Source organism: Glycine soja, chromosome 20 (assembly GCF_004193775.1).
Source record: "Glycine soja cultivar W05 chromosome 20, ASM419377v2, whole genome shotgun sequence".
NCBI classification, from domain to species: Eukaryota; Viridiplantae; Streptophyta; class Magnoliopsida; order Fabales; family Fabaceae; genus Glycine; species Glycine soja.
The window spans coordinates 41,780,075-41,924,253 of record NC_041021.1 but is presented as its reverse complement, the minus strand read 5'-3'; the positions used below and the strand labels follow the sequence as shown (position 1 = coordinate 41,924,253).

The 144,179-nt window shown below is 31.9% G+C and overlaps 8 protein-coding genes, 1 long non-coding RNA gene and 4 pseudogenes across 16 annotated transcripts; 8 read left to right on the top strand and 5 right to left on the bottom strand.

Moving 5' to 3' along the window:
• Positions 1 to 29,316: 29,316 nt before the first annotated feature.
• LOC114403906 lies at positions 29,317 to 30,444 on the bottom strand. The gene is made up of 2 exons (XR_003664705.1): positions 30,130 to 30,444; positions 29,317 to 29,913 (listed from the first exon to the last, which is right to left on the bottom strand). It is a non-coding gene; the product is annotated as an uncharacterized LOC114403906 (long non-coding RNA).
• Positions 30,445 to 33,793: 3,349 nt separating this feature from the next.
• LOC114403903 (RING-H2 finger protein ATL34-like) lies at positions 33,794 to 36,230 on the bottom strand. The gene is made up of 2 exons (XM_028367128.1): positions 35,839 to 36,230; positions 33,794 to 34,345 (listed from the first exon to the last, which is right to left on the bottom strand). The coding sequence occupies exons 1-2, from the start codon at positions 36,057 to 36,059 to the stop codon at positions 34,066 to 34,068; spliced, it is 501 nt and encodes a 166-aa protein (XP_028222929.1). The 5' UTR covers positions 36,060 to 36,230; the 3' UTR covers positions 33,794 to 34,065.
• Positions 36,231 to 46,107: 9,877 nt separating this feature from the next.
• On the top strand, positions 46,108 to 48,691 carry LOC114403897 (annotated as a pseudogene).
• A 6,979-nt stretch (positions 48,692 to 55,670) lies between these two features.
• Positions 55,671 to 57,805, top strand: LOC114403905 (annotated as a pseudogene).
• Positions 57,806 to 64,395: 6,590 nt separating this feature from the next.
• On the top strand, positions 64,396 to 67,241 carry LOC114403894 (protein IQ-DOMAIN 14-like). Of its 2 annotated transcripts, none has more exons than XM_028367119.1 (4): positions 64,396 to 65,430; positions 65,537 to 65,761; positions 65,994 to 66,680; positions 66,879 to 67,139. In XM_028367119.1, exons 1-4 carry the CDS (start codon positions 64,957 to 64,959, stop codon positions 66,897 to 66,899), a joined length of 1,407 nt encoding a protein of 468 aa, XP_028222920.1. In that variant the 5' UTR covers positions 64,396 to 64,956; the 3' UTR covers positions 66,900 to 67,139. The 2 variants fall into 2 exon arrangements, with proteins under 2 accessions (XP_028222920.1, XP_028222919.1); XM_028367118.1 differs by having other exon boundaries at positions 64,413 to 65,430; positions 65,994 to 66,612; positions 66,879 to 67,241.
• Positions 67,242 to 71,950: 4,709 nt separating this feature from the next.
• Positions 71,951 to 73,418, top strand: LOC114403898 (leucine-rich repeat extensin-like protein 6). The gene has a single exon (XM_028367123.1). The coding sequence runs from the start codon at positions 72,021 to 72,023 to the stop codon at positions 73,218 to 73,220; it is 1,200 nt and encodes a 399-aa protein (XP_028222924.1). The 5' UTR covers positions 71,951 to 72,020; the 3' UTR covers positions 73,221 to 73,418.
• Positions 73,419 to 76,947: 3,529 nt separating this feature from the next.
• Positions 76,948 to 79,537, top strand: LOC114403901 (40S ribosomal protein S3a-like). Its single transcript, XM_028367127.1, has 6 exons — positions 76,948 to 77,109; positions 77,213 to 77,318; positions 77,800 to 77,937; positions 78,038 to 78,223; positions 78,477 to 78,677; positions 79,201 to 79,537. Exons 1-6 carry the CDS (start codon positions 77,051 to 77,053, stop codon positions 79,294 to 79,296), a joined length of 786 nt encoding a protein of 261 aa, XP_028222928.1. The 5' UTR covers positions 76,948 to 77,050; the 3' UTR covers positions 79,297 to 79,537.
• A 334-nt stretch (positions 79,538 to 79,871) lies between these two features.
• LOC114403902 lies at positions 79,872 to 80,627 on the bottom strand (annotated as a pseudogene).
• A 2,876-nt stretch (positions 80,628 to 83,503) lies between these two features.
• LOC114403892 (protein NETWORKED 1A-like) lies at positions 83,504 to 91,036 on the bottom strand. 6 transcript variants are annotated; one of them, XM_028367115.1, is made up of 6 exons: positions 90,556 to 91,036; positions 89,935 to 90,018; positions 89,561 to 89,800; positions 85,066 to 89,237; positions 83,725 to 84,931; positions 83,504 to 83,622 (listed from the first exon to the last, which is right to left on the bottom strand). In XM_028367115.1, the coding sequence occupies exons 3-5, from the start codon at positions 89,661 to 89,663 to the stop codon at positions 83,771 to 83,773; spliced, it is 5,436 nt and encodes a 1,811-aa protein (XP_028222916.1). In that variant the 5' UTR covers positions 89,664 to 89,800; positions 89,935 to 90,018; positions 90,556 to 91,036; the 3' UTR covers positions 83,504 to 83,622; positions 83,725 to 83,770. The 6 variants fall into 6 exon arrangements, with proteins under 6 accessions (XP_028222916.1, XP_028222917.1, XP_028222912.1 ...); XM_028367116.1 differs by having other exon boundaries at positions 83,745 to 84,931; XM_028367111.1 differs by having other exon boundaries at positions 83,504 to 84,931.
• A 7,338-nt stretch (positions 91,037 to 98,374) lies between these two features.
• Positions 98,375 to 104,118, bottom strand: LOC114403893 (protein tesmin/TSO1-like CXC 3). The gene is made up of 10 exons (XM_028367117.1): positions 103,903 to 104,118; positions 103,076 to 103,236; positions 102,226 to 102,958; positions 101,348 to 101,826; positions 101,173 to 101,247; positions 99,743 to 99,923; positions 99,563 to 99,658; positions 99,413 to 99,479; positions 99,131 to 99,284; positions 98,375 to 99,051 (listed from the first exon to the last, which is right to left on the bottom strand). The coding sequence occupies exons 1-10, from the start codon at positions 103,951 to 103,953 to the stop codon at positions 98,724 to 98,726; spliced, it is 2,325 nt and encodes a 774-aa protein (XP_028222918.1). The 5' UTR covers positions 103,954 to 104,118; the 3' UTR covers positions 98,375 to 98,723.
• Positions 104,119 to 114,992: 10,874 nt separating this feature from the next.
• Positions 114,993 to 119,995, top strand: LOC114403899 (serine/threonine-protein kinase STY13-like). Of its 2 annotated transcripts, none has more exons than XM_028367124.1 (7): positions 114,993 to 115,141; positions 116,864 to 117,222; positions 117,973 to 118,094; positions 118,261 to 118,460; positions 118,549 to 118,723; positions 118,842 to 118,976; positions 119,586 to 119,995. In XM_028367124.1, exons 2-7 carry the CDS (start codon positions 116,916 to 116,918, stop codon positions 119,790 to 119,792), a joined length of 1,146 nt encoding a protein of 381 aa, XP_028222925.1. In that variant the 5' UTR covers positions 114,993 to 115,141; positions 116,864 to 116,915; the 3' UTR covers positions 119,793 to 119,995. The 2 variants fall into 2 exon arrangements, with proteins under 2 accessions (XP_028222925.1, XP_028222926.1); XM_028367125.1 differs by lacking the exon at positions 114,993 to 115,141 and adding an exon at positions 115,861 to 115,914.
• Positions 119,996 to 125,423: 5,428 nt separating this feature from the next.
• On the top strand, positions 125,424 to 130,267 carry LOC114403900 (homocysteine S-methyltransferase 3-like). Its single transcript, XM_028367126.1, has 7 exons — positions 125,424 to 125,649; positions 128,082 to 128,138; positions 128,219 to 128,445; positions 128,711 to 128,840; positions 129,050 to 129,253; positions 129,509 to 129,580; positions 129,960 to 130,267. The coding sequence occupies exons 1-7, from the start codon at positions 125,473 to 125,475 to the stop codon at positions 130,116 to 130,118; spliced, it is 1,026 nt and encodes a 341-aa protein (XP_028222927.1). The 5' UTR covers positions 125,424 to 125,472; the 3' UTR covers positions 130,119 to 130,267.
• A 2,375-nt stretch (positions 130,268 to 132,642) lies between these two features.
• Positions 132,643 to 137,997, top strand: LOC114403798 (annotated as a pseudogene).
• The last annotated feature ends 6,182 nt before the right edge of the window (positions 137,998 to 144,179 follow it).

Sequence of the window (144,179 nt, the reverse complement as noted above, 5' to 3'; positions counted from 1 at the left end):
CCAACAAATGATTCCATGCATTATCCTCTATACCTACAAATGAAAAAGGAGTATTATAAAATAATTTTCTGTTTGGATCAGTTTGTTTTCTTTTTTTTTTGTTTTTTTCTAGAAAGAAAATAAAAAAGGTTCTCTAAATTCAATCTTAATCAAACATGCATCTTGTGTTCTGGTCTGTATTATGAATAAATTCTTTTTTGGCTCTTCAAAAAAAATCTTAATTAAACATGCGATAGTAATTCGTGTCGTTATCTTTATTACACTAGTTATATTTCATTCATGAGGTTAAATGAAATCCATCTTTGTAATAAATGCTTCTTTGCTCAGGTAGAGTCAACATAAATAGGCTAAGAGATGTAATCAAAAGCAGAACCAACAACATTATGTTATCCCAGATTGTTATTTATGAAATCCCAGAGATGTGATCAAAATAAATGATCTAGTACTGCATTCATTAATTCTTATTTATTGCCTCTGAAAATGGAAATGCAATTGTATTTTTTACTAGTAAACAATGATATAATTTTTTTAGTCGAACAGCGTCAACAATATACTGATTATTTCATTAACCTTTTGAAATTAAGCTCACAGTTGAATCTTAGCCGATTTCCATTTAGATAGCTTTCATAGATTGGTCAATATGTCATAATTGTATTGAGAATATCAAATTTCTTCTTCATTTTAAAGATTTTTTTGGATGGGTTGAGTTTTCAACTTTTCTAATATGAATTATTTGTGGTTTTTTTTTATATTAAAAACAATTATGTTCGAGTTAAATAAAATATCAACGAATTAAAAACAATTATGTTCGAGCTAAACTCAATATTACTAATTATGAAATTATTTTGCATGAGTTTGTTCATGTGCTCGCTAGTTGAGTTTTAAAATAACAACGAGTTAAACGAAAACAATGACATGCTTGTTTTCAATAGTAATACGAGGTGATGAATTGAATCACTATTACTCCACTCATTCCAATTCGTTTTCTGTCCCTCTCTTTAAAATAAACAATTAAAATATATTTGTTTCTTATTATGAAATATATATATATATATATATATATAAACTATTAAAATTCAACAATAAATATATATTCTCTCCTTTTCATTTAAAATCACAATTCCATTGAATAATTTAAATTAAGACTTGTACGTAAGTTTAACCCTTGAGCGTTACATACTAATTAATATCTCCTAGACAATTTGTATTAGTCTTATGTAATATATTCCATGTAGTTAAGTGGTAGTTTGATAAATAAATTAAAAGTATATATATCACTTTATTTGTTTCGTTTTTAGTAATTAATGATGTTTAAAAAAGTCAATCAAGTCAAGTAAATTAAATGGTTTTCTCTTTGTACATTTAATTTATGTATTTTCTTTTATCTTTGATGGTTTTTCTTTGTTGTTAGTATATCCTCAAAAAAGATTCGCAAGAATTTCATAGCTTCATAGTAAAACAGGATTTGAAACAAAAATATTAATACATATATCCCACCTGGTAAGAATAAGAAGTAGGTTGTCATGATACTCAATTAGATAAATACAGACTGATTATCATAATAAAAAAATTGTTTAATGCTGTTGTCATATTTTAACCGCTAATTTTTTTGGTTTAGATGATGTATATCTTTTATTGAAGATAAACATGTTTGAGATAAGTAAAATTACTACGAGTGACCAATTTTAACTGCTAATATGCATGGACAACAACACATTTCAATAAGCATGAGACTATTACTCTACTAGCTGCTTTATATATTGCATTAAATCAGCTTATGACAAAACCAAATCAACAAGTTTAATTTATACGGCATAATATCAAAATTGATGAACAATAATAACAAGGATATGTTACTATCAAGGTTGCTGGAAAGAATGCTATGTGACTGTTTGATATTCATTTCTGCAAGCTCCTTGGGGTTGAGCTCATACGCAGGAGATGGAAACAAGTCATACACCCCGGGGACAGCGTATCTTGGTAGATTCATCAGATTCTTCTCATCGCAACTATTCATTCTTTCTAACTTTATTCTCTTCTCTATATTGTAATTATTTTTTCGAGACGTACTATATGATTCCACCCACTAAAAAAGTGAAAGACATAATTAAGAGGAAGAAAGCGCATGATGAAATGTGTAAGAAAAAGGGAGGGACACAGGAAATGAAATTGGGATAAATTATTCAAGAGACAAAGCTAATCCATAACGAAGATAAAATAAAGTAATTATAGGACCTTTTATTCAAATAATGATACTGTTATTTAGGCCTATTAAAATGAGCTACAAAATCTGTCATCCTTTGGCTACTAGAAATGTAATGTAATCACTACTAAACAAGTAGAAAATGATTATTTAGAATTTAGTTACTATTGTTTAAAGTATGTGAAATTTATTAGGTACGTAGATAGATACGAAAATAATCGAAGATAAATAATGGCGGTGGTAAATAATTTGGACCCCAACGCGTAGCTGAAACAAAAGGGAGGGAGTGATGACTGATGAGTGATCTGTATCCATCTGGAGAATTTAATGAGATGGGGCCTAACGTTTTAGGAAGAAACCTTCGAAAGAGATAAAGCCATGAATTGAAATTGATCAATGATTAGGAGTCACGATCTCCACATATATGGCCATGGAGCATCCGTCCATCAAATTTCTCACACCTTACCAACTTTACTCCAGGATTTTTTTTTCTTTTTTGCCATAAAATTACTTTAAGATAAAAATTCACCCATGATTCTCACACATTGCCATAAATTTTCCCCCCATCAAATTTCTCATTCTCACACATATCATGCTCTAATGATTCTAGTATTTATTTTTTTATTCTTTTCTTAAGATACTTTTTCTACTAAAATTGTATGTGTAATTACTACGTGACACATATTAGGGTCTAGTTTATTGTTGTTTTTCTCTTTCTGATGTGTATAAAAAAAAATCTTAATAAAAAAAGGTACAACTAAATTTCAAACATATTAACGTCACATTCAAATTTTGAAAACTTACACTAGATAGTCTAGATTTACTGAAATGGAAATGCATTGGGAAAATAGTTATACTACATTAGTGTTAATGCAACACAAACACATGTTTCAAAGTTTTTTTTTTTGTGGGCGTGTGTAAAATCTTGAAAACGGGTACTATATTTGTTTGATTGAAAAAGTCGTTTTTTTCTAGAGAGGTTAAAAAATACAATAACACTAATTTTTATTAGTTTAAGGAAATGAAAAAATATATATTATATAAATATTATAATTTACAAAAGAACATGTTACTAAGTGTTTGTTAAAAACATATGAGAAATTAAATTACTAAGAAAATGTGAAATAAAATTTCTTTCAGCAGAAAATATTTGTGGTGTAGAAAAAAATATATACAAACTTCAATCAAATTAAACTATAACGAAATATTTATTATTTAGCATTTTTCTTTTAAATGATTCGAATATCCTTTTGCCTTAAATTGAAGCCAAAAGAATACCTCCATGACCCTAGCTTTTTAAATTTAACTTGTAATTATAAATATGACTCAATGGAATTACATTTTTTAAATGATATTATGTCATATGCTCATATGTTCTACTGCTAAGCACTTAATACCAGAAGTAAAAGATCGTCATCCACACAATACAACTACATATGTATGCTCCAACTTCGTCTAAAACTGAAAAACTGTCAAGCATCCATTATCTAATACATTAAAAACGGAGACAGATGATCTATCCCATTATTGCATAAACACATAAATAGACGATTTAGATAAATTTTCAATTCAATTATAATAATTGAATAAAAAAATTAATTCATTTATAATCTGTTAAAAATATATTAAAAAATTATTCCATTTATAAATAATTTTTCATAGATAAATAAATATTTAAAATATATTAAAAAACTATTGTTTTTAGTGGTCAACAAAAGTTCTCGACCTAAAATTTCTCTCTTTCTGGAAGAAAAACTTGTAATAAATTTTTGTTCATGTGACTACTATTGACCTAATAATCTAATATCACAACTCATTACTTTTAAAAAAATGCAATGACTGAATTATTTGTTATCTAGTCATAATTATTAGTCTAGTTTACCTATCCCGTTAAATTTTATTCTATAGCTAGAAAATTTTGCTAGATTTACACATACATATATATATAGAACAATTATTGAATAAATAGATGAAATTGCTACCCTTAACGAATGAGTTAAAATGCTCATTATAATTAATCAAAGATAATAGTGGTATCTCATTCTACTACTTAATTTAACCTCTTAGCACCCATTATGTTCGAAATGTACTAGAGCTATGAAATTCAAGCTGTTTTAATTTGGCTATAAATCACATGGCTACAGCCTACCAAAAATATAATGGCCTGATCGACCATTCGCACATGCTGCTGCTAGGCTACGTAGAACCAACATGGACGATGACCTTTGAACTACCTCCCTTCTCATCTTGCTCACAAAATTCAACTTTTTAGCCCCGATAAATTAATATTTCTTATTTTAAATAACAAAAGTATGTTGCCACACACAATTGCAATGCATTGCGTGACATTAAGCAATAATAATTTTTTATCTGTAAATGTTGATTACTGTTAGTTAGGAGAATTCAAACTTTATAACCCTTAAGTAATTGTTAATTATAATATGGTAATAAAATAAATGTTTATTAATGTTTGCAAATATAATATTTTATACCCACAATATATAAAAGACAGAAAAAAAAAACTCAGCTTTAATTGTACTTTTAATCACTCAAATATCACGATTGTGCACATTACTTAAGTTTCAATTGTGCTTTTTGAGTCTTGCAGCACATGCATTTAAATTTATTGCAAATTATGCCTATTAATATTGCATGTTACTACTGTATGAGTTTAATGATCATGTCAGTATTAAAAGATTTACATAATCAATTAAATGTAAATCGTATTTGATAAGATTTTTAAAATAATTACTATAAAAAATAACAAACTTACAATACATAAATATGATAATTTATTATTTATTAACAACATAACAAATTTTACATTACTAGCAAAGACAAATCCAGAACTTTATAAAATGGGGTTGTCGGAATTTTAGTTTACATAATTTTTTAAAATATCTAACTTCTAATAAATAATTATTTGATAAATAATAAATTTAACAAAAATATTTATTATTAATTTCATGTGTGAATTTAGAGATATGATCTACTATTATTAGAAAATTAAGCAAATACTAACATAAAAATTTATTCTTCTTATACATTTTCTTATGTTAGTATTTTATTTGTTTTTTATTATTATTTATCATATGTACAAAAAGGGTCTTACGGAGCAGGACAAAACCCCTAATTGTGAATTTTTTACCCATTACTATCTTTTTTCTCTTTTATATCTAGGTGTGTAAGCGGGCACAAGTCATCCGTGAATCCTATCCAAACCAACTCAAATTGTTTAGGTTGGATAATTTTTGTGTTTGAGTTAAATTCGAATAGAACCAATCAAATCCATTGAATTTTGGATTGAATCACGAGTTTTAATATCTAAATTCACTAATTCGTTGACCTATTAATTTATATTAAATTATTAGTATTAATATATGCAATACATAATATATATTTTAAATTTCAAAAAATCAAATACTAATGACTATTTATTATATAGACTTGTCGACTTGAATTGAGTAAGCATCAACTCATTCCTAACCTTCAGGATCAAAGTGACAATGATTTTATTTATAAAAGTCATTTGAGATGGATTTCTAAAAATATTTCGAATCAATTTATAAGGAGTAGGTCTTGTAATATTTTATTGATTTTGGTAGAAAAAATGTTTGAAACTCATCTTCATTATATTTATTGAAACTCTTTATCTCTAATATGGTATGCATAATTTCTCATCTCTCATGGATAGATAGATAAATAAGAGTCAATAGAGTGGAATGAGGTGTGGTAGTATCACAAATTTTTTAATAAAAAATCTAATAAAAACATCTATGTTTGAATTATTTTTTAAAAAAATTAACTTATAAAAAATATTGTGTTTTATAAAAGAACAAATAAAATTAAATATTTTTACTTGTTGACCCAATCCAATCCAAACTATTTATAAATAGCTTGATTTGGGTTGTGTTTTATTTTTTTCTTAAAAAATTAACTCAAACCAACTTGTTCAAATTTAGTTGAATTGAATCATGAGTTTAACAAAAACTAACTCAAAGTGACTCATTTATACCCTTATTTATATCTACTAGACTATCCCCTACCCATGTTATGTACAAATCTATCCCCCATTACTATTGTAGGTGTGAATTTTGGCATGGGGAGCCAAATTCACACCTTGATTTTCAAATTGCTTTTTACAACCCCGTTTGAAAGTCAAGACCTCAAATTCGAATTTTAATACGTTTTTTTTTTCGTTTTTAGATTATTATTTTTGTAAATTTTGTTCAAATTTTTACATTAATACAAATAGGATAATATATAATAGTTAGTAATATATTCAAAATATTATATATAAATAATATAATTAATTATTATAAAATTTAAATATTAACATGTAATATAACTAAATTATATTGATAGTTAATTATAATTACTAATATTTTTAAACAGCGGATTTACAATAATTATGAATGGAAAATCAAGATGAGGAAGAGTTATACATAATTTACTATAAAAAGCCTACGGGTCAGGGAGATAAAAAATAGCGTGTGAGCTACAATTCATTTCTACAACGTGTAGCACATATTCTATTAGTATATGATCAATACCACAGTTCGGGTGCGATAGAGGTATCTGTAAAGTTTCAGAGCAACAAACCCCACATTTGAGACAACTTTGCCTGCACCTCTGCCTCATCGGTGGACACCTCCCCTCGGCCAAAACTTGATAAGATGAAAAGAATAAACTTTTAATCATGTCTATTCATTAAACGTTTCTTCTTTTCATCTTACTGATTATTATTGTCATACGTTAATTTTATATTAAATTTTTCATTGGGACGGATCTAGGAAACTATTAGGGGGTTGGATTTTTTTACTTTATTTATTTAAATATATAACTTATAATAAATAATAATTTTTATAAAGTTATTTATTAAATTTGTACATAAAATTAAAATTTATTTTTATTGCAAATGATACAATAAGATAATACATTTGTTTATAACTTGTATATTTTTTTAAAAATTTTAAAAGATTTTTTGATCTCACAGTGTTAAACATGACTGACAACAATAATCTTACAATAAAAAAAAAACACATAAAATAGAATAATAACTAAAAATCATTGAATTCCATAACATGTATATGTTTATAATTAAATATATAGATAGATAAATAAGACTTATAATAACACGTAAAGCATAATTAGCTTACATAATAACAATTGATAAAGTCATATAAAAATATTATTCTTATTATATTTATTAATTTAATATATATCTTTTTGGGTTAGGTTATAAACTAGCAGCAATATATATTATTAAGAAAAAATCAGTATTAAAAAAACCAGTATATAATTAGTGATAACATATATTAATTATGAGATTTATGTTATCACTTCCGATATATATATATATATATATATATATATATATAAGTTGATTATTATAATAATAATTAAGAATAAATATACTACCTCCTGGAGTATTAATTAATATATTTTATTTTTATTGGGAGTAGTACATATATATTATTTATTGGTATATATTATTATATCCTAACTATTATATTTTTTCTGGAAGTAGTATCTTTATTATTAATAATATGTTGTTTTCAATATATATATATATATATATATATATATATATATATAATTAAAAGAAGTTAGAGAGAGGGGAAACTAAAGCCCCTATATTTGTCTCTGTTTTTGTTGTCATTTATGTTTGTTGTTTTTAATTATTATTTTCTATTTTAGATTATAATTTTAATCAAGGTCTCTAGTACCTACTTAAATTCTGACATGCGTGAATACTTGTTGCGGCAGCACGGGTCTCTAGTACCTACTTAAATTCTGACATGGATGAATACTTGAACAGTAATTAATGTACTTCAAGGACAAGTTATTGTACACGAACAAAATACTGTTGGATTTTGTCAGATTTTTTTCGGTGTAGTCGTGGTAATTAGTTTTAAATTTAAAAATTGCTGAAATGGTGTTTTGGTAAAAAAAAACCTTAATATAGCAATTTGAAAATTTATGAATATAACTGAAGTTAACCTAAATGGAACACGTATGGAACTGTAATGTTTTTAAATGGAGTACTATATGGTAGGGAGAAGTGAGAAGAAAGAAAATATTCAAATTTGAACAATTTTTTTTTCTCTTTCTCTTTCTTCTTTTCTTTTGAATCAAGTAAAAGAAAAAATAACGTTATTTATATTTTATTTCTTTTTAATTTTTTCCTTCATTCAAATATACCATATATGAGTTAATGAATAAAAAAATATACACCATGAATGGATAGTCAGAATTTAAATTTTGTTTAGTATATTGATTAATATTTAATTTATAATCATAGATATATAATACACTGTGTTAATAAGATATATAAAGTTCAGTTCATTACTTTTAATGTTTTGAAGGTGTATCCCACTGGCCTAGAACTCTTAGGAAACTATATAATCAAATAGTAATTAATCACTTGAGCTATGTTGAATTTTTACCAGTGATATCATTATAAACATAATCTTTAGATTAATATAATATTATCAGATAATAAAGAGCATTATCAATAAAGATAAGACCTATGAAAGCTAATGCTCATTAATGTGTGTATAAAGGATGGGACTCTCGAAATAAAACCTAATGCTCATTAAACTTGAAAATTTATAAAATTTTGGGTGCAGAAGTTTATTGTGATGTTTTATAAAATTTTGGTCATTTAGTCCATCAAGCTTGTTGTGATAATTTTGTTACAACTCAATAACCTAATAATTTCACTTTTTGTACCGTTATTTTCACAATTTTACAATTTCCCCCATTTTTCACAAATTTGTCTCTTATTTTTAATATTTTGTGAATCCATATTTTCCTCTAACATAAAAGTCAACATTCAAAGAAAGTAGTGTCAAGTTCGAGAACAATATCAAAATCATGATGTATGAAGACATATAAGATGCATGGTCAATAGAAAACAAATAATTCATGTTTTTTTATAGCACACATTTGTCTCTTATTTTTTATATTTTGTGAATCCATACTTTACTCCAACATGAAAGTCGATCAACATTCGAAGAAAGTAATGTTAAGTTCGAGAACAATATCATGATCATGATGTGTGAAGACATATGAGATGTATGGTCAATAGAAAGCAAAAAATTCATGTTATTCTTTTTTTATAGCACACATTTGTCTCTTATTTTTTATATTTTGTGAATCCATACTTTCCTCCAATATGAAAGTCAATCAACATTCGAAGAAAGTAGTGTTAAGTTCGAGAACAATATCATGATCATGATGTGTGAAGACATATGAGATGTATGGTCAATAGAAAGCAAATAATTCATGTTATTCTTTTTTTATAGCACACATTTGTCTCTTATTTTTTATATTTTGTGAATCCATACTTTCCTCCAACATGAAAGTCAACATTCGAAGAAAGTATTGTCAAATTCGAGAACAATATCATGATCATAATACGTGCATACATATGAGATTCATGGTCAATAGAAAGCAAATAATTCATGTTATTTTTTTTTATTGAAGCGAATAATTCATATTGAAGTATAATTGTTAAAATGTGAACCCAAATAGATAGGAGAATCATGTAAAATTTCTTAAAAAGATCAATAATTTTTGTTCTTAGGACATAACTTTAGCCCAGACATGCGACCAAATTATGAATATGATCCAGCGTCACATATTCTTTGTTGACCCTACTGGTAAAAAAAAATGGCTAAAAGGGAATATTGCACCATTGCACCCCACGTGTGTTACACCATGCACTAATGTTACTCCTATACGCCTTTTATCGTTTAAGACAGAAAATAAATTGAAGAAAATTCTTAAATAAGAATGTATTGTATTATAAAGAAGGAAAAAAAAATCAACTTTGAGAAGGTGATTTTAAACATTTTTTGTCCTTTTGACTTTTTTCTTTTCCTTCTTTTTTTGCTTGGATTCTGCTCCATGATAATCCAGAAACGGTTATATATGGCGAATTCCGGTGAGTGGTGAGTGGCACGTAAGACAAATACGATGGGAGTAGTTGGGGTGCTGAGTCGATGAGGTTCTCTTGCTCATCTCAGAGGAAGACATGCAATTACAACAGTACTGTCATTGACACGACACAAACCTGAATCCCCCCAATCAAATCTTCACCCTCCAGCTTTTGTTTTCTACTGCGTGTCCTTTTCACTTTATTTTAATCAATAAATTTTAAAATTTACACAGCTAGTGAAAATATTATTATAATTTATTCATATTTTGGATGAGTTTATTTAAGCTTTAAAAAATTAACATTAAATTAATTATTTTTTTAAGAATTAAACAAAATCTATCTCTTAAAATAAATAAGAAATTATTTTTTAAAATGAAAATAATTTATATAAATACACTACAAATAAAAAATTATTTATTTTATTAAAATAAATTTAAACAAACTAATAATTTAGAATGTTACCTTAAAATGATGTTACCTTGTTACTAGTACATTTTACAATAATTTTTTAATAATGTTACAACGCTGTGGATCAGTTTAACTTATTTTTAAAATAACTCTTTTCGTAAAAATAATTAACTGATTAATCATTTTATTAGTAGTATAACTATTAGAAGGGATCGATTCATAAAACCATAAAGGGTTGACTTTTTATTTAAATTATTTAAATATTTAACTTCTAACAAATAAATATTTAATAAATAATAAATTTTTAAATTATTTATTATTTTTACGCCTAAAATTTTAAATGTTTTATATTTCAACTAAAGAAGAAAATATATGTGTTTATAATTTTGTATATATTTTTTTTCTTCAAAGTTTCGAAGATATTTGGATCTCGTAAGCACAATAAAAATCAAACAAAAGTCGATAATATTCTCACAATAAAAAAATTCATTAAATATAATAATACCTGAAAATAATCAAAATTTATAACAATTATATATATTATATATAAATATTTTTTAATAATTAATTTTAATAATTAAATATATAAATAGATAAATGAGACATATAATAATACACAAAGTATAGTTAACCTAAATAATAATAATTAATAAAAAGTCATAAAATATAATTATTATCATATGTATTAATATATATATATATATATATATATATATATATATATTGAGTTAGATTATAATCATTGCTAACATATAATTATTAGTTAGTATATATTATTATATATTACTGGAAGTAGTATATTTCTTATTAATTAATATATTATTAATAACATATATTTTCAACAAAAATATAAATGTGAGATAAATCTCACGTCGTATTGAAAGGTTGAATACCATAACATTCATAATGATTTTAGTTTTTTTATATAATTTAAATATCACATTTTAAAAAATATTTAATTTTCACCATTTCATATATATATATATATATATATATTATTTTGATTCAATTGAATCTAAGATATAATATATTTATTTAAACTATCATAAAAATAATTTAATTATTAAAAATATAAAAATAAACACATACAAAATTAATAATGAGACTAAAACTACAAATTTCTTGAAATGTAGTTATTATATTCGTAAAAAAAATATAAGAGAATCAAAGTTATAAATAAAGTATAAAACAAAACTGAAAAATTATAATTTAGCCGAATTAAAATATGACTAAATTAATCCGCATATCTTCATAACTTAAAATTTTTAAATTAAGTTTCTGAATTATTTTATTGGATCCATGAACTATTATTATAATTTTGCTTACTTTACCGACTAACTATTTAAACATTGGCAGTGTCTGTATTTTGTCTCGGGTCTCTTTCGGGATTTTCATTTTATTGACAATCACGTGATTCTTCTTAACCTCAACTCAAGGGATTTCTTCTGATAATTGCGCGTGTTGGCGTGCCTGGCTACGTCATCATCTTCCTCCTTTGATCTCACATTCTCTTTCTCTCTTACACCACCCAAAACCAATACCTTTCTACTGCAGTTAGCTTTTTTCTTTGTCCCTCACTCTCCTTTTTTCGAACTTCCCATCCTACCCTTGTTGCCTTGCTCCATGTCTCTTTACAGTTTTCTCTCTAAATCTAGAATATATTTCTTTTGTCTCTCTTCAGCTAACACTATTAAACAATAGTGTTAATTTTAAGTGAAATGTCAAAAAGCTCTTTCTCACTTCTCACACCCCACTCCTTCCACCACCAAAACTCATCACCCCCACCATTAATCAATCAATGCAACTCATTTTTACAATCTTCAAACTATTTCTTGTTCAAATCCGGATCTTACGATTACCACACAATTTTTTCTTACATTTTAGAATCTCAATTGAAAGTTGAATAATAAACATCCTTTAGCAAAATATTCATATTAAAATAATTGATAGAATATATCATAAGATATTCTATCAATATTGTTAATCTAACGAATCAATTTGTATTTGATGAAATATATTATTAAAATATATGATAAGATATTTTATCGGTATTTTTAGCTTAACTAATTAATTTATATTTGATAAATATATTATCAGAATATAAGATAAGATATTTTATTATTATTTTTAGTTTTTCTTTAAATTTTAATACTTTATATAAACTAATGATGCTTATCAAAGGGGAGAAAAAAATATTTTTTCCCTTATTTTTTGAATTAGCTTTTGAGATTGTGTTAGACCTCTCAAATTAGACACTCTAACAATAACGTCAAAATTTGAAATGGACGCAGCTTCTTCCGCAACCAAAACATTGATAAACACGAGAAGACGTCCCTGATGCCGTTCTTGACAAACATGGGTCTTACTCTTGGCAGAGGCGGCATCAGATTTCACTCCATTGTTTACTTAGTAAAAACCATTCTCCTTGCTCGTAGATTTCGTGATTTGAAGAAGGTGAATGGGGGAGAAAGGGTTTTTAGGAATGAGAGCAAATTCATGGTGGTGGTTCTGTTGTGAGAGTGAGAGTATAGGGGAAGATGATGAGGGCATTTTTGTCCTTGCATGTGATCTATTTCTGTTAACAGAAGCGCCACCATCACGGCGTAGGGGCGGATGCATTGTAACCAAGTTGCAAAAGGTAGGGGAGTTTTGTGTAGGAGGCTGCAAGCCTAATCTTAAACTCAAGGTGTCTAATTTGCTCTTAGTTATGATAAATAAATTTAATCGGTTTCCTTATTTATTATAAAAATAAATTATGAATAATATAATTTTACATATTTTATTTTTTTTAGTTTTTTAACCAATAACAATAATAAGAACACCAGTTATCATTTGTTTACAATAAAATACTGTTTTTTATTTAATAAATAATTAGTTTTTATTTAATAACTGAAAGCAATAATTAAAGACAAAACTTAAGAATAATATTTAAAATAAAACTTCAATTTTAATATAAAATTACATAAAGTATTGTACTTAAATTTGGTATTTTGATGAAAAGACGTTGTATGGTGATTTAAAATTGTTAAAGTTAGTGTAAAAACGAACAAATGGCAAGGAATGTCTTCTATGATCTAGTAGTAGAAGTATGGGGTTGTATACAGCTAGTGTGAATGGTGAAATAACCGGAGAATGTCTGTACTTCATTTCTTTCAATTAATACCAACATTTTTGGGACTTACACCATATAAAAAAAATAACAAGTGGTAGCTTTAATTTGTCCATAGTCAACTATTTCATCGTTAAATGTCGGGAGGATAAGGGAATCCTTTGGTATCCGATTTGATGGAACTTCATTTTGTTTTGCCTTAATGAAAATTCTTATCATATAATTGTAGAGACAGAAAATCAAGCTAAGTAATAAAAAGCATGTGATTGTGATCCCTTTTGACTGTGCACGCGGGCTAGTAGCCCACTAACACATGGTTGGAATTTTTGAACGGAAATCATGCATTTATGTAGTATATGTCTGTTATTGGTTTGTGTCATAATATGTTGTATTGGGTCATGAAATTATGTGGTTCAAAATGAGTGGTAGACCATAATGTTAGGACGCCAAGAGGACGAGTAGGGGGTTGAACATTAGTTTCTATAAATGTCTCTAAATTTGCCCCAAATGTTGTGAAGGGAAGTTAGTAATAAAAAGCTTACGGATTCATAAAGCAAAGTGGCAAAAAGTGTTACACTGATTGAAGTAGGGTGTTTGGTGTGCTATAATTATTTCTCTATGAAATATATGTCTGCAAATTTTACTGGATAAGAATGAAATTTAATAGTTATTTATTTAGTTTTTGTAAATGTTAAGATATTTATTAACAAAAAAATTACTTAAATTTAGAGTGAATTTGTGACTTCTAATTGTGTGTTTGGTTTTGGGTTACCTACCACAGTACCACCGGACTTAGGTCAGGTTTAGAGCTATTCTTATTAGCTTTCATGTTTTTTTTTTTCTTTCCTATTTTGATATGAGAAAGTCTATACATACTTTAACAACGCTGCGCCGAACATGTTGTAAAATTAAGGCCGTTATTATAATGCAATAAATAAAATAAGCCCAAGTAATAAATAAAATAAAATTTAGAACTTTTTATATTTAAACTTGTAATTGAAAATAAGTATTGAGGTATTCTTAATAAATAGATCACTCAAAACCAAAATCTATTGATTCATTTTCACACCTTAGACATAATTTGCAATAAATTTAAATACATAGTTTACCATTGTACCAAAAAAAAAAGATAGCTTTATCATAATAGATTTGAATTTATTTCATACACTTGTCACTGCTCTTTTTTTATAATTTATATGCCTCAGTTTAACGCATTATTTTTGTGTGCATAAATGATAAATCAATTCGCAAAAGACTCTCTACCTACATAATTTTTTTGAAAGATATACTTTGAATTTGATAGATTGAGATATTTTTGGTTCACGTTCAATGCTATACATCATCGAATCTATTCCACTAGTCATCACAATATGAATTCCACGCATCAGCTGAGAAAATAGACGCGCAACAACTGAAAATCAATTCATTTAACCCGTGCAGTGCTAAATATTAATGCCAAATGGACCCATGAAGTTTCTTTCATTTTTCTGTTCATTTTATCTTATCGTACTAAGTATTGATGACTAATCAGATTTTACTATAGTAGAGTATGAGTAAATTCATGGTTAAAGTTATGTTCCGCTTTAGCTTCAATACGGGTATTCTGTATGCATACACTGACTGACACACATGGTACATGACTAGAGTCCCTTTGTTGGTCTTTAAACATGAAAACAAAAGTACCATAATTGAGGCCAGGGCTGGAATAGGAATATTCAATTCAGGCCAACTACAGAAATTTGCAACAAAATGGAGTGCCAGTAAATTATCAACAGCTACTAGAAGCAGAAGCACACAACAGTCACCGAGTCCGAGGTGCTATGTGACAAATATGAGATTAAACTCATTAAATGGTATGTGTATAGGTTGGTCCCACGTGACAAGGACCTACTTTCCTTCCTTAACGCGATGGCTTCTTTGGACTTTGGGTATTTCAAAAGATACAGGAAAAGGAAAAATACACTAGTAACATAAAATAAAGGGATTCTTATTTATTTTCTAGTAACATTTGATTTAACAGGTCAGTGGTCCAAGTACTGATAGACTCTATTCCTCTTAACAAGTGATTATAGGTTCAAATTTTAATTTTTGTGTATAGTGTTAAGGAATTTTCTAGTTCATGTGAATTATATTATAATATTTATATTAGTTATTTATATTTTTTATATGTTTAATATAAGAGATCTAATTTAGTAAGTTTATTAGATTATTAATTAAAAATTGATATGAATTTAATAAGCGAAAATCAATTTGGTCTATAAGGAAATAATAAAACTTTAATAGATTTAAAATTTGAAGCATGATTATGTTCCTCAATACATTAAATTAAGTAATAGTTTCTCCTCTTCCCATTTGAAGAAAAAACAATAGCCTTATAAAAGATAAGGTGTTTGGTTGAGGAAGGTTATTAAACCAATTGTTCTTGACTATTCTCCAGATTTCGGTGCGTTTGTTTGATCAATCATTATGAATTTAGGTATTCATATAACTTTTCTTGATAATCCGATGTAATGTGTTTTAAGAGGTTATTGATATTTTATAAGGATCTCTTAAAATTTAAACGTATAAAAAAAATCTAATTGAGATGGAGCAATACTTCATTAAGTGTCTTTATTGGTACTTCTTGTAATCAATCATGTAAGCTCAAATAAGAGAAAAAAAATAAACATTATTATCGAAGCAAAACTCTCTTTCAATATTTCACACAATTTTTGCAAGACTCAAATTTAAAAATACTAATTAAATTGGAATAATCCTGTTGGTGTTGTTTGGTCTTTTATTTTGTTCATACCTTTCATTCATGAAGGAAAAAAAATTGAGTTTCATCAAAATATTTTATCAATCTCTCATTTATTCTAAATATATAATTGTTTCTCTTTCTATCCTTACTAATATAAAAAAAACTTGGTACCAAGCATATAGTTATGTTATGGACACTACCTGTTTTTTTTGACAATTCCAATTCTCTCAGATACCCAATTCTAATATTATGTGATTTTGAGTCTTGAATTGACCTTGATTTATATATGTTGAATCCAATGAATACCCTTATGCCCGTCCCTACTCATAAGTCAAAAGCCAATCACATAACCTTGAGTTATGCTAATGCATCATATTTTTTATTTTTTCCCCATGAAAATAGGTTGTTTTGGTGAGTCAGTGGTGTAATTAATTTATACATTACAATCGTGTAAAAAATGAAAGACAAGAAAGGATATAATGAGATGGGACAAAAGTGCATCAACCAAACAAGAATTTAGTAGAAAGATTGATAGCCACCCCACAATTATTATGAAGAAAAAGAAAATCAACAATGGAATACTCTTATTCTTCTTTTCACAACCCGCCCCCCGGTGGTACTTAACAATTAATCCCTGCAAGTGTGATTTATGCAGTCAGTTATAGTTTGCAACTAGCAAATTGCTTTGTCCATTAATTCCATAAGGCAATAGTTGTGCCTTAAATAAGTTCAGAGAATTGACCCTTTTCTATATTGTTTCGGGCTAGAATGAAATTTTCACTTTTAATTTGATAGCGCATACCTCTTTTAATTTGTAAATTGGACAAAAGAGGAAAAGGTTTCCAAAATTGTGCTAGCTATATCCACATAGTATTTCCATTTTAGCTTACCCCATTTTTTATGGGTCAAAGCTACAGTTAAGATCATGCACTTGTTATTGCATGCTTTGAAACAGAAATTGAATAGTTAAGCAAAGCAAAGCAAAGGATAGGGTGGATAAGAACAGGAAACTTGTTTCGTGGAGGACATGTAGGCCTACTGTTTAAAGGTGGTGAAACGGCGATACAAGAGATTCGCAATTTGTTATTATTTCAAACAAGATTTTAGTGGAATATTTGATTAAGACCACCAACGCTACACACTGCGGAACTTGAAGATGACACACATCAATCACAGAGTTTTTTACCCTAAGGTGGCCTCCTACTCCGTTTCCAAATTTTGTATCAAACGTGATCCAACTTTTACATAAAATGTGACACAATGCCGACTCTAATGGTGTATTTGACATAGAGAGGATTGAAGAAAATAAAAGTGTGAAGAATGAAAAAAAGATAATAGAGAGTAAAAAGAGTGTAAAATAGATAAAAAAAATTTGAATTAAAATAATTTGATAGACAAAAAAGATAAAAAAAAAATGGATAAAGAAGAATCTACATGTGATATGGTTATTTTTTTTTATCTCCTGTTTCCTTTGTTACTCTTCTCTCTCTTATACACACCAAGTTCAGTCTCTTCTGTTTTTATTTTCATCTCATTTCGCATTATCTTGTATAAAAGTTTTACTTGATAAAATTTATATTTTATTTTTTAAAAATTACAGTTCCAATAAATTTTTAACAAACAACCATCTCACAACATTTATTATTAAAGTAATTCAATTTTGATTATATCTCACATTTATCCATTTAAACCAAACATCCCTTTCAACGGTAATAATGAAGAAAAGTTATAAGAGGAAGTAAGGGAATAGACTGAAAACTTTTTATCCTCATTTTGTTTTGTTTTGGATGTGTGAATATAAATTAAGAAGCACTCTGCAAGTGAAATAAAATAATTATATTTTTTTCATTGCAGTATTTTAATTGATCGTTAAGATTTTTAAATTCTTTCAAAGAAATCTATTGACACTTATAAATGGAATTTGCTTTCAACAATAATTTTTTTTTCATATACACTCCTCTATAATCTTTTATATCATTTTTTTTTATCACATATGAGTTTTCATCCAATTATAATAATTTATTTATGCAGTCAGTTGTTAGTGTAAGTTGCAAATGCCAAAATTAATTCCACCAACCAAATGATTAATATCACCCTAATTACTCTAGGATGCGTTACTGTGCTGTGGATAGATAGTTGATGACACCCTTGCACCCACGAGTGTAAACAAAAGATTCGATATAGGCAATAAAAAGAACTCTTGATGCGAAGTGAGATATAATTATTGTGGTACATTCTAGGGTAACCTAGGATTAGTCTTCCGTCAAATATATACATAATAAATATCACTATTTGATCTATGATGTAGTGGGCCTATACCACCCACAATACATATATTTTCTTTCGGCTTGCTAAACCAAGAAGGCACAATCTTATTACCAGATTAGGTTATCCCATCGGATCTCTAAATAGAAAGCTTCGGAACAGAAATAGGATGTTTTCAGATAAGGAGGCCAATTTTTTTATTAAAAAAATGAAAAAAAGGATCACATATAACTCTAATAAGTAAGTTTCCTATTAGAGCAAGAATATTTATCGTAAAAAACATTGCAAGATTATATTTTAAAAGAAAAAGTAACTTTGGACCGATCCACAAATTCTGTTGATTTAACCAGGCTTGCAAAAATTGCCTTGATTGAATTTCAAATATTTTAAACGGATTTGGAAAGTCTTGAATCAATGAACCAATGTAGTTTTGGGCTTCAATAATTAAACTGAGTTAAATATTTGATAATTTATTTCATTATTAAAAAAATCCAAATAAGCTATTTCATTAAAAAAATAATCCAAATAGGCTATTTCATTTGTTTTTAGAAACTACTCTACAATCACATTAATAATGTGATAATAACATGCATGATGCATATATTATTTAAACAAAATTATAATCCTGCTATCATATTCTAACATTATCACACTCCTACATGAGCATATCATGTATTAATTTTCATAATTTGATAGAGATCATTATTAATATTTTAACTTAAATATAATTATGTTTCTTCTATTTTGTTTGACTAGTAATTTTGGTTTCTTTATTTTTAAATTGAAATATTTGGTCTTTTTATTTTAAAAAATCCACAATTTTCATATTTCCATTTTAAAATAGAAATATTTAGTTGTCTCATTTAAAAAAAATTGTAATTTTAATCAAATTTTCAATTTTATTTATGTTTTATTTTTTTTATTTTAGTGATATTGAAGCTTAAATCTAACATATTCATTTAAGATATTATAAAAATATTATTTACAAAGTAAAAAATGAAAGAAGTAAAACGTAAGTAAAATTAAATATTTAACCAAAATTGTGGATTTTATGAAATACAAAAATTAAAATTATGGATTTTTTAAAATACAAAAACCAAATGTTTGTATTTAGAAATAAAAGGATCAAAATTGTATATTTTAAAAATAGAGAGTTCAAAATTATAAATTGAGTAAAATAAAAGGATAAAAAATTACATTTAACTCTCATATTTGTTATCTTTAAGCCTTGTTTTAATATATGAATGTAACTTAATATAAAGATTTTATGGACTGTGGTTACTTTTTGAATTATAATAAATTATGATTGAATAAAGATTTTCAAATTAGAAATAAAGGTTGGTATTGTAATAAAAATTAAATATATGTATAATAAATTGTGAAATTTATTATAATTTTAAACATTAATTTATAATTAAAAATTATTAGTACATTTTATTTTCTCAAACATACTAATTTAAATTTTATAGTATTTTTTAGTATAAATCATAAATATTTTATGTAAGGGACAACTTGTCAGAGTTTAATAAAATTATTAAGAATAATAAATTCTTCGGAATACTTCATATAATACACCATTGTATATATACTCAGAACTTTTGAAACTACAATTAATTGCAATGAAGTTTATAACTTACAAAATTTAGGGTATACACTTATAGACAGTTATAAATTACAAAATTCTATTGATAATTTTCCTTTTTTTTTTCTTTTTGTCACATTATATCATCATTTAGGCTGTATTTGGTTCAGAAGAGAAAATTGTAGTAGATGGAAATGGAACAAAAAATAATTTGAAAAATGAGAAATAAAATAATATGTTCTATTAATGTTTCATTTTTTTATGATTGTTGGACGTTTTTTGCACATGGGCAGGGGTACCGCTGATACCTCATAGTAATATAGTAATATATCTTTGCTTTAGTTAGACATGACAAACAAATTTGGATTGGCAGGTATCGCTTACTCCCTATCTCAAGTTTGATGGAGAATTCTCGTCTTGATCGAGGGATAGGTATGAGTAGTACCCGATCTTAAAAAATAGTTACATATGTAATAATTAAATTATTTTTATTTTATGTAATATATATTACTCTTTTATTATTGTTTGTTCTTATAAATGAAGCACTTATTAATGTCACTTTGGGATTTTTATTACAATAGTTATATAGGTCATGATTGATTCTTATATTTTTTTTGACAAAACTAGAAGTTTGAAATCGATAGGACATGTCTAGGGTTGGAAATAAGTTAAACTTAATTGAACTTGATTCAGTTCGTTAATATTTTGCTTAGCTCGAAGTTCAACTCAAGTTCAACATAAAAATTTTGTTTTCAACTTAAACTCTATTTGATTTAAGCTCACTAACCCCTTGTTTTAACTTGTTAACTCGAATCATATGAATCAAGAGTGAAATTTTTTAAATCCTAATACATTTTAAATTTTCATTTTATTACTAGATTTTAAATAAAATGATTAATTAAGTTTTTTTAGAAAAACAAAACTAAACTTATTCTATTAGCGTTGTGGAACCATAAGTTTTGACATAAAAAAAATTAATTACAATCAAAGTTTGCTTAAATAAAAATTACCCACCCTCATATATAAAATAATAGTAAACTTAATCAATTATATATATTGAGCCTTTTCAAGAACTAAACAAGTCAAATTATATGCAACTCAAGTTTGACTCATTTATTTAACAATAATTTTTTACTCAAATTTAACTTATTTAGTTCATAAATCAAATTCAACAAGCACATTATTGAATGGAATTTCAAACTATTTTTGAGTTGATTTGATTCAATATGAGTCCTAGATATATATATGGTGGGATGATAAAATCTTTTTTTTCTTGAATATATATGGTGATACTATTTCCTAGAAAATCAAATATTGTTATTTAGTTTTTTCTTCTTCTTAAAATTAATTTTTATGTTTTCAATTTTATTTTTTAAAAATTACAAGATGCGTACCGGTACTAAAATACATGGGGACAGGGAGCCAAAAATCATGCCGATGAGGAATATATGGAGATGAATTTTGGGTGGCAAGGGACTGGATATATTCCTACTCGTTCTGTTGGTATGTGTAATTTTAATTATTCGAAAAAAAATATAATAAAAATAATAATATTAAATTATTTACTTGAGATAAAATAAAAAATTAAATGTTTGGACCCAGGCTAATTACTTATTTTTCTTTTAAAATCATCCACACCAAATCCTAACCCATAAGTTCCGTTTGCAGCTCCTTATTTTTGTTGCCACAGCTGAACATAGCCTCATATCAATTTTCTCTATCTTTTCTGTGCCTGTCTCAAAAGGATATTAACACCCAAGAGATGTAATCGTAATCCTAAAATTTGACACATTCTTCCTCTTAATTCTCATTCCACATACTGGGCACTAATTATTATTGTGATTATTAGGGGAAAACTTGACGCAAACAAAGGGAAGTGTTTAGGGCAGCGAAACCCGATGGTAGACTATAGAGAAAAATCCAGGGATGTGTGGAGAGGAAGAAAAAAAGGCAACAATAATTCAAGCACGAAATTCGAAGATAGTATATGTACTAGTACAGGCGAAGTAAAGAGCAGAAAGTACTCGGCACCACAAATTTATCTTTTGGATTAATTTGGCAAGTGAAATTGACCTGTATTAGGCTCAAGTAGCTACTAGAGGGTCTAATTCATGTTACTTTTTGCCTACAATCTACAATATTATAATGATGATGATTTTAGGACGTATTAGCCGCCGAGAGAGGAAGCGCCGTACATTGGGTAGTGGCGGTGGAGGGTGTTGGCAGTTGCAACTTTTTTTGTTCAGAGAAATTTTAGTTTATTTATGAGATGGAACAGAAATAGCTCTGTTGTTTTAGCTTAGGTTAGCTTTAGTAGATACCTGGTGATGTGGATTGAGGTTTTCTCTCTCTCAGAAAGTTCAGTACCAGCTTGCTGATGGATTTGATTGAAATCAATGTGTTCATGGAAAAGGACTCAAACAAACTCCATTTTCACCTTAGATAGATCTCATTCAAGAGGGCCTTTCCTTGTTTCTTATTGAGTTAATTGCCCATGTAAGACACAAAATTCAAATGTAAGCATGCCTTCCCTTTTTCATTTTAACAGTAGTATGAAAATGATGTTTCTATTACTATGTATGTTTATATGAGTGTAAAGAAAATAAACTAACTTTTATGATTATATTTTTTTACGAGAACAATTTTCTTTGAAGTAAATAAAAGCTATTAAAAATAACAAATATGAATATTATATATATAATTTTTCCATAAATATAAATAATTAAATAATAATAAATAAAAATATTGATAGAGTTGACATAAATGTGTGACTGAGCCCACTGAATACATTTCCTTTTAAGTTCTACCTAGTTCTACTGCTGGATGAGATGGATTAGACCAGGAAATCTACACTATGCACAAATAAAAGTTTATCTTCTAATAATGTTTTTTCAGCCATGCCTTTAAAAGAAAGTTCAATAACATACGAACTAGGAAATATTCAAGATTTTAAGTTAAAATATAATATTAAATTCATTTATATAATTTGTTTGTAATTTATTGGTGTAAAATTTTTAGTATTTAATCCTTCCATTACACAATATCATGACATCTTTTCATGATGACTTTAATTTTCTTAATATGTTTTATATTTTTCTTATTTATAATTTTTTACAAGTTATTAGAATAACTAGAACACTGAACCCGTATAAAGCACCTGTAGTGAGATTTTAATTTTAAAAGTAAACAACGAATGTAAAAGAAAAGAGAGAAAATACAACATAAAAAAATTAGTGTACAATGTTGACACCTGTCTATTACTGGATAGTTTTTATATATCTATGGATTATATTTTCAATTCAGAGTGGAAAAAATGGAATTGAAATAATCTAGATTTGATTGATATGGCTAACTAGAAGAATAACAATATAAAATAAAATGTAGTTATATAGACATGTATTTATCCAAAAACAGAAAAGGAGGAAAAGACTGAAAGAAGATGAAAATGATGGAGTGGTGCTATTACAATTGAAGTTGAAGGGGGGGTGGAGATGGGACAGGGACAGGCAAGATGGGTGTTAGAGCTGAGGATTCTGTGATCTGAATTTCATCATCCAGATAGAAGCCACCAAACACATTAAATAGCTCTAATAATAATTCCAAACCACCAGCCTGTGCCATCACCTATTTGAAGTTGAATTCTGGATGGGACACTTTTTTTTGTTTTTTACTTCTTCCAAGAAAACTATTTCTTCTGGTCTCTATGCCCCAAGATTTTTCTATGGACCCTTTCTCTGTTCTTGTAGCCCGTAGGGCTGCCTCAGTAGGTGTAGCTTCACATCTCAAAAGTAATTACCGTTACTATAGTAGATGATGGGCCTGTGCTACCAGCCATAAAATTTCAAAGTGGTAGCCCATCTTGTTCTATAGAACCAATTTGGTTCTGGCTGTTACTAGTCATGTTTCATTTGCAAGTCTAATTGAAGTTTGGATGAAAAAAAAGTCCGAGGTTTTTAGTAGCTTCCACCTCATCCTGATGAAAAAAAATTTACGGACTAAAATTTTGTTAACTGGGATAATCAAATTTGAAGGTAAAATTGCAAACTCATACTGATTATTTAAAGGTTTTGTACGAGTTCTTAAAATCTAAATAAAAAATAAACAATATGCTAAGTTGAAGCATGAGGATCTTAAATACTCAACTTGTCAAGAAGGAATTCAAACTACTATACTATCTATCAAGAGCTTTGGTAAAAACCACAGCAAATCCATTGTATGTGCAAACATGCATAGGAGCAATAGTACCATATTGTTTTTCATAAAAAAAACAAAGCGACAAATCTATATACTTTGCGCTTTCATAAAACATGGGTTTAACAACAATACGAATTTCAAGTTGACAATCACAAAATAGTCTCATAGGCTGAAGGTGTCACACTTTAACTCACATGTCATGGTATAGCCAAAGATGGATACTTGGCCTCTGCAGACAAATGAGAAGCAATAGACTACTTTTTTTTGTCTTCCAAGATATAGGAGAATCCAATAATACAAAACAGCCTATTAACGAACAATGTGTTAGAGGACAACTTGCTAAATCACAATCACAGTAAATATATATAATCTCATATTACAATCAGACAGAAGAAAGATTCCTTATCATGGATGCCGTTTTAAATACCTATACACTCTCAATGCCACATTCTAGTGCTCTTATCAAGAACAATGCATGAAGTGAGTAAAAACATGCATGAACAAAGTAGCTAAATTCAAGCCAAGAAATGGTCAAATAGATCAATCTTCATATTCGACTCCAATTGCCTAAGCCAATCCGTGATTTTTTGCTCAAGAGCAAACCCTTGCATTGCATGCTTTGCTTCCAACATTTTTTTGTTTTTATGAAATAATATCTAGAGCATGTATACTTTCATTGACATAAAAGTATTCCTTTAAGCCCTCTCGCAATCATAAAAGTATTCCCCCTAATGACCTCTTTATTGTTTCCTGCAGTTATTAGATAATCAGCATACACAACAACGCTCAAAAGTACACCGTTAGTCTGTTATTGTCATAAGTAAACAATGAGTAATGCATCACATATATTATGATAAGCACCCCACACATCACAATGTATCAATCAAAAGGTTCAATAGTTTTATTATGATTGTGATTGGAATTAAAAACATGTTTTGTATGCTTAGCTGTCGAACAGATATCACATGTTTGTTTATGCTTATCATTCTCAACAGTATGAATACCAGGTAGCAGATTGAGTACTTGGTTGCAAGGATACCCCATACATCTGGGCCACAAGGTAAAAGAATCAGTTCCACTTGCTTTGTGTGCCAGCATATAAGTGACTGCGCAAAACTAGCAGACCCCATTCACTTCTCAAGTCTCACCTATACCACTGTCCTCAAAATTCAAACTTGTACCGCACAATATTTAATATAAAATTTGAGTCATGTATTATTCAAGACACATGAATAAGATTGCAAATTAGATTTGGCACACATGATATGTTATTCAAAATTAATCCTTTGACAAAGTTTATTACTCCATGGTTACTAGAGTGATTTCGGCTCTAGAGCCAACCCACTTGGCCCAACATAATGGTCCTATGGGGATTTAACTCCCTTAATGAGTGGTCCACACAACCCCACTTAACATGGGCCGGACTAGTTGATGGGTCATGTTATTTTAAAAAAATGATTTTTTTTTCAATTGTCCCCCCAAAAAATATTTTAAAATTAGTTGGTTATGATTAATTTCAGTCAACCTTGACTAATCTCAATCCAGGCTATTTTTGAACAACCTTGATGGAGATTTTTTTTTCTCTACCTCGGGTAAATTATTTTTGGTTGACATCATCCAAAATATTTTTGACCAACCTTCGTCAAGGTAGTTTTTGCTTGATCTTGTTAGGGTTGTTTAATGTTGACATCGACCAAGGCTATTTTGGGCTAACCCTGGCCATGACTATTATCAGGCTACCTCGATTAGGGTCGTTTTTGATTGACTTCAGCTAGGGTTATGTTCAACCGACAACTGTTAGGGTTACTTTTTTACCAACTTCGACTAGGGTTGCTTTCTGCCAACCTCAGCTAGGATTATTTTCTATCAACCTCAACCAAGTCTATTTTTGGCCAACTTGAGTCAAGGTTGTTTTCAACTGACCTCAACATGGATATTTTTGATTGACCTTGACTATGGTTATTTTCTATCAACCTTAGCTAGGGTTGTTTTTGGCCAATCTCGATGAGACTCTTTTTGGTTGACCAGACTAAGGTTAATTGCAACCAACTTGGACTAAGGTTAATTGCGACCAACCTAGACTAGGGTTATTTTTGGTCAGCCTCAGTCAATGATATTTTTGGCCAACCTCGACTAGGATTAATTTTTACTGATCTAGCTCAAGGCTATTTTTGGCCGACTCCATCTATGGTTAATTTTGGCCTATCTCAGTTAGGGTTGTTTTGGGCTGACCTTGACCGGATTATTTTTTATCAACCTCAACTAAGATTAATTTTGATCGAAGTTATTTTCAGCCAATCTTAATTGGGATTAATTTTGACCAATTTTGGCCAATCTCTTTTATATAAAATAAAGAAGTATTGTATCAAAATAAATATTTAAATTATAAGAATTAAAAAAAAAGTCTAATTTTTATGGCCCGTGGATTGATCCTAACCCACAAGGTTTTGTGGATTTTTTGGCCATGTGGGCAATTTATGTATGTGGCCCATTTGTCCCTATGGGCGATTTTGGTGTTAACCCACATGGACCAAGGTCAAATGGGTTGGGGCTGACCCATTTGACAGGTCTTTCGGTTATTGTGATTGCATTTTTTCCATGGCGCAGGACAAGGTTCAATCTTGTCAACTTCTGTTTTTTTATAAGCACCTCGTCAACTTCTGTTAGTAGGCTCAAATAACGTGTCATGTGATTTGGAGCTACAGATATATTCTGAATATATATATATATATATATATATATATATATATATATTCACATGCTTTAACTATCCCCTTAAACACATTGATGATATTTAAGGTTTCACATCATACAGAACCAAAATACAAAATTGAGGTCATCAAACTCATTGTTAGCTCTTATATTCACACTTGAAAAAGAGTTATCTTCCCCTACCTTGTGCAAGAAATTGCCCAAATAATAACGGCCTTGTACTTGTTACATTTAAAACGCAGCAAACCAATAATCAATATTACGCTGAACAAATAGAAAGGGGTAAAGTTTAAAGTTTTGTTGTAATTGTAATATACACATACGTATGTACATGTGTATCGGTTATACATAAGTAAAGCTTATGATGAACTTATTTAACAAACTACTTAACTGAGCTGTTTTAGGAAATTGGGTCATGTGAGGCACACTGAACAGTTCTACAGTAAGGGTCATGTAGCCATGACAACTGACTTTGTGTATGATGCGATTAGCCAAACTTTTCCTGCGATGCTGCTTTGTTTCTTTTGGCTCTCCACTTGCATATACAGGGAAAAACAATATTTTATCGGACAACTTTATCCAGATAATTCATAATATTTTTACAATTTTTTTCACCCTCATCAATTTCTTTTATTCCGTTTAACGTATCATGAGATTTATTATGAAATAATTATAATATTTTAAAAAATTTAGAAAACCAATCTATAATATTAAATCTATTGTTCAAAGTAAGAATGGAAAAATATAATTACAAGAAAAAATATTTAAAAAAATTATATTAGCCCTATTTTTTTTTATCTAAATTTTATCATTTTTCTTATTTTTTTCATTAACTCTTAGAATTTTAAATGTATTTTTAAAAATTCACAAAATCTTATCAAATCTTATAATTTATAAAGTTCTTTCAAATTTTTTAAATTCTTGGATATAATTTTTTTTGATAAATCATAATATTCATAAGTAATCTTTAAATTTTAAAACACTTTTTTATACTAAAATAATCTTTTAAAATTATAATTTAATCGACCCCCTAACGTAACAATTTCGCTTAAGTTACTTTTAACGAGCCTTGCAATTGCATTGCAGCCATGATATGAGAGGGTTTATGCTTCGTTTCGTAGACATTAATTAATATCATGGAAAAGAATATAATTCTCATAATATATATGAATGTTATTTTACAAAAATAAATTGTAATAATTACACGAAAAAGAGAAGGATTGCAATAAATAATCATTCATTCCAAATCCCAACGAAGAAGTTAGCATTGTGAAAATTAAGTTACCTAATGCCTATACAAGGAGAAGGAAGTAGAAAAAAAAAAAAGAGAAAATCTCATAGCCCACACACTGAGTCTATCCCTATCCCTTATGGGAAACTCTCTCTTTAACCATTCCCTCTCTTCTCTTGTTATTAATCATGTATCACCTTCTTCCATCTACATCAATTCCCTGTAGTATAAAATCTCTCATGACTAAGAGAGGCTAAACCTTTTTGTTGGAAGCTTAATGTTATAATGTAATTCTTTCTTATTATCTATTTAATGCAATCATGTTTCTATTATTTCTCCGTGCTTTCCTGCTATTATGCTTTGATCACCCATATCATGTTTAGAAGGTAATGCATTGAAAAATGGTTATTTTCTAAAGAACTGGAGAAGAGTATCTTAATGAATTCATTGTTAGAAATAAATTGACATTTATTTTGCCCACGAATTGTTGCATCTCTTATCTTAATGCGGTTTGTTATTTGATCTTTGCAAAGAAATTTAGGGGAAAATGATAAATAAATTAGGTCCTTCATGCGGAAAAACAAAGATAAGATAATTCATTAGATGCACGTGAAAATAGGAATTTCATGAAATAGAAAAACTCAATTAATTATATTATAAGTAGTTTTAGCATATTATGCCCCAACATCATTGCATTCTGATTCTATATTTATCTTATCTTTCTTTATCTTTTATCTTTTTTATCTTTATCATCTTTTAATTTAAATATTTTATCTTTTATTTTTCTTTTAAATTTTTATCTTATCTCCTATTTTTTTTTTTAAATTTTTATCTTATCTCCTATTTTTCTTTTAAATTAGGTTTGAATAAATCTAAATAAAGACAAAGACAGTCAGATTTACGAGTACTTTATTACTTGTCCCCAAATACTTTAACATAGCACTCCACTTTACAACTTTGGGATGGAACTACACTGTGTTAGTAACTTCATATTTATTATCTTAATTAAGCAATGCTAGAGTGTCATTCCATGACTTAGTTCTTTGCTTTCATATTACTTTAACATCTTAAATCCAAGGAACAAACTTTGCCAGGATCCATGCGTGCGAAGAAAATCTATACCCTTTGTGTGATTCAGACACTTCCACTTTGTAACGTAGCAAATAATTTCCCCAAATACCAGACTTTTTCAACCACATGCAGCCAAAAAATAGTCACCAAAACAAACATACTACACAACAATTCACGCTTCCTAAAAAATGCAGTTTTAAAATTAAATCAAGCAGAGAACAACTCGTAGGAAAATAACAGCGAATACATAACTTCTATTTTGGTCAAGAGAGAGTTCTTACAATTAGGAACTATGCAAGGAAGAAACTTGAAGCCCTCATCGTGATCAGAAAGAGTTTGCCTCCAACCTGGATCACAATCGCATTCAAACAAGAGTGTGCTATTCTGAGAAGGTTTGCATGTTCCCTATCCACATTCCACTCCTTTGCACACATCGTCTGAACTTAACTCGCCCTGAAAAAAGAACAGGGAATCAAAGGCAAATTGAGAAGTCTAATACAAATCAATTAAAAAAAAAAAGGAACTTGAGAAGCCCCATAAGAAGAAAAGTCATGGAACCTCAAGCCCGTGAATCAAAAGCACAAACACACAATCCCAATAATGAAATCCAATTCAATGAATCCAATAAAAAAAAGTAGCTAAAAGAAAGAGAGTGTCACATGCACAAACCACATAATGGAGCGATCAGGGGACTAAGAGGAAATAGGAAATCACTTGTAGCTGATGAAAGAGTTTGCAGAAGAAGAAAACCAATGGCACTGGTGAAGACCATCTTTAACTCTGAAGATGAGAGAGAGACATAGAGAGCGAGAGAGTGTTAGGATCCAATTATATAAGGCATTAATGCTCTCCAACTACAAATCTACAATAGTTGACTTTTGTAACGTGGTTTGCTCAAGATTCTTTGGTATCAGAACTTTTCACTAAATATCTTATCCGCAAACAAATGACGCGGGTGGTGACACCAACATTAGAGTGTTCCCAGTCAAAGGGTCAGTGCACAGCCACCGCGTAGTCACTGAGACCTGCAGATAGTTATTGTTAGTGCAGTTCTAAAAATTCTTATCAGAGAGAGAGAGGATCAAAATAGCACCAAGATCAGTAAACCGTTTGAACCTACGAATGGTGTCAATAGTCATTGAGGGTATTTTTCGCACCAAATTCACCTTGTTTATGCTTTTTTTTTTTTCTCTAAAAAGAAAGATATTTTATAGTTGAAAGTCATGAAATTAAACTTCTAAGAATAGATACCACTTCCGTTTTGTCTCTTCAAACAATTTTTGTTCCATACACACCATAAGAGAATCGAACCCAGTATGCTTAATCAATTCACTTATCTATCAATTGTGTTGAACTTACTAGTCTATTTTTTATGTTTTGATCCTACTAATTAGGGATTTGGCCGACACTTTTGTTTTTCCTTTTTGAAAATACTATTTTCATGGAGTTGTACAACACAATCCTATTTCATTTTTGTTATTCACGGAGGGAGTGTAAAAAAAAAAAAACAACGGAAATATAATTGGGTTATATAATTGTACAATAGAATAATATTTTCATTATTTTCTGAAGAGGTGAAAACACAATTCTGTTATATAATATACAATGAGGTATTGATTTAGTTGTTTTTTTTTTTTCAATAAAAAATGGAACTATGCTTTTGTTGCTTGTTTCACTCTTCTTCTTCCTTGAGAATAAAGCTGATGATGATGGTGAAAATCTGGGTCAATGGGTCCAAATTGATGCAGATCAGGGATGTTTGATGAGGGTGGTGGTGAGAACGAGCAGTGGCGCAAACGGACGTGCATGGCCAAGGTGTCATGCGGTGTTGATAATAAATGGGGTTGAGACCACAACTCCCTACCAATTATACTACTCCACCTAATGACATGACCAATTTGATTATAGATGCCAGGTATATCGTTGTTTCAGCTTAGAACTAGAATGGACAAAAAACGTTGATTGCGGTCCAATCTAATAAAACAAGTACTCAGTACATCTCCCATTAATATTGATTGGGTTTTAAATTTGTTCCGAGCACATCTTAGATTTGAATTGGATGAATGTTGCGGTCATAATTATATGCATCTAATGATCTGTTAGTGTATATGATTAGATGATGATAACAAAATGCTACTATTACCAAAATTTTCTTTGTTTTTCCAAAAAAATAATTGGAATTTATATTATTGTTTAATTAACGTTATCATATTCATAAAATAATTTAACGATGATAAAAGGTAATGCTAAAAAATAAAAATTTTCAATAATTGAAGAGCGCATTACAAAGTGATTAGTCTTGGTAGTTAAATTAATCAAAATCAAATCATTTTATTGATGTAGAACCGAAGACCTAGAAATAGAATTTTGTGGGGGGGTGCACTGTACTTGTTGTCATGACGTGTTGGTATTTAGAGACCCCTTTGCCGTTGATCAAGAAGTCTACCAACAGAAACACGGCACGATTAACTTTTGTTCAAAACAAATACGAATTTGCAAACTCTTGATACTTTTAAAGATTGACTACTAATTAAAGAACTAACGTATGCATTGTATACCCAATCTTCGGAAGAAAAAAAAATGATTTACGCTGTCTAAGTTTGCTGTGGCTGCACCAAAATGACTTAACCAGACGTTTACGCAAATCATAATAATTAGTGTTTCGATTAGAGCTGCCAAACCATAATTTAAATAAATGGAGGGGAAAACATCTTTTTACTTCAACTTTAAACGATTGTTTGAGAGTCAAAATTGTGTTAAAGAATAGTTTAATTATGACTGAATTACATCTGGGTGTCTACATAAAAATTGTAGATAAATTTTGTCCTTACAATCTAGACACCGTATCAATTGTATGTCAATCTAACTTCTACAGCACAAGATATCCATAAAATATTCCACTATATCAAATCCCCAGTGGGGATAACGTCTTCAACTTCGTGGTTCCTTTTCTCTTTGAATCTATTAGAATTAGCAAAGTCTGCCACCATTTCATATTTATTTTAAAATTTAATTTTTATTTTTCTATAATTTAATTAATGAATTTAGTTCTCTAATTTTTTATAATTTTTTTATTTCAGTTTCCAATTCTGGGATGAGTAGCTGACAGTTAATTGCTTACCTTTAACGTCCAATAAAAATATGACATGTAAAGATCAATGTCCAATAAAAGTGTGATATGTGACGGTCAATGTAAATAATTAATGGTCAACGTCCAATTTTGAAACTGTGACTGAAATAATGGTATTGTAAAAATTGAAGACTAAATTTATGAATTAAATTATAGGAGATCAAATTTATAATTTTGAGACAAATAGGAGAACAAAATTTATAATTTTTCCAACTAATAAAATCTTACTTAAAACTAACACAAATTTTAAGAAAATTAAATAAATGAACTTTATTATTGATTGGAAAAGAGATTATTATATACTAAAATGTTTTTAAAAAAATATTTTTTAATAAATTACTTTTGAATAAGGCCCATTTTAAAATTTGATTTAGGCCTATACACTCATTATAGCTTTTTTTAGGGAATTTATTTTAGCTTTGTATGTGGTGTTATTGGATGATTACTGGGCCTAACATTGACATTCTAGTTGAGTTTTCTGTGCTTGGATTGAGTTGGACTTTAATTATAAAAAAAAATACTAATTTTTAGATTTCTGCTCATTTTGACCTTGCTATCTTCCACGGGGCATATCTAGAGGTACATGAATCGGAGGATCCTTTTCTCCTGGAAGTATACAAGGTCTTCACCGTCATCACCATTATTTTCAACAACTGCCACAATGTATAATGTGTAACTATCGGTCCACCATCCTTTCCACTATAATTGTACCATCATTTATTATCCGAAATAATAATGATTTGGTGATCACAATAAGGGTGGTAATAAGAATGATTATTAACTTTATTTTTGAAAAAAAAAGATATTATAAAAATTGAATTTATCAAATAAATAAGAAAGAAATGAAGGAATCATTAGTAATTAATTGTTTTTAACAAGGCAAAAACATATTTTATTAATAAACGAAACACAAGTACACGATGTACCAGCAGAGTCAAAGAAGAAGTCATTAGTAATTAATGTATTAATTTTTTAAAAAATAAAGAAATAATTATTTGACATTAATTATATATTAATATTAATATTTTTTTATTACATTCTGTAGAAGAAAAAATATTGATAAGGTAAATTTTTGGGAACCTTGGACTCAAAGGAAATGTTTAACTTGCTGTAGGTTAGGTTAGGTTAGGTTTGCCCTTGCCCGATAAGTATATTGCTTGTGAAGAGAAAATAGCTCAAGAAACGTGGTCAAAGTTCACCGCATTGATGAGTTAGAAACATGGTCCTTTTTTTTCATGCAAGCAAGAAGGGATAGTTATTGCCTTCTTGGGGGATAGTGTATAATTTCAATCTTTTGAAGAGCATGGTGTATTACAATAGGGGATATCCACCAATACCTGAGAAGAGCAATCAAATTTCCTAGGCAATCAGTAACAAGAAAAATGTGCGGCAAATTGCAATACTAGATAAAACTTTGATATTTTTGTCCTTTCTACAAGGCACCATATACTGAGTCTTGACCCTTGAATATGAGGTCAGGGCTGAACTGGGGTTCGACAATAAGGGCAATGGGGATGGGCTGCAAGCCAGGGAAGAAGGCATGCTGAATGGTACTTATGGGAGCATGAAAGGTTCATAAGCTGTTGCTCTTGCCCCAAATCTTCTAGGCACACAGCACACACTTTTCTATCTTTCTTAAACTTGTTGCCACGCAACAACCATGAACTCTCTAACAACTTCCGACCTATTCCTCCATCCTTCTTCTCGTAGCTGCTTTGGTTTACTTTTCCTTCTTTTCTTGGATTCTCACTTGACCTGTAATGTATGTATTAAGCAACTGGGATAATCAATTAATTATTCATTAGTGCACACTCAAACAAGCAGAGCAATGACCTTCCCATAAATTTAAACTCGGGACTCCATTACATTCTTAGCTGTAAGGTTCACGGATCCTCTCTCAATAGCCACATAAGATAAATTGTATTTGCATTTAACTCTTCTTGTCATTACGTATAAAAATATTTTTTATTTTATTATATTTATACTTAATGTATTGTACAAGGTCTACAAAATATACATGACACTTTGAAACACGTGTCAATCCTTTCCGTTAGTCCTAAAACATGAGCATGAACACTTGATCCTTAGTAGCCGAACTCCCTAACTGACATATGACCTCTAACATCTTATTATTTGAATATTTTGTTATCTTTTATTTCTTGATAGATATTTAATTATCTACAAAGTCATCAATTATTTATTAGCTTTTATCTCTAAGCTACGTATTATCTTATAAGCCATTAGCTATTATTTATAAGCCACTAATTATTTGTAAAAGTTATAACAACCCTGATGTGAACCCTCATGTCCTCATCAAACCCTCACAAACAAGAACCAGCAGTTCCACTTCACTCTTATAAATATCAGGTTTCATCGATCTCTCAACACATACGGACACACGAGCAAACACACATGTACACTTATTATCTCTCGAACGCTTACTCAAACTTATACTTATGCATATATATATACTTTATCTCCTAACTGATATACTTACTTGAATGTCAAAATTCTTTGTTTTACAGGCTCTCCTCTTATCATCTTAACAAAGATCCCTCTTAAAATGGAGGTACAAAGTCTAGGAATCCCACTTTGGTCACGTACGTGTGTCAATTTCAAATTTTAATAAGTAGACTTAGTTAGAAAGTAAATTTGACTCAACTAATGTAATTTAGTTCACAGCTTGTGGGAAGGGGCTAAATTGGAATTCAATTTTCATATAACACAACCTTAAATTGGGGTAAAAAGTTTTAAATGTAACCCAAAATTAACTTTATGACCAGTATAAAGAATCGAATCTCAAAATATCTTGAAATTCCACATAAAAGTCAAAAGTTATACTAATATAGTAGTTACCAAATATAGATAGTAAAATTGATAAGGTTAAACGTTTTTTACAATTTTGTAAAATTGATCAAATTAACTTCATGTTCATGTATCCAAGATTCTCTCGAGTTTCAAAGGACATCACGTGGGTGTATCTAAACATTAGTACATTATATTTGGATAGTAGTGGATATATCACTTATGAAATATGCCTTTTATGATATTTTATCTATAGACCAGAAGGAATCATTGTATATAGCCAGATAGAGTTTGATTGCCGAGGAACCATGTCGAATCTAACAAATAAAATCATGTGAATCTCCGAATCCGAACACACTTGATTTAATCAGGCATGTGTGTGCGCATAAGTAACTGGTGGAAAACGAAGTGTAGTAGGTAGAAAAGTTAATTAATATATATACCTGTATGAGGAAAAGAAGTGTCCAAGCTTCTTGTGAAGCCTTTGTCTGGCCTTGAGAGCAGTTTCATCTAAGACAGTGAGTGGTATCCATGGTGGTTCCAATGATGATTCTCCAAGGTGATAGGATTGTCGGCATGTGGCATGGTGTTGGTGTTCATATCTATGGTTCTGCTCTGTTCTCTTCCTTGCAAGCAACCCAACACCAGGCAACCTACCAGCCATTAACCCCTTCAACTGCTTATTCTTATCTCAATTTATGGCACCCAAATAATGCATCAGTATCAGATAGATGGATGATGGGTCAGTGGGAGTTTGTTTTGTTACCTCTTCGTAAATATAAAAAGTTAGAGGGCCCATTCAATTCTCATGACTCTAGCCGTTTCTAATGATTTCAATTATGTGCCATACATGTGCATTTTATGACAGCTATGGCTGGCTTTTGAAGAGCATGGAATAGAACTATGAAAGTGTCTTGTGTTGTGGCAATTTGGTAAATACACTGCCGGGGATTTTTACTGGTTTAATCATTGATGCATTGCGGAGGATTTTTAGTGTCCACAAATCAAACACGTAGTTCCCCAAATAGGTCACCTTAAACGGACAAACATTGTTATGGAATCGGAACTTGCATCATAACTTGATTGGGGTTTAGGGAGAATGAGAATCAAACATGTCTTTCTTTTTAGTGTGACCCGTGCCATGTAGGGGACTTTGAAATTAACTTGCAACCAAGAGAAAATAATTGTAGTTTCTTAACTTTTTTTCTATTGCCTGTGCTTCAGACTGTTATTTATATATAATATCTTTTGCCTCTTCAAAATTATATTGCACCAATGAATAGATCATGTACTTTGTACCACCACTAATTAGGCTTATTTAATTTCAAATCTAAACAGTTATATAAAATTTGAAGATTGATTTAAGTTGTGTTGTCCCATTTTTAACCTATAATAATATTTTCACCGTAACCTTCGAATAATTTTGAATTTTCTTTTGACCCATGAAAATTTACAACATTATATATTTCAAATGAAATTGTTTTTATTAAGAAATAATCAAGCAAATTTGAATCACTGCCTAATTAAATTTGAGTTCAGACGAATTAAATAAAGGACCAGCGGTCCCAAGTTAAGAGCCTTTGCTTCTAAATTTTGGGTTTTTGGGTCCGTTGTTCATCTTTGAGTCCAACCTACTAAGTTCCTATTTTAACTTGGAAATAATGTTTTGTTCTAAATAAAACTATTCTTTATGTTTACTATTTCTTTTAACGTAATTACATATCATTTTTTCTTGTATAAACTGTGTACAAAAAAATTATTTTTTCTAAAATCCTCAAATTTCATCGTCTACGTGTAAAATAATAGAAATTGTAAATAGCTTTGTGCCAATTATAAAAAAAAAACTATTCCAAAAAATTATAACATAATAGTAACAGGAGGCCCATCCATGCTGTATTTCCAATTGAGCCCACTTGTCTTTTCTTCTTTTGGAGACCCAGTTTGATTTTTTTTTTTTTTTTATTGTTTCTTTTAGGACTTCTGTTTTATTTTTTTAAGAAAAATAAACTAATGTTTTTGAAGCACTATGGTCTATGAACTATGGTTGATTGTTTATTAAGTTTGTTGACACAAAAAAAAAAACGTGCTCCCAGTTCCCACAGTCCACACTCTCCATACGAATACTATTTTGTTTCCTCTAGCGAAAGAGAGAAACCATGAGAGGTTTTCTTCTTCACTTTAGCTTCTCTTTTGTCTATGGCATCCCACTATTTGTCTATGACATCCCACTATTTGTCTAACGTTCTTCCGTCACATTCATTCTTTCTAACTAAACTTGTTAGAGTCATATTTTACTGCTGAATCCAAGTCATAGAGTCTCTTTTATTACTCAGATCGGTTGCCTTTCCGTGAATCCTTTAACACAACACTATTTAACAGGATTGTTAGGAGAATATGTTTTTTCAATAATAAGAGAAATTAGAATCATTTAACAAATATAGTAATGTAAAATAAGAGGGGGAAAAGAGAAAAGAGAAAATTATAGGGTGTTTGTTGAATTGATTTTTAATAATTCCCTGGTATTTAACGAGTAAATTACTGTGGATAAAATTTCAATTTTAAATGAAGAGAGGTAAGAAAGATACCTAAGGAACAACAATCTTCAAGAATTGGCACTTGGATCTTGTGTTAGTTTGCATTATTTTGATTTCATCCCAAGCACTTCCTATTTTTAAGGTATAGAAAATTTGGGGTATGGATATTTAATTTGGAGATCTTCACAAATTGGATTGGCAAGTGACAGTTAACAACATTAATTTGTTTGGTTTTTAAGTGCAAAATTAAGTTTGAGACAAAAATAATTTTGCCAACAGATTAAGATTTTTTCTTTTGGGTTTATTTTATTTTTATCCATTAGATTTGTATTGAAACACAAGTTAATTGGATCAATATTCTTAACTGCAAACCAAACACTCATTTTCTTAGGCTTAGGAACTAGTAAAATAGATGATATTCCAACACCAAACACGAAGCTTGAACGATGCAATTTATGGTAGAGAAATAGATTGAAATGTTTGTTGACATAATCTTTTATGAGAGTGAGTTGTCTCTAACATAAATTATATAAAAATGACACAACAACCAAACAACACATATAGACCACCAATGTAATTGTGCTACTATATGTATGAGGACGATTAAAAACGGAGTTACTATTGGTTCCATTTTAATGCTTTAACTCCTATTAAGGGTTTGAGAGTTTTTTTAAACACCCTTTCCACGTAATATAATTCTATTGTATAAAACACACAATAAAATTGTAATTTTGTTTCGAAGCTATTTCGTCTCTCTTATACACAACAAAGTCGTGATTTTGTTGTATATGAATACAATGAAATCACAATTTCATTGTATATTTTTTTGTCGCCCCAAACATAACAATAAAATCATGATTTTATTGTTATATTTAGCAACACCCTTGTAACACGATGAAATTGCGATTCTGTTGGGATAAAAAAATATTCACAACAAAATTATGATTCCATTGTGATAGTTTTTTTTAAAAAAAAGAAGAAGAAAAAAAAACATTTGTGTAAAGCTTAAATGTGTTTTCTTTTTATTGAACACTGCAACGTTGCATTTATTGCCTATTAATTCATTGAGACTGTTTTTTTCTAAGACGCATTGATCGAACATGACTTTTTCCAAGACATATTTAATGAACAATCGTTTTTCCTGATACGCATAACAACTGTATCAAATATAGGCACAATTTAAACCACCTATGTTTTTTGGTGTCATCTCAACTGTTGATATGATATGGGTCACGAGAGAACAATAAATCATCTAATATAAATAACAATGGGGGTTTGACGCAACTCAACACCTTTGTTTGATATTCACCATATTGATTAAAACATGAAGAGTGTATTTGCTTTTATGTATTGCGATGGTGACATAATTCCATCATCCGAAGGAATATTGTTCGAATGTCCTAGTGGTCCTCAAGTCATCACAATAAGTGACAACATGTCTCTTGATGCCTTAGGAAAATAGTTATTGACGCCATGAGGAGGTTGTAATTTTACTTGATCTTTTTTGTTGTTAACCAATTTACATAGGTGATGGTTGTGTTGAATACAAGTGTATGAAGCTTAAATGTGACGATGACGTGGGAAACATATTTTTCATATTTCAGAATTTAGTAGCAAATATCTGATTAAGATGAATGCAAATTTTGACTGATCTCCAAATGAAATTCTTGTCCTATTGTGCAAACCAATGAAATCAAGATTTCCTGCTGAGATTATTGCTTTGAAGTGTGTTAAATATCTATAGTCATGTTTTTACCTTATCGAAATCGTACACTGTTTGTTTATTTTATTTTCAAAAAAAATTTGTATTATCGGTGTTTTTTTTAGTTATTGTTTATTCAAATGTTTATTTTATGAATCAATTGAAGAGTTGTTGTTACTATTAGGCGCATGTTATTTAAACAGTCAACGAACACAAAAAATAAGTAAATGAAACACACCAGCAACTAAAAAAATAATGAAAAAACAACAAAAAATTGAACAAATAATAATGATAATAATAATTAAATAATCATCCGCCTTTTCCACCTTTGCCACCATCCTTGGCAGTCCTCTTCCTTTGCCTTTCTAAGCTACACCCAGCTTTGAAGCCCTTCTGCAATAATTGTAGAGCTTTTTGTGTGGTCTGATAATGACTTGTACCCTCTAGCAAAGCTTTAAGGTCCAACAAGGTCTGCTAGCCACGTCAACCTAACCATGGCACCTACGGTGATCGCTGTTATAGCCTTTTCCTCTGAATTAAAGCTAAGGTGAGTCATGAGCAAAATCTTCATGGCTTCTCTATTGAAGGTGGAGCGGGGACATGATTAATGAGTTTGCCTATCACAAGCAAATGTAGAAGACATGACACATCATTGTTAGTTGCTATTCATGAGTTAGTTTGGTATTAAATATTTGCAAGGAAATAGCGTTGTACCTCCAATTTATGGTTCTTTTTATAGGAATAATACATATTTTTCTTTATTGTATGATTTTATAGAGTAAAAACTCCATTTTTGTGACTTAATGTTGAATCAAACTTAGTTTCAGGCCAAAGAAGAGAAGGTTTAAGCAGCTGATGACTCGTTTAGCGAGGTAGATCCGCTCAGCGAGATGCATCCGCTTAGCGAGACATCCAGCTCGCTTAGCGGATGGGAAACCCTAAAAGAGGATAAGTCAGAGATCTGCACGTCCAGTGCACAGCCAGCCCGCTCAACGAGGACATTATCTCTTCTCGCGCTCAGCACGCCCACTCTCGCTAAGCGAAAATTCACTAACTCTCGCTTAGCGAGTCATGCTCGCTTAACGAGCCTTCGAAAGCTGAAGAGTCCAAGAGCCTTTAAAAACATTGAGGTTGGCGGAGTTTCAAAAGGGAGATGAGTTTTTGAGCAACAGGGGAGCTTAGTTCAGGAAAATAGAGAGATTTAGGATTTAGAGGTTGGAGGAGACATCCTCCATCATCTTCTTCCAATTTCTTTCACCAAAAATAGTTTTTTTCTTAGTTTTGAAGCTTTGCTTGTAATGGAAGACGAGGTCTCTTTGTTGGGGAGTTCTACTGAACAATCTTGATGTAATATTCTCACTATCTATTTAATGCTATTTTGCCGTGTTCATTGCTTCTATCTATGCTTATTTTACATGCTTGTGGCTTGATCGCCCATTTGAATGTGTAGTTAGGTTTTTTAGTATTGGAAAATGATTTAAAACCTTAGAACTTGATAGAGCAAATTAGAAATCTGTATGTCTAGGAATGGAGTGCAGTGATCTAGTCCGTTTTATGCTGTAGGCTTAGTGCAACTCTTTTAGAACAAGTTTGTTGAGGGATCAAGGACAATGTCTTAAGAGAGTTAGGCTTATTCATGTGAGGAATCATGGTTTAAGTAGTTTCTCAGCATAAGAACACTAGGATAACGATAAATAGAAAAAAAAACACATTTTATACATCAAGAGAAATTCAGTAGAACACTCCCCAACTCTCTTAACTTATAGTTTTCATCTTTTATAATTTTAGATATTTTGTTTATGTTCAAATAGATTTTCTAGTACAGAACTCAACATTTGCCTTATTTTAATCCGTATAAATGTTTACATACTGAATATACATGGTCTAGGTGAAACAAATTCATTGAGGATACGATACTCGGTCTTACCGTTTGTACTACTTGTGCGAATCGATACACTTGCCGACTTCCGAACAATCATCTAGAGTGATAGTCATCTCTTTGACAGGCAGGTGGAAGGACGAGGTCTCCTGGTGACACCTCTCCATAAGGGCATTCACGAAGCTCTTGTTTGTGGTAGGGTACTACGCTGTAACTAGGGATGATAATCCCGACCACAACATATAAACCCCCACTGTTGGCTCAATGGGAAGTGGTAAAACCTGGCCACCGTGGCTAACCAACTTCATCTCTGGTCGTGACTGTCGGATCCATACATGACCAACATAGTGGTCCTTGTAAGATCGAATCAATGATAAATCAACTGGACCTCCTCCAAAATGGAGGTCTAATGATCTTGTCAGATGGACGTGCCTCTGCCTATGGTTTTGGCTTTGTTGACGGATGTTGTCGACTGTGTGCTGACACAGTTAGCCTTCGATGCCTCTCTCCATCATCATCCCCTTCATGTGAGGGGCTCGGGCCCTCATGAGAGGGATCACACCCATCCACGTATAAAGCATGTTTGGTCCTCACCATCTAAAATTAAAGGGAAAACAATTGAACTGTTGATAAAAAATAACAAAAAATAAAAAAACATTATTTATTAAAATAATAATAAAAATTTAATAATCAAAACAAAATCATTTCTTTTATGGTGTGCAAAAACAAAAAGAAAAGTAACAGAATTACGATTTTGTTGAATACAAAACCCCAAAAAAATACCAGATCTAAGGGGACACGCGGAAAGAGAGAACGGAAGGGTTGAGGAGGAGAAGGAAAATGTTTGTTTGGGTTGGGTTGGGGAGGAGGAAGGAAGAAGGAGAAGGAGAAGGGACACGAGTTTGGGACGAAGATGAAGAAGAAGAAAGGGAAAGAGTTGCTAGGAAGGGGAAGAGAGAGGGGTGGGGAATTTTAAAGTTGGGGGTAGACAGTAATTAGTGTAGGGGCCAATAGTATTTCCCAACTGTTAGATCGTGACAGCTATTGAGGCATGAAGAAAATGAAAGCTGTGGAGTTCTATTTCACTGGCCCATCAAGGTTGCTACAATGTGGTCATAGATTGGTAGGCTTTAAACGAGGCTTATCTTTAGTGCGCTAGTTTTTTTTCTATTCGAACTTTTGTTCGCTTACTAGAAGTGCAGTTTGCTTACTGTGCTCTCAACCCATTGTGAGCACAGTAGAGTATCCTACATATAGCTAATCAAGCAACCTTGACTTCTTATATGCAAGTGTATCATCATAGCATTCACAAACATATGCACAGTAGATTATTACATGATCTGAAACAACGAATTTCCGACTAATTTTTACGTGATATATTATTCACTCTCTGTAAAGATTAGTTAGAACCATGTAGTCTCAAACTAAATAATAATTTCTTGGATAGATGTTGAGATGGAGAATCAAACTTTAGACAATATTATCATATCCAAGTTATGAGAAGTTGCTTGAGTCCTGCCAAATGAATTACAATACGTTTTGGTTGCACATTACAAAGTCCCACACCGGGACTCTAAAATCTATATCCTCCTAATACCAATATTTGTAATATAACTTAAACACCAAAATTTTTACTCCGATAATATTGTCCAAGGTTGCTTGATTATACAATGTCTCAGAGTGCACATAGACCACAAAATGTCTCAGAGGTTTTGAATATAACTAATAACTCCGTAAGAGACCGTATTAGTATTGCTAGAAATGGAACTCCATTTATAGAGGCCAAAGCTAAGGTTTAACATGCCTACTCTAAATTGAAAAACAGTTTCATAAATGGAGTGAATCCAACATAATCTGAGAGCATTGACAACAAAAAAGGAATTCAAGATATTGACATCTCACCATTCTGAAGTACTAATGTTTTCATTTTTGTTTTGCTTAGAGCCAAGAAGACAATCATAGTTTCTTTGGTTATACTTCTCCAATTTTTATCTAAAACTTTGTCACAGTCAAGTTAGGTAGGTGACAGGTCTAAACAACAAACTGTTATTTTCTGTTTTTTATTTCTTCCTGTTCTTTATCCTCCCCCCTTTTGACAAAGTTTATCAATGAAGCACATTACTTGGTAGTTTCTCGTGGGGAAAGAATAACAAAAAGGTGAAGCATGCGCTGGCAGTAGTACAAGAACCATAAATATAAGCCAAAAGTTTAAAGGAATCAAAGGATCTATCTCCAATTAAAGCTCTTTCCCATGCACTGCTATATCCTTTGAAATCCATGTGAACAGCACTAGAACCATTAAGATATTCTCTTCAATGCTTCTACCTCATAATTTTGTACTCTAAGGCTATGCTTGGTTTTCAATTGAGAAAGTAAAATTGAAAAAGCCCTTTGTTTGATTTTCAGTTGGATCCTATTGTAGATTAAGCTTTGCCTTAATTTTGCCTTAAGACTCAGTTTGAAATGGAAGGAAAGAAATTTGCTTTTGCAAATTCAATATACAAAATGAAGTTCATTCGAGCTTAAATTTGCAAATTTTAATCAAAACATGTACTAAACCATGTAAGAAACAAGCTTCTAATTTGTGTTTTCTTCCATTTTGTTATTAATCAAGTATTACGTGATGAATAACAGAATGTCTTTGAAGGGATGTGGACTGTATTCCACATGTGGAGCAATCAAGGTAGAAGAGAACTGAAAACTATAGACACTCCTATAGGCCCCACCTAGAGGATCTCCTGCATCAAAGATCATATTAATTAAATTTTTTTAGATATTGATGTTGTAAACGTGTCTTTACATGTTTTATGTCAACTCCGGAAATTTATATCTTTTCCTTCATTAGATAATGTAAGAACTTTCCAAGAAAATACATCATTGCTGTCCTACGATCAACAGATCAAGTGCATCACTTTATGGTTTTGGGTTGGATTCGTTGAATCATTATCGATTAATATTTTAACCATAAAAGACAACCTTCTTCACTAACTTATCACCAATCAAATTATTGTGCTATGTTTTTGTCTCCTCCTCCTTCTTATAAATTATTAATATGATGTTCGATTAAGTTAAATAACCTAGGACCATAGTTGCTGGAGTTACTGGTATTACTCCGTACTTTTACCTTGTTTCAGTTAGAGTTACTCATATCGTCATTTCCATATTACTCTATTTGAACAATGTACAACTACTAGGGATGGGTTTGGATAGGAAATTCAGTTTTCTGATTTCATCTATATCTTTTGATTGTTTTAAATAAATATCTGCCCTATCAATTGTCCTTCGCAATTTTCAAGGATTAAGGATAGATAAAGTCATAGGTGAATTTATTTGTTCAACTAAACGATGATTAAGGAATCAAGTAGAGAATTATAGAAGGAAATGAGCCAAATCCCAAGGCGGTGTTTCCCCTAACAGAACACCTAGACAAATGGGGAGCATATAAGCATGCCATGTGACTGCCAACTCGTTGTTTGTTTATGAAAAGATGTCATTGAAAACCATGCAAATCACCGGTCTATGATGGGTAAGATGGGGCATAGCCCTATTAATTTCATATTCACGTATTTGTATAAGCATTAAGCAACCACTGGTTACCTTTTGTTGGAATGCATTATTTGCATGAAATTTATCAAACATTAATCATAATTTTATTCATTCATTTACTGCATATATGTCATTAGCCAAGTAAGATGCGGATAATGCCTCATCTCTGTACAACACAACATGGAATTTTCACTTTCTTATATCAATTTCTCAATATGAAAAATCCACCCATTATAAGCTGTAAGGGTATACTTCCTTACTTAACAGAGTTTTGACACATGGATCAAACACATCACTACATTTAGTCACCGCCTAAGCCAACCAATTCAGCTGCTTAATAAACGTTGGTGTCAGTGGCCCACACATAATCTGAAATTGTAAAATAATTTGATTTGACGACTTAAAATCTGTTACAGTGCTTGTTTAAGTTCATTTATGCAATTATCCAAGTTCATTAAACAATCTTGCAGGGAACCATGAACACATTCTGCTCAACATATACCATAAAAGCTCTTGAACCCATGTAGCCTTTGGTTATAGGAAATGTAAAAGGTAGATGACTTCTTGCAAGGGCTTGGTATCAGTACACAAAATTGGGCAGGACCAACCGGGAAAAGAACAAACAAAATAGAATTAAGTAGAAAAAGTGGTTAACAAAAGCAAACACCAGAATATTTATTTCTGTCTTAACTACACGGATAAGATGGGCACGTGCACATCCTCAGAACCCCTACTCAATCATTTATTATTGGATCCTGTAAGGTCTTTTAACTTTCTTTAGTTCATGACCCTCAACTGGACACTCTCCTACCCATATATGAGTATTTTACACGGATGCTACATGTTCTTGATCTATTATCACATGGTTTCTGATCCATCTCGTTCCATATTAACCGACACTGAAATCACCAAAACACCCTTGATAGCCACTGAAGAGGGTTACATACCTATAGGGACAGCATGGGAACTGAAAATTCTTTTCCACTTTAGACTTTGGAGGGTAAGGAATCTTGTTATCTTAATCTGTAACAGTTACTTAGTGCTCCAGACTGTGGCAAGTGGCTTATACGGGGAGCTTCCTCTTTGCTTTATTTCACACAACCAGGTACCAACAAGTTGGTCTAAGTAGTCCTGAATTTGGTCCCCTTAAGCAAAATCTTGGCTTCGAGTGGGACGGAAAAAATGTGGTTGGGAGAGGAGAATTCCAATAAAAGTGACCAGCCAGGTTCCCAACATAGATTAGTCATCCGCAAAATCGGTGGATATTTTGTACCAATAACATGGTTACCAAATAAAAAAAAAAATTTACACTACCAGGCCTTGTTACTACATGGCATAGAGAGAGACCCCCAAAAGTAACATATTCTCAAAGATGGTGGATAATATTTAGTACGGAAAAGATGTGATGAGACAGTGAGTTTAGGCTGTCAAATAGCGTTATCTATTTTTAATAAGGGGGGCCATAGTGTTGAAAGCAACTTAACAAATGTAGACATGAAGAGATCTACATACAAATCATTTTCTGTTACTTTCTTTTAAGTTGTTGCTACTTGCTAGTATCCAATATTAGCTTACTAGGTGGTGTTTGAAAGAGATGGGGAAGACAGGCAAATGGCTTAGAAACTTGTTGACAACAGGTAAGAAAGACAAGGAAAAGGAGAAATCTACAATCAAGCTGAATTCTTCTTCAAATGGAACAGAAAACTCAACCACTCCAACTTCCTCAACCCCAAAGGAGAAAAGAGATGGAGTTTTAGAAGATCATCAGCCTCAGCCACTGCCACTACTGCCACAACCACACCAACAACAACTTCCAAGGAATTGAATTTTGTAGAAACAAATGTGACTGCTTCACAGACAGTGCAAACTGACACTGATATTCAGAATGAGCAGAGGAAGCATGTCATGGCTGTGGCTGCAGCCACTGCAGCAGCAGCTGATGCTGCAGTGGCAGCTGCTCAGGCTGTAGCTGCTGTGATCCGTTTGACTTCTACTTCCAATGCAACATCCAAAAGTATTGAAGAGGCTGCTGCCATTAAAATCCAATCTGCCTTTCGCTCTCACTTGGTATTTCACTTTCTAGGGAATCTGGTTTTGTCTTTCATTCTCAAGGGAATGAATGGTATTGATATTTGAGTATGTCAAATGATATGTGTCAATGTTTCTATGACAGGCAAAAAAAGCATTGTGTGCTCTAAGAGGATTAGTGAAGTTGCAGGCACTAGTAAGGGGTCACTTGGTGAGAAAACAGGCCAAGGCAACACTGAGATGCATGCAGGCTTTGGTGACAGCACAAGCCAGAGCTCGTGCTCAGAGGATCCAAATGGGGTCAGAAGGAAAGGCCAATCAAAAGCACAGAAATGCTGCCGAAGATGATTTGCTCAGGCATATATATAATGTCAGTTTCATAACTGCTATCTTTTTTTATAGTAGCATGATTGTTGAAAATGAAATTTCCAGAATTGATGTGATATACAATATACATGATGATGTGAAATCTTTTGTTTATTTGCAGTATCTTTCAGCATGATAAAGAAATTAATAAATATCATTTTTAGTTATATTTTAAAGCACTCTAGCAAATGTTGTTATGATGTCATTGATATGGAATATGGGTTTTGTGCTTCTAGGAAATGGACAGAGGCTTGGAAGACAACATCAAGATTGTAGAGATGGATGTTTGTGAATCAAAAGTTAACTCCAGAAGCAGCAGTGTGTATCATCATGGACATCAAGAACAATATGACAATAGATTTTCCACACATTATTCAACAAATGGTTCCTACACAAAAGAAGAAAAGTACAAGGTATCACCGGCTCCATCAGCATTGACAGAGTCGAGTCCAAGAGCCTGCAGTGGTCATTTTGATGACTGTTTCAGCACAGCACAAAGCAGCCCTCACCCTCAGTTCTACTCTGCAGTGTCAAGATCAGAAGATTCAAAGCACCCTTTTGCTTTCCATAGGCCAGCTTATGCAGAATCCATGTCCTATGACTACCCTTTGTTTCCAAATTACATGGCTAACACCGAATCATCAAGGGCTAAAGTCAGGTCACACAGTGCACCAAAACAAAGACCGGATTCATTCGAGAGGCAACCAAGCCGGCGAAGAGCTTCAGTTGAGGGAAGAAATGTCCCAAGGCCAATGAGGATGCAGAGATCATCTTCACATGTGGGTGCCACTGTCCATAACTACCATTATCCTTGGTCAATAAAGCTCGATAGATCCGCAGTTTCACTCAAAGATAGTGAGTGTGGCTCTACAAGTACAGTGCTCACTAACACTAATTATTGCAGATCTCTTGTTGCATATGGCGTGAGTACTTACCATCTCTCATGCATAAATTCTTATAAAAAAAATTGAATACTAGAGATGAACAAGAACAATAATTAAGAGTAAACATGTTTATTGTTTAATAGTATATATGTGTGTATAGTCTTCATATCACTTAATTAGTAACATTATTGTTTATTGGATCTGACAATGTTTTTCGTTGATTGCTTTGACTGCAGTCACGTGGAGATGGGTACTGACTACTGAGAGTGCACCTTGTGCTACACCAAATAGTAGCCACTTTGCAAGAACACCAAAATCTAGAGTTGAGAATTTCAGTTTGCTGAGTTTTTCTCCTTTTAGATTTCAAAACAAATAATAACTCTGCTTTTACAATATAGAGTTGTTGCCAGGGATTTATTAAAGTCCAATGATTGTAGAGTTTCTTCTTCTATTCGTTGTCTGCCATGTTTGTGGATTGCTTTGTAATAAAAACACTGTAACGGCTTTTGGTCTGTATAAATTTTACCAAGTGAGATATTACCAATGGGAGTAATGATGCTCGTAATAACAATTCATAAAGGCCGTCGAATGCTAATACATTGGTCTTTAAAACCCAGATAGTTATGTAGTAACTAATTTCCATGTTGATTTACCGCACTAACTTTGGCATATCAATGGCAATGAACCAGATTGTCCTCTATTTTAATTTTCACTCTGCATAGCGGTGGGAAACTCCTAATAAATACACAACAACTTCTCAGCCATTAATTGCATTGATAGTTGATACAAGTGGTACCAAGTTACCAACATGCTTGATGAAGTCATGAAAATTGCTGATTGAGAATCAGAGTCTCTAAGACCACTGATAAAAAATGGATTTTATCTTACATTAGTATAGGTTGTGGCAACAAGCAGCTTTACAGTTGAATCAAATGTAAATGTCTAATTTACATGTACATCACAAGTTCATGGAATAAATTATATGAGCACGTCATCTTCAAGAAATGCATGTAAGAAACTCAGTCAAATCTATTTACACATTAGACAAACGGGAAAATGTAATCAAAATCGAAATACGAGGCAGGTGGTGTAACAAGTGTAAAAGACTCAATAGTCAAAACACTTGCCTAACCTTCCCTTGCTCAAGTCATGTGCTTGGATTCTCAATCTGTTCTAAAACATAAAAAAAAGTCAAAACATTTAGCCACATGTTTAACAAAAAAGCCGCTGACTCGTCTAAATTCTGCAATGTCTTTGTTGCAGATCGAAGAATATGCAGTGTAGTAAAAAATTAGTTACAACTTATATGAGGACATCCTCTGGAGTTGAGGGATTTTCATTATAAAAAAATTGCATGAATTATCAAATGGTCGTTCCCGTTAATTTCATATTTTTTTAATAACATTCTAATATTAGATAATCGTTTAAGTCCATAGACTTTAATTTTATCTTAATAATTTAAAATTCTTTTTGATGTTTTCCTTCTATTACTCGAGACCGTATCGGTATGGATCATATTAAGATTATTATAAATAGCTATTCAGTTAAAATTTACACTCACACTGCATGAACTACACCTCAATCCAGTTTTCTAAGGTTTTAGAAAATCTGGAATCACGTATATAATGGCAGGTGGCATGAAACGCATGAATGGAACATTACAAAATGTTATGTTTCTTGCTGATCTGAAGTGCTCTTCCTATCCCTTTCATTGTCTCGAATCAAAGAACAAGAAACTATAATCTTGTGACCATTCCAAAGCAGATCCATTCTATCGCCTAAAGCCATCCCTTGTGGCCCATCAATTATATATGTTAGATTATTCTAGGGTAGGAGCATCTTTTCTTACTTAGTTATATAAGAAAAACGCTATGTAGTTGTTAATAGAGTGCAGTATAAGTTTATAACTTTAATCGTCAAAAAAAAAAGTGTATAACTTTATATATACTATGCTCTAAAGATTTTGATGGCAATTCTCGTGTATAAAAATAAAAGTGAGTTGAAAGATTCTTATGCTATCTACCAACTAATAATGTATAAAAATTGTCAAAAGAAAAAAAAGTTAACAATGGAAATTATCGAAGCCTTTTCATCCTACGGTATTCACTTCCCATCTTAGACTTAGTTTTCGCTTTTCCCATTCAATTTTCACCTACTCGATTGGACAACGACTACTTTATTTATGTTTACCGAACCCATATATGATATATCAATCTGCCTCAAACTTCCATACCCGTTTATCATGATTTTATAAAATTCTTTCACTTATAAATTGTTTATTGTCATGTTTTTAATTGGAAATTTTTAATACGAAGACTTAGTGATATAGCTGACATCGTGCTGTCTGTGTTTTACTTAGTCTAAGTCGTTCTGTTATGGTACATTGACTTCGGGGAAGCAACATTCTAGAAAACCTACGGCACTATACACCATCTTTTTTATTGTGCCCTTGTAATTATCTCTTGTATTTTGCAAAAAATACAAATACTTTATATATATAGTCTACCATGATATCTAAGTATCACTAAACAATAACATGGTTACGCTTTATACTCTGGCCTCTTTTGTTATCATACACTTAAAAAATGGGTCCTGGAGAGTGACAAAAATCACATTAAAAATACAAGAACTTAAGAAAATAATTTTTTATAGGGATTAAAAAGGTGACATTTTTAATGATAAAAATATATTTAAGAAAAATATTATTTTGAGATTATATATGGACGGCAATTTAACATATGTATATAGCATGCCCGGAGTGTCTCTTTTCCTCGGGTTGTAGTGCCTTAGCTTTGTCGTTCCGTTTCCCCTGTAGCAAAAAAAACAAACAAACATACGTATATAGCAGTGCAATCTTCCTATTGTACAAATTATTTATATAAATGTCAGTATGATGTACTGAATGTATAGTTGGTTCATTATTAGTGTTTATCTTTTTCTCTGAGCCCTTGATTTTTAATAAAATAAAACGATGAGAAGTGATATGATACCTTCCTTGGCTATCTTGTGTTGTTTGACTTTGAGTGGCTCTCTATATCCTTTATGATAAGTTTCATATTACAAGTGGGATAAAATTAATTAAACGGGTTTCATATCACGAGAAATGATTTCCTTATAGATTAGTTTTCCCCCCTTAAATTTCAAGCATGCTATAATAGACCATGTAGCTAAATTTTATTCGGATATTGTATCTTATTACATAGAAGGGACACGAGTTTGGGAACAAGATGAAGAAGAAGAAAGGGAAAGAGTTGCTAGAAGGGGAAGAGAGAGGGGTGGGGAATTTAAAGTTGGGGGTAGACAGTAATTAGTGTAGGGGCCAATAGTATTTCCCAACTGTTAGATCGTGACAGCTATTGAGGCATGAAGAAAATGAAAGCTGTGGAGTTCTATTTCACTGGCCCATCAAGGTTGCTACAATGTGGTCATAGATTGGTAGGCTTTAAACGAGGCTTATCTTTAGTGCGCTAGTTTTTTTTCTATTCGAACTTTTGTTCGCTTACTAGAAGTGCAGTTTGCTTACTGTGCTCTCAACCATTGTGAGCACAGTAGAGTATCCTACATATAGCTAATCAAGCAACCTTGACTTCTTATATGCAAGTGTATCATCATAGCATTCACAAACATATGCACAGTAGATTATTACATGATCTGAAACAACGAATTTCCGACTAATTTTTACGTGATATATTATTCACTCTCTGTAAAGATTAGTTAGAACCATGTAGTCTCAAACTAAATAATAATTTCTTGGATAAGATGTTGAGATGGAGAATCAAACTTTAGACAATATTATCATAATCCAAGTTATGAGAAGTTGCTTGAGTCCTGCCAAATGAATTACAATACGTTTTGGTTGCACATTACAAAGTCCCACACCGGGACTCTAAAATCTATATCCTCCTAATACCAATATTTGTAATATAACTTAAACACCAAAATTTTTACTCCGATAATATTGTCCAAGGTTGCTTGATTATACAATGTCTCAGAGTGCACATAGACCACAAAATGTCTCAGAGGTTTTGAATATAACTAATAACTCCGTAAGAGACCGTATTAGTATTGCTAGAAATGGAACTCCATTTATAGAGGCCAAAGCTAAGGTTTAACATGCCTACTCTAAATTGAAAAACAGTTTCATAAATGGAGTGAATCCAACATAATCTGAGAGCATTGACAACAAAAAAGGAATTCAAGATATTGACATCTCACCATTCTGAAGTACTAATGTTTTCATTTTTGTTTTTGCTTAGAGCCAAGAAGACAATCATAGTTTCTTTGGTTATACTTCTCCAATTTTTATCTAAAACTTTGTCACAGTCAAGTTAGGTAGGTGACAGGTCTAAACAACAAACTGTTATTTTCTGTTTTTTATTTCTTCCTGTTCTTTATCCTCCCCCTTTTGACAAAGTTTATCAATGAAGCACATTACTTGGTAGTTCCTCGTGGGGAAAGAATAACAAAAAGGTGAAGCATGCGCTGGCAGTAGTACAAGAACCATAAATATAAGCCAAAAGTTTAAAGGAATCAAAGGATCTATCTCCAATTAAAGCTCTTTCCCATGCACTGCTATATTCCTTTGAAATCCATGTGAACAGCACTAGAACCATTAAGATATTCTCTTCAATGCTTCTACCTCATAATTTTGTACTCTAAGGCTATGCTTGGTTTTCAATTGAGAAAGTAAAATTGAAAAAGCCCTTTGTTTGATTTTCAGTTGATCCTATTGTAGATTAAGCTTTGCCTTAATTTTGCCTTAAGACTCAGTTTGAAATGGAAGGAAAAAAATTTGCTTTTGCAAATTCAATATACAAAATGAAGTTCATTCGAGCTTAAATTTGCAAATTTTAATCAAACATGTACTAAACCATGTAAGAAACAAGCTTCTAATTTGTGTTTTTTCTCCATTTTTGTTATTAATCAAGTATTACGTGATGAATAACAGAATGTCTTTGAAGGGATGTGGACTGTATTCCACATGTGGAGCAATCAAGGTAGAAGAGAACTGAAAACTATAGACACTCCTATAGGCCCACCTAGAGGATCTCCTGCATCAAAGATCATATTAATTAAATTTTTTTAGATATTGATGTTGTAAACGTGTCTTTTACATGTTTTATGTCAACTCCGGAAATTTATATCTTTTCCTTCATTAGATAATGTAAGAACTTTCCAAGAAAATACATCATTGCTGTCCTACGATCAACAGATCAAGTGCATCACTTTATGGTTTTGGGTTGGATTCGTTGAATCATTATCGATTAATATTTTAACCATAAAAGACAACCTTCTTCACTAACTATCACCAATCAAATTATTGTGCTATGTTTTTGTCTCCTCCTCCTTCTTATAAATTATTAATATGATGTTCGATTAAGTTAAATAACCTAGGACCATAGTTGCTGGAGTTACTGGTATTACTTCCGTACTTTTTACCTTGTTTCAGTTAGAGTTACTCATATCGTCATTTCCATATTACTCTATTTGAACAATGTAAACTACTAGGGATGGGTTTTGGATAGGAAATTCAGTTTTCTGATTTCATCTATATCTTTTGATTGTTTTAAATAAATATCTGCCCTATCAAATTGTCCTTCGCAATTTTCAAGGATTAAGGATAGATAAAGTCATAGGTGAATTTAATTTGTTCAACTAAACGATGATTAAGGAATCAAGTAGAGAATATATAGAAGGAAATGAGCCAAATCCCAAGGCGGTGTTTCCCCTAACAGAACACCTAGACAAATGGGGAGCATATAAGCATGCCATGTGACTGCCAACTCGTTGTTTGTTTATATAAAAGATGTCATTGAAAACCATGCAAATCACCGGTCTATGATGGGTAAGATGGGGCATAGCCCTATTAATTTCATATTCACGTATTTGTATAAGCATTAAGCAACCACTGGTTACCTTTTGTTGGAATGCATTATTTGCATGAAATTTATCAAACATTAATCATAATTTTATTCATTCATTTACTGCATATATGTCATTAGCCAAGTAAGATGCGGATAATGCCTCATCTCTGTACAAACACAACATGGAAATTTTCACTTTCTTATATCAATTTCTCAATATGAAAAATCCACCCATTATAAGCTGTAAGGGTATACTTCCTTACTTAACAGAGTTTTGACACATGGATCAAACACATCACTACATTTAGTCACCGCCTAAGCCAACCAATTCAGCTGCTAATAAACGTTGGTGTCAGTGGCCCACACATAATCTGAAATTGTAAAATAATTTGATTTGACGACTTAAAATCTGTTACAGTGCTTGTTTAAGTTCATTTATGCAATTATCCAAGTTCATTAAACAATCTTGCAGGGAACCATGAACACATTCTGCTCAACATATACCATAAAAGCTCTTGAACCCATGTAGCCTTTGGTTTAGGAAATGTAAAAGGTAGATGACTTCTTGCAAGGGCTTGGTATCAGTACACAAAATTGGGCAGGACCAACCGGGAAAGAACAAACAAAATAGAATTAAGTAGAAAAAGTGTTAACAAAGCAAACACCAGAATATTTATTTCTGTCTTAACTACACGGATAAGATGGGCACGTGCACATCCTCAGAACCCCTACTCAATCATTTATTATTGGATCCTGTAAGGTTCTTTTAACTTTCTTTAGTTCATGACCCTCAACTGGACACTCTCCTACCCATATATGAGTATTTTACACGGATGCTACATGTTCTTGATCTATTATCACATGGTTTCTGATCCATCTCGTTCCATATTAACCGACACTGAAATCACCAAAACACCCTTGATAGCCACTGAAGAGGGTTACATACCTATAGGGACAGCATGGGAACTGAAAATTCTTTTCCACTTTAGACTTTGGAGGGTAAGGAATCTTGTTATCTTAATCTGTAACAGTTACTTAGTGCTCCAGACTGTGGAAGTGGCTTATACGGGGAGCTTCCTCTTTGCTTTATTTCACACAACCAGGTACCAACAAGTTGGTCTAAGTAGTCCTGAATTTGGTCCCCTTAAGCAAAATCTTTGGCTTCGAGTGGGACGGAAAAAAATGTGGTTGGGAGAGGAGAATTCCAATAAAAGTGACCAGCCAGGTTCCCAACATAGATTAGTCATCCGCAAAATCGGTGTATATTTTGTACAATAACATGGTTACCAAATAAAAAAAAAAATTTACACTACCAGGCCTTGTTACTACATGGCATAGAGAGAGACCCCCAAAAGTAACATATCTCAAAGATGGTGGATAATATTTAGTACGGAAAAGATGTGATGAGACAGTGAGTTTAGGCTGTCAAATAGCGTTATCTATTTTTAATAAGGGGGGCCATATGTGTTGAAAGCAACTTAACAAATGTAGACATGAAGAGATCTACATACAAATCATTTTCTGTTACTTTCTTTTAAGTTGTTGCTACTTGCTAGTATCCAATATTAGCTTACTAGGTGGTGTTTGAAAGAGATGGGGAAGACAGGCAAATGGCTTAGAAACTTGTTGACAACAGGTAAGAAAGACAAGGAAAAGGAGAAATCTACAATCAAGCTGAATTCTTCTTCAAATGGAACAGAAAACTCAACCACTCCAACTTCCTCAACCCCAAAGGAGAAAAGAGATGGAGTTTTATAGAAGATCATCAGCCTCAGCCACTGCACTACTGCCACAAACCACCAACAACAACTTCCAAGGAATTGAATTTTGTAGAAACAAATGTGACTGCTTCACAGACAGTGCAAACTGACACTGATATTTCAGAATGAGCAGAGGAAGCATGTCATGGCTGTGGCTGCAGCCACTGCAGCAGCAGCTGATGCTGCAGTGGCAGCTGCTCAGGCTGTAGCTGCTGTGATCCGTTTGACTTCTACTTCCAATGCAACATCCAAAAGTATTGAAGAGGCTGCTGCCATTAAAATCCAATCTGCCTTTCGCTCTCACTTGGTATTTCACTTTCTAGGGAATCTGGTTTTGTCTTTCATTCTCAAGGAATGAATGGTATTGATATTTGAGTATGTCAAATGATATGTGTCAATGTTTCTATGACAGGCAAAAAAAGCATTGTGTGCTCTAAGAGGATTAGTGAAGTTGCAGGCACTAGTAAGGGGTCACTTGGTGAGAAAACAGGCCAAGGCAACACTGAGATGCATGCAGGCTTTGGTGACAGCACAAGCCAGAGCTCGTGCTCAGAGGATCCAAATGGGGTCAGAAGGAAAGGCCAATCAAAAGCACAGAAATGCTGGCCGAAGATGATTTGCTCAGGCATATATATAATGTCAGTTTCATAACTGCTATCTTTTTTTTATAGTAGCATGATTGTTGAAAATGAAATTTCCAGAATTGATGTGATATACAATATACATGATGATGTGAAATCTTTTGTTTATTTGCAGTATCTTTCAGCATGAATAAAGAATTAATAAATATCATTTTTAGTTATATTTTAAAGCACTCTAGCAAATGTTGTTATGATGTCATTGATATGGAATATGGGTTTTTGTGCTTCTAGGAAATGGACGAGGCTTGGAAGACAACATCAAGATTGTAGAGATGGATGTTTGTGAATCAAAAGTTAACTCCAGAAGCAGCAGTGTGTATCATCATGGACATCAAGAACATATGACAATAGATTTTCCACACATTATTCAACAAATGGTTCCTACACAAAAGAAGAAAAGTACAAGGTATCACCGGCTCCATCAGCATTGACAGAGTCGAGTCCAAGAGCCTGCAGTGGTCATTTTGATGACTGTTTCAGCACAGCACAAAGCAGCCCTCACCCTCAGTTCTACTCTGCAGTGTCAAGATCAGAAGATTCAAAGCACCCTTTTGCTTTCCATAGGCCAGCTTATGCAGAATCCATGTCCTATGACTACCCTTTGTTTCCAAATTACATGGCTAACACCGATCATCAAGGGCTAAAGTCAGGTCACACAGTGCACAAAACAAAGACCGGATTCATTCGAAGAGGCAACCAAGCCGGCGAAGAGCTTCAGTTGAGGGAAGAAATGTCCCAAGGCCAATGAGGATGCAGAGATCATCTTCACATGTGGGTGCCACTGTCCATAACTACCATTATCCTTGGTCAATAAAGCTCGATAGATCCGCAGTTTCACTCAAAGATAGTGAGTGTGGCTCTACAAGTACAGTGCTCACTAACACTAATTATTGCAGATCTCTTGTTGCATATGGCGTGAGTACTTACCATCTCTCATGCATAAATTCTATAAAAAAAATTGAAATACTAGAGATGAACAAGAACAATAATTAAGAGTAAACATGTTTATTGTTTAATAGTATATATGTGTGTATAGTCTTCATATCACTTAATTAGTAACATTATTGTTTATTGGATCTGACAATGTTTTTTCGTTGATTGCTTTGACTGCAGTCACGTGGAGATGGGTACTGACTACTGAGAGTGCACCTTGTGCTACACCAAATAGTAGCCACTTTGCAAGAACACCAAAATCTAGAGTTGAGAAATTTCAGTTTGCTGAGTTTTTTCTCCTTTTTAGATTTCAAAACAAATAATAACTCTGCTTTTACAATATAGAGTTGTTGCCAGGGATTTATTAAAGTCCAATGATTGTAGAGTTTCTTCTTCTATTCGTTGTCTGCCATGTTTGTGGATTGCTTTGTAATAAAAACACTGTAACGGCTTTTGGTCTGTATAAATTTTACCAAGTGAGATATTACCAATGGGAGTAATGATGCTCGTAATAACAATTCATAAAGGCCGTCGAATGCTAATACATTGGTCTTTAAAACCCAGATAGTTATGTAGTAACTAATTTCCATGTTGATTTACCGCACTAACTTTGGCATATCAATGGCAATGAACCAGATTGTCCTCTATTTTAATTTTCAAACTCTGAACAACAAAAAATTGAACAAATAATAATGATAATAATAATTAAATAATCATCCGCCTTTTCCACCTTTGCCACCATCCTTGGCAGTCCTCTTCCTTTGCCTTTCTAAGCTACACCCAGCTTTGAAGCCCTTCTGCAATAATTGTAGAGCTTTTTGTGTGGTCTGATAATGACTTGTACCCTCTAGCAAAGCTTTAAGGTCCAACAAGGTCTGCTAGCCACGTCAACCTAACCATGGCACCTACGGTGATCGCTGTTATAGCCTTTTCCTCTGAATTAAAGCTAAGGTGAGTCATGAGCAAAATCTTCATGGCTTCTCTATTGAAGGTGGAGCGGGGACATGATTAATGAGTTTGCCTATCACAAGCAAATGTAGAAGACATGACACATCATTGTTAGTTGCTATTCATGAGTTAGTTTGGTATTAAATATTTGCAAGGAAATAGCGTTGTACCTCCAATTTATGGTTCTTTTTATAGGAATAATACATATTTTTCTTTATTGTATGATTTATAGAGTAAAAACTCCATTTTTGTGACTTAATGTTGAATCAAACTTAGTTTCAGGCCAAAGAAGAGAAGGTTTAAGCAGCTGATGACTCGTTTAGCGAGGTAGATCCGCTCAGCGAGATGCATCCGCTTAGCGAGACATCCAGCTCGCTTAGCGGATGGGAAACCCTAAAAAGAGGATAAGTCAGAGATCTGCACGTCCAGTGCACAGCCAGCCCGCTCAACGAGGACATTATCTCTTCTCGCGCTCAGCACGCCCCACTCTCGCTAAGCGAAAATTCACTAACTCTCGCTTAGCGAGTCATGCTCGCTTAACGAGCCTTCGAAAGCTGAAGAGTCCAAGAGCCTTTAAAAACATTGAGGTTGGCGGAGTTTCAAAAGGGAGATGAGTTTTTGAGCAACAGGGGAGCTTAGTTCAGGAAAATAGAGAGATTTAGGATTTAGAGGTTGGAGGAGACATCCTCCATCATCTTCTTCCAATTTCTTTCACCAAAAATAGTTTTTTTCTTAGTTTTGAAGCTTTGCTTGTAATGGAAGACGAGGTCTCTTTGTTGGGGAGTTCTACTGAACAATCTTGATGTAATATTCTCACTATCTATTTAATGCTATTTTGCCGTGTTCATTGCTTCTATCTATGCTTATTTTACATGCTTGTGGCTTGATCGCCCATTTGAATGTGTAGTTAGGTTTTTTAGTATTGGAAAATGATTTAAAACCTTAGAACTTGATAGAGCAAATTAGAAATCTGTATGTCTAGGAATGGAGTGCAGTGATCTAGTCCGTTTTATGCTGTAGGCTTAGTGCAACTCTTTTAGAACAAGTTTGTTGAGGGATCAAGGACAATGTCTTAAGAGAGTTAGGCTTATTCATGTGAGGAATCATGGTTTAAGTAGTTTCTCAGCATAAGAACACTAGGATAACGATAAATAGAAAAAAAAAACACATTTTATACATCAAGAGAAATTCAGTAGAACACTCCCCAACTCTCTTAACTTATAGTTTTCATCTTTTATAATTTTAGATATTTTGTTTATGTTCAAATAGATTTTCTAGTACAGAACTCAACATTTGCCTTATTTTAATCCGTATAAATGTTTACATACTGAATATACATGGTCTAGGTGAAACAAATTCATTGAGGATACGATACTCGGTCTTACCGTTTGTACTACTTGTGCGAATCGATACACTTGCCGACTTCCGAACAATCATCTAGAGTGATAGTCATCTCTTTGACAGGCAGGTGGAAGGACGAGGTCTCCTGGTGACACCTCTCCATAAGGGCATTCACGAAGCTCTTGTTTGTGGTAGGGTACTACGCTGTAACTAGGGATGATAATCCCGACCACAACATATAAACCCCCACTGTTGGCTCAATGGGAAGTGGTAAAACCTGGCCACCGTGGCTAACCAACTTCATCTCTGGTCGTGACTGTCGGATCCATACATGACCAACATAGTGGTCCTTGTAAGATCGAATCAATGATAAATCAACTGGACCTCCTCCAAAATGGAGGTCTAATGATCTTGTCAGATGGACGTGCCTCTGCCTATGGTTTTGGCTTTGTTGACGGATGTTGTCGACTGTGTGCTGACACAGTTAGCCTTCGATGCCTCTCTCCATCATCATCCCTTCATGTGAGGGGCTCGGGCCCTCATGAGAGGGATCACACCCATCCACGTATAAAGCATGTTTGGTCCTCACCATCTAAAATTAAAGGGAAAACAATTGAACTGTTGATAAAAAATAACAAAAAATAAAAAAACATTATTTATTAAAATAATAATAAAAATTTAATAATCAAAACAAAATCATTTCTTTTATGGTGTGCAAAAACAAAAAGAAAAGTAACAGAATTACGATTTTGTTGAATACAAAACCCCAAAAAAATACCAGATCTAAGGGGACACGCGGAAAGAGAGAACGGAAGGGTTGAGGAGGAGAAGGAAAATGTTTGTTTGGGTTGGGTTGGGGAGGAGGAAGGAAGAAGGAGAAGGAGAAGGGACACGAGTTTGGGACGAAGATGAAGAAGAAGAAAGGGAAAGAGTTGCTAGGAAGGGGAAGAGAGAGGGGTGGGGAATTTTAAAGTTGGGGGTAGACAGTAATTAGTGTAGGGGCCAATAGTATTTCCCAACTGTTAGATCGTGACAGCTATTGAGGCATGAAGAAAATGAAAGCTGTGGAGTTCTATTTCACTGGCCCATCAAGGTTGCTACAATGTGGTCATAGATTGGTAGGCTTTAAACGAGGCTTATCTTTAGTGCGCTAGTTTTTTTTCTATTCGAACTTTTGTTCGCTTACTAGAAGTGCAGTTTGCTTACTGTGCTCTCAACCCATTGTGAGCACAGTAGAGTATCCTACATATAGCTAATCAAGCAACCTTGACTTCTTATATGCAAGTGTATCATCATAGCATTCACAAACATATGCACAGTAGATTATTACATGATCTGAAACAACGAATTTCCGACTAATTTTTACGTGATATATTATTCACTCTCTGTAAAGATTAGTTAGAACCATGTAGTCTCAAACTAAATAATAATTTCTTGGATAGATGTTGAGATGGAGAATCAAACTTTAGACAATATTATCATATCCAAGTTATGAGAAGTTGCTTGAGTCCTGCCAAATGAATTACAATACGTTTTGGTTGCACATTACAAAGTCCCACACCGGGACTCTAAAATCTATATCCTCCTAATACCAATATTTGTAATATAACTTAAACACCAAAATTTTTACTCCGATAATATTGTCCAAGGTTGCTTGATTATACAATGTCTCAGAGTGCACATAGACCACAAAATGTCTCAGAGGTTTTGAATATAACTAATAACTCCGTAAGAGACCGTATTAGTATTGCTAGAAATGGAACTCCATTTATAGAGGCCAAAGCTAAGGTTTAACATGCCTACTCTAAATTGAAAAACAGTTTCATAAATGGAGTGAATCCAACATAATCTGAGAGCATTGACAACAAAAAAGGAATTCAAGATATTGACATCTCACCATTCTGAAGTACTAATGTTTTCATTTTTGTTTTGCTTAGAGCCAAGAAGACAATCATAGTTTCTTTGGTTATACTTCTCCAATTTTTATCTAAAACTTTGTCACAGTCAAGTTAGGTAGGTGACAGGTCTAAACAACAAACTGTTATTTTCTGTTTTTTATTTCTTCCTGTTCTTTATCCTCCCCCCTTTTGACAAAGTTTATCAATGAAGCACATTACTTGGTAGTTTCTCGTGGGGAAAGAATAACAAAAAGGTGAAGCATGCGCTGGCAGTAGTACAAGAACCATAAATATAAGCCAAAAGTTTAAAGGAATCAAAGGATCTATCTCCAATTAAAGCTCTTTCCCATGCACTGCTATATCCTTTGAAATCCATGTGAACAGCACTAGAACCATTAAGATATTCTCTTCAATGCTTCTACCTCATAATTTTGTACTCTAAGGCTATGCTTGGTTTTCAATTGAGAAAGTAAAATTGAAAAAGCCCTTTGTTTGATTTTCAGTTGGATCCTATTGTAGATTAAGCTTTGCCTTAATTTTGCCTTAAGACTCAGTTTGAAATGGAAGGAAAGAAATTTGCTTTTGCAAATTCAATATACAAAATGAAGTTCATTCGAGCTTAAATTTGCAAATTTTAATCAAAACATGTACTAAACCATGTAAGAAACAAGCTTCTAATTTGTGTTTTCTTCCATTTTGTTATTAATCAAGTATTACGTGATGAATAACAGAATGTCTTTGAAGGGATGTGGACTGTATTCCACATGTGGAGCAATCAAGGTAGAAGAGAACTGAAAACTATAGACACTCCTATAGGCCCCACCTAGAGGATCTCCTGCATCAAAGATCATATTAATTAAATTTTTTTAGATATTGATGTTGTAAACGTGTCTTTACATGTTTTATGTCAACTCCGGAAATTTATATCTTTTCCTTCATTAGATAATGTAAGAACTTTCCAAGAAAATACATCATTGCTGTCCTACGATCAACAGATCAAGTGCATCACTTTATGGTTTTGGGTTGGATTCGTTGAATCATTATCGATTAATATTTTAACCATAAAAGACAACCTTCTTCACTAACTTATCACCAATCAAATTATTGTGCTATGTTTTTGTCTCCTCCTCCTTCTTATAAATTATTAATATGATGTTCGATTAAGTTAAATAACCTAGGACCATAGTTGCTGGAGTTACTGGTATTACTCCGTACTTTTACCTTGTTTCAGTTAGAGTTACTCATATCGTCATTTCCATATTACTCTATTTGAACAATGTACAACTACTAGGGATGGGTTTGGATAGGAAATTCAGTTTTCTGATTTCATCTATATCTTTTGATTGTTTTAAATAAATATCTGCCCTATCAATTGTCCTTCGCAATTTTCAAGGATTAAGGATAGATAAAGTCATAGGTGAATTTATTTGTTCAACTAAACGATGATTAAGGAATCAAGTAGAGAATTATAGAAGGAAATGAGCCAAATCCCAAGGCGGTGTTTCCCCTAACAGAACACCTAGACAAATGGGGAGCATATAAGCATGCCATGTGACTGCCAACTCGTTGTTTGTTTATGAAAAGATGTCATTGAAAACCATGCAAATCACCGGTCTATGATGGGTAAGATGGGGCATAGCCCTATTAATTTCATATTCACGTATTTGTATAAGCATTAAGCAACCACTGGTTACCTTTTGTTGGAATGCATTATTTGCATGAAATTTATCAAACATTAATCATAATTTTATTCATTCATTTACTGCATATATGTCATTAGCCAAGTAAGATGCGGATAATGCCTCATCTCTGTACAACACAACATGGAATTTTCACTTTCTTATATCAATTTCTCAATATGAAAAATCCACCCATTATAAGCTGTAAGGGTATACTTCCTTACTTAACAGAGTTTTGACACATGGATCAAACACATCACTACATTTAGTCACCGCCTAAGCCAACCAATTCAGCTGCTTAATAAACGTTGGTGTCAGTGGCCCACACATAATCTGAAATTGTAAAATAATTTGATTTGACGACTTAAAATCTGTTACAGTGCTTGTTTAAGTTCATTTATGCAATTATCCAAGTTCATTAAACAATCTTGCAGGGAACCATGAACACATTCTGCTCAACATATACCATAAAAGCTCTTGAACCCATGTAGCCTTTGGTTATAGGAAATGTAAAAGGTAGATGACTTCTTGCAAGGGCTTGGTATCAGTACACAAAATTGGGCAGGACCAACCGGGAAAAGAACAAACAAAATAGAATTAAGTAGAAAAAGTGGTTAACAAAAGCAAACACCAGAATATTTATTTCTGTCTTAACTACACGGATAAGATGGGCACGTGCACATCCTCAGAACCCCTACTCAATCATTTATTATTGGATCCTGTAAGGTCTTTTAACTTTCTTTAGTTCATGACCCTCAACTGGACACTCTCCTACCCATATATGAGTATTTTACACGGATGCTACATGTTCTTGATCTATTATCACATGGTTTCTGATCCATCTCGTTCCATATTAACCGACACTGAAATCACCAAAACACCCTTGATAGCCACTGAAGAGGGTTACATACCTATAGGGACAGCATGGGAACTGAAAATTCTTTTCCACTTTAGACTTTGGAGGGTAAGGAATCTTGTTATCTTAATCTGTAACAGTTACTTAGTGCTCCAGACTGTGGCAAGTGGCTTATACGGGGAGCTTCCTCTTTGCTTTATTTCACACAACCAGGTACCAACAAGTTGGTCTAAGTAGTCCTGAATTTGGTCCCCTTAAGCAAAATCTTGGCTTCGAGTGGGACGGAAAAAATGTGGTTGGGAGAGGAGAATTCCAATAAAAGTGACCAGCCAGGTTCCCAACATAGATTAGTCATCCGCAAAATCGGTGGATATTTTGTACCAATAACATGGTTACCAAATAAAAAAAAAAATTTACACTACCAGGCCTTGTTACTACATGGCATAGAGAGAGACCCCCAAAAGTAACATATTCTCAAAGATGGTGGATAATATTTAGTACGGAAAAGATGTGATGAGACAGTGAGTTTAGGCTGTCAAATAGCGTTATCTATTTTTAATAAGGGGGGCCATAGTGTTGAAAGCAACTTAACAAATGTAGACATGAAGAGATCTACATACAAATCATTTTCTGTTACTTTCTTTTAAGTTGTTGCTACTTGCTAGTATCCAATATTAGCTTACTAGGTGGTGTTTGAAAGAGATGGGGAAGACAGGCAAATGGCTTAGAAACTTGTTGACAACAGGTAAGAAAGACAAGGAAAAGGAGAAATCTACAATCAAGCTGAATTCTTCTTCAAATGGAACAGAAAACTCAACCACTCCAACTTCCTCAACCCCAAAGGAGAAAAAGAGATGGAGTTTTAGAAGATCATCAGCCTCAGCCACTGCCACTACTGCCACAACCACACCAACAACAACTTCCAAGGAATTGAATTTTGTAGAAACAAATGTGACTGCTTCACAGACAGTGCAAACTGACACTGATATTCAGAATGAGCAGAGGAAGCATGTCATGGCTGTGGCTGCAGCCACTGCAGCAGCAGCTGATGCTGCAGTGGCAGCTGCTCAGGCTGTAGCTGCTGTGATCCGTTTGACTTCTACTTCCAATGCAACATCCAAAAGTATTGAAGAGGCTGCTGCCATTAAAATCCAATCTGCCTTTCGCTCTCACTTGGTATTTCACTTTCTAGGGAATCTGGTTTTGTCTTTCATTCTCAAGGGAATGAATGGTATTGATATTTGAGTATGTCAAATGATATGTGTCAATGTTTCTATGACAGGCAAAAAAAGCATTGTGTGCTCTAAGAGGATTAGTGAAGTTGCAGGCACTAGTAAGGGGTCACTTGGTGAGAAAACAGGCCAAGGCAACACTGAGATGCATGCAGGCTTTGGTGACAGCACAAGCCAGAGCTCGTGCTCAGAGGATCCAAATGGGGTCAGAAGGAAAGGCCAATCAAAAGCACAGAAATGCTGCCGAAGATGATTTGCTCAGGCATATATATAATGTCAGTTTCATAACTGCTATCTTTTTTTATAGTAGCATGATTGTTGAAAATGAAATTTCCAGAATTGATGTGATATACAATATACATGATGATGTGAAATCTTTTGTTTATTTGCAGTATCTTTCAGCATGATAAAGAAATTAATAAATATCATTTTTAGTTATATTTTAAAGCACTCTAGCAAATGTTGTTATGATGTCATTGATATGGAATATGGGTTTTGTGCTTCTAGGAAATGGACAGAGGCTTGGAAGACAACATCAAGATTGTAGAGATGGATGTTTGTGAATCAAAAGTTAACTCCAGAAGCAGCAGTGTGTATCATCATGGACATCAAGAACAATATGACAATAGATTTTCCACACATTATTCAACAAATGGTTCCTACACAAAAGAAGAAAAGTACAAGGTATCACCGGCTCCATCAGCATTGACAGAGTCGAGTCCAAGAGCCTGCAGTGGTCATTTTGATGACTGTTTCAGCACAGCACAAAGCAGCCCTCACCCTCAGTTCTACTCTGCAGTGTCAAGATCAGAAGATTCAAAGCACCCTTTTGCTTTCCATAGGCCAGCTTATGCAGAATCCATGTCCTATGACTACCCTTTGTTTCCAAATTACATGGCTAACACCGAATCATCAAGGGCTAAAGTCAGGTCACACAGTGCACCAAAACAAAGACCGGATTCATTCGAGAGGCAACCAAGCCGGCGAAGAGCTTCAGTTGAGGGAAGAAATGTCCCAAGGCCAATGAGGATGCAGAGATCATCTTCACATGTGGGTGCCACTGTCCATAACTACCATTATCCTTGGTCAATAAAGCTCGATAGATCCGCAGTTTCACTCAAAGATAGTGAGTGTGGCTCTACAAGTACAGTGCTCACTAACACTAATTATTGCAGATCTCTTGTTGCATATGGCGTGAGTACTTACCATCTCTCATGCATAAATTCTTATAAAAAAAATTGAATACTAGAGATGAACAAGAACAATAATTAAGAGTAAACATGTTTATTGTTTAATAGTATATATGTGTGTATAGTCTTCATATCACTTAATTAGTAACATTATTGTTTATTGGATCTGACAATGTTTTTTCGTTGATTGCTTTGACTGCAGTCACGTGGAGATGGGTACTGACTACTGAGAGTGCACCTTGTGCTACACCAAATAGTAGCCACTTTGCAAGAACACCAAAATCTAGAGTTGAGAATTTCAGTTTGCTGAGTTTTTCTCCTTTTTAGATTTCAAAACAAAATAATAACTCTGCTTTTACAATATAGAGTTGTTGCCAGGGATTTATTAAAGTCCAATGATTGTAGAGTTTCTTCTTCTATTCGTTGTCTGCCATGTTTGTGGATTGCTTTGTAATAAAAACACTGTAACGGCTTTTGGTCTGTATAAATTTTACCAAGTGAGATATTACCAATGGGAGTAATGATGCTCGTAATAACAATTCATAAAGGCCGTCGAATGCTAATACATTGGTCTTTAAAACCCAGATAGTTATGTAGTAACTAATTTCCATGTTGATTTACCGCACTAACTTTGGCATATCAATGGCAATGAACCAGATTGTCCTCTATTTTAATTTTCACTCTGCATAGCGGTGGGAAACTCCTAATAAATACACAACAACTTCTCAGCCATTAATTGCATTGATAGTTGATACAAGTGGTACCAAGTTACCAACATGCTTGATGAAGTCATGAAAATTGCTGATTGAGAATCAGAGTCTCTAAGACCACTGATAAAAAATGGATTTATCTTACATTAGTATAGGTTGTGGCAACAAGCAGCTTTACAGTTGAATCAAATGTAAATGTCTAATTTACATGTACATCACAAGTTCATGGAATAAATTATATGAGCACGTCATCTTCAAGAAATGCATGTAAGAAACTCAGTCAAATCTATTTACACATTAGACAAACGGGAAAATGTAATCAAAATCGAAATTACGAGGCAGGTGGTGTAACAAGTGTAAAAAGACTCAATAGTCAAAACACTTGCCTAACCTTCCCTTGCTCAAGTCATGTGCTTGGATTCTCAATCTGTTCTAAAACATAAAAAAAAGTCAAAACATTTAGCCACATGTTTAACAAAAAAGCCGCTGACTCGTCTAAATTCTGCAATGTCTTTGTTGCAGATCGAAGAATATGCAGTGTAGTAAAAAATTAGTTACAACTTATATGAGGACATCCTCTGGAGTTGAGGGATTTTCATTATAAAAAAATTGCATGAATTATCAAATGGTCGTTCCCGTTAATTTCATATTTTTTAATAACATTCTAATATTAGATAATCGTTTAAGTTCCATAGACTTTAATTTTATCTTAATAATTTAAAATTCTTTTTTGATGTTTTCCTTCTATTACTCGAGACCGTATCGGTATGGATCATATTAAGATTATTATAAATAGCTATTCAGTTAAAATTTACACTCACACTGCATGAACTACACCTCAATCCAGTTTTCTAAGGTTTTAGAAAATCTGGAATCACGTATATAATGGCAGGTGGCATGAAACGCATGAATGGAAACATTACAAAATGTTATGTTTCTTGCTGATCTGAAGTGCTCTTCCTATCCCTTTCATTGTCTCGAATCAAAGAACAAGAAACTATAATCTTGTGACCATTCCAAAGCAGATCCATTCTATCGCCTAAAGCCATCCCTTGTGGCCCATCAATTATATATGTTAGATTATTCTAGGGGTAGGAGCATCTTTTCTTACTTAGTTATATAAGAAAAACGCTATGTAGTTGTTAATAGAGTGCAGTATAAGTTTATAACTTTAATCGTCAAAAAAAAAAGTGTATAACTTTATATATACTATGCTCTAAAGATTTTGATGGCAATTCTCGTGTATAAAAATAAAAGTGAGTTGAAAGATTCTTATGCTATCTACCAACTAATAATGTATAAAAATTGTCAAAAGAAAAAAAAGTTAACAATGGAAATTATCGAAGCCTTTTCATCCTACGGTATTCACTTCCCATCTTAGACTTAGTTTTCGCTTTTCCCATTCAATTTTTCACCTACTCGATTGGACAACGACTACTTTATTTATGTTTACCGAACCCATATATGATATATCAATCTGCCTCAAACTTCCATACCCGTTTATCATGATTTTATAAAATTCTTTCACTTATAAATTGTTTATTGTCATGTTTTTAATTGGAAATTTTTAATACGAAGACTTAGTGATATAGCTGACATCGTGCTGTCTGTGTTTTACTTAGTCTAAGTCGTTCTGTTATGGTACATTGACTTCGGGGAAGCAACATTCTAGAAAACCTACGGCACTATACACCATCTTTTTTATTGTGCCCTTGTAATTATCTCTTGTATTTTGCAAAAAAATACAAATACTTTATATATATAGTCTACCATGATATCTAAGTATCACTAAACAATAACATGGTTACGCTTTATACTCTGGCCTCTTTTGTTATCATACACTTAAAAAATGGGTCCTGGAGAGTGACAAAAATCACATTAAAAATACAAGAACTTAAGAAAATAATTTTTTATAGGGATTAAAAAGGTGACATTTTTAATGATAAAAATATATTTAAGAAAAATATTATTTTGAGATTATATATGGACGGCAATTTAACATATGTATATAGCATGCCCGGAGTGTCTCTTTTCCTCGGGTTGTAGTGCCTTAGCTTTGTCGTTCCGTTTCCCCTGTAGCAAAAAAACAAACAAACATACGTATATAGCAGTGCAATCTTCCTATTGTACAAATTATTATATAAATGTCAGTATGATGTACTGATGTATAGTTGGTTCATTATTAGTGTTTATCTTTTTTCTTCTGAGCCCTTGATTTTTAATAAAATAAAACGATGAGAAGTGATATGATACCTTCCTTGGCTATCTTGTGTTGTTTGACTTTGAGTGGCTCTCTATATCCTTTATGATAAGTTTCATATTACAAGTGGGATAAAATTAATTAAACGGGTTTCATATCACGAGAAAATGATTTCCTTATAGATTAGTTTTCCCCCCTTAAATTTCAAGCATGCTATAATAGACCATGTAGCTAAATTTTATTCGGATATTGTATCTTATTACATACTCTACCGTCTTAAGTCTAACTCATTATGAAGACTTGATTTCATTAGTTTCACTATGATTTTGAAATAAATTGAGCTATACAAAATTTTAGTAAACGACACCTCTATTTATGTCACTTGAATTACATGAAGTGGTCACATTGAATATAACAAGGCAACAAATGTAGCAATTAGCAAGTATATATTACTCTAACTCTAACTTGCTGAAGGAAGAAATGAAAAGACTGAAAGGTACTTGAACAATAGGGACATGGAATTGGAGAGTGCTAATTGAACGTAAAAACGATCTAATCAGTTCTAACCTATCAACCTCATAGTTTTGCTTTCAGACACAGCATAAACATTTGTTGACTTTCGGTACACATTCACTGTATCATGCGGGGTTTCTATCAGATATGTTTTTCATATGCACAAAATAATGACCATTAATTAAGAATGTCATTTATAACGCAAAAAAACCTTTTTTATTTGATTTTTCTAAAATGAATGAGATTACGTGTAACGTGAGAATGTGAGAACTTTATTTACTCAATTTTCTTCTCACCTTGAAAAAGTTAAATTCTTTTCTTTATTTAAATGGAAAAACAAAATGACATTTTTAAGATCAGTACTATATAAGAAATATTTATTAGATAGAGCGCTTCTTTAATTTTAAGTTTAGTTATCCTTTACATATATTTTCTTAGCCTCATAGGCCTATTTATTTATAATAACAGGAATAAAATTAATCACTATCTATTGCTTTTGGGAAGCATGTTGTTCATTTTTTTTTACAGCAGCAAGTTGTTGTTGTACATATGGGCTTTGAATTTAGAATCTAAACTAAATTGTTTACACTTTAATGGATTACTCCAGATAACATAACAATAAATTGATTATATAATTATAATATAACTTAATCCGGAAATTTCTTAGCAAATAGTTTATCTCACAGCCAATGTGGAAATATGCCCGGCCCATTTGCTAGGTCAATACAATGCAAGCGGAGATTCAATTTATTAATGGCTAGTTTTATAGTCAAAGGGAATAAACATGGTAAAAACCGTGTTTTGGGTGAGATCAGCCACCAAATTCCTTCCATCCACCAGCAAACATCAGTACTTGCTATATTTTACAATGCATGCCAGTTCATTGCCAATTTGCCATGATATACTATTAAAAAAAAAGTGTATACAGAATAAGAAAGGAACAAGTAATACTTTGATTCTAGCATCTTGAACTAGGATTATAGTTTTTTGCTGAAACGAACTTGGATCATAATCATACTAATATATGTGGGTGCATTGAAAAAGTCATAATAATATTTCTTTTTTATATGGGAAATAAAAAATAATATCAAAAGATTTATAATAATTTATGAATTCTGCTCATCTAATAAATTTTAAAAAAAAAATGAAAAACAAGGACAAACATAAGTTACATAAAAGTAAAAATGGATCACGATAAAAAAAAAGGACAAAACTTGATATAACTAATGTTTAAAATAAACTGTTTACTAATTTTTCAAGAACTAAAATTACTAATTAATATAAAAAAAACTAAAAAAATCATATAAAAAAGAGCTTAAAAAAATAAAGACACGTCCTGAAACCATTCGTATAGCTAAAATTTAAATTCAATTTGAGAACTTTCATGAAAGAGGGAGAAACTAGCACAAAAGCCTTTTGAATCTTTTTTGAAGAATTAAACTGAACAGGATTTTTGTCAATGATGAATATGCCGCCTTTTGAACCTAATTTAGGACTAACTTGATCGAGTTGAATATAAAATAAATTGTAAGCATTAGGAAACAAACTTTTTTTTAACATAAAAGTAAGAAAATAATGTACCTAGAAATAGCTAGGGGGAGATTGAATTAGAAATTAAATTATAGAAAGCAACAATGTTTATGTCTAAGTTATACTAGCCATTATCGATTTCAAAATAAAAGTCATAATTATCAAAAGCAGTTTAGAATTTAGATGTCATGTAGTAGTCCGTGTAAATGTCCAACCAAAACAATGTCCCATTATTTTATGAGAGTAACGTCAATTTGCATCTCACCAAACTTCCGAAATTTCCCTTACACCTTGATGTATATATATATAAATCCAAGCTCCATCCCATGACATAGAATCACTAGTAAACAACAACAACAACAAAAACAAATAAAACGCATCATCATTATTAATGGCCTCTCATTCTCCCAATAGAGAAGGCCATTATCTTAATATTGTACTATTCCTTGCCTTTCTCATCTCCATCATCAACCCTTCACAACAAGACCCTTCTTCCCCTCTTCCCCCATTAAACCCAAGACTCACCAAAGCTTACACAGCACTCCAAGCATGGAAATACAAAATCACCTCAGACCCCAAAAACTTCACCTTAAACTGGTGTGGCCCCAATGTTTGCAACTACACTGGCATATACTGTGCACCTGCCCTAGATGACCCTCACATCTACACAGTTGCTGGAGTTGACCTAAACCATGCCACCATATCTGGTTCATTGCCAGAAGAACTTGGCCTCTTAACTGACCTATCACTTTTTCACATAAACTCCAATCGCTTCTGTGGTTCTCTTCCCAACAGCTTCGACAAACTCCACCTCCTCCATGAACTTGACATCAGCAACAACCAATTCTCGGGACCATTCCCCGAGGTTGTTCTTTGCATCCCTAACTTAAAATACTTGGATATCAGATTCAACAACTTCCACGGCAACGTTCCCTCGCGCCTCTTCGACGTCAAACTCGATGCACTCTTCATCAATAACAACAATTTCCAATTCTCTTTGCCCGAGAACTTGGGGAACAGTCCTGTCTCTGTTGTTGTGTTTGCAAACAATGACCTAAAAGGGTGTCTTCCTTTGAGTTTGGTTAAAATGAAAGGTACCCTTAACGAGATTATCATCACCAACAGTGGCTTAACGGGGTGTTTGCCTAGTGAGATAGGGGATTTGGACAAGGTGACTGTGTTTGATGTGAGCTTCAACAAGTTGGTTGGAGAATTGCCTGAGTCTTTGGGAAGAATGAAGAGGTTGGAGCAGCTGAATGTGGCGCATAACATGTTGTCTGGTGAGATTCCTGAGAGTGTTTGCATGTTGCCGAGGTTGGAGAATTTCACGTACTCTTATAACTACTTCTGCAGTGAGTCTCCAGTATGTCTCAAGTTGAAGGAGAAGGATGATACCAAGAATTGTATTCCTTATAGGCCGTTGCAAAAGTCACCTGATGAGTGTAAGGCTTTTTATGCACATCCTGTTCATTGTAGTGCCTTTGGTTGTGCATCGCCGCCGCCACCACCCCCTTCACCTCCACCTCCCCCTCCGCCTCCGCCTCCACCACCGCCACCGCCACCACCAGCATCTTACCACCACTATCCCTGAGGAGCCATGAGAAACATAAGTTTGTAATATTTAATTTAGTTTTTGCTGATGAGTTTGTTTCTTTATTTTTTGGGGATGTGAAGATTAGCTTGGTGATTATGATTACAATTAGTTTTCATTTTTGGTCATAAGTTTACCTTGTAAAAATAATTAAAAAAAAAGTGTGGAAATGAGCTATTTCCACTATTCATTTGAAAATATTCTCTAGTTACTAACGAAAATATTTTTTAAAAGAGGTTTGGTTTGGTTTGAGAACATTTGGGATGTTATGGGTCGTGACATATATATTCTCTAGTTATTAACGAAAATATTTTCTTAAAAGAAAAAGGGCTATCAGTAGTATCTAATTTTTCTGCATAAGTGGGAAGGAAAAGTTGAATTCGATTGTTACCTTTTTCATGTTTGTTCATTGATGTAATAATAAATATCAAGGGAAATTTGTTGAAAACGATGTGAGGAGGATCGGATATTCGTGATTGGGATCTCCAAACCATCATTTTAACTACGAGTACTTTTGCTGTGTGGAAATTGATTTATAGTATGAAAATTTTAAACGAAAGAAGTTCGACGAAGAAACTAGGTCAGAGTTCTGTTACTTTCTTACTTTTTTTTTTTTTTTTTACTTTACCGGTTATGTTTGTTAATAGCAAGTGGCTATATATATCTTTCATCATAATTTTCATGCAAGATTTCTTTGTACTAAATAGCTTATTGCTTTGCTATTCAAAACAAATTCATCCCTTGCCTAGTCAATAACAATGATTTATCTCTATCTTATAAATGTCGGATGGGGAGTCCTTATCAGTTTACCACTAGTAATTGTCAATGTTTCTTTTATATATAGTTAAGCGAACTAATTCAAATATGACATAATTTGAATTCAATCTCGATTGTCAAATAATTCTAAAACTTGGTCAGCCAAATACTCAGACCAACACTAATATTTCTAAACCTTGTTTTCCCCTTAATTAGAAATGCATAATAAGTCACTTTCTTCCTTTTTGTGTTTTTCAGGAATATGTTATTCTTGCTACTCTTATTATATTATAGTTTTATACTTACCCCGGGCTATTTGAAGTTTGAATCCATTACTACATTTTTAAGAGTTAATAAAGATATAAAGATAATGAATACGAATGTAATTAAGTTATTTCCTATAATGATCAAAAGTGATGTAATAGAACTGATTGAGAATATACTAATCCAGTTTTGTAAAGTTTTACTATATATTGTTGACGTTTACAAATAAGTGACTGCATGTCATGTGGCTTGGAGATTTAATTAGAAAGTTATAATTTGTATTATTTTTTTAAATAATGCTTCCGAATAATTTTTTATTATTTATTTATCATTTTAGAAGTTTGCAATATTATTAACATTTTTATTTTTAAATTATTTATTTTTACACTTGTAATAAAATTAGTTTATTGAAAAGGCTACTTTTGAAAAATTAACGCCTTTTCATTTTCAAGTATATCTCTTGCTCTTTCTTTTTTTATCAGCAAGTATATCTCTTACTCTATCTCTTATTCTTACTTTTTTATTCTTTATTTATCAGAGCATTTTTTTTATTTGAGAAAAAAATTGCTTCTTCTCCTTTTATTAATTTGATTTTTATATATTTCTCTTATATAAATAAACTAAAATTCTTTTTATTTTCTCTTTTGTTTTTATTTTCTCTTTTGTTTTTATTTTTTATTTTCATTTTCATTTCGATTCAAACCGAGAGTGATGATTTGACTAGAACGTGGTTAATTTAGTCAATTTGAAATTTTCACATAATAAATGCTTTTTGTTTGGCAGTTGTTGGCCTTTAAAGCCAATAAGCCATGTTTGAATCAACAGATTTTGGGAAGAAAGACCCATTTAATTTATGAAATGATAAAATGGAAATCAAACTAAACAAAAGACTAAATGGTAATTTTAATTCCTCTATAATTTTAATTTTTTAATTTTTATTCTTTTTATTTCTAAATCATACATTTAGTCTACAAAAATAATATAATAAATCACTAAGACACTTATTTTATTTAGTTAATTTTAAAAATACTATTTTTTATGTATCATTAGTCACTAAATACTAATTTTTTTGAATTATAAAAAATTAAAAATTGAAAAATATTAAATATATAAATTCTTTAAATTTTATTTTATACAATTTTATATAATTTTATTTTGAATAATTTACATATTTTATTTTTATTTTACCAATTTATAATTAAATTTCATAAATTAATATATAATTTTTTTACAAAAATTATTTTATAAATTGATTTTAATATACATATTATTTTTACTATAATCATATAAATCAATATAATTACATCAATTAATATGTAAATTATACAAATTACATAAATTTATTTCAATATGTCAATTATTTTTATTCTAATTATATAAATTAATAAAAATTTAATATTTAATACTTAGGAAAATTACATGTTAATATTTTCATTTTAACTATAAAAAATTATTTAGTATATAAGTTTTTTAATATACATTATTTAAATAAAAAATTACATAAACTAATATGTAAATTATTTATATAAATTATTTTATATAATTTATAAAAATAATGTAAATTTATTTTCATATATAAATAATAAAAAAATATTTTAATTATAAAAAGCAATACATTTTTAATTTTTAATTTTTTAGATTATTTAAATATTATTTTAAATTTTCGTTTTGTATAAATTTCATAAAATATTTTTCTATATAATCTATATATTAGTTTATGTAATTTTTTAAAACTATAATCTAATAAGAACAAATTTTTATATATAATAATTGATTAATTTATGTTAAAGTAAAATTTATAATAAAAATAAATACATGTAGAATTAAATATTAAATATATTTAATTATTAAATATTTTATTTTAATTTATAAATTTTATAACTAAAAAAATTAATAATACTTAATAAATGATAGTTTTAAAATAGTATTTAAAAAAATTAAATAATAAATCTAATTATCTTAGTGGTTGTTTTTTGGAAATAGGAGGAGAACAAAATTGTAATTTAGTGAAAAATATTACTATTTGGATATAAGATAAATAAAAAATGTGCAAATAGAATCTCCGGTAGAGTAATGTTTTCGGGCCTGATGGAAATTACAATGTTCGTGATGTTGGGCTTAAGCATGATTGGACTCTGACTTGTGTTTGGGCTAAAACTTTCTTGCACTTTTACAATTGTTTTCTCGCTGCGTCCGGTTGCATTTTATAAAATCCAGTCCAGAATGCAAATGGGACGTCTGAGAAAACAATAGTAAAACTGTAGGAAGCAACATTCTTGCGTTTGTTGTGGGGTCCAATGATTTCAGCATAACACAAAGATTGCTCAGGGACTTTTTATTTTTAAATCCATTGTAGCAAAGCAAAGTGTTTTCCACGGAGATTTGTGTCTTCTAATTTGCTTTGTGGTGGCTATTGAAATTTGTATTACAGCAAAACTGAAACCCTAAAAATTACAAACAATTTGTGTACCCTTTTTTTTTGAAAAATTTATGTACCTTATAACTGCGAATGATTACTTTCCGTGTGTAACTTTTTTTACTTTTGGGTCAGAAAGTGATCTTTAGAACAATAAATTTTAATTTAAAATAGGCTTTCCTAAACGGACCTTACAATCTTCTGATGAGGTCCATGATTTAGGGCCGAGGTCCAGGCCCATGCAATGTTGGAATCAGAAAAACCCTAAATTATTCACACGGAAGATAAAGAGAGAGAGGTATATAAGAGGTTAGGGTTTGGGGTTTTTTGGGTGCCATTGTTGCTGTCATCATCCGCAGCTGCTGTTATTCGCACCGCAAACAAACAGTGAGCCATGGCCGTCGGAAAGAACAAGCGCATCTCCAAAGGGAAAAAGGGTGGCAAGAAGAAGGCGTTAGTATCTTCCGTTTCTATTCCCCTTTATTCTGTTTCATTTGTGTTTTTGCGTTATCATTCAAAATTCAGTGGTTTTGTTGGTTTTTGTATGAATGTGCAGAGCTGATCCCTTTGCCAAGAAGGATTGGTATGACATTAAGGCCCCTTCTCTTTTTCAAGTGAAAAATGTTGGCAAAACCCTCGTCTCTCGTACGCAGGGTACCAAGGTATTGTTTGTCGAATATTCAACAGAGAATTGGGATTTTTCCTTTTTTTATTGTGAATTTGTTGGTTTTGTGTTGTGGGTCTGTTGTATGGGTCTTCAAAATCAGAAATTTGTTTTGATATAGCTTCGACTTGTGTTCTGATTTTTGAATTGCATCTATTATAAATGCTTGCTTTCATTTTGCTGTTTTAATGCGTTTCTTGGAATGACTGATTTTTTTGGTTTTTGATGTACTAAGTGAACTTAGAGAAGCTAAACAGAATGGTAGCTACCTCTTTGAGGTTTGCTTTTCTCGTCAGATCTCTATGTTATATGGGAAAAAATAATATTTGTTTTGAAGTGTGTGCTTAATGCATTTTGTTTCAATGGGAGAACGAGGGTTTAAGAATCTTCCAAGTTGCCTATTTTCATGGGTTTTATGGTGTGTGATTTGGTGATATGAACTTTGTATGCTTATTTAGACTGGTTCTTTCAAATGACAGATTGCTTCTGAAGGACTTAAACATAGAGTGTTTGAGGTCTCCTTGGCTGATCTTCAAGGGGATGAGGATCATGCATTCAAGAAGATTAGGTTGAGAGCTGAAGATGTGCAAGGGAAGAATGTCCTGACAAATTTCTGGGTATGATGGGTGATGCATGAAGCTTCTTTTGATTGTAATATTGTATTGCATTATTATACTCATCAATTTTGAATTTTTGTTTTATTCTTTGAATTTCTAGGGAATGGATTTCACAACTGACAAGCTGAGGTCATTGGTGCGAAAATGGCAAACTCTAATTGAAGCCCATGTGGATGTGAAGACAACTGATAACTACACATTGAGGATGTTTTGCATTGGATTTACCAAGAGAAGAGCTAACCAAGTGAAGAGAACCTGCTATGCACAATCAAGCCAGATTAGACAGGTATGTGGACTAATGTTTGGTAGTTAGATGCTACTTCTGTTTACTAACAATCTCGTTAATTTTCCATTCAGAAACTTGTGGTACAAAGTCAATACGGTATCCTTAACACATGCTCCTAGTTGCACTTCTCCAAATGAAGTGCATATATATATAATAACGAGAAGAAATTAGTGGCTTTTAACTGTAAAGTATGTTGTGTTTTTTTATATAATATTGCATATTAGTAATTAAAATTACACCTTTATCTTTTCAGATTCGTAGGAAGATGAGGGAGATCATGACCAACCAGGCAACATCCTGTGATTTGAAGGAGTTGGTCCGCAAGTTTATTCCTGAGATTATTGGAAAAGAGATTGAGAAGGCGACATCTAGTATTTACCCTCTGCAGAATGTGTTTGTTCGTAAAGTCAAGATCCTGAAAGCCCCTAAGTTTGATCTTGGGAAACTGATGGAGGTAATTTTTTGATAATAAAGTTCTTTTGATTTTTTTCTCAATCATGCCTCATGAAAAATATTTTCTGTTACCTAAACTTGGTTGCCCAGTCTGAGTTTGGTTTTCCATTAGAAGATAACCCAATGCTTGTTATTTTAAGAAGTAATTATTATTGCATGCTAGGTAATTGTGCTAATTGTAAACCAAACATGCTCTTAGTTATTCGTACTGTTGCACTAGGTTCATGCATTCTTTGCTTGAATAGAAGGATCAGCTGGCGCATAATTTCATCTGATGTTTCTTTTTTAGTTCTAGTATATTCTATGATTGTTCTGTTTAAAAGATAAAACCAATTTCCTTATGATGCGTTATTATGTAAACTTGAACAGAAATATAGCACACTTTTGTTTCTTTCTATTATCTTCATTTCCTTTATTGAACTGATGATTGGTCAATCTTTTCCAAATAACATGTCTCACAAATAAATGATGTGCTCCCATGTTTGGTGGATTGGTTTGATGCCTCTGCTTTTTGGTCCTTGTAGGTTCATGGAGATTACTCAGAGGATGTTGGTGCCAAGGTAGACAGACCTGCTGATGAAATAGTGGCAGAGGAACCCACTGAAATTGTTGGAGCTTGATTTCATGATGCATTCAGTTTGTTCTAGGTTTTCTTTTTCTTACGTTATCATTGAAAATTAAGTTACAAACTTCTGTCCAATGTTTCTGTGTAAGCCGAGTGACACAGTTTTGTTTAGACAATCAGAAGACATTTTTGGCGCGTAATATATCTGGGTTTTGTTCAGAACCCAAAATCAGATTTGCTTGCTTATATAATCACATTATATTATTATGTATTTTCTATTACATTATCGACTTGTATATTTTGTTTCGTGGATTTCAAATTCATCTGCCAAGTGCTTATTGTGTTAATTGAAATTAGGCCACTCCCTCCGAAGGCTTATAACGCCAAGAGGGATGCATGGTAACTAAAATATTATGGAAACTTGTGAAATGGGGAGTGAAACTTTTCATGATCTTAGAAATCTTTTTTCATTTCAGTTAATGAAGTTAACAAGTGGCAGGGAAAAAGCCATTAACATTTCTCGACTAAGCAGAGTTTTACCAATTTTACACTGTAATTTGGCGATTTGAAATTATAATTACTTTTGAACTGATCATTAATTTAACATTTCATTACACTAACTTGAAAGATATCATGTCGTCTTCAAAATCAACTACGCTATTATAGTCGAAATGTGCAAACTAGCATAAGATCATATTCTGGTTTGTAGCATATATGCAAATATTCAATTCATCTACACATTCCAAATCTACCAAGTTGACATGCTTAGAACAAATCAACTTAGAGGATCGTTGGGAAGAACACTGAACGTAATCATATCTCTACTTTTTCCTTTAATCACCACATACTTCCTGAGAACACCCTCCCTTTGAAAACCAGCCTTCTCCAGCACCCTCTGAGAAGCCACATTTTCCACATCGACTAAAGCCTGAAGCCTCTCCAAGTGTGGAAACTCGCTGAATGCAGCTTTAACCACTTGTTTCACAGCATGTGTTGCAATCCCTGGCTCTCAGATGAGAACAAATCAATACACCCAATTGCACGATTATTGATGCAAATTGCTCTGAACCATGGAGCTTTGCTTGCTATATTATGGATGAAGTTGATGCCACCCTCTTTGCTAGTGTAAGGTTCCCAAGTGCAATGCTTTGCAACTTTTTCATCAGTGGTCCACAACATGAGATCATCAAGATCATCAAGACTATGGGTCGAAGAGAGATTTGGGTCAAATCAACACCCTCTTCTCTGGCGTCTGCTGTAGAACATATAGCAGCTCCCTCCATCAAGATAGAGTATGTTGCTTGGGAAGAAGCTTTGAGCTTTGGCCTACTTATTATGCACTGAAAAATTAATACATAAAGGAATTAACGTGGAGGAATGGTATGCTTGGAGTAGGGAGGGATCAAGAAAAACTATGCACTAAATTACAATATAGTTGCTAGCCGCCATTATTTACTATGAATTAATAGGTTCTAGTTGTTCCAATTTATTTGCGGGATGGAATTATTAATTGTGGAAGTGCCTACAAACTGACTAATAACGAAAATCATGTGTGAGTGTATGTAATTTTAATTTAAAACTAAAGTGCTCCTTTAAAAAGGCTACACTGTTTACAAGCCACGTCCATTGGGAGCCATAGTCGACATAGTTTCACCTTGACTGGAATAGAGAAGTTTGTTTTTGTTTAGACCAAAACTACGAACCACGAATTGATCTGGAATTATAATATAAATCAAGTAAAGGATAATTTATAAAGGCATGAAAACATGTAAAATCATCCAATGTGAGACTTTAATCATTTGAAATATTCAATTATATGCACAACATATTGACCAAATTAGAATTAAGAGTGTTTAAAATCGAACTAAATCATTTTAAATCACTAAATCGATCAAAAAATGTAAATTGATAAGACAAATAGATTAAAAAAATCACTTTTTTCTGTTGAGATTTGTCTTTGTTTGCAATTCCTAGTGTGAAAATTAAACCAAACAACACATAATAATTTCATTGATTTTTTTTTTTATCTCAAATATATAATCTCATTGTCCTAAGATATAACTTAATTTCGGTTTTATGTGTTGGGTAGTTTATAAGTTTTTGATATTTTTTTCATAAGATTCAAATTCAAATATCAAGAGTTTACAAAACCTCGCACATATTGTTTAATAAACTAAGCTAGATGTTTTTATGGTTTTTTTACATTGACAATTAATTTACTATGAATGATTTGCAGCGTACTTCTTTTTTTTTTTATGCTGTTTGTAATTTAATAATGATCACGTGTGATCTTTTGTTGCTCCATTGTTTATAGTTATTAAATGTCATTTTGAAAGGTACATAATGATTTACACCAAAAAAACAAAAGGTAGATCATGATTCAATTAGTTATTAAGTGTACATTGTATTGATCAATTTATTTTGTTAATTATCAAATTACAATATAATTTTTGAAGTTATACAAAAATAAATTATTTTTTTTTAAATCGCTAAACTGATCCAAATATTTTTTTTATTTGGTTCATATTTAATATTACATTCAAATCAAACCAAACTAAATTGTAATTGTTATTTTTTTTTTTCAGATGAGTTTGTCTTAAAAACAAAATCAAACTGCCTGATGAATATGCCTAACTAGAATTCCCAACTTTAGGTACCGATTCGTTTGATTTTTAAGAAACAGCTACATTATTTAAAATGCTCCCTTAAAAAATTAATTATGTTATTTAAAATATAAAATAAATTAATCTAAATATTATTTCTAATTGAAAAACCACACTGATTACTATATCCTATCTTGAACTACCTTGTATTTCTCTAGCAGCAACACCTACATCAAAGAAAAAAAACTAAAAGTGAATTCCACTTAAATCCTGTGTTTTTCTCTCCTCGTTGGTGCAACCGCAAAATAGGATTCAAATCCTACCTTCAATATTGTTATTTCAATAATAAATAAATAGCCTAAAAATGCTATTATATTTAGTATTTGCATTATTATATTTATATTTATCAAATACAAAGTCCATTAATATTGGTCTGCATGAGTTACGAACTTGTGCAACTGCAACATTCTGTAGACAATTCTTATAATGTCCACTAAGAAAAGAAGCTTTACGCAGTTAATTTTAAGGAATCAGGGTAAAATAAGCTTGCTAAATGATTCTTGGATTTATAAGCCATGCGCTGGAAAAGGAATCTAGGTAAAAGGTAACTAATGAATAATCATAGAATATTGCCTACATCTTTATTCTCTTTTTTAATAAGGTAAAATTTGAGAGGAGAGAAATATTTTTTATTTTTTTTAGAAATTATAAGCTAAAATATTTAATTTCTCATGTTTGATATAATTTTAAAAAATATTCCTCAAGAAATAATGTTTCTCGAAAATATTTTTTAATCAATTTCTTTAAAAAAAATTCATGAGAAAAGTAACAATCTTACTTTTTCCAGTTTAATTTTTCTTTTTCTACATTAAAAATATGGGTGTTGCTAGGTGCACCTAGCATTATTACTGATGCACCCAACATTTTTTAAAATACCAAAACTGTCCCTACACTTTTTTCGCATTTGTGATGAGTGAGTGTGAGGGTGATCCTTAAATCGTACGGATCAAGTTGATCCGTAAGGTTGATACGGATCACGTTGATCCGTAAAAGGCTTATGGATCAAATTGATCCGTAAGCCTTTTACGGTGATTCGACTTAAATAGCTTACGGATCAAGAGTATTTTCGTCATTTCACCTTAAGTGCTGAGTGCACCAACAATAATGCTGAGTGCACCTAACAACACCCTAAAAATATCATATTATTTTTATTAAATTATATAATATGATAAATAATTAAAATAATCAATAAAAATATGCATAACTTTTTTATTCCTAAAAAATTAATCTAAAGATTCTCAATGGTCAACCAAACAAATTTTATTCATTATTCTAGAGAATCATGAATTTCATAAATAAAAAAACTTTTCCCCTTCCAAAGTCCTAACATTGCTTGTTCCCACATTAGATATCACAATACTGCATAATTGTATGCATGACTTCACAATTAAAAAATAAATAAATAAACCCTAAAGTAGGGCTACTTAAACCCAAATTGGGATTATTCTCTTGTGAATACCACTGGCTATGTCATAAGTAATTAAGATAAAATGTGAACGTTTTAATAAAGATTCAATCAGTCAGCATGAATAAGTCCGTGAAAACTTGATTTAGATTGCCTTAAAGTGAAAAAAACTATTTATCCCACTAGACATTAAATGTTGAAGAAAGGGTGAAAAGCTTTATTCTCTGCTCTGTGCTTTCATAGCTTAAACATTGTCAAACATGACAGCGCAACTCCTTAGCGAAAATGTCGCTCAGTACATGTCCTCTGAAAGCTAGAACATACAAATCTGACATAAGTTACTGTGATCAGATAAAGCCTAACAGCATCTTTAACAGCTAAAATTAAAATTATTATGCTAAGATTAGACACATACCAATTAAAGAAGGTACTTACAACAAAATGATTCTAAATTTTCTCACTTAGTCCTCATTAGTTGAAGGCCTTGAGCATCCACAGAACCCCTTGTTGCGCTTTTTGCTACTTCTCTTGCCACTGTGAATAAAGTCCTTAAGCAAGACCACTGTTTTTCCAGTGAATCTGCTCTTCCCTTTGCTCTTTTCATCAGCCAATTTCAGCAAAGTGTATTGGATGTTCTGCACCTCAAACTGCAACCTTCCTATCTGTTCAGAACCTTTTCGCGCCTGCTCGGTTACTCTTTTTCTCTGGATGTGTCTACTCTTTTCCAACTCGGCTGAAGTCTGCCTGTTTAGAGATGGGGCGCTCTCTTCAAGATCCTTTGTCAGTTGATCATTAGTATCTACTAATTTGACAACAGCTCCCTCAACTTCGTCTATTTGTCTTTTGACTGTTTCATATTCAGTGTCGACTCCCTTCTTGCTTCTCTTCGTCTCCATTTTCTGTTTCAAATCTTGCACAGCTGTCTTCAGAATGGTCAGTTTCTGCGCATCAGAAGAAAGCCTCTCCAGTATCTTTCTCCTCTTGCCATCTTGAGTTCTCTCTTTTATACTTCTCGACAACTGAAGCCTGTCAACACCCAATTCCTTTTCCACATCCAATTCTGAAGAGGTATTTTGGAATTTACCTGAATGATCTGACTGATGGTATGCAATAACATCCTCTGTTGGAACAGAACTTTGTTTCATTGCTTCACTAATCATGGAACTAGCAAAGCAATCTTGCTCGGCAGTTTCCCATAATTCAAGCATCTGATCATCAGTACCACTATTTTCTCTCCTGCAACTTTTGGAGGCTGAATTGTCTGAGATGTGATCAAGTGGAATATCTTTCATCAATGACCCATTTTCAGTTTTTGTTCTCCACGAGTTGACATCATGTGTGCTCTCATCCTTGGGTACCTTGTCTTCTTTTCTGTTGCAATTCTCCACATAGGGTGAAACTTCCACATTTGTTGCCTTTGTCAGAGCTCCTGGATTAGCTTTAGTGGTTAAATTGTCTTCCTTCACAAGCTTCTTGATTTCTTCCACCATTGATTTTTCAACCGCTCTAATCCTTGCCTTCACACTCAGCAAATCTGAAACCCCATCTGGTATCAAAGTGCTTTTGTTATCTCTTGAACTTTGATAGCCATTTTCATGGAGACAAGTTTCAATTACTGCATCCTGGACAAACAAACATTCATGATAAACAAGGATAAGTAGAATTCATATTTCCTGCATATGCTCATTGCCTCATTTAATAAGACAGAATAAAGAACAAAACTGAAGTACAGGATAACAAGTCAATGGAATATTACCTTTTGTTCTTGATTGCATTCAACAGGCATTTTGTTTATCCGAACTAGGGCAGTGTGTTCTAAAGAAGCAAAATCCTCTTTCAATGAACTAATGACTGGATTATATGCAGATAACTGCCCTTTCAGTCCTCCAATTTCACTTTCCAGTAGACAGACTCTTTCTGTCATCTGTTTAATCTCCAAGCTTTTTGCATCACTTTCATCTTCAAGTCTCATGCATACTCCAGTAAGCTCGGTGACCTTGTTTTCCAATAATGCTTCACTAATGGACGAAATCTGAAGATCAAAATAGAATGTAGCAGCCTCAGCCTCCCAAAGTTCAAATTCGTTTGTTTTATCCAGAAGCTCTGAACTCAATGTTTCCTCCCTAGCCCTCTGTTGTTCAACTTCTTGACGTAAGGATCTCATCTCTGACAGTAAACTTCTGTTTGCTTCGTTAAGATGCTCAATTTCTTTTTTGTGACTCATGCAACCTTCTGATAGTTCAAGAATCTGCCTTTCAAGATTTTCATTGATCAGTCTTGATTGTTGTTTTCCCATCTTCAATTTCTCAATATCTCTGCAAAACTCTGCACTCAACATTTCTGCAGCCTTTAGCCTTTCCTCCATTTCTAACAGTTCTGCATTCTTCTTCACAAGAAGATGCTCTGAACTTTCAACCTGACAATTTAAATGGTTATTTTCAGATTTGGCTTCATGCAGATCTTTGTCCATCCTCTCAACTGACTCCTTCCAATAAACATTCTGAGCTTCTTTCACTTCAAACTTCTCCCTTAACAGACCAAGCTCCCGTTTAAGGTCATTGTTCACAGAGTGAAGACCACTGAGATGTTCAGCAAGTGCACGTTGTTCCAAGACCTTCTCAGTGAAAAAGCACTCATAAACCAAACTAAGGTTTTTTAGAGCCAGTGCCTCATGGAGGATTACACTATTCTCTTGTTCAGCAGCAGACTTTGCATCTTTGAGCTCCAAAACACTCCCAAGTAGTAAATTTTTCTCCTCAACTAACTTACAGTTTTCTTCCTCAAACACTAGATTGGTTCTTTGCAAATCTATCAACTCCACATGAAGGGCTTCCAATTTGGACCGTAATTCACTCTCCTTTTCTTCTCCCTTGGTCACTTCAGACCTAAGTTGCCTGTTCATCTCCAGAAGTTCAAGCTTAACCTTCTGCAACATTGCATGCTGCTCTCTTGTATTTTCAAACTCTTGCTCTAGGATCCTTTTCTCTGACACCAGTTCTTCTCCCTCAAATTCTTGTTGCGAAAGTACAGTTAGGAGGACAGAATTTTCTACAAGTAGTTGCAGCTTCTCCTCTTGGGTTTTCACAAGAGAGCCTTTCAAGCCCTCAATATTATTCAAAATATGCGATATAGGCATTTCCTCTTGCTTGATCCCTTTGCCATGCCCCCCACCTGAATCAACCTGAAGAGCTGCAAGCACTTGATGAATCCCCATTTTAAACTTTCTGATTTCGTCTAACAAGAACTCTAGCTCCATCTGTTGCATAAGGTTTTCACTCTCCAACTCAGAGATAACTTCATCAGAAAATTTTGATGCCTCCACGTGTTTTTGACATTCAATTAATAAACCCATGTTCTTCTGCTCCAAGTCTTCAACACACTTTTGCAAAATAAACATCTCAACCTGAGCATTAACAGCTTTATCAAGTTCTTCTTCAAATTCTATCTTCCCCAACCGGCGTTCTTCCTGTAACCGAAGAACAATATTCTCCAAATTGGCCATCCGGGCTTCACTTGAATGTTTTTGATTAGCATGCTTTTCTTTTTGGGTCAAAAGCAAAGAATGGAGTTCTTCTACTTGACTGACTCGGCTTTCTTTGTCTTTCTCCATATCAGAATATTTTTCTTCTAACTTTGTAAACCTTTTTTCCAGATTACCTAGTTTTGCTTCAACACTCTCCAATTGAGATACCAGGACACTTCTTTCATTCAGAAGATTGTGCTTTTCATTATTCAGTAAATTGCAAAATTCTTCCAAGCTACTTGATTTAGCCCTTAAACCTTCAAGCTCAATTTTTGCATCAGAAAGGGACTTCTCCAGCAAGGTATTCTTTTCCAATAGATTCTGCATACTTTCAGTGATAATTTGTAACTGAGAAAGTAAAGATGATTTTTCAGCGACAAGAATGGATTTTTCTTCCTGCAGAACACCACAGGATTCTTGAAATTTCTTCACTGTATCCCTTAATCCACCCAGCTCATTATTCAAATTTGACAGGGAAGATCCCATAAAGGCATTTTCGCTCAAAAGCTTATCTATATCCTTCGACTTTTCACGCAGAGCTTCTTTCTCATCTCGCTCCATTTTGCATGCCTCCTTTAGCGTTGTGTTCTCCTTCTGTAAATCCTTCACAGATAGTGCAAAAGATTTAGGATTCAAACCTACAGAACCTAGTTCTTCCAGTATAGCCTGATATCTATTATTCAAGCCCTGGATTTCATCCTTTATTTGATGAGATTCCCGTTGGAGGAGATTACTTTCTTCAACTTTTACAGCAAACTCTCGTTCAAGTTTCTCTTTGATCATCTTCAGCTCTGAAATTTCCGTTTGCTGATTTTTTAATAACCTAGTGGAAGAGAAGTTAAGTTCATGCAAAGTCCTGTTTTCTTCCACAATCTGTTGCATTTCTTCCCTAAAACCTTGTTTGGAAAGCTGTAAGTCCTCCAATAGCTGAAGGCCATGTTTAAGTTCCAAAGCAAGAGATCTTTGCTCCTCTTGTGATTGAGAGTATGACTTCTGTAGAGTATGCAGAGTAGACTCGATTTGAAGAAAACGAGACTGCTCCTCATGCATCACAGTCTGCAGTCTCTCTAACTCGGTATGCTTCTCTAAAAGCTTTTCATCTTTCAAAGAAATCTTCTGCAATAGAACATCAGCCTCTAGCTGAAGAGATCGATTTGATGTCTCCAACATATCAGAATGTTTTTCAGCAGTCTTTAGTTTTTCAGCCCCAATCTCAATTTCTCTATTTAGTCGTTCAGAAATTTCTTGGGCAAGCAAAATTTCACTCTCCAAAGTAGATATTTTCTGCAAGCACTGCTTGTACAAGACAGTTACAGATTCTTTCTCTCCATTCAGCTCAGCAATATTTTTCTTCAATGATTTAACTTCTAGCTCTGTTCTTTCAATTTGCTCATTTAATTTCCTGGAATTCTCCTCAGCATGGGTGATCTTAGCCTCCAAAACAGATATCTTTTCAAGACATTGTTTATATTGAAGATGAGCAGCATCCTTCTCAGCCTCCAATGTGGCAAGTTCTTTTCTGAGATTTTTAGCTTCAGTTTCCGCTTTAGCAGCCCTTTCATCATTTCCCTTTGCATCCATCTGGGCCAGAGACAACGTAGTCTCCAGACTAGCTATCCTTTCCACACACTGCTTGTACTGAAGTAGACCGGCATCCTTCTCATATTTAAGCTCTGCTAAGGCTTCTTTCAGTACTTTGATTTCGATTTCAGCTTTGCTTGCTCGTTCATCAAGGCCTCCAGCATCTTTTTGGGCCTCATTTAGCTCTCTTTCTATTTCACATAACTTCTCCAAACTCTTCTGATATTGAAGAAAGATAGAATCCTTGTCAGACTGTATATCTTCCAGTGCTTTCTTTAAGGTTTGAACTTCACTTTCAGCTTTCTGTGCATGCTCAGAATCAGCATGAATCTGGGCCTTCGCATTCTGTTTTTCAGCTGATAATTGAGAGAACCCAAAAATTTCATTTAGCTGCTTTAGACCCTTTCGACTTAGACCATTTGCAGATTCTTCTAAACTCTCTCCATTCATTTTTAAAGTATTTTGGATTGAAGAAAACCCAAAGGCATCTTTCTGTAGGTCAACTGAGTCCAATAATGCACGAATTGGATGTGAGCCATGTGGCATTTCTGGTGTGTGTGGCTCAGGTCCAGTGCCTGAAGAACTACATGGTGAATCATCAGTCAGCAAGTTGGGAAATGCTTCTGCCATGGTTTTATGGGCCTGGCGTAGCTCCCCTGTCGCATGATCATACCTCTCTGCTAATGCACGATATGCTCGGTAGAATTCCTCAACTAATTTCATGAGTTCTGGCCGCTTCTTATAGTACATCTCTGCCCTCCTTGCAAATGAGTCTGCATCCTCTTCAATAAGCTTGATCATTGCTTTTACTTTGGCATCCATGTCTGCATAAAGTATAAACACTTAATAACACCACTTAAAGATTACTGAACCATGGATTTTTATGAATTTTGTTAGTGTAAATCACTGTATTTTGATGAAAATTTTCTTAAGAAAAATGAGCCACAGGTTAGTGTGCATGGCAAAATGAAATGTAGGACCACCATTGTGATCTCAAATTCTCAGTTCCAGCAAATGTTTTCTAAAACAAAATGGAAATTTACACGTTTACAATTTTTCTATGAAAAAAGTCTGCTAAGAAATATATTCAGATTCTTCTAGCACAATGGTAGACGTTGAATTGAAGATATAGAGGAAAAAGGCAAACCTGTAAGGTTCTCCTGGAGCCATTTTGAATTCTTTGGGCTAATGTGGCTGTCCCACCACCAAGAGTATAAGCGCCTTGACTCAGAATGTAACAAGGTTCCCATAACTCCAGCAAAGAACAGCAGTAAAGCTGGATTGAATTTGCAAAAGCTTGATATGGGATCCAGACCAGACTATAGATTCCACCACCAATGTTGATCTAATTTCAGACTCTTTAGGTCCGTTTCTCCTCTTATTTTACCTGACATCAAATAAATGATCACAAAGTTAATTGAACAAGAATAGCTCATATTCATGAAGTCCCACTTTACTTCTACGGTTTAATCTATAAGAAAATTGGATACACTTTCCACAAGGATGTTTTACTTGTATTACCTGCTCAATTGGGTACACCTCAAAAACCTCGTTGTTTATTAAATTTCTTGCTCCAGCAACGCCCCCAATTCAAAATCACGTCAACTGTCAAAAACAAATAAATAAATACCAAAAAGAGTTTTAAATAACAGGTGAACAGTAAAATCAGTGGTAACACCCCGCTCCTAAATACTGTAGAACATCATTCTCCAAATCCAAGAACATACGGAACATTCATTAAACAACAATCTCATTTTTCTAAGCATTCCAAAAAAATCTCATTTTTCTACATTTTTTGGGGGACGGAATTAGCAGAACAAACCAACAGATCCTGAAGATGAACAGAAAAACTCGTACACCAAATGACCAAAAAGCACCAGTTAATCCGCAGAAAAAATCTTTACCACAAGCTTTGGTAGAATCAAACACAAAATAATCACTGATCAAATTTGTTTCCACTAAACCATGGTATCCACGACATGATGAAGCAAACATGGAGAGAGAGAAAAAAGAGGCTACAGACACGGAAAAGCAACAAACAGTGAGTGACATCAAAAGGAAGCAAAGACATTGCACGCTCGTGGGTTATGTCATGATAAAAACAACAACGGATAAGCTCAGCAAAATTACAGAAACACCTACGAGATCAAGAACTTGCCAAGTGAAACGAACTTGATGAACTACCCCAACTCCACCGACCACACAAATGAGACGAAAACACAAAACTATGCAAATGGGCACCCAGAAAACTACAAAAAGCACCGAACTTTAATCCATTTCACATCCCTCACACCCCAAAAACATGGAATCTGGCAATGGGAGTGAGAACCTCGTATGAAGATGTGGTAGAAACAGAACACTGAACACCTTACCCCATTTTCTCTCTCTACGTCTGTAAGGCACAAAGTCGCACTTTCTCTCTCTCTAGGAGATGGGCATTATATTCTGGGCATGCAGGTTCTGACACTCCACTGAGTCCTTAACTGTAAAAAGGACAAGTTTTCAGAGAGAGAGAAGGCAACACAAGAAAAAAGAAAGAGTTACTGGATTTTGGTTTTTGGCAATTTCCTTTCTTCTTCTTGTTTTGAAATAGGGAATCTGTGGGCAATGTGAATTCGCCAGACCACAGTAATTATGGGATTATGCACTTAAATCCTATAATAATATTCCAGTCAAACGTAAATTATTTTTTGATTGTTTGTGGAACAGAAACGTATTCCTCAGGTTTTTCCCTGTCTTTCATCGTTATTTTCAAATTATAAGTTAAATGAGGAAACTGAAATGACTAACCTACCCTTACTTACCCTTTATTTTTTCTACCCGCGTTTCTCGCTTCCTTTTTTCCCCTCCACTCTCTCGTGCTTTTTCTACCCGTGAATTGTCCTCTCTATCAGAATGTATAACTGTTGATTTGATTTTTTTTTTTTTTTAAGGAAACTGTTTATTTGATAGTGTCAATGTATATAAATCAATTTTTTAAAATAAAAAGAGAGAAACACATAATATAATAAATTAGGCAATATTTTTTCTTTAGCTACAATATCAATATCAATATGAAGTAATTCCATTGAAAGCTGTGAATAATCTTGGTTGGAGATTACAAGCAAACATAAAATTAATATTTTTTTCGTTTTATTTTATACTTAATTATTAATTAAAATTTAAATTCTTAATCACTTCACTAAGAGACATACATTACTACTACACATTACTACTACCTGTGTATAATAGTTGTTGATATAAAATACATAATATCATGATGAAGAGAGATTAAAAAATATTTAAAATACATAATATTTATTATATGATTTGGGTTTTTAATACTACTATCTTTTATAATTTTTTACTACTGATATGTTTTACTTTATTAAAAGCAGTGATAAAAAAAAATCTTGTGGTCATAAAATTAACATTTTCTTAAGCTTTTGACCAAATTTATAATGAGTTTTCTGACCACTTTTTTTTATATTAACAATTTATTTAATCACTTAAGTTAAAGCATCCAATACATGGAGTAAAGAATAAAAAAAATAAATCAATTCAACTAAATATAAATATAGTTATCGTAATTTAACTCTTACTATGAAGGTTTATATCTTAATTCTTATAGAGGAATTTAAATTATTTCTTTTGTTCAGCTAAAAATCACTTATTTTCAATCAATGAGCGGACCTTTGAAGATAACAGATTAAAAACAAAGTGATTACAACATAAGTCTTTAATGATATGGGTTTGAAAAGTAAATGGAAATTAAAATTTTAAATTTCTGTACCGTTGAGTACTACAAATTACAGAATTATAAATTGATTACTGTTTTATGCATCTTCAATTGGATTTTGTTAAAAGTATAGAATAATTGTTAACTTGGTTCGAGCATCCCCACCTTCGTGCATAAACTTCATACAAAACCGACAATATGGGCCGTATTGTGAGAAAAAAGGAGAGCACATCAAATCAAATATCATATTTGTAATTTAATTAAAAAGTTATCTTGTTTTATATACTTACTCCTTTCCATCATGCACAGGTAATGTCACTTTCACACGGAAAATGACTGAGATAATATGTAGAGTAGTATAATATTACATATTCAATTTCAAAGTTTATATAGGAGCACGTAATACTCTGACTTATATTCCAAGATAAAATATATTCCTAATTGTGTATTATTAATAATTAATAATTAGATCCTTCCCTAATTAGTAATATTGAACTTGATCACGCAAGATAATACTAGCCAAAAGGTGTTTGGTTAGAAAGTGAAGGTGTCTTTAAGGAAGTACTAATGTACTACTATTGGTGGTGGGTCAATTGGGGTGAGGGGTAGCCAACCTTTTGCCGTCAATTATTATTGAGATTTGGCAGAATTTAAAATCATTATAAATGCAATTAGAGAACTAAACCCCCAAAACAATACAAAAATAAATAAAAGATATATTATATATTAAGGAGGGTTTGACTTTAGAGTCTACGATGATAAATATTTTTAGTCGTTTAGAAATTAAATAAGATCAAATATCAACATTTTAAATGAAAATATTTTGTGTATCGCGACGAAGGCTACTAAATCAACCAAATCAATTTCAAATATATTTCTTTTGGGTACATAAATCAATTTAAAATTAATATGATTAGTAAAAAAATGAAGTATATTATAGTTAAGACAGACGATTAAAAAACAGGTGGAAATCGTAACTTTTCAAAGGTCAACGTTTATCCTATTTTGTATACCTTCTATAATTTTAACATTCTATTCAGCAAATATTCAGAGTTACTTTCATTTATATATATAATCTTGTTATTCGTGTTTTATATAAGCACGCTAGAAAATAGACATGCACTAAACACATGTACATAAAAAGGTTTATTTACATAGACGGATTTAGAGGGGACGAGTGTGGGTGATCTGGTCCTTCTTCCATAATTTGTTTTTAAAAAATTATACATATTTTTTATATATAAAAATGTACTTCATTTTAATCTCTTATATTGTTTTTAATATCCCCTTTATATTAGCTATTTTATTTGTTATAAACGAAGACAATAAGTTATAACAAAAGATGTGAAAAAATTAATGGTGAGAGGAGAAAAATAAATTCAGTCATCTTAATTTTCAATTTGCATATATATGAGAAATCTTATTCCCTTTATTATAACAATTCGAATTTTTAAGGAAAAAAATGAAATAGACACATTGTTATAGAACACAATCCTATTTCTATCTCTAAATATAAAATTAAATTATCATTTTAAAATTGAAATTATTTCTTTACAAACTTCTCTTCTCACATAGGTATGTATTTTGCATTGTGTGACACATGTGAAATTAGTTTCATATCTTTCTTAATTAGTTATTGAATTAAAATATGCTTTTAATTGTCTTAATTTATTTTACTAATACTTAAATTTTAATCAATATAAATATAATGAAACATTTAAAAATTATATATTTTTATTATACAAAAGAATATTTTATTAATTAAGTCATGTTTTTTAAGTATTTAATATTTAAATGATCATGAAACATAAAGTATGATGTTTTGTCTTTCAAGATAAAGTCTCACACAAATAATCCAAATTTTTTTATAAAAAAATAACATGTAAAAACTGAATTATTTTGGGGATGAGATTTGAACAGTCAAACATTTTGCATGTGATTTTTCTGCTAGCGTAATACAGGTGGGCACCCCCCATGTGTCCTTTGATAAACATCGTTAATTTAATGAATGACACACGCAATTATCTACGCGGATCTTGACCTAGTGTCTTTATTTCTGATAAGTTATATTCATACATTGCATATATACTACAATATTTGTAAATACGAGAGATAATTATCATATAGGTGAAGAAAAACAAAGAAAAATAATGTGTAAATATACTATTTTTTATTTACAATCATGCACAAGTGTGGGGCAAACTATTCACATGGCTCGTTAGATTTTTAATTTTTAATATTTTTGCAGAAAAAGTAGTATTCTTATTTTTGCAGAAAAATATATATTATTTTTTTATGAAGTATAATTAATTTTAAATAATAATAAAATTTTATTTAAAAATATATTTTTTATTATTAATAGGTCTTTTATTTAGATTAGGATGAATGGTAGAATGGGGACAGGAAAATATCACTAGCTCATTGACTTGTTTGAAATATTTTTACAGTTTCTTACGTCACCCTTAAATGAATTAATGAAAAGAACGAAAGGAAGTTTTCTTTGTATCAATTTGGGAGATAAGTTAAAGAAAGGAAATAATTCATTTTGAGTCTGCGAATAATTAAATTATATTATACCATTTAAATAATTATTAGTTATTAAATTACATACATATTCTAAACGTGTGTTATAAGATTGAGATGATATAACTTTTATTTAGAGTGCATGATAGAGATAATGAGATTTGAACCTAAAATTTTATGCAAATTATTCAAATTCTTTTATCACTAAGTCAACATGGATCATCGAATTATATCAACAATTTAAAACATGTTTATGATGACTTCTACCTTTTTTAACCCTCAAAAAGGTTAAGATAATCCCTTTCCTTTTTCAATCAAATATATATCTAAGAAAAACAATTATTTGTCCATTCTTGTTCTTGAACTCTTTTATATTTTTCATATTTAATTCTTCTAAAATAAATTGTTAATTAGAAAAACCAACAAGTTAAGTTTTAATAATTTTATAATAGCATTATATATATATATATATATATATATATATATATATATATATATATATATATATATATATATATGAGGGAGCTATTCTTTCCTCTTACTTTCCTTCCAAACTTAGATAAATAAAAAAATTTTGGTGAATAAATTAGATAAATAGTTGATATCACTTTAATTTATTTAAGTTATAAAACTTACAAATTTAAACTCTTCATTTCCTACACAAGCTAACATTAATTAATTAGTAACAATGTAACATATAGGCTTCCTATAGGTTGGAGGATGGAGAGCAAAGTAGACAAATTTGATACTAGCACTCTTCTTTCTTTCTTTAAGATGTTACTCCCAAACAAACCTACCATTCTTTTAAGACAGCACTTGCAGAGGTTGTACATCATTATTACCGACCCACATGATGTGATTTTTCTCCACTCTTCCCCCTCTCTCCAACATTATTGGTCGTGAAAAAAAGATGAATGAGACGTGTACATATTAGTCCACACACACAGATAATATATGTTGATTTTCTCATGGAAAGCTTTATCTACCTAGCTCTCTTAATTCACACTCACTTACTAGCTAACACAACCCCCCCACCAACCATATAGAGGTGCAATTTGTCTTTGAATTATAGAAAGGTGACGCAATGGTCCCATCCCTAGCTATTTCATAAAAAGATGTAAATCATATTATTTTTTCGTTTCTTACTAGTTGTGCTAGGCGTGGTCACTCCATCTCCCTCCCTCAGATTCTGAAAAGTTCCCATAAACTCATCAAAATCAAATCTACTTGGCCAATTCATCAGGGCATTTGTCGTGCTAAAAGTTCGGGGAAAGGGGAAAAGAGTGGAGGGGGATGTTGGGGACGATGATGCTAACATTTTCTATCATGTATTAAAAAATTAATGGCATACACTGTAAAGGAATGAATTAACAACAAAAAGGGACTCAATGTTTCCATTTATTTTCATCACCACCTCACGTGCTAACAGCTAACGCGTATCATTATCTTTTCCATTTTCTATTTGTGGTACTGATAATACTTTACTTTGGTTGTCTAAAAGTGTAGCATGAAATAAATTTTCGATGTGTAGGGTAACTGGGTAAGGTTCATCGATAGTTGAGTTGAACTCTTATAATTTGATGAGTTACAGTGCTACTACTTTGAATTAAAGAATAAAAATGGTTAACACGTATATATTATGCATTGTAGGGAAAATATTTTTTTTTTAAGAAATAGGGTAAATATAATTGAAATGTGAAAAATATAGTTTTCTTTAATATTTAAGGCAAAACTATTCTTAATGGTGATAAAAGTAAATTAATATATATGTTTAAAATATTAAAAATTTATTAGGGTTAGCCTGATGATGGAAGAATGGGATAACAAGCATGAAAACTTAGGTTTCATGTCAATATTGAAGTAAATATTAATCTTATATACGTATTCAATTGTAGATATATATAATCAAAGAGTGTGAAAAATATTTATGATGATATAAAAAAAATAGTTATCACAAACATATAAAAAGTATTGGATATCAATGCGAAGTAAAATATTAATGAAAGAAAAGAAACAAATTAAATTTTACAATAAAAAAATAATCATCTTAATTAAAACTCATCTACTTTACTAAGAGAACCACCAAATAGTGTTCATTTGAGATCATCAAATAGTTTAAAACTTTTGAAAAAATGAAATGAAAGGTATATCCCTAAAACAATACTAATAAGGAGTGCAGGGATGATAAGTCAAATAAGAACACATAATAATAATAAAAAAAAGACTTTAACGAAATAGACATTAATGTCAATCTCTAGGCTCTGGGTATAAGATGATAATGAAAAGAAACTTTTAGGTGAAGAGGTGAAAAGAAATTTTAACCTAATATTAAAAAAAAGGTAAAAGTAAAAATGTATTAAACTATTAAGAATAAATATAGCAAAAAAAAAAGTAATATGCTAATAAGCCACAAGCAAGTTGGAAAAACTAATAATCTATAAGTTACAATTAAACTAGTTGAAGAAAATTATATAACATTTGGAAAACTTTTAAAATGTGGTGGCTCTATTAAAACCACGTAATTAAAAATTGGAGTTTTTCCACAATAACAATGAATTGCATCCTATTCATCGTGAAATTGAGATCGATTTTCCTTCAGCACACCACCACCTCAAACACGCTATATAAGTTATAAGCAAGTGAAGTAAGTTAGTTTATTAAATACTTATTTGGTCAAACAAAGTAATCAAATAAACTATAAACTAACTTAGTCTTGTCAAACTATAAATGAAGTTGCAGGGTCTGGTTTCAACTTTGAGAATAGGTGGAGGTGGGGGTAGCGATGGCAATGGGAGACGAGGACGACAGTGCAATGCAAGGGGTTGATGGGAGTTAGGGGTGAGGGTAAAAATGAAGAGTTGGTACAAAATTTATAATATGTGGATGAATTAATCATTTTTCTTGTACGTATTTTCACATATAAGTAATTACATAAAAGCCTTTAGAAATTTATTAAATTAAAACTAAAAAAATCATAATTTAAAATTTAAATGAATTTTCGGAACGTCCCAATTAAACTTTAAAGGAGGAAGACAAAATGCTCTAGCTAGCGAGCTATTATATTTGTTGAATGAACTAATATTTTCTTTATATTGAATATTTATCCATGCCTTCAACTTTGCTGAGTTTAGAAATGAAGGAAAATCAAGATTATTCCCTATTTAATAAGCACAGATGAAAAGTTGTATTTATTTAGTTTTTCGTTCTCTCGTTGTTCTTGGACGTAAACAAGGGAAAGGAACGGGAGTAATTTTGTGTTCCCCCTATATTTACTTACATTTTTATTATTTTTGTTGATGAAACCGAACAGAAAAGGAAGCATTCACACTTTCTTATTAGGTGATAAAAAAATAATGTATTTTAAAGATTATTATTATTATTACTCCTATTCATCGTGGTCATGAAGAAGTAGAAGTCATTGGATTATGGTCTCAGGTATCCTCTTACCTCGCCCATATCCTTCCTTATAGCTGAAACCGATGTCTTTTCTCAAGTCATTGATTCGTCTAGGAAAAAAATACTACTTGATTAGAAAAGCAATTAAGAATGATTAGCGGTTACTCAAAGTAACCTCTAGTCAAGCAATTAAGTGGCGCTAAGTTGCTAGTAACATGCCATCTTTCACAAATTTCGGAACTACTTTATTCCCCTGAAGGAGCAATATTTACCAATACAAAGGAAATTTTAATTGAAAAGCTATTATATGCTTAATTTGATCGATTTCACTGCCAACGTAGCATCATTAAATTCCACAGCACCAACCACATTTACTTCATGTAACACATTAAAAAGGAATAGTCCAACATGACTAATGGGGACTTGATAACAAATCATTCTCCAAGTACTCTTAGGAGTGATGATAACCATCAGTTAAGATAGATATTATACAACTGAACTGAAGTTGTACATTATGAAATGAACGGAACAAACATATTACGAAAGTAAAACGAAACTCAATCATGTACATTCACCCTAAGCATACAGCTCCAACTGCAACAAACTGAAAACGTGAACCAAGGGAAGAGGGGTGGGGGTAGGCTAACTTAAGCCGAAGAAGAAGATCTTCATTCTAATGGTGAGGGGTGAGAGAAGGAAATGAAGAGATAGATTGTAATATCAACTTCCTCCCACCTCTGCGAGTAGTAGGTGATGATCCCACGTCACAATTAGGAGAGGAGATCCTCTTGCCGTTGGGAGAAGAAGTTTTGATGCAGGTGACAGGAGAGTCATCATCTGGAACAGTTTGCAAAGGCTTTACACATTTGGGTTGATGTTGAGACCGCGGAGCATTTGATTTCCCAAGCTTTTGGCTCACAAACAATCCAGAACTGGAGATGGTAGTAACAAAAGATCTTGGTGGCTTACCCTTTGATGAAAAGGATAATGGAAGCAATGATCTGTTACATAAAATGAACCAAGATCAATAATGGGCATTAATTTTATCATCTCAGCTGACCAAAACACAGCATATTAAACCTGGAAAGCGGTAATGGTGTTGTAGCAAGAGATTGGTCGGGATGGTCTTCGGTATTCTGAGTTTCAGTTTTCCATGAAGCATTTTCCACCACACCCTTTTCGCATGCTTCTGTTTCTTCTTCAGGTTCGGCTTCTAATCCAGAAGGAACAGAACCTGAACATAGAATAGAAATTGCCATAAATAAAATGTCCCCTCTAACAGCAAACAATTTTCAGAAGGGTAACATAGAAAATAGGGATTTAAAAAGCAAAGTTGGTGGTTTTAAAAAGACAGAGACTTACCATCCTTTCTACCATATGTGTTCTTGCATCCTTCACATCTACAGCTTACGGAGCAACCAACACCACCCTTCAAAAAAAATAAAAAAATGTTTGTAAATGAAGTTAAAAGAGAAATTGGAGGCATGCATGATATAAGAGCGGGGAGAAAACCTGATAGCATTCACAATATTTCTTTAGGCAGCTTGATTTCTTGCAATTACATCCTCTTTTGTGTCGTGCTGAGGCTGGAGTTTTGTTAAGGTCATCCTGCAAGAAAAAAAGAATTAATATATGAAAAAACATGGTTTAAATTAGAAAGTGAAAAATAAAGTTAAATATTAATTTGCTGACCCCAATTTCAGATACAGAATCAGAACTTCGTATGACTTTAGGAGCAAATGCAAGTGGATTACGAGACTCAATCTGCTGGCGAGTTTGAAGAACAGTCTCAACATGAATAGGTTTATTGAAGCAATCGCGGCATGCACAAGGTTCTATGCAGTAGACTCCAGCAGCAAAGCACTCACAATAACTGGTAAAAAGATTAATTAAAAAGATAATAAAGCCTTATTTATTCTCAAGATTTCATGTATGAGAACAAATTATGCACAAAGCTGAAGGAAATTGAGAAGATTCATGTACCTCATAAGTCATAAGCAAGACTAATATAACATGGATAACCAACACCAATTCACTTGGTGCAAGTGATCTTAAATTTAGAGTATACAAAATTTAGCTGACATTGTTTTCAAGGTTTAGTCAAAGGGACTGGTTGAAGGATATTTCCAAATAACATTATATGAGAATATCATGAGATTACACATTAAACTAGATTTATAATTTAAACTAAACATGATGGAAATGGCTATGGAAAATCATACCAGCACCAACATAAGCTCAAACACAAAAAAGTTACTAATAAAATTATCCTTCCTTGATGACTAAACTTAGTAAATGTACATTTTTAATTCAAAAGAAAATATTTCAAAATCATTTGACTCAGATGTCATCTGTAAGAACTTTCCTTCCCCAAAACCAGATCAACTCCTCAGCTAAATGTTTATCTGTTGCATTTCTGTATTTCAAGAGGCAGGTGAAGCCCAATTTAAAAGCCTGACCACTTACGCAAAGGCAAAATTATTTACATAACACATAACCAAATCAACCAGGTCAATCCTTAAATGTTCTAGCCAGTCTTTATACGACAGGACCGACAAGGAGCTTCCCAAATCCCATAACCAAGATTTTCAAGTTAACTACCAGCTAGCAGTTAATATTCATAGTCACGAATTGCCAGGACTGACCATTATATATAGCAGTTCCTAGAACAATCATTGTATGTATGCACACCGACTAATCCTTTTAACAACTTATTATCCCTCCAATTTAGGCTGTTAATACTTCCCAAGTCCTAAGAAGTCACTTGAGTGATTACAGATTAGATTTAACACGGAAAAAAGGCTTATGAGGCAATGTTCAGCATGCCTTGCTGAGTGGATTGCAATGTTGCACACTATATTTCTAAGTGCAAATGCATATCTACCTGACTTAATTGATTCAACAAATAAGTCTTCAGTGACAGTCTACATTTACATCTTCAACAACCAGAATTCATAACTTCATGAAGAAAAGTAGATACAGTAAACTCCTTGTTTTCCGAAAAAAGAAATCATAAAGACAATAAAACAGTTTAGTAAAAGAAACTATAAAAATCAAAGGCCATTGCAACATATGATAGTATTCCAACCCAAAACAAAAGGGGAGTGTTTCTTTAAACTTACAGCTTCAAACATTTTGATTTCTTACAATTACAACGCTTGCAAGACTCCCCTTCCCCAGCTGGTTCCAACTTGCGCCTGCAAATCCAGCTTAGTTAGGCTAACGAAGAAAGGAAAAGCTAAAATGTAATGGAATGAAGATTATCAAGCAGAATAGATAATCAGCAATTGTACTTGCCTTTTCTTTTTCGGACTATTCTGCTGGAAATCTTCACCAGCCATCTGAACCAATACCAATGACTGGGTACAATCTTCACCAGGCTGAACCTCATTCTCCAATGGCTCCAAATCTCTTTCCACTGATGCAGGTACCAATGATAGTTGATGTTCTTGGCTTGGAGAGAGTTGCACAGATGAAGGAGAGCTGAGCAGATTAGGTTGCCTTCCAGATGACAATGTGTCAATTTTTATGTTTTTGCAATCCTTTAAGCTTGCAAGTGCATTCAAGTGCAAACCAATTCCTGGCAAAACACATCTCCGTGAATCCCCACTGTGTTTTGTGGGAAGCAGTTGCTTTTCATTACTAACATTCCTCTCCTCAGATTTTGCTGTACTTGAGTTGGTGTTTGAATTATCAGCTGGGTTCCTCCTTTGCACACTGGCCATTTCAAAATCTAGACAGCGTCTCCGTATACCACGGTGTGTCACATAAACAAGCTAAATACAAAGACAAAAGTACTTTTTAGATTGATTGATGTGTTCAATGGTAAACACAATGACACAAGTAGAGATAAAGAAAAATATTCAAGTCTCATCACAAATTTATAAACATTTGTGTGACACTCTGCTATGAAATTTGTTAGGGAATGCAAAATGCAGAAAAAAATCATAATAATGATACAATTTTTTATACAATGTGCTTTCAAAGTAATGATTGACAACAACCCACAGTCATACAGCATTATCCTAGAATTATAAGTTTCATATATAAACAATGCAGGAATAAGTTACAAGTATAATTAAGCATGTTATAGTGTATATGAAAGTAAACTAGAAATCATGAAAAGCTCTGATACCCACAATTCACTGCAAGTCAAACAGACTTCATGTTCCTACCTTATTATCCATCTTTTCACTTGGATTGCTAGTCACCAAAGCAAGATTGCCAAGATTGTCCTGTCTCTGACTTGTGCCTGTGGCAGCTGCTGATTCAGAAGGATGATCTTCAATTTCATGTTCTGAACCAGAAGCAACTGCATTACCAATGTGCATTTGTTGACCATCATTGGTGGCAAATTGTGGTATCACAGTCATAATATTGCTAAGCTCAATTGAAGGATTTAATTGTTTATTTAAACCCTTAAAAGCTTCTGGGGGACTAAACATTAACAGATCAGAGGCTTCAGTAATCAAACTATCCACACCACAATCTTGGCCTTCAACTTTTGCCTCCTCAATCTGACATAATCCCGGAAGATGCATTTCACCCTCAATTGAATCTTTTTCAGAGCCTTCTGGAACAGAAGCAACATCTGATGCTGGCTTGCCATTGCCAGGCAATTCCAAAAGAGAATTAGCCTCATCACCATAGAGTAGAGGTTCATACCCTGGGCTACCCAAATTATATTTTAAGACTTGTGGAAGCTCAATTGAGATATTTGGGTTTTTATTTTCATTACATGGCTCAATTGAGGCATCTGCAACGGAAATCTTTTGAGCAGTATTTTCCTGTTGCTCACTTGATTCATGACATGCTTGAGCTGAATCTGCAGGAGTCTCTTCACATGAATAAACATTATTTACATCTTCAGACGAAACCTTAGGTTTGGATGTCTCCAAAAGGTTATGCCTAAAAAATTAACAATACAAAAACATGTCACTGAAACATCTACAATTCTATAGAGACCAATGTTACAATCATCAAAAACAATAAACAGGAAAAAGAAGAAGAAGATTTCACTGGTACCTCCTGAGGAATCTGGATTCCTTGTGACAGTTGCCATGGGGTGATGTGAAAACAGATGGAGGGGATGAAAAGCTATATGAGTTGAATGTCTGAGTAACGTGAACAGATTTAACGGGCTCTATAGGAGATAGATTACTGATATACTTAAACACAGGCGAATCCTGCATAAAAATACGGCCAAACTGGTGAAGTAAAAGAAAATTTTATGCATGGAACTTGATTAAAGTTCATCTAATTTTGCATTAAGAAAGACAAGGGCAAATCAGAAAATAGTTTACAAATTAATCGGTTAACAAACCGTATCACAAAGGGATTGCTTTCATTATAACTTAAAAAAAAAATGCAGGTTATAGATGCATGACGGCAAAAATGAAAACCTGAAAATTTTCAAGCACAAAACCTACAGGAGAACTGACCGTTGACCACAAAGCAGAAGATTTAGAGGGAGAAAAGAAAAACCCTTAAAATGAAGACCAAAATGGCAAAATGGGACTTTTTTTTAACAGATTTGGAAGAAGAAGAAGAGGAAAAAAAACAATTTAAACTTCAGAAGCAGTCGAATCTGGGGTTAGAAAATTAGCTTTCTTTACTGGCATATACTCAAAAGCAAGCGAACAAAAAAAAAAGAAAAAGAAAATCCCCAAATTGGTTAGAAATACAAAAGCGGTTGAATAATTGAAGTTGGGGAGTGATCTACAACACAGAAGCTGAGAGTTTTACAAGCACTTGAGCATGAATTAAAAAAAAAAAAACGTTTTTAACCTAAAAAAGGAAAAGTAAGAATAAAGAAATAGTGGTGAAAGCGCATGCAAAGAAGGAAGGAAAACCTCAAATTGGGAAAGAGGGGTGTTGATCTTGCTCCTATCTGGCGTGTCCATTATTGTTTGCAGAGAGCGAGAGAGGAAACATCAACAAAACATGCGAAAGTGTTGTGTTGTGTGTGAAAAATGAAAAATGAAAAAATGAGGGAAGAAGGAGTTGGGGTTAGCGGATTCAAGAATTGGATAGGCGGGAGAACCGAGTTTCTCTCCCCGACCCCACCCCACCCCACCCCTCTTCTATTCATTCCTATTGCCACATTTACTTATAGATAGAAAATAAATAGCCTGAAAATATTTTTTTAAAAAAAAATGGAAAGGAAATAGATAGAAAGTAAAGTAAAAAAAAAAATATGGATGTACTAGGGAGAAAGATAAAAGGATAAATAAAAAATACGTAAAAATACAATAAAAATAACAGCAGTGCATGTGAATGTTATTAGATTTGTTTTAATTTAAAAACAAAAGTATTAAACAAATAATTGAGTTAGAATTAGAGAAAAATTAGAAATTATTATTTTTAACATTCTCATGTCCTCACCCTTTATATAAAAATAGAAATATGTACAAAAATATACATAATATAAATTTTTGGAAATAATAAGTTATGTCTAAAAATATATTATTTTGATTACCTTATTTAGATATGAAAATATATTTTCAACTCTAGGTTAGGAATCTAAAGGATTCCATGAAAGTATAAAACAAACACAACACTCCCTTGGACAACTTAGTAAAAATAAAACGGATATCCTCAAATTATGTTGCCTCTCTCTCTTTTTTCACTACTGTAACGCATCATTTCTTATTTTCTTTTCTCTCTTTTCTTCATATTTCTTAGTATTTTCTTTCGGGACTAGTTATTGTATATTATATATTTGTTTATTCTCACTGCTTGCAGAGTGGTTTTTTCTGGTTTAGTGCGCAGTGATAGAAACTCATAAAAGCATCAAATTCCCCTTATCACATGATAGTTGTGGCCGCATTAAATGATCATGATAGGTGTTTATAAAAAGGAAGAGCGTCGGCACTTTAATGTGTTAAGAAGTAATAACATTCTGTAATATGAACACTTCTTTCTTTACAAATATCATTGTCCTATATTATGCATGGATCTTGTTAATGTGCTTGAGATATTGACTAAATAATTAACAAGAAAAAAATATTTATTATAATATGAGAATATAAAAAAATTATAAGAAACATAATATTGTGTATCTTAATAATAAATAAAAAAATTCTTAACCAATGTGTTAATTGTCATGTTATATAAGAATTGATGAATACTAACCAATACTTTTAATATGATTCTTATTAAGGAAATAAAAAGTATTTTTTATATAGGATGCGTAAAATTATATTTTCCTATAAAAAATTATCTTTTAATTCTTGGACAACAGTTAATAGGATTGTAAGTGTTTATATTAAGTTTGATTTAACTTAATTTTTAACTGAATCCAATTAAATTTAAATTTAATTAGATCATATTAATTTAAATTTTCTTTTATTTTTTGAGATGGGATACATGTATAACAAAACATATAACAATTCGTAAAAAAAAAAAATAGTTTTCTTTTTCTGCATTAAAGGGGCAAACGCCCAAAAAACAAGAACAAACATCACAATTTCACCAAGCTTTGAAACTCAGCTCGGATAGCAAATACTGCAAACAAATGTATCTCCACAAAAGAAACTAAACCATGATCTAAGGACAAACCATACTTAACAAATGGTCAGCCACCTTATTACGGACTCTAAACACATGAACAAAATGGACATTCATAAGAGGCACAATGCATGCCTTAGTTGCATCCACAGTACACTTATCCCTGACATGCAAATCCTTTAAGCCTTTAACCATACGAATAACATCTTTTGAATCTGAGTGGATTTCCAAGGATGAAAACCCGTGCTCCCTAGCCAAATTAATCCCATGAAAAATGACCCATAATTCAGATCCGCATGCAAAAGCTCCTTGAAATTGTCCTTCACATGATCTCTCAGAATCCCTCCGCTTGCAGCTTTGGGATCATGGGCAAACCAAGCTCCATCAACATTTAAACTCATAAATCCATGCCTCGGAGGCACCCATCTTATCATGCTATGAGCTGAAAATTGATTGATTTTCATAATAGAGTTGGAAAGCTTATCTCCAAAACTCACTCCACTCTCTAGATTGATCTATTTTCTATTCACATCTAGCTCACTCCACAAAATATTGTGAAAAATGAACATGTTTCTCTGCCAAATCAAATCCAGCATAATCCCAATCCTATTATGCCATCGAGAATTCGGCAACGAAGACTCACTTATAATAAATGATTTTTATTAGAGATAGGTACCATTAATTTGAAGCAACTATTGTAACTTGGAAGCCATTGTATCGGAAATGACCTTCTAAATTTTTTTATTTTTTTTCCTTTTGTGTTCACCACGTGGCTCCATTTTTTTTTCCAATTTTAACTCCGTAATTAAATATATTAGTTAACTAGTTAATATTCTCTAAAAGATTACAAACATATCCTATTTTTCAAGGAACTAATTTGCATATTTTCCGACCTTTTTATTCTCACGATAAATGACGTGTATATTACTTGCTCACGAAAATATTAAAATTAAAAAGTTACTAACTTCCCTTCTCACATTTCTTCTATTTAAATTTAATAATTTAAAAAATACTAAATACTAATTAAACCCACACAAAAATACTAATTAAACCCTATTATAAATTTATACAGATAAATACATTATATAAATGTACATGTTTTACCGCAAACAATTAGTTCTTAAGCGTCAAAGATTCTCTCTAAAGACGACAATTATCCACTAAATGAAGAATGTGATGTTAGAAATATTGATTCAAACACAAACACACACCTATAAGGAAGGAAGAATTCATATAAAAACTTAAGTCAACTCACATTATTCTTATTCATAATTACATAATTATTGGAAAAAACTTGGAACAAAGCCCCTTAATTTCACGGCCTGTTTGGATTGGATAACGAAGATGATGTCACCCATCTGAACAAAGCAAAGATAGAAAGAAAGGAATGACTGCTACCTTGGCGCAGGGCAAAACTGAAAAGGCCATCTAATAACTAATCCAAAGTGTTGTGTTTATTGCACTTTCACTTCAAGTTTTTAGTATTATGTTAGGATATGAAAATAATCTTAGTTTAGAGGTTGATTTAATCCAATTAGTAGGTATTTAGTAGTCAATTTTAAGTATTATACTGACAATTTTAACATATTATTAAAATTGGGTTCAATTTTTTTAGTATTGATTTTTAATTTATTAGTGTTTAATAAGAATGTTTTATTTGTATTTTAAATTAAACCAGTATATCACATGATTAAAAACGATAAAGTGCATAAACTAATTTCACGACCTCCATAAATACTAGGAAAATGATGACAAACACTATTTTTGGAATGTATGACTATAGAGATATAGAAGGAAAGATAGTAAAGACAATAGATGTGATAAAATAAGTGATAGTATATATGAAATAAAAAGAAAATGAGTAAATAATTAATGCACATTTTTAAAAGGATAAAAAAAACTTTAAGTGCAGTTCAGTGTTGGATCGAGAATAAATCTTATGACCGGATCAAAAACTTAATCTATGAAGGTATTTTAAAATTCTATTGAAGACCTTTTTTCTTATTAAAAGTTTAGGTGAATCATTTTTAGGATTGATTAGAGTCAAGGACATATTTCAAAATTCACTAAATGCTTACATGATCTATACGTATCTGTAATAGTAACAAAATTTTTACATTGACAACGAGATTTGAACTAATGTTCTTGTGGGATATGTCTATTTTTATCAACTAAATTAATTTTTGTAGACAATTTCTATTGAGAAATATGTTTTAATTATGATAATTGATTTTTTTAAAATAAAAACAAACATACCAATAATAATTGAGATAAACTAAACTAACAAAATTAAAAAGAAAACAAACAAAGGATAAAAATAACTCAATATATTAATTGAACCCCAGCAATTGGAGAAGCGGCAAATCATATACTCTTGATGATCACCACCATGAAACCTACATTTATGCGAGGAAGAGGTGCAAAATTAAGATGTTTGCGATGTGTCTCTGTCTTCCCTGAATCCACGGTTACCTTCCTTCCTTTTCAAAGTTCTAGTACCAACATATACCAAACCATTACCAAACAAACGGGTCACCCTCCTTCAGTAGGGCAAATAGACCCTAAGCTAGTAAAGTCATTAAAGGGACGTGTTTGGTCACGTGACTCATCCCACCCCATTGAATTAATGGAAGAAAAAAAAGGTGAAATAAATCATGAATTTGTGAAGGGTTAGGCATGCCAACATGGTGTGGTGTGTCTCTTAATTTGATTAATTTGGTTTCTATGTGAGGTGAAGTTCATGTGAAATCATAGTGTCTTGTATTTGAGTAACATGGCTACTTTTTCTGTCACATGCTATATGGCTGGCACTTTACACATTACCACCACTGGTTTCATGATTCTTGATCTTTTTGTAGATAAATTGACCGACAAATGTTCAAGGTTGAGCTTAACCCTTGGGCTCTACCTGTATAAATACGAGTGTATATGTAACGCATGTTATCTTGGTTGTATAATTAAATATTGAACTAAAATCACTGATTTGTGATATTTTATTTGGAAAAAAAAAGAAAAAAAAAGCCAAGTGTTAGGTTTTCGGGTGAAGTGTCAAGATGAGACTCTGGACTAACAAAATACAATGCATTTGACTAAATATTATAATGGAGATTATTTGGGTTCATCACTTCTTGATTCCTGGATGCTGTTTCTTACATGGATACAGCCAAAAGGAAGACCAAAAACCTTAATGAATAAAAAAAGAAGACCAAAGCCCTCATAAATAAATAAATTAATTGAAAAACATATCAAAGATCAAGAAGGGTTAACTGTCCTAGGTTGTGATAGATAGGGAAGTGATAATCTAGTTAATTAAATCTCGATATGGGGAATAGGAATATAATCTATTAGTAATTAAAATCCGGTAAAGATTTTTTTTAAGGATTAAAAATTTTAAGTATTATTTAAACGATTCAGTTTTAAATTTATTATATTAATTACTTGTGTCTAACCATTCCATTATTTTGATGAAGATTTAATTTTGTTTTACTGCACTTACTTCTCTTGTCTTTTTTCATGTATGTTTCTCAAAGAAGTTTCGTGCATGGACATTTCGAAAGAGGATAGATGCATAATTTGTTCCACGCATAGCCTGTCGTATATATAATAATAATATTCTTATTCAGAAATATTTTTATGGTGAGAATATATAATAAATATAAATTGTTTTTTTTTTGACAAAATTATTATTGTTATATATATTTAACTATTATAATTATGAAAATAATAAATATAGATCATTAGATGAAGTTTTTGGTATTCTCCGCACATAGTCTAAGGCAAAGAGCTTCAATACCAAGATAAAATGTTTTAATTGCAATGGTATAAATTGTTTGTTGTCACGAATGGTTAGAATGTGCATAAATTGCCTGTTCCAGTTAAAAAGAATCCTGAGTAAAAGTAGAGGGGGGAGATATACGATAAAAACATGAATTTAATTTTTATGATTTTGAACCGACTTGGGGGGAATTAGTGTTACTTTACTTTTGTTTTATGTCAAATTGTCTTTTAATAATTTTGTAAAAAGTTTTTTTAAAATAGATTTTTAATCATTAAATTTTTTATACAGTTTTTTTTATTGTTATCCTCTCTTTTCTTATTTAAATAAATAGAGATAAATTTCTTCACCTTTTTCTTTCTAAATTCTATTATCCCAAATAACACATTTTTTATTTTATTCTTACTTTTTCATTTTTATCACCACTTCCCTTTTCATTTTTCGTCCCAACGAATTGTTAAGCTACAATGTAAATGTTAATATTTCTAAGATGGAGAACTAATAGTACTTAAAACATATACCAACTTATTAATATATAGTTGATACGGGTCGAGTTGTCTTTAAATTTAGATCTTGTCAATAATAAAAAAAAGTGATTAGAAAAAAATCTCACTATAAGTGCTTTAACTTAATTTTTTATTAATAAAGAATTAATAAATTTTTCACACTAATATCGTAAAAAAATATAATACTAACTTTAATGTTATTTCTTATCTTAATTATATAAATATATATATATATATATATATATATATATATATATTAATAATATACATAAGAATGATTTATTGTCAAAGTGTAGAGTTTTAAGTCAAAAGATAAGGTGTATACATATTGAAAATTAGATTTTATTACTAAGGTTTAAGTGACTTAAATGCAAAGTGAAAGATTACATTTTACTATATAAAAATTAACTTATTTATTATAATTGGTGATAATCTTTACTATAAATAGAAAATACAATTGGTGAAGAAATAACACATGAAGAGAGAGTGTGTGAGAAGAGAGATTGTCAAATAAAGTCACTTTGTTGAGAGAAATGTGTTTTTATACAAAAGTGTTATCATTTCTTATAACTATTAATTAGGGTATTCAGATTTGTAGAACGAAACATTGTTTGGTATGAGTTACAATATTGTAATCATTTTTGTGATAATGAAATATTTTTTAAGACGGTTCTGTCGACGAGACAAGAAATGTCGAACCACGTTAATTCTTATATTTGTTATTATTTTTCTCACGGTGTAATTTTTATTGTATCCTCATGATCTTTTGTGGATGTGAATAATTTTATTTGAGGAAGAATTGATTACCCAACACCGAAGGAAAGGAGATTTAAAGGATTCCTATGTGATTTTTATTTATTTTAATTGAGGGTAAATAATGAGAAGGAAAAAGAAAAGTTTCTTTGATTAAAGCTGTTCTAAGATTCACTATGAATTTTTATATAACTCTCAAACATTGCTGACGCTTTAATTGTACTGATATATGCGTATTGGTATAGCTTATAACTAGTTATGAATCTTGTATGATTGAAATTTGATGCCCACAAAATCAAATAATGCGTCTACATATAGCGGTTAAGGGAAAGATTAGCTAGCTATAGCTAGGGCTTATAGGATACACCGTGAAACATTATTGTATTTTCAAGACATTAGAGAACCTTTAGCTTGCCATGGTTTCACAGAAAAATCATATTTTTCTCTTACTTTTTTTATTGAAAGAAAGAAGAAAAATAAATCGGAATTCATTATTTTTTTAAGCTTTACGTCGTTGCTAGTTTGTATATATAGAAATTAGGAACAGTAGCGTCTGCATGAGATTTCTTCTCCTAAGAAAGTGTTAAGAACCACTGTTAAAGTTACCTGTTTTCTCTTTCAGCATATCAACAGTATGGAATATATATAAACTGCCTTAAACTTCTTTTTTTTATCGCTAAACATTGAATGGGTTGCTTTCTTTTTCTTTTAGTTTTTACTAAAGAGGGTGACTTTCTCGATAGGTATGATGATGACAAAAGAGAAATGATCAAGTTTCGAGGTTAGCAATGCATCTATATATAATTTGTGAGTTAATTATATATTCTAATCTTAAATCAGTCTAATTCTAATAAGGCTTACAAAACCAGTTTTTTTATTTTTTTATTTTAAAGGATGTCTGTTTTGAAATTAACTAGGAAAAGTTGACTAGATGCGTGCAATTTTTCCTTCTGAAACCATAGACTTCTTTTTTAACTTTGTTATATGCAATAATCTATGACGATGCTCTTGAAAATTTGCAAGTGGCCAAAAGGAAAGGTGAATATTAAAGAGGAAAATGTCAGAACTAAAGAAAACATAGTGGTACATTGTTGTAACGTAACAGTTCTCTATGAACTATGGTATGTGTGAACCTATGTGTGTTTTGAGTCCTTTCCTTTCTCAGTGTCACGTTACTAATGAACTTTTCAAGATAATCTGTCTCCTTCTGAATTTGCTTTTCTGATTTGTTACCAAAGGATTTAAAGAATATACTTTCCATTCCTAAGAACATGTATTTTAATGTGTTCATTCTCTCTATTACATCGGTGTATTTCAATAGATTAATATTATAAAATAATTATATTAGTTATTTATTACAAGTGAGTTTTATTTTATATGGTCAAGTTAAGTGAAACCGTTAGATTACTTAATAATATGATGAGTTTAAATAAGTAGATGTTAGTGTTGACCATTAAAAAATGATGAGAATCCTATTAAGTTAACATGTTATAAAAAGATTATAGTTCCTAATATAACGAGTCGTCGTACATAATTTTTCTTCTTCCCATTTGAAAAATTACAAAGGTTTTATTGTGGGATAAAGAGACTTAGAAAGAACCATAAGGTCGCCGACTACTTTATTCATCGACTGTTCATGATTTTCAATGATTATCAAAGAACACTTTGATCAGGAACCAACTACGAATCTAGGTATTTTACTTTAATCTTTAATAATCAGACATGTTGTAGATTCTAGGACTTTTGATAATTTGTCATAGGATATGTACATGGGAATTTTAGCTTTCACATGAATAATAAATAACAAGGATTAAAGACTAGAGAATTCCAACAAAATTTGTTTTTTCATGTCTAGCTAATTCAAATTCTTACTATTAACGACTTAATGTATATTCAAATTAGGTTAACCTGCATGAAAGAAGAGTGTCTTTAACAAAGAGAAAGTGTAAATAGCAAAAACCAATTATACGCTAATTATTACATTAATAGCCCAGTCAATGTTTCTGCTTGCTAAGTGGGCCGGTCCACTCTTTCCTTCTCTTTTTGTAATTGTTTAACCGCATCAATAGACGAAAAAAAAGGCTGCATCAATATATTTAGTTAAGCACATTTTTTTTTAAACAGAATGTAGTTAACTGAATTACATATAGTATATTAGTATCTATATAATATGGAATCAATTTTGTTAATTATATTCTAACATTACATATAATGTATTGATATTTGATATTTAATATATTTGCATTTTAATGAAACTCGTCACCAATGACTTTTTAATTCCTTTGTTAATAGGTTTATCATGAATTTTATTCAACAATGATAAGCGCACTAAAAAGATTGCGAGGAAGTATTTTATTAATACTTTTCATGTATAAATAACACGTGATATTCGAGTGAAACATATTAAAATCCCTCAAGCAAATGGTCTTAGATTTAATTTTTAAATTTTTGTGTATGAAAAAAATGCTATAGGAGGAATTCTTGCTTTGATCTTAATCTAAAAAATAAAATTGTTTCTCACCTACTAAAAAATAAGATATTATAGGAAAAAAATATTTATTATACATAAAAAGTTACACAGACAAAATCAATCATATATTGACTCATCATAATTTTTACCAAATGAATACATAAAATGCAATAAATAACAAACTAAAGATTCGTTTGACATGCTTAAAAGCATGGTATAGGAAATGATAAATATAACTGTTCCATGTTTAATTTTAAAAATTATCATGCAATAATACAAATGAGATAAAGATGGACAATACAAAAAATCAATTCCTAGTTACTTACTTATGGGATGATTTTTTGTTCCAAGTACTAAAGATTGAGAAGATAAAAATAACTATTTCTTCATCTCGACTCTCTCTCTCTCCCTCACCCTCTTCTCCCTTTTTTCTTTCTCTCTCCTACCATCTTTACCCTCAATCAGAATGCATCCAAAAAATTATTTTCACTGCACGAATTTTGGTTTTCCTCTTCTCGTCCCAATCCTCGTCATTGGATTTAGTTTTGTTGGTATTCTCTTGGGAGAAGATGATGCCATATGTCATTCAATGTGAGCTTTACTTCAAATTGCAAGGGGAGAAAATATATAATATACTAAAATATCATTTTGTAATATAATAAAAATAATCTAATTTGATTTACGCATTTGGAATTCCTAATTTATCTTAAATATATAAATCCTCTTGAAATCTGCATAGCTGCTCACAGATTACTCTCATCAAGTCACCTCATCTTTTCTTTAGTTCCCACTCTAGATATCTAATAATTATGGTAAAATTAAGGAAATAAGTTATTTGAACGAAGATAAATTAATTATTATTATATTTATGAATCTATTATGATGTGCTAAAATTAAAAATTTAAATTAAATTCAAATTGGGAGTAATTAAAATAATATTAAAATCATGTTTATCTTGCAAAATAATTCTTAAAAAATTTCCCACTTAAATAAATATTCAGATTTATGATATAAGATTCGATAACTTCATATTCCTTTTATTACTTTTTATTTATTAAACATATCATTTTTCTTTTAAAATTGTTTTTTTATCATTTCCAACTAAAAAAAAAGAAGAATCATTGTATGTTTAATAACAATAATAATAGTTAAAAAAAACAACGTCAACCAATAATTGAGTTAGAATTAAATTCCTACCTATATTGTCTTTTAACTTTTATGTGTTAATTCCCCAAATTTTACTGTTAAGAGTTAAGAAGCCAATATTGATGGTTAATGAAATTCACATGTCATTTATAGAGTATATTAATATTATATTTATTATTTAATGAGAATATGAGAGGTGAAAAGTATATTATTGATGATTAATTATTTTAATTAAAGTCAATTCTAACAGTATTTTACGGTTGAAATTCACTCTCTTAGTTATTTTCCTTATTTTATAAGATTGTAGAAACTCCCTGGTATTTTGTCACTGTAAACAAAACAAAATATCTACATCTTTGAATTCGAAGAACATTTATGGAAAAAAGTGCTTGATTAGGAATCTAGAATCCAACCAATTTATTGTTATTAAAAAAAATCCTTGTAGAAAAAAAGACTTCCATAAAAGAAAAGGACATAACTAAATATAAATTAATAGGCATATGGTTCACCCTTATTCCTACAGTTCGTGTGAACATTGCAGACTGTAGAGAAAAATTCCAATCCAAGGGAATAAATGATCTATTGCGTATTCAAGTAAAGTAAAATATTAGGGTATACATTCTTTTGATAATTTTAAAAAGGGATTAGGATATAAAAAAGATAAAAATTTGATATCTTATAAAACGGAATATGTAACAGACTAACAGTACTGTAACTTATAATCTCTGGCATATTTTAAGGGATATATGAACGCGTTTCTCTTTTTATTTTTTCTCTCTCTATTAGTTGCATATCACAAGAGTTGGTGTTTTCTTTCTTTCTATCGATAGGCATACACTGAATTGGAGACGATGACTACCTCTGCATTGCTCGCATTGACTTTTCTTTCAAAAGCCAAAGCTTTTGACTCTTAGCAACCCTGGCGCTACAAGGTACCCTACCCTACCCTTCATGCTCTTTTCTTTTCACATTAAAAATGCGAATTTATTGTCTATAGTTTCTTTTCATCTTCTTTGTTTAGCGGTATTATCAATCTCTTTTGTGTTGTGTCTTAAGAGATCTACATTCATTGATTGAATGCGAGTGGGTTTTGGGAGAAATTTAATAATATCTTCAAAATTGCAAAAGTTTAGGTACAATCTCTCTTATCTCTTTCTTAATGTGTTTAAACTCATTTAATTATTAATCTAACAAATAATTGTTCCAAAATTCTTAAACTTTTTCGGGTATCATAGGAACTTTCATGTTTTAAATCCCACTCCATTTTTTTCATTGTGATTTGTAACATTTTTGGCATGAATCATTTTTTTTTATTTGTCCCCTTAAAACCTTGATTTCCTTTGTTGTAACCTTGTAGGTCTTGGTCATGTTGTTGTGTGAATTGGGTCTTACTGATTTCCGATCGATAGTTTTGGTTTCTTCTTTAATCAGTTTTTTTTTTTTTTCTTTTAACAATTAGGATAGTCAATAGAATAGGTGGTTGGTGAGGAGAAAATTCTAGGTTTGAATCATGCGGGATAGATTGCTGGGAGTGTCCTTAATAGTTGTTATCGGTTTTCATTTATTTTTTATTTTTAAAAAATAGTATAATTTAGTCTTGATTCAACCCAAAAATTAGTTTATCTAATGGGAATTATCTTTTTACAGTGACGAATCCAAGGGAGCAAGCATCGGCTTTTAGCCTTCCTCCCTCAAGACTTCTTGTGTATGTTAGAAGAAAAGAATAGTTTACTTAAGTTCCTTCTAGTAGTGATTTTTATGTCTAATTTTACATAAAATTAATAATAAATACTTATGTGAAACTCATAATTTATTAATTTTCTACAGCATTAAATAGTTATTTATTAAAATTTAAATATTTAAATAATTATGTAAAAGAAAATTTGTTCCCCTTTAATACATTTTTGGATTAATCATTGGTATTCTACTTGTAGACATTATTTTGATCATATACACTTATCATCTTAAAATTTGAATTAAGTTTTGACTCAACCTTATTTATAAAACTGTCTCTTGGATTAGCTTTTTTTTTTTTTAATAAGAGATTCTCTTCTTCTTACTTAAGTAAAAGTGTTTAATCATAATCTATCCCTTTTTTTTAGATGTAATTTGAGGCAACATTTGAACTTATAGCAAATAATTTATTATTTTCCTCTCATGTTTACCCTAACTATTTTTTTAATTAAATTTTTCTTCCATTTACTCCCTTATAAAACAAAAAATCTCTGACTTCCGTACCTTTTACTCTCATGTCACTTTATTTTTATTTATTTAATAAAATTATATAAAAATATAATTAAAAATCAATATTTTAGTTTTTAAAATAAATAGTATACATAAATAGAATTATATATAAAACATATAAATATGTATTTTTATATTATTTTATATTTATTAGTTATTTTAACTGTCGATTTGGCTATCAGCTATAAGTTAATTTGCTAGTTCATGAATTATTTAGCAACAGTAGCTATGTTCTGTTAGTTAGTGTACGATGTTTACCCCCCCCCCCCCCCCCCCATCTGTTAGTTTTTGTCAAACAGACCAACAGAACAATGTAAAAGTTATAATATTTAGAGGTTGTCAAATATCAAGAATGTAGTGACGTAATTATAATTTGTATTTTTTTCTAATTAATTTTATTATTGTCCCAGTTGTGCAAATTCGTTTTTGGAATTTGAGGTTGTCAAATTTGGGGGGATCGAGATGCATTCAGAAGGTGGGGTTACACCGAAGATGGGATTGGAAGCTGTACCTTCGAATTCAAAGATGATATGTAGGGAAAACCTTAGCAGCAAAAATATGAATTTTAGAGCCGATAAAATTGATCTGATGAATTTGGATGTCATGCTAGAAAAACACGTCAACAGGATTTTTTCCAAAAGCATTGAGGCAAAAAGGCATAAAGAGTCATGGGAGATTGATTTGACCAAATTGGATTTACAATATTGTGTAGCTAATGGGGCCTATGGCACTGTCTACAGGGGTACTTATGACAATCAAGATGTTGCAGGTATTGCATTCTCATACTGATTAGAATGTAGTAATGTACTTATTATTTAATGTCTTTAGATACAAAATGGTTCTGTATTCTCTCAAGCTCTGTGCATGTTGTGGTATTGTTTTTGGGTTTGGTTTAGTGACGAAAGATTTGGATAGTTTGTTTCAGTGTTATCAATGATGAGTGGTCAAAATTCTATCATATAAACACATCATTGCGTCTTATGACGCTGTCATGGCAAACCTTTCTTCACAAATTGCCTGTGGCGGTTGGCAAAAAATCCGCCACACCATTTTGTCATGACGGGGCCATAACGGCTGTTTAACAACACTGATTTGTGTGAAGTCTTATATTCAAATTTTGTAGCTTTCATTGTATAAGAAAAAACTTTTTATTCTTCTTTTTTTTTTTTTTCTTCAAGTGATATGTGCGCGTTGATTTGAAATATTGTTCCCACACTGAGGGTGAGCAAAGGCAACCCTCACTTTAATAAAATATAAATAAATATTTTGAGTAATTATATTTTGTTTTTTCTGTTTTTATATATTCGAACATACTACTTAATTTTTTTATTTTAAATCATAATATATCTAATATATTAAAATTTATGACTTACTATTAATTTTCATTTTTTAAAATAGATTGCTCTGACTGATTCAAGATCATGTTTCTGCTACTGCAAATGAAACACTTAACAGTCTTGGTTTAGAGCATTTTATGTTTAAAGAAATTCTCACTTTATCGTCTTGTTGAATTGTTTAGTGAAAGTCTTGGACTGGGGTGAGGATGGTGTTGCCACTGCTGTTGAAATTGCTGCTTTACGAGCATCATTTTGGCAGGAGGTTACTGTATGGCAAAAACTTGATCATCCAAATGTCACAAAAGTACAAGCTTATAGTCTTTACACTCTCATCTCATGTATTGAATATTTATATTCATGACCACTACATGCAATATCTGCATGCAGCACGCTTAGTTTTTCCCCCTTCTTTCCCTAGTTTTTCTTAAGGTAGTACAAGTTTGTAATTCTTCACATCATTTCTCCAACAGTTCATTGGGGCTTCAATGGGCACTTCAAATCTTAAGATTCCCTTACCAAGCTGTGGTCAAAATTCTGTTCCTTCCAAGGCATGTTGTGTTATTGCTGAGTTTCTTCCTGGTGGAACATTGAAACAATACTTGTTTAAAAATAGGCAGAACAAACTTCCATATAATGTTGTGATTCAGCTGGCTTTGGACCTCTCTAGAGGGTGAGTCACATTGTATTAATTTAACTTTGCAGTTGTTGATATCAATACTCTTTTCCCCCCTAACTGAAACTTTTTTTTCCCATTGCAGTCTTAGTTATCTACATTCAAAGAAAATTGTTCATCGCGATGTAAAAACTGACAATATGCTGTTAGATGCCAAACAAAATTTGAAAATAGCTGATTTTGGAGTTGCTCGTGTAGAAGCTATAAATCAAAGTGAGATGACAGGTGAAACTGGAACCTATGGATATATGGCACCGGAGGTAATTAATCATTGCTTTGAAACTTGCTTTAGATGTTATGTAGTTCAATAAAATGGCAGAATATGGAAGTGTTATTTTGATGACTTAAATATAATTCTCTTTAATCTTGCTCTTGTAGGTTTTAAATGGCAAGCCTTACAACAGAAAATGTGATGTCTATAGCTTTGGCATTTGCTTGTGGGAAATTTATTACTGTAATAGGCCTTATTCAAAGCTAAGCCTTGCTGCTGTGTCACGTGCAGTTATTAATCAGGTTAGTTCATAAAACGAACTGTTTCTGCCCCATCTCATATTCATCCACTATATATGAGTATTTAAAATTCCCACCGTGTTGTCTAAACTCTGCATGATTTAGTCATTTGTTCATACACATACATCCTATGGTAAACTCTTTAGTTATTATTATGGCCACAAAAGATGAAAATCTTTTGAACTACATATTTCTTTTGTGTATTAAAAATGCATTGGAAATGAGAAATTGAGAATGATTGTAAAGTCACATAATATTATTTTCTTTCATGAATATATCTGAACTGTTCCTTGGTCGCTTTTATAGCTTCAATACTTTCCTGGTTCTGTGTGATTATGATTACTTTATGCATTAATATGTATTTTTTTTTATTTGAAAACATTTTAATCATAGAATACCCCTAACATACTTATGCAAGTTCTACTATCACATATCAGTAAATTAATAATCTGCTTGTTGCAAAATGTCACGTGTATATCTATGACAATCATTTTTTTTCTTTATATTTTCCGGAAATAGTTTATTCTGTTTACGTATATACACAAAACTCTACATAAAATCTTTTCCTAATTTAATGCTTATGATAATATTTTCTTGTATTCTTGCACACAGCATTTACGACCAGAGATTCGAAGAAGTTGTCCAAGTGCCTTATCAAACATCATGCGAAAATGCTGGGATGCTAAACCAGAGAAGCGTCCAGAAATGCATGAGGTGGTGGAAATGTTAGAAGCAATTGATACAAGCAAAGGAGGTGAAATAATATGCAAAGATAAAAATCCATTTTGTTTGTGTTTTGTACCTTCTCGTCGTCCCTAACCTTCACATTCAGATGCTTGATGATTATGTGTACACCAGGGAGGTCATAGCCTATGGAAATCTATAGAAATAAGTTGTAAGTACCCCTTCCAATTCGTAATTTCTTAATTGCTTAACTTTTTTCTCTTATAGATGAATAGGATGATGGTGGAAAAAATTAAATTGTTTTCTTTTTCTTTATATATTTTCAATGTTTTACTGGAGCATTAGACTCCTTGCTTCTTAATTAGACATTATGTCTTGTACTGAAAACATGTTTTAGTCAGTGCATGAAAGTGTGTAACGTAATCACTTATTTTTTGAATGATTAAGATAAAAAAGAATAATAAATAAACAGAGTTTTTTAAAGTAACCAATAACTAATGATAAAAAATTTCACTTTCTATGTTGGGAGGTGAATGCAAGGGCAATTGCTGTTTGCATCTCCTCCTCTTGCTTATATAAAAAAAAAACCGCTTCTCTTTTTATTTAAACACTTCTCTTCTCAAAACACCTATTCGACAGTGTTAAAATGACATTGCGATCTTCACCAAAATCTTAGAAGTGAACTTCCACCACGAGTAACTAACCTCGCCAGAATCTGGGGACAATGGTTTAAATTTTTTATGAAATCTAATATGATGTATTTTTTTATTTGCTATTAAAACTCAAGTCTTAAGGATCTGTTCTATTTTATGTAATGCTTACGGCCCATTGTTTAATTTTTTTTTCTTCTTCATAATTCTTAATGTTCTAGCAATTTACGGGCAAATGAATATAGGTTGATTAAAAAGGAAGAAAAAAGAAAGAAAATAATAACAAAAAAGGAAATTTGGTGTTATGTAAGAAAAACTTAAGTGGACAATATTATCATGTGCCTTGCAAGGCTGTTACTTCCTGCACCCTAAAATTGCTTTCTTATATTTTATTTTTCTGCTGGATTGCCTACACGGAAGCAATTAGATAGATAGATAGAGAGAGAGAGGGAGAGATGATCAAACTCACTGTCGTTATATTGAAAGATCATTTTGTATGGATCAAATATGTAAAATTTTATATCAATTCAAAATTATTTATTATTATTTATTATCTCGTTAGATTAAAATTAAAATAATATAAATATTTCAAATTATTTAGGCTGTTGTTTCTTATACCTTCAAATTATTTCATTTTGTATAGATTTAGGCTGTTGTTTCTTACACCTTCAAATTATTTCATGAACCTTTTTTATTTTTGGAATATAAAATTATATTCCGAAATTATTACAGATTTTGGTTTTGGAATGATCAAACAAAAGATTAAAAAAATATTCTAAAAAAGTTATAGAAAACAACTTGAAAGCGCAGGAAGCAACTGTCTAAGATTTAGATGTTAAGCTAATCATAGTGTTAAAAAAAACTACAAACGTCATGGGTTATAATAATCTCACGGACAAACAAATCTGTTAGCGCAATCACATTATCCATTCATTTGGAGTTAAGAGTTTTGTGTTCTATTTTTTTTTATTGACTACATTTTATTAACAGATTAGAAGATCAAATCCACGATCTTATCTTTCTTCTTCTTTTCTTTTAATTATTTAATTCATCTTATGTCTCTTTTGTGTTCTATTATTATACTTTATTTTTTTTAAGATATAGTGGTGCCACCACTTGGCAAGTAATAGCCACTCGTCATTCTCCATATGTTTGTTTGATCTTGTCTCCCAACGAATACCATTCTTTATCTTTTACATAATGGAATGGAAAAGACCTGGTCCTGGACTGTTTTAGTGGAGAGATTCAATCACTTCATTGGAAAATAAAATTATAATTTTCAAAAGCAACCCAATTAGTATGATTGTCTCGTTGTCTTTATCTCAAAGACTTGAGAATCGAGATGGACGTTAGTCCGGCCAGATACATGGTATTGCAGAATTGTGTTCTTTCTTTCTCTGTTTTTTTTTTTTAATATTACACTTACATGCCCTTCTACAAGATAATTAGAAACCGTGAAAAAGAAGTGGCAGATTATGTCAAAGTTGGATTGGAATTTGTACATGGATTTTATTGGACAATTGGTAACTTTCATATATTTAGTGCATGGATGGTGCAAATATGTGCACTAGAGAAGTGAGATAACATCATGAAGTTGGGTAAGATATTGACATTTAGACATCCTTCAACTTTATCTATGGACATTCCTGTTCGTACTGATTAAGAAAGTGACATGTGCAATGATAAGCATAAACCAATGCATATCTGATCTATTTTATAGTACATCTCAATTATTTCAGGTATATATTATTAGAAATTTAAAGAATAAAAGACACTAGTCACGACACAGAAGTTACGACTAATTAAGCTATCGCTTTCGTCTTCGCTTGTCTTTAAGTTGCTCATACGAAACTAATATACACCCTGGATCTACAATAACAAAACCTAAATCGAAGTTTGCATCCTTTTTCTTAAACAAAGTTAGCATATCCTTTAAGTTAGTTAAATAATAATTAAATTGCCTTACTAATTTATGTTTATCTTACCATTTGGATCTACTAAAGATATGGATACGGGATACCCCTCAAATGGTGCTTCATATTTTCGGGAGTTTTATTTAGTAAATGAACAATATTTTATTTTTATGTATAATATTGATTTTGTGATAATATTCTTAATATGGTAACTACAATATTTTGAACCAACGAGTCGTTAACTAGGCTTAGATTCGTTAATGAATATTTTAGATTTAAATTTCATGTATGAAAAAAATAAGATAAAATTGTAATTTTGGTTTTCTGGTTGTATTTAATTTCGATTTTAGTCTGATTTAATTTATTCACGAATTTAACCTCCCAATTATGTCAAATCTTGTAAATATGATCTCTAAGTTCAGATTTGAATGTTGACTGTCAGAAGAAAACGTTGATTATTACGTGTCGATCACGTCCTGATTGGATGATAAACAAAAGAATGTTAGAGTCAGTAATTAGGCGCACTTATTTATGTTCAGAACGTGACGTGTGACCGTCAATATTTTCTTGTGATAGTCAACGTTTAAATCTAGACTTGATGATCATATTTACAAAATTTGACATAATCGGAGGACTAAATTCATAAATAAATTTAAAAGAGAACTAAAATTGAAATTAGAGACTACTAGGTGAAGAAAAATGTAATTTTGCCAAAAAATAATTAGGATCTCCTTAAAAATGATCATTAAGATTTTCAACAAAGGATTATTTGCAATATGATTAAAAAAATACAATATTATGAATTTAATGTTTAAATAGTATAACTTATTCTAATTACAATGGTATACATATTATTTATATTAATATCTTGATCACCAAGATTGCAAAAAAGTATCCCGATCGATTACTAAGATTTTTGCACTCATAGATGAATTTGTCCCCTTTTATTAATGGTTTTTTATACACACTAATAAAAATTTAAACCCTTAATAAGTGCTTAAGGAGTCCAAGGACCAATCACTTAAACCAATCATTTGTTGATAGTATATATGTTATCTAATCCTAATAAATTTAGGTTATGTTTTGATAGAAGTTAGCAAAATGCTTTTGAAAATTTTAATATTCATTCTTAAATTTTAACATTAAAGAAAAATAATTTTTTATTTGAAAATAAAAATATTATTGAGTTTTCGTATTTGGAATCCAAGCATACACTCTGCTTTGGCGGCCGGTGGGACATCCTACTGATAACTATGTTATTGAGGATACCTGCACTTATATATATTTTGTTGGATGAGTGAGAAAAAGACTGAAAACAAACATAAAAATTATATAAAAATATTATTTGGAGGTAGTTTGTTTTCCGGATAAATTTTTTACTCTCAGGAATATAGGAGGGGGAAATTTATCCCGTATTTATTATAAAATAATAAATAATTAACTCTAAATATATTTTTAGTCTTGGATAAATTATAACTCACCTTTCAAAAAATATTTAATCCCACGAAAGAAAAGAAATATTTATTCTCATTGAATCAAAATCAGAAAATACACATATTTTTATTATTTTTTTTACAGGAAGAGAATTATATACCCTCTTTACTATCTACTACCTGAATACCCTCTTAATGCCCCCTTTATGTGTATTTTTTTGGTAAAATAATCATGGGACACTGATGGGTTGTGGTGATATTTTTTGGATTTTATTCGGACTGTTATATTTGTACCTACTTTGGAAATATTTATATTATTTTTTAACAAACTTTAACAACAATTCATTAATTATTGTATTTTTTTTGGAAAAAAATATCAAACAAATACATGTTTTAATTATTCTCATGTTTTTTAACCATTTTGAATAATTAATCAAACATATTTTTTAATAATATACTTAAAAATAAAAGTTAGTCGTAAAACAAACGCTGCCAGTAGTAATTGTAAATTACTAAATGCCATGGTTATAAAACCAAACATACGGAACATTAATTAAGACCATGGAGCTATAGAATAAAATGTCCAAAACTGTGTGTAAGTAGATTTTCTAATAGCTTAAAGGATGAAAATTATTTTTTTATAAATTATTTATTTATATATACTTATTCTTTCACTCGTTTAAATAAGTAAAGAAAAAAGATTTCGTCTTTTTTTTAATTTCTATTTTCAAAACAACACATTATTTTTACTCTAAATTTTCCAAATTTATAAGTGTAAAATGTTATATTTTTTTCCCAATTAAACCATTAAAAATGAATACAGACTTTCCATAAATGAAATTTTAAATTCTAAATCAGAATATAAAAACAGACTTTCCATAAATCACAATTAAATTCTAATAACTTATAATATATTAAAATCTCTCACTTCAATTAATATTTTAAAATTTAAATTATTTTTCCAAACAATTTAAAACTGTTTCACCAAGGTTAAAAATAAAAATAAAGAATTGTTTTTTTTCTCCTGTTGATTGCATCTCTGAATATCTTCTAAAAGTAATTAATTAGAACCACATGTAAAAATTGTCACAATAAATAAATCAGGAATCTATTCTTCTAATAAATTACTATATAACTAGTTTCCACTATATATGTATATGATTCGTCATATGCCAAACCACATGAATTGGCTTCCATGTCCCATAACGGGCACCGGTAACAAAAGAGAGATATATACCAGAATCACAATGTTTACTATATATATAATTAATCAAGTACAAGACGACAAGATAATAAAATATTACATGCACTTCATTGAAAACTATAGCCTAGAATGCTCTTTAGGCAAATGAACAGGGAAAATATTAATTGTTAAAACATTTATTTAATAACTTTTTAAAAAACTTTGATCTTTACTACGTGTCAATCATCACTCCTATTCCAGTAATTTTTATTTAAAATATCACTCTTATTTTCCATTAATCAAATTAACAATTTAAAGGAATAAAATTTAGTTAAATAAAAGTAACAAGAAACGCATTAAAGAGATAAACACTCCTAATTAAAAAAAAAAATATTAAAGTGTAAGTTTGTGTATTGTTTATGATCAATGTGCCAGCCTTCTTTTTTTTTTTTTTTTTTGTTGAGGGAGTTCAATATGTAAGTCAATACCATGCTGGGGGCATAATAGTAGTTTCATAAATAATTTTCCTCTATAGTTGTGTATCTTCCGAAATAGAATACGTGTTACTTATATATAAGGTGGCAACTTCTTTATCAACTCAGACCTCTCTGTTTTTTGTTCAAAAGCATATAAGAGATGGGGTTAGAAGGGAAGGAAACGCCGTCGTTTATGAGGGATTTTCTCGATAAGTGTGGTGGCTGCGCCGTTATTGACGGTGGTTTTGCCACTGAACTTGAAAGGCATGGGGCGGACCTCAATGACGAACTCTGGAGTGCCAAATGCCTTATTAGCTCCCCACATCTTGTCCGAAGGGTACTTTTTCTTCTTCTTTATCATTTAATTTTGCTATTGGTTTTCTTTTTAAGAATGTTATTTAGAGTAATACTCTCAACTCTCAACTTTCTTTTAGAGTTAATGCATGCTAGTTTATAGTTTATCATATGGGTGTAGCTTAATTGATAACACTCGGTTTGTGAGGAAAACACACGCAGAATTTACGGTGGAACACCTGGATTTGATCCTGCATAATGGATATTTGGGGGGTCCTCCCTAATGACTGAGGTCGGAAAAAAAAGTTAATGGGTTACCATAGCCACTAGAAAGTAGAAACTGCAAAATTAATTTGAATTAATAGCAATATTCTATGTAACAATTTCTTTTTTCTTTTTAAGTGAATGACGGAGATGAATTGTGATAAAATTAGGCATTATTGGATTAGTTTTAAAAAACTGGGAAAAAAGTATGATTTGTCTTTTGTTTGAAAGAAGGGAAAAGGTATGATAGTTACTTATAACTACAGTATGGAATTATATTTATTTATCTAATTTTAAATTTTAATTCTAAGATAATGATGTGTATAAAAACAATAATTTGCGTTTTTTTTTTAAATATTCGATATATTCAAAGCATAGTCATAATAAATAATTTTTATTTATTTAACTTGTGTTTTAAAATCCACATGCACTAACAAATTATCTTTAAGTTATTATATTTATATACTTAATTATTATTATTTTTTTCATTTTGATCTTTTTCTTCATTTTTCATTCCATTATTTATAACCTGTATAAACTTTTCTTTCTTTAGTATTTGCTCTTTCTGTCTTCCCTTCTTCCACCAATACATCCCAAATTTGGGATATACGTTGTTTTTCTCCCAGTTCTTTTATAAAGGGAGGAGAGACAAACTTAGTGCTTTAAAAATACACGTAACAAATTCTTTGTCAATATTATGTATGATAGCACCGATAGACCTACTTACGTCAACATGAAACAGCAAAGAAAATTATGTAAGAGAAAAAAGACCAAGAACGAATTTACAACGCACGCGTAGCAGATTATATTGTCCACGTGTTATTGTTTAATGGGTCCTGGTGTTACGTGTAAGGCATTTAGGGTGGGCAAATGCATGTTTTTCTTAGCTAATTGCCCTGCCAATAAGAAGAGGTGTTCGCAGTAAGAAAGATAAACTTTAATACATGCTCAAAGTAAAATTCTTAGTTAATGATTTATTTTTAATTTAAATTTAACTCAACATTTTATATTTATTTATAAGATATTATGATTATATATTTAATTTCACACTAAGTATCGTGTTTTTAGAATATAGAATAATCTTTTTAAGAGACTTAAAAATTAAAAGGTTAACTGTTCTAAAAAAATCATTAAACTAAAGGAGACTAAGAAGGGAAAATTGAAATCATGAAAGCAAATTAAAGAAACTTGTCTATTGTATATAACTTTTTTTGATACATGTCTATATTATATAATATTGACCAATTTATTTGCTTTATTCTTGATAAGATAAACTAGACTTTCTTGTAAAAGATAACCATTGCTTTAATTAGGAGGACCTTATCTCATGGATGAGGTTGACATGTTTGTGTGTATCATAGAAATGATAGACAGAAATCCAGAATTTTAAAGGACCTATCTCATGAATGAGGTTGACATGTTTGTGTGTATCATAGAAATAAATTCAGAATTTATTTATAAAGATGAGTTTCATATTACAAGGAGTTTTTTTTATATAGAATTGAGAAAGGAAACACACACAAACTAAGCAGTAGTTCAGCTATTTATACTGATTTTTTACAAATAAACAACTCACTAATATTAGTAATTTGTTACAATTGTTTTAACTACAAGCTTAGTTTGTTAGAACTATTTTAATTACCAACTTAATTTGTTACTTATGTGAACCAACCTATCAACAATTTGCATATATAGGATATGATTACGAAATTTCAGACGCATTGTACACTGTTTATAACCAAATAACCCAACAAGGTTTGATGAAAGAAAAGGAGGAGTACAAACAAAAGACCAAAGTTGCCAATCCCAACTGTTGTTGCCTTTGTGGATCTTGGTGTGTTAATCTTATATATAATATACACATTCACTTTTTAAATTTTTTTTATTAGTGCTTAATAATTAATATCCGATTGATGGTTTATTAGTACAATTTTTAATAATTAATGGTTTATTAGTATAATTTTTATTTAATACAAAATAAATTATTAGTATAGGAATTTCCATTAATTCTTTCTAGGTTGGTCGAGTATAGAAATTTCCATTAACTATATTCTGAATTTTCCTTCCCTTTCTAAAAGATCTGCAGTTTCACACGAGTGATCAAAGGAATGGGAAAAAAATGTAATAGAAAATTACCTTAGTTTAGTATTTAATTTTTGAACAGGCAACAACTGTTCATTTCATGAAACTCATTTTGCTTAACGTGGACAGGTTCACCTAGATTACCTCGATGCAGGAGCAAACATAATATTAACAGCATCTTATCAGGTAATTATCATATTAATTTTTTTTTTCATCCCTACAACTCTACATTTTAATTTTGCCGTCTTTTTGGGGTTGGGGTGCAGGCAACTATTCAAGGTTTTGAGGCCAAAGGGTTCTCTAGAGAAGAAGGTGAAACTATGCTTAGAAGAAGTGTGGAGATTGCACGTGAGGCACGAGAAATTTATTATGATAGGTGCACCAAAGATTCTTCTGACTTTATGAGAGATGAAAGATATAGGAAACGTCCCATTTTAATTGCAGCTTCTGTGGGAAGCTATGGAGCGTATTTGGCTGATGGCTCTGAATATGTGTGAGTGAACAAAACCAATTATGTCAAAATAGTCATTAAAGTTGGACTTATGTTGATTTCAATTAATATTCACTGTTTTGTTACTTTTTAGTTTGTAGCATAAATTTTTAACAACTAGTTCTGAATTGCAAATATAATTTACTAATTGTATTTGAGTTTAAGATGAAAATTTTCATGATTGAAGTCAAAACTGTACTTCCAAAATAAAGCAATGTTGCAGCAATATATATGACTTAAGTCTACATTGATTTTTCTCTCTTCACAGTGGGGACTATGGTGATGCAGTTACTGTCCAGACACTGAAAGATTTTCACAGGGAAAGAGTAAAGATTCTTGTTGAGGCTGGTGCTGACTTAATAGCCTTTGAAACAATTCCAAATAAGCTGGAGGCACAGGTATTTACTAACTAACAAACAGACTCACTTATTTGTTACTTGCTTTTTATGTCTGAAACAGTAAGAATCTGTAATAGAAATGTTCAAAATGCAGTGTCAATTACCATTTACTAATACCATAGAAAATTGGAAATTACCATTGCATTTTTGTCTAGTTTCTCCTTGATTTTGAGCAATCTTATTAATTTTCGTTACAATTTGATAAATAGGCTTATGCTGAACTTCTCGAGGAAGAAGGCATAGAAACTCCTGCGTGGTTTTCTTTTAGTTGTAAGGATGAAAGCAATGTGGTTAGTGGTGACTCTATCTTTGAATGCGCTTCAATAGCTGATTCATGCAGACAAGTTGTTGCGGTTGGAGTTAATTGTACTGCTCCTAGATTTATTCATGGATTGATTTCATTTATCAAGAAGGTGCAACTTTCAAATAATACTCTGCTCTACACTATCAAAATGTGCTAATTGGCAATATTGTTTTGAATAACTTGTGAGTTGGCCTTCTAGTTGATTGTATACTGTGCATGAAATGTTCTTTAACTAGTGTCTTTAAGGTACTCGTTGCTAGAAGACCTTATAAACTATTCTCAAGTGAGAAATGCTAATAACACTAATTTGTCCGATAACAGCTCACTTTATGACAGAATTTAACACTCCGTTTTTAAATAGCAGGCAACAAGTAAACCAGTACTTGTATATCCCAACAGTGGGGAGACTTATATCGCTGAGAGCAACCAATGGGTGGTGAGTTCTGCTTCTCTCTTTTTACATGGCCTCAGCTTGTTTTTATGTTCATGTTTAACCAACTTCAAATCTAATTCCAGTTATAATAAATGATACTTCCTCATCAATTTAAATGTCTGAACCTCATTTTTGCATGTTTTCAAGTCCTTGTTACGAATCTTTTCATTGACATTCTATAATTTGCAACGTGAATTTCGAAATATAATCTAAATGAAGTTACTAAAAAGCAAATCAACATGCACACATTCTGCATACACTGCCACTTTAGTGGTGTGGACAGAACACTTTTTTTTTGTTAAACCACAATGTGCTATAAGAATTCGTATATATAATTCTAGTTTAGTATCATCAAATTGATAACTTAAAATTTGTCTTATAGAAATCAAGTGGGGCAGCAGAGCATGATTTTGTCTCCTACATAGGCAAGTGGCGTGATGCTGGGGCTTCCCTTTTTGGTGGCTGCTGCAGGACTACTCCTAATACTATAAGAGGCATAGCAGAGGCAACATATGGGAAACTTAAAGACAAATGTATATAACTGTTGAAGTGTGTTTTTATCTGTAATGGAAGAAACTATAATAATCTGAATGAAATGGCTAACTTTTTGCCGGAGGAGCAAGTGATCTATCATTTCTAATAAGTGTCACAATAAGAATTTCTAACGAGTGGACTTATTTATGTGTCTCCCATTTGTGTGTCCCTTTTCAAATTCAGTCCTAGACCTGGTCATCAGGAACATTTTCTGATGTGCATACTTTATCAACTAAGCAAAACTCTGTTTTGTCAATAACAAAACCTGCTAAGGATGTGATAGAGCAGCAGGGAAATGATGCAGTTATGACTCATGATGACTCGCGAGGAAGCCATTCAATATTTATGATGGAAATTTGGCCTAAAGAGACACTTTGGAATTGAAAAGCACCTTAGCCAACTCAAAATTTTATGCTTGGTTTACTCTTAAGATGTGAAGATAGCAGCGGTACAGGAAAATTTAGGACGTATGTGGAAAATACTAAACTGTCAAAAAAAAAAATACCAGAACGAGATACCATAGTTAGTGATTCTTGAATAGTCTCCTTGAATCTTGAAATTTTTTGACTGAATTCTGCCATTTTTTCTTTTATGGTTACAGAATATAAAATTATTTGTATTCCATTGGTAACAAAAAAAATGGATCTTTTGAATTCTTACAATACAAATACATTAAAATTCAAACTATAATAAAAAAAACCAATAAAGGAACACTCTTATGGAATCTTTTAAAATGTGTAAGATTTTTTTATACTAAAATATTCTTTCAAAATCCCAATGAATATCAAGATTATCAGATTTGCGATTTTACGTAGAATCGTGGAGGTTCTGTAAACTCGATTCGTAGAATCGAATTGTAAACTTATAAGAGTTTACTCAAATAAAAAAAATATATTAATATTCCTTTATACAAAATAACCTTATTACAAAAATTTACTGTATATTACTTTGAAATATATGATTTTCTTAAAGTGTTGTGTGTGCGTGCGACCAATAATTAATACCACCAAACAGTAAAAATCAAACAATATATAAAGCAGTAAAAATCAAACACTAAACAGTAAACATTAAACTAAGATCCCACCAAGCTTAGCAAACTATTAGCACTCATATTATGTATTAACATTAGGTATTTGTTTATGCTCTAAGAGGAGCTTAACAATATATAAAGGGTGCATGTAGTACCTACACATAAGCAAGTAGTTAAACACATTCAATAATTGATCTACACAAGGATAGAGGGTAATTCCTAATTTTCTTCTCCCATCCTCTTGGAAATTAGCAGGGCAACATACTTTTATCTTCTTAATGCATTCCCTTTCTAAAGACTACTTTCCAAGTTTGTAAGAACAATTAAATTGTAGAATTTTTGGGAAATTTTAGAATTTGAGTTAGCAACTATTAACTAAGATCTTGTCATTTAAATAAAAGATACTACATCATTCTCAATGATCCAAAGTATCTTAACTCTGATGATAACAACCAAGTTAACCCACCATTACCCTCCCTTGATGAAGCTGCAAAGGGTAAAAGTGTAGTAGCAACAGAACCCACCACCATTTCTAAGTCATTATTTGTCCTTCCCCCAATTTGCAAGAAAACTATGGATGAAATTTGGTCTCAGATCCACAAAAGCCAACCACACTACAATGAAGCTAACAATAGCCTTGCTAGGAATGAGCCATTACTCAAAAGGCAACAAGCACTTGGAGAAATGACTTTGGAGGATTTCCTAGTAAAAGCTGGGGTGGTACAAGAATCATCATCACTATTAAAGTCTTCATTATTATATCAAAATCAGATTGGAAACGTTGCAAGTAATGGACCATTGAGTGCAAGTTATAGGTTCAGGCATGTAATAGGGACATGATCTAGTGTGTCTTGTAATGGGCTTCAAACACAAACATGTTGGCACATAATAACAACTTAGTTATAAAGGATGTCACTACAAATGACGTTTTGGAGAAATGTCCAAGCTTAGGAAAATGCACTTCATTCACCAGGTTCTAGTGATGTACAGGATTGTTTGCAACATGCTATTCAATTACTCCTTTAATAAGCATCGTTTCAATTAACAAAGATGAATTAACAGAGAAACTTTGAGAAAGAAAACACCGTAGCGTCGTGGAGTAAAGATTGAAACTAGGTCATGAAATGAGGGCTTTCGACGATGACGAGGACTAACACGGCAGCGATGACGAGGACTAGCACAACAGCGATGACGAGGACCACCACGACGCGAGTAGCTCAACACCCAAACCAAACTTGAACAAGACAAAGTGAGTGAGTCGCAAGAGTCATTTTGATTTTTGGGTTTCCGTACGATGTCGTTTTGGGTTTTTGTAAACCCACGGACTGGGAGCAGACTCGCGAGTCTACCCAAACTCTCCCGCGTCTGTGTTAAATCTGATGAGTTTACTCTGATTTTAATTTTACTTCTGATTTAACTCGTCAAACCTTAATAGTAAGATTTTATGATTTAAATCGTGATTTTAACGACCATGCTCCTAATATTTTTGTACGGTGAATAGTGATCCTCCTTTCGTTGTATTCGTGTGCACCCTATATAGCCGTTTCAGAAAGGTGAGGCGATGGATTCGCGCCTCTACCCACAGCACAATGCCACTTCTCCCTTCTCTCCCTCACTCCCCTTCCCGTTCCGTTCCTCTAAACCTCTCTCCCAAAACAACGCCGTTCCGGCCACCACCCTCCGCCCATGTCCTCCTCCCACCACGTGCCTCAACCCCGCGCGTGTCAGATGCTCCAACGTCGCCGTCGCGGAACCACCCGCCCCCAAATTGGGCAAGTGGACCGACATAAAGAAGATCCTGATCCTCGGCGCGGGCCCCATCGTCATCGGGAAAGCGTGCGAGTTCGACTACTCCGGCACCCAAGCGTGCAAGGCCCTCCGCGAAGAAGGGAACGAGGTTGTCCTCATCAACTCCAACCCCGCCACTATCATGACCGGTCCCGAAACCGTCGACCGCACCTACATCACCCCCATGACGCCGGACCTCGTCGAGCGCGTCCTCGAATGGGAGCGTCCCGACGCGCTCCTCCCCACCATGGGCGGCCAGACCCCTCAACCTCGTCTTCGCCCTCGCCAAGAGCGGCACCCTCGAAAAATACGGCGTGGAACTCATCGGAGCCATACTCGACGCAATCAAGAAGGCTGAGGACAGGGAACTCTTCAAACAGGCCATGAAGAATATTGGGATTAAAACCCCTCCCTCCGGCATTGGCACCACTCTCGATGAGTGCCTCAGCATTGCCAATGATATCGGCGAATATCCGTTAATTGTGCGCCCGGCGTTCACGCTTGGCGGCACCGGCGGCGGAATTTCGTATAGCATAGAAGGTTTGTTGGAAATTTGCGAGGCTGGGATTGCTGCTAGTTTGACCAACCAGGTTTTGATTGAGAAGTCTCTGATGGGGTGGAAGGAGTATGAGCTTGAGGTTATGAGGGATTTAACTGACAATGTTGTTATCATCTGCTCCATTGAGAATATTGATCCTATGGGGGTGCATACCGGGGATTCAATTACCGTTGCACCGGCGCAGATTTTGATGGATAAGGAGTACCAGAGGCTGAGGGATTATTCAATTGCTATAATTAGAGAGATTGGTGTGGAGTGTGGAGGGTCTAATGTGCAGTTTGCAGTTAATCCTGAGAATGGCGAGGTCATGGTGATTGAGATGAACTCCAGGGTTTCCAGGTCTTCGGCTCTGGTGTCTAAGGCTACCGGGTTTCCCATTGCGAAGATGACAGCTGTCTAATGATATAACGAAGACACCTGCTAGTTTTGAGCCCTCTATTGATTATGTGGTTACTAAGATAAGAAATTTACTTGTTGATGATATTGCCATCATGTTACCAACGTAGTTTTAAATTTTGTATAGGTAATAAGTCACTGTTTTGAGTTTATAATCTGATGAACTAACTAAACTAACATTTTTGACTGATTTTTGTCATGGAGTAAACTATGTGAATTTTGTCACAATGCTACTTTTTGTCAGCAAAAGATTGGATTTACTCTTCTCATGTGTTTTTTTTTTTGGGTGCAGATTCCACGGTTTGCTTTTGAAAACTTTCCTGGGTCTCTGCCAATATTGACGATACAGATGAAATCTGTTGGTGAGGCGATGGCTGTAGGGTGAAACTTCCAAGAGTCATTTCAAAAAGCAGTACGCCCTCTAGAGTGTGGATACTGTGGATGGGGGTGCTCACAAGTGAAGGAGTTGAACTATGACTTGGAGCAATTGAAGTATAGCCTCCAAGTTCCTAACCCAGAGCATTTATGCCATCTATCCTGCAATGAAAAGAGGGATGCAGATTGATGAAATCTTTGAGCTGAGTTACATTGACAAATGGTTTCTCACGCAGTTCAAGGAGCTGGTTGATGTGGAAAGTTTCTTGCTGTCTAATAATTTTTCTGATTTGACAAATATTGATTTCTATGAGGTGAAGAAAAGAGGGTTTAGTGATAAACAGATAGTATTTGCAACTAAATCCATTGAGAAAGAAGTTCACAATAAGCGATTGTCTCTGGGTGTTACTCCAGCATATAAGCGAGTTGATACCTGCGCAGCGGAATTTGAAGCTAATACTCCTTATATATATTCTTCTTATGATTTTGAGTGTGAATCTGCTCCCACTACAAGAAAGAAGGTTTTGATTTTGGGTGGAGGACCAAATAGAATTGGTCAAGGGATTGAGTTTGACTACTGTTGTTGTCATGCATCCTTTGCTCTTCTGGTTTGTTTTCTTCTCTTTTGTGATAATTGGATTGTAGTGAAAAGTTTTAACTGGGGTGCAAACTTTGCTGATGCTGCATGATATTGGCCGATTCTGATATTAAGCTTTAATGAAGTGTTAAGTTTAAATTTCGTGTCCCCTATCTATCATCATTTTTTTAAAAATGATTAAATTGTCCCTGCATGATATCTTACCAATTCTGATATTAAGCATTAATGGGAACTGATTCCCACTTATCTTAAGATTTGACCAGTTAGATAGTTATGCTGAGTTTTGTGCAGTTGCTACTCTTACTATATGTAACCCTTGTCACTCTCCACAGATTATGACACTAGTGGACCGTCTATACTTTAAACCGTTGACTGTTGAAGATGTTTTGAACATTATTGATTTGGAAAGGCTTCATGGTATCATTGTACAATTGGGAGGTCAAACACCATTGAAGTTATCTTTCCCCTTACAACAATACCTAGATGAACACAAGCCAGCATGTGCTAGTGGGGTTGGTCATGTACGCATTTGGGGAGCATCTCCTGATTCCATAGATATTGTTGAGGACTGAAAAAGGTTCAATGTGATGCTTCATGAACTAAAGATTGAACACCCAAAAGGAGGAATTGCTAGGAGTGAAACTGATGCACCTGCCACTGCAGCAGATATTGGATACCCGGTTGTTGTTCGTCCTTCTTATGTTTTGGGTGGTCAGGCAATGTAGATTGTATATAACGATGATAAACTAGTGACTTACCTTGAAAATGCAGTTGAGGTTGATCCAGAGCACCCTGTATTAATTGACAAGTATTTATCTGATGCCTGTGACATTGATGTTGATGCACTGGCTGACTCACAAGGTAATGTTGTCATTGGTGGGATAATGGAGCACATTGAACAGGCTGGGATACATTCTGGTGACTCTGCCTGCTCTATTCCCACCAGAACTGTTCCTTCTTCTTGCTTGGAGACAATCAGGTCGTGGACACAAAACTTGGTTAAACAATTGAATGTCCGTGGGCTCATGAATTGTCAGTATGCAATAACTCCATCAGGGGATGTATTTTTACTAGAGGCCAACCCTCGAGCTTCTCGTACAGTTCCATTTGTATCAAAAGCAATTGGCCATCCCTTGGCTAAATATGCTTCCCTTGTCATGTCTGGAAAGATCCTCTATCATTTACAGTTTACAAAAGAAGTTATCCCTAATTATGTGTCAGTCAAGGAAGCAGTTCTTCCTTTTTCAAAGTTCCCAGGCTGTGACGTGTTTTTAATTCCTGAGATGCGAAGTACTGGTGAGGTCATGGGTATTGACCCTTCATATAATATTGCATTTGCTAAGGCTCAAATTGCTGCTGGCCAGAAGTTACCACTTGTTGGTACTGTGTTCCTTAGCTTGAGCGACTTAACAAAGCCACATCTTGAGAAGATAGCAATAGCTTTTGTTGAGAATGGCTTCAAGATTGTTGCTACCAGTGGAACAGCTCATGTTCTTTAACTTAGCTAAACTTCCGGCAGAGCGAGTGCTGAAGTTGCATGAAGGGAGGCCTCATGCTGGTGACATTATAGCCAATGGGAACATTCAGCTGATGGTGGTAACCAGTTCAGATGATGCACTTGATCGGATAGATGGTCTGGCATCGAGAAGGATGGCTTTGGATTACAAGGTTCCTATCGTGACAACAGTTAATGGAGAGCTCTGGCAACTGCTGAAGCAATAAACAGCTTGAAGGCCAACTCGATCAAAATGATCCCTCTTAGGACTTCATTGATGGTGAATTTAAAGAGTGAGAAAGTTTTTTTTGCAGACAACCACTTTCTTTCTGAATTGGTTAGGCGTTAGACACCAGTAAGCACCTTTGTTTTCTCTCTGTATTTGGTACTACTAATTTATGTTCTTTCAAGTCTTTTTGCTTACAAAACCCCCATTCTTTCATCTTTTTATTTGAGACAAATTTTAGGTTATCAATTTGATGATACTAAACTAGAATCATATATACGAATTCTTATAGCACATTGTGGTTTGACAAAAAAAAGTGTTCTGTCCACACCACTAAGGTGGCAGCGTATGCAGAATGTGTGCATGTTGATTTGCTTTTTAGTGTAACTGCTTTCAGATTATGTTTTGAAATTCACTTTGTGAATTATAGCCTGTCAATTATAAGATTCAAAACAAGGACTTGGAAACATACAAAAATGAGGTTCAGGCATATTTAAATTGATGGGAAGTATCATTTATTATAACTGCAATTAGATTGAAGTTGGTTAAACATGAACATAAAAACAAGCTGGGGCCATGTAAAAAGAGAGAAGCAGAGCTCATAACCCATTGGTTGCTCTCAGCGATATAAGTCTCTCCACTGTTGGGATATACAAGTACTGGTTTACTTGTTGCCTGCTACTTAAAAATGGAGTGTTAAAAAATAGCGTCATAAAGTGAGCTGTTATCGGACAAAATAGTGTTATTAGCATTTCTTACTTAGAGAATAGTTTATAAGGTCTTCTAGCTACGAGTACCTTAAAGACACTAGTTAAAGAACATTTCATACACCGTATACAATCAACTAGAAGGCCAACTCACAAGTTATTCAAAATAATATTGCCAATTAGCACATTTTGATAGTGTAGAACACAGTATTATATGAAAGTCGCACCTTCTTGATAAATGAAATCAATCCATGAATAAATCTAGGAGCAGTACAGTTAACTCCAATTGCAACGACTTGTCTGCATGAATCACAGCTATTGAAGCACATTCAAAGATATAGTCACCACTAACCACATTGCTTTCATCATTACAACTAAAAGAAAACCATGCAGGAGTTTCTATGCCTTCTTCCTCGAGAAGTTCAGCACAAGCCTATTTATCAAATTGTAACAAGAATTAATAAGATTGCTCAAAATCAAGATGAAGCTAGACAAAATTGCAATGGTAGTTTCCAACTTTCTATGGTATTAGTAAATGATAATTGACACTGCATTTTGTGCATTTCTATTACAGATTCTTACTGGTGCAGACATAAAAAGCAAGTAACAAAGAAGTGGAATCTGTTTGTTAGTAAATACCTGTGCCTCCAGCTTATTTGGAATTGTTTCAAAGGCTATTAAGTCAGCACCAGCCTCAACAAGAATCTTTACCTTTTCCCTGTGCATCACCACAGTCCCCACTGTGAATAGAGAAAATCAACGTAGACTTAAGTCATATATATTGGTGCAACATTGCTTTAATTTGCAAGTACAGTTTTGACTTCAATCATGAAATTTCTCACGTTAAATTCATATATAATTAGTAAAACATGTTTGCAATTTAGTAGTGGTTAAAAATTTATGGTACAAAACAAAACAACGAATACTAATTGAAAGCAACAAATGTCCAACTTTGATGGCTAATTTGACATAATTGGATTTGTTCAAATTCAGTCCTAGACCTGGTACATCAGAAACATTTTCTGATGTGCATACTTTATAAACTAAGCAAAATTCAGTTTTGTCAATAACAAAATCTGCTAAGGATATGGTAGTAGGGAAAAGATGCAGTTATGACTGATGATTCATGACTCGTGAGGAAGTCATTCAATATTTAAGATGGTAATTTGGTGTTAAGATTCACTTTGGGATTGAAAAGCACCTTAGCCAACTCAAAATTTTATATTTTTATGCTTGGTTTACTCTTAAGATGTGAAGACAGCAGCGGTACAGGAAAATTTAGGACATGTGTGGAAAATACTTAACTGCCATTTTTTTTTACCAATAAATTACTCTTATCTCTCTTAAATTTCATTCTTATTATAAAACTATTTTGTTATTTAGCAAGTTTTACAGAAACCTTCCTGAGCAAGGCATGCCAAGGAAGTTGTAAAAGAAAAGAAAAAAAAATTTCTTTGGGTAAAATTTTGAAGGCGCGGTATTATAATTTTACACAATTTGTGTGAAATCGCAAAATATAAGGAAAGGATGTTTGTTTGAGTTTAAAATAAAATACGTGTAATGCAAGAAACAACACAGCACAAATTGCACAATGCACATTGCACAGGTGGACACACAATACTTGTCTGCTATGTCAATTGGGCATCACCTCGTGTGCTGAATCATAACCGGAGAGTTCTAAAACTGGTTTAATGCTTGTTTACCTAATGTAGACACTTTGTTTTTTTCTTGCCATATGTGTAGCTATAACAAACTGACAACACAGCTGATACCCCCCGACACATGGTACTTCCTTGCCTGTTTGGTTTTACCGTAGAAAGCATCAAAATCAATTTTTTTTTATCAAAGTATTTTTATCCATAAATATTAATTATTAGTCGTTAATTTTTTGTTAGTGAAAAATTTGATATTCTCTTCTCTCTCTTTCTTTTTCATTCACACTAAATTAATCTTATAATCCTTAAATGTATGTTTGTGTAGCTGAAGAATCGGACTTAACGTAAAAACAACCCATAGTTTCTTTGACATTTTTGTTTTAGAATGTGAATTTTTTCCGTTCACGGTGAACAGAATGCGTTTCTAAACATAGTCTGAATATTTGATTTTTGTTGAGTAAAATCAGACCTGTCTTTAAATTTCGGTTTAACTAAAGTGATAAAATGTAATTTTTGCATTAAATTAAAGAATTTAACACTAAGTTCTTTTTACATATTTGACTTGTCTAGAAGAGGAGATTTGTAAAATGAAACAAACGCGGATCCATAGTATTGGCTTAGCTTTTCAGTTAGGTACCTCATAATCATATCATCATGGTTTTGGACGTTCCAATCCCATGGATGGAATTTGTTGTATACAAAGTGTGCTTCCTCTGCAATTGGCTATGTCATGCCCATTGTTTCAACCTCAATATAGGACCGAAATAATAATAAAAAGGTTCAATACACACTGTTAAAAAAGGCCTACACAATAGTGGCCTAAGATTCCTTTTTCTTTGATAAGATGTTCGCTTGTCCGAGATTAATGTTTTTTTTAATTCATTGGAAGATTAAGGGTTTATTTAATTTTAAAAAATATTTTCTATTTTTATCTTATTTTCATAAATATTAGACAAGACTTATATTATTTTATTTTCAAATCTTATTTTCTTATATTAATATTTGAAAACAAAAAATAAAAAAAATAAAGCAACCATGTTATAAATATTAATAAAAATACAAAAATGATTCAAACTAAACAGGTCCTAATAACCAGAATCATACGCATGAAGGATCAACATACTTTTAACCCAACACACATTGGTCAACTTTTAATCTTGATATTAACGAAACTGATCTCGTTACAAACCGAAGGAAAATTATTCCCAAAATGGGATGGAGGAAAAAAACTATTTCCTCTCTCTTCCATTAAAACCTCTCCATTCTTTTATCTGAACTAAATAGAATATCCAATCAAAATTTCCCTTCCCCTCCACTTAAATCTCTCAATTGTTTCCCTTTAAACCAAATAGTTTATAAGTTAAAAAGACAATAAATTAATATTAAAAGTATAAATACAAATATAATTAATACTATAGTTCAATATAATAAAATGATTATTATGAAAAAAAATTAAAATGATATTATATGAAAATAAATAAATAAATAAATAATATTATCATAAAACAACAAGAAATAATAAAATAAAATCAACAAATTAATAGGTTATTAAATTAAAAAGTTCGTAATAATTTATTCAACTGAAAAAGCAATAAAAATTATCAAAAAGTGTAAATAAAAAAATATTTAAATTCCTAAAAATCAGAAATAGTAATAAACTAATATTATAAGCGCTAATAAATAATCACAAATAGTTGTAAAATAAGAAAAATATTATAAAATAAAAACATAGAAAATTAGCAATATCTTGCTATGCTATACTATGTGTTAAAGCTTTTACTTTATTAACAAATCATAATAGTCTTATGTATTGTTTTTAAGAGAATTATTATAAAAATAAATAATTTATCATATATAATAATTTATAATTAATTAATAATAAAAAAGATTGACCTAATGATGTAAAATCTAAATACGTTCACATATAAAAAAATAATTTATTTAATAAGAAAATTTGTGTTTAGTTTTATATAATTTTTTTTAGACCAACAATATTTACATCATCGTGAGTTGGAGCACATTCATAAGCTATGATTCAGGATAAGAAAAATCTGAGATTAGATTTCATAAAATTACATAAATTCTCTTTACTTTTTCTATACTTACACACTGCGTACACGAACTCCATCAATTGTTTTAAAATTAAAACACTATATCGTGTTTTCCTACGAGGAAAGTTTCCGTAAATGTTAAGAAACAGCATGTTTATATAATTTTATGAAAACTCAAGAGTGATTAATATAGTTTACTTTAATGTAAAATATCTTTATATATCATCTGTTTACATGCGTTTCAATAAAATTGTTAATATTTTATACCACAACCGGATGAAGATGATGAACGACATACGTGGAAAGTTTATGAACGACATAATCGTCGAACAGTCAAATACCCCATAATTTGACGAGGCAATATGAATGGGTGGAAGAGAAAATACATCACCACCACAAATGTCAATGAAAATACAGAACTACTTTGGCTATATTATAGTCATCACTACTTGTAATATGAATTAATATTAATTATACATCTTATCGCGTATCACGTTTATATTTTGTTTCACCTTTCTTATTTTCTCTCCCTTTTCTAATTCACGAAGAAGTGAAAAGGCTTACATTAATTTAGGTGGTTTTTATTCTATTCCAAGTTTATCATATCAGAGATGAATAGGAAGTATTTGACATACTGCCGCTTTCACATTTATGTACAAACTACAAAGTTGCATATTTGTCTCAACCCTACAGACATTTATTATCTAGAGAAAAGATAGTGTACAAGTTTATCATCCACAATATTTCAATTTTTATTTTAAAACACTTGTTAAAAAGTATATTCAAATACTTGAGAAAAGCAACCAGCTGAGGTGGGATCAGGCAAATTGCTATTTCAGGTCCAGCAATATGATTAGGATAGACAAAGCTAGCAAGCTTTAGTTAACTAAACTGACATAATTGGCCATGTGGCCACTACTTAGCCATCGGTTTAATTAATTAATGTTTGACTAGTATTTGATACGTAAGAATTTAACAGATCATGTGAAATTTTACTGTATATCTCTTTTGCTTGTTGATGATTTATCTTGTTTTGGATAGAGTTTTCAACATTCTTCTTATAAATTTGGGTTGAATATTTCCTCCCACTTAATTAAAGCTTTGAAATATAAGCTTACCCATTTGATTTTGTCCATACACTTGTAATATATAATGTATCTAGTATCTAACTTTCAGCAGGCAACTGTATCTATCAAGGAGCCAGTAAAGCTAAGTGTCCCGGGTGAGGTGAATTATTGTATCGATGTACTTGTACAGTTGTACCTAGATTTTAAGTGTTCAATCATGCATTCAAGATTATGTGAGCCATTGTTCTACTTGCATGTTTATTTGTAGAGAAATATCTGCATTAAATCTTTGAGTACCTAATTGTTAATGCAATATAGTAGTTCTCCTTCTTTATCTAGATTTGGGTTAATTTCAAGCAAAGTTTATTGCAAAAATATTTGCATGCAGTGACAAAACACGTTACCAGTGGATGGGCTTTTATTTACGTTTTTTAATAGGTATCCTAACAGGCATATATATATATATATATAGAAGTTTCTGTTATACAGGATTTGGTTGGGATATATAGGATAGAGGATTTATTGTATACAAAATCAACACCTTGTTCCTGAGGTTTTGTAAGGTTTGGGTACCCTAGCTTGTACCCTACATTCTCTATCTTAATGAAAGTTTTTTTTTTTTTCTGACAAAAAAAATTCAAGGAAAATTGTTATAAGAAGGACTTAATTTAGATACACGGCAACAATCATAAACATGCAGGGTAGCACGAGTGTTTAGATTAGCACCTCCCAACCAAAAAAAAAATAACAATTGCACGTCTTGTCGTTGAAAACAAGCACACTGGCAGAAGCATTGTTTTTCATCCATATTTCTGTCTTAAGTTTTTTTTTTAATAGTAAAAGTAATAATAAAATAAAAGAATTTATTTTAAAATAAAAATATGTGTGTATTAAACCTTTTTTAAAAGTCTAAAAATAAAGGATGAGAGGGGTTTTATTTAACTCTGTTCTAGTATTTATTAAATAATCCAAGTAATTGTTAGTCATTAAATAGTTTCCTTTAATGTATTTTTAATTTTCACTTTAAGTTAATAATAATAATAAAAAATGTACGGTTGACAGTTTGTGGTGGCACAAGTTGACTTGTTTCTAATGGAGTAATGAATGGATTTTGGCGTGGCGTGATATGATCTAGAGTGTGTGCAAAGATGTGTTTTCATTTTGTCTAATGGGTTGAAGTGTGGCATTACTCACTTAAAAAAAATGGTTACTAGAATAAGAAATTTGCAGTGTATGTACATGTTAATTCAATTTTGAACCTTTCAAGTTGTGGGAATGCTGATGAATTATATTAATGAAAGTGACTACAGAAGTCCATGCATCACTTGGTTCAACCATGTAGATGAATAAATTTTTTAACAAAAGAAGTCCATGCCAATTAACCTCTAATATAGTTCTGGAGAATGACTTATAAGCATATTTAGAGTGGGAATGCTGATGAATTATTATATCAATTAAAGTGACTAAAAACTGCACCACTTGGTTTAACCATGTTTTTCTAATTATGACAATTATTTCTTTACCTTTTATATTTGTAATCATCAAAGGAAAATTCTATTGAGGAGTTGTACATCATTACCATTCCAGCACTTGTACTTTTGTATTTATATAAATTATTAAATCAACCATTTCTGCAGTTTGATTTGATTTTATTTGCTTACCCTAAAAATCTGGAAAAAGAAAACGAAAGGATAAAATAGAGATAAGAGGTAGATTGTTCCTTTAACCTTGGAAGAAAAACAAGGATCAAATGTTTATGGCAGAGAGGGTCTACATCAGAGGTATACTCATACAATTTGCTTGTGTACGTATGGGGTTCTTTTCTTTAATGCAAAAGATAGAGACCGGTGAGGAAAGCTTTGTCACATTTTGAAAACTAAAGTGCCCCATAATATTCCTCATGAAATGAAACAGATTAAAACTTGAGGGTAGGAAAGAAAAAAGGGAAACACAACACACAATGGGGTCTCTCTCAAAGCAGAAAAAGCAAGAAAGGAATCAAATCGGAAGGCGTAGGAGAAAACAACAAAGAAGAAAAAAATCAAATGCTTATTATCTCTTTGACTGCCTCGTAAAACATAATTTTGCAACGGATTTTACATGGTGGGAGGTTTGGGAAAC

Coding starts and splice junctions, on each gene's coding strand:
- LOC114403892 (XM_028367111.1), bottom strand. CDS start 89,663: ATGGGAACCTTGTTACATTCTGAGTCAAGGCGCTTATACTCTTGGTGG. Junction 89,238..89,560: donor GCTCCAGGAGAACCTTACAG/GTTTGCCTTTTT, acceptor TACTTTATGCAG/ACATGGATGCCAAAGTAAAA. Junction 84,932..85,065: donor AATGCAATCAAGAACAAAAG/GTAATATTCCAT, acceptor TTGTTTGTCCAG/GATGCAGTAATTGAAACTTG.
- LOC114403898 (XM_028367123.1), top strand. CDS start 72,021: ATGGCCTCTCATTCTCCCAATAGAGAAGGCCATTATCTTAATATTGTA.
- LOC114403894 (XM_028367118.1), top strand. CDS start 64,957: ATGGGGAAGACAGGCAAATGGCTTAGAAACTTGTTGACAACAGGTAAG. Junction 65,431..65,536: donor CTGCCTTTCGCTCTCACTTG/GTATTTCACTTT, acceptor TTTCTATGACAG/GCAAAAAAAGCATTGTGTGC. Junction 66,613..66,878: donor CGCAGTTTCACTCAAAGATA/GTGAGTGTGGCT, acceptor CTTTGACTGCAG/TCACGTGGAGATGGGTACTG.
- LOC114403901 (XM_028367127.1), top strand. CDS start 77,051: ATGGCCGTCGGAAAGAACAAGCGCATCTCCAAAGGGAAAAAGGGTGGC. Junction 78,224..78,476: donor AATCAAGCCAGATTAGACAG/GTATGTGGACTA, acceptor TTATCTTTTCAG/ATTCGTAGGAAGATGAGGGA. Junction 78,678..79,200: donor ATCTTGGGAAACTGATGGAG/GTAATTTTTTGA, acceptor TGGTCCTTGTAG/GTTCATGGAGATTACTCAGA.
- LOC114403900 (XM_028367126.1), top strand. CDS start 125,473: ATGGGGTTAGAAGGGAAGGAAACGCCGTCGTTTATGAGGGATTTTCTC. Junction 125,650..128,081: donor CCCCACATCTTGTCCGAAGG/GTACTTTTTCTT, acceptor TAACGTGGACAG/GTTCACCTAGATTACCTCGA. Junction 128,841..129,049: donor CAAATAAGCTGGAGGCACAG/GTATTTACTAAC, acceptor TTTGATAAATAG/GCTTATGCTGAACTTCTCGA.
- LOC114403903 (XM_028367128.1), bottom strand. CDS start 36,059: ATGGCTGGTAGGTTGCCTGGTGTTGGGTTGCTTGCAAGGAAGAGAACA. Junction 34,346..35,838: donor CACTTCTTTTCCTCATACAG/GTATATATATTA, acceptor CATACATTACAG/GTCAAGTGAGAATCCAAGAA.
- LOC114403893 (XM_028367117.1), bottom strand. CDS start 103,953: ATGGACACGCCAGATAGGAGCAAGATCAACACCCCTCTTTCCCAATTT. Junction 102,959..103,075: donor GAATCCAGATTCCTCAGGAG/GTACCAGTGAAA, acceptor TTAATTTTTTAG/GCATAACCTTTTGGAGACAT. Junction 99,659..99,742: donor ATTCTGTATCTGAAATTGGG/GTCAGCAAATTA, acceptor TTTTTCTTGCAG/GATGACCTTAACAAAACTCC.
- LOC114403899 (XM_028367124.1), top strand. CDS start 116,916: ATGCATTCAGAAGGTGGGGTTACACCGAAGATGGGATTGGAAGCTGTA. Junction 118,095..118,260: donor ATCATCCAAATGTCACAAAA/GTACAAGCTTAT, acceptor TTTCTCCAACAG/TTCATTGGGGCTTCAATGGG. Junction 118,461..118,548: donor GCTTTGGACCTCTCTAGAGG/GTGAGTCACATT, acceptor TTCCCATTGCAG/TCTTAGTTATCTACATTCAA.